At 43.6% G+C, this 144179-nt stretch overlaps 2 protein-coding genes and 2 pseudogenes across 2 annotated transcripts; 2 read left to right on the top strand and 2 right to left on the bottom strand.

Moving 5' to 3' along the window:
* The first annotated feature begins 48965 nt into the window (after positions 1-48965).
* si:ch211-198c19.1 (uncharacterized protein LOC100151013 homolog) lies at positions 48966-50251 on the top strand. Its single transcript, XM_065028005.1, has 2 exons — positions 48966-49100; positions 49605-50251. Exon 2 carries the CDS (start codon positions 49628-49630, stop codon positions 50153-50155), a length of 528 nt encoding a protein of 175 aa, XP_064884077.1. The 5' UTR covers positions 48966-49100; positions 49605-49627; the 3' UTR covers positions 50156-50251.
* Positions 50252-56370: 6119 nt separating this feature from the next.
* LOC135575044 (centrosomal protein of 162 kDa-like) lies at positions 56371-96542 on the top strand (annotated as a pseudogene).
* A 3193-nt stretch (positions 96543-99735) lies between these two features.
* On the bottom strand, positions 99736-115661 carry LOC115140900 (melanocortin-2 receptor accessory protein 2A-like). The gene is made up of 3 exons (XM_065028003.1): positions 110797-115661; positions 110106-110205; positions 99736-101325 (listed from the first exon to the last, which is right to left on the bottom strand). Exons 1-3 carry the CDS (start codon positions 110918-110920, stop codon positions 100839-100841), a joined length of 711 nt encoding a protein of 236 aa, XP_064884075.1. The 5' UTR covers positions 110921-115661; the 3' UTR covers positions 99736-100838.
* A 3716-nt stretch (positions 115662-119377) lies between these two features.
* On the bottom strand, positions 119378-142887 carry LOC115142154 (cytochrome b5 reductase 4-like; annotated as a pseudogene).
* Positions 142888-144179: the final 1292 nt, after the last annotated feature.

Genomic DNA, 144179 nt, shown 5'->3' with positions numbered 1-144179 from the left:
GTCATGTGACAATTTACAATAAACATGTGACACTGCACATATTTCATTGAGACCCTTTACTATTTCAATATTTGATGTAAATGCATTGATACATCATTCAGTAAAATTCTTAGAGCCTTATAACTGAAAAGTTTTTTATGGTCACTGTTGTGACCGATGGGATTAAATAGGTTAATGTTTCTGACAGCTACATGCGACTGACGTGCCAGAGCATCCCAACTTCAACCACTCCTTAACGAGGTTTAATGAGCCAGTGAACCTTGATGAGGCTTAACAAGGGTTAACGAGCGTGTTGACCCTGACAACTGCTAATGGCTGCTGTTGTGACTCAACGTTTCTCCTGATTAAGGCCAGGCTAGACTGATGAGGAAGGAGGAGCCTGTCTGACACCCTGCCAGGGGTACCTTGGACCTTCATTCTACCTCCTCTGGCTTCTGTCCTCTAGTCCTCTATGGGTCTCCTGTCCCCATCGATCTCACATCCCAGACATAGAGTCTATCATAGCGATGAGATGAAAATAAATCCTCTCGTGTAATTTCCTCTGATTTGACTATCCCTTTGTTTTCAGAACATTCTCTTTAGGAATGTGTCCATATTTGGACGTAAGGAAAGAAAAAAGAGCACAGCTTGAGCTAAAGTAAATAGCCAGTCTTTAACCTCAGAGCAATGTTCAAGTAAGAGCACCAACAAGGAAGAGCACCAACAAGTAAGAGCACCAACAAGGAAGAGCACCAACAAGTAAGAGCACCAACAAGTAAGAGCACCAACAAGTAAGAGCACCAACAAGGAAGAGCACCAACAAGGAAGAGCACCAACAAGGAAGAGCACCAACAAGGAAGAGCACCAACAAGTAAGAGCACCAACAAGGAAGAGCACAAGTAAGAGCACCAACAAGTAAGAGCACCAACAAGGAAGAGGACCAACCAGGAAGTGCACGGAGTGACTCAGCTTTAATATTGCAGTGACTTTAGTACTGTTAAATAGTGTTAAGTTAGAGGGAGCTCTCCTCTCCTGGGCTGCTATATTTTTTATGAACTCTTTCTCTTACACACACAGAGAGAAACTGTGTATACGTGTGGAAGGAGTGCAGTAAACATGGAGAATTTTCCCGAAACTATTGCACTGACTTTCTGCCAACTGTAACATGCAAGCCTACGTACTGTAGGTTTAAGCTTGTGTCTGGGAGGGGGTACGGAATGTGATATTTGTCCAATGCCTTTTTATTGTATTGATTCACATTCTGCAACCTGTTTCACCCAAAGACAGAGTAGATAGACGCACATAATGATATATGCCCATGTGTAATATATCGTGGAGATAAAACCTGCAAAGTGGTCTCCTATACCCAATGATTGAAGATGCTATCTCCACCATTCAATCTTGCTTCTCGCTGCTGCTATGTTTGACGAATAACCGACCTGACATGTAATTCCTCTCAGATCTCATTTGGATTGTCTATAGCCAGAGGGTCTAGCACCACACACACACACACACACACACATGCAAGCACACACACAAGGGAGTACACACACTGTCACATACACACACGCACACATATACACACACTCACTAAGGGAAATTAGCATAAAGTTTCATTTGGGTCATCCTCATCAGATTTCACACTTGGTAAGCAGTTCTGTTTCTCTCTCCCAGACACTCCAGGAGGGACCCAACTTTCAAAGAACTGATAGTGTCACGCTCTGATCTGTTTCACCTGTCCTTGTGCTTATCTCCACCCCCACCAGGTGTTGCTTATTTTCCCCGGTGTATTTATCCCTGTGTTTCCTGTCTCTCTGTGCCAGTTTTTCTTGTTTGTCAAGTCAACCAACGTTTTTGTTTTTCAGCTCCTACTTTCCCAGTTTCTCTTTTCTCGCACTCCTAGTTTTGTCCCTTGCCTGTCCTGAGTCTGAGCCCGCCTGCCTGACCAGTCTGCTTGCCCCTGACCTCGAGCCTGCCTATTGTCTTGTACCGTTTGGACTCTGACCTGGTGACTGAACCCCTGCCTGTCCTGACCTCGAGCCTGCCTATCACCTGGTACTGTTTTGACTCTGACCTGGTGACTGAACCCCTGCCTGTCCTGAACTCCGAGCCTGCCGATCACCTGGTACTGTTTTGACTCTGACCTGGTTAATGAACTCTCGCCTGCACCCGACCTGCTTTTTTGCCTACCCCTTTAGTCATAATAAATATCGGAGCTCAACCATCTGCCTCCTGTGTCTGCATTTGGGTCTCGCCTTGTGCCCTTATAGATAGAAGGTAAATACCAAAACAATTTACAGATTTAAGAATTTGACTGTACACACAGATATATTAACAGTACTGCACTTTTCATGTAGCCTAATTTTGACCGATCAACTAATAAAGCAACATTATGGATTAAACGTTCAATCCTGTTGCTGCAGGATTATTTTGCTGCGACAATACTAGTCAAATTAAGATCCTATATCTGTACGTTCACTGTGACATTACCATAACATCACTATGAGCATCTATAGGAATACTGTATCTACCAATGAAGACCAACAGTACTAGATTAAGATGCCATAGCTGTACTGTGAAAAGACTTCACCCATAACACCAATATGAACATCTACAGGAATATCTATCAATGAAGATACCAACAGTGCTAGACATGAAACTATCTCATAGATATAAACGCTGTGTCCATTTCAAGACATTCTCATACGTCACCCCTCCTTGAGTCTATGCTTTCAGTGCCCTAAAATGTACACGTATAACCAAACAATGAGCTACGTTTGAGACTTTGTGTTGAGTTCGAGTATCCCGTTATCAGTCATAAAGTGAGTCTCACCTTCTCCTGAACCACTGCTTCTATGATAGCTGTAATTCTAGTATACAGCAGCACAGTGGATGTGACGGAGAGAATTAGAGTCATATCCTGGGTACCGAATGGCACCCTACCCCTATAGTGCACTACTTTTGACCAGAGAACGCTATGGGATCTATGATCAAAAGTAATGCAATACAAAGCAAAAGGGGTGCAATTTGGGACTCATTCATGGTGTTATTATCTTTCAAAGTTTCCCCCACACTCTACTGCTGATTATACAGCAACATGGCAGATGCCTATTCCTCTGGCCTCTGCCACTCACAGTGTCCTCTCTCCTCTCCCCAGACACAAACATGACAACCTGCCCATACCAAAGAGACCACTGGCTGGATGTACAGTTTGTGTGTGTGTGTGTGAGATTACTTTGGTAAAACATTTTACATCAGTTTCTGTAAATTGTCTACTTTTCTGTCAGACAATATTTAAATTCAATAAGGCATCTGTAAACATGTCGTCCCCCACGAATGATGCGGCTCCCCCTTTGAACCAATCAGTGTAATTTTGTAGACGCCTCATTTACCCAGGTTCCATCAAAATCGGGCCAGTGGTGTGTGAGAAATCACGTGGGTTGGCTAAATTTCATCCTGAGTCAAACAGATCAAGAAATATACACTCAGTTTATTTCCATACCCATCTAGTACTAGGTCGGTCCCCCTTTGCCTCCAGAACAGCATGAATTCTTCAGGCATTGAAACATTGCTCAATTTGTATCAAGGGACCTAATGTGTACCAGGAAAACATTCCACACCATTACGATTGCCCACTGAAGCTGCTTCTTCTTGTCTTTAGCTGATAGGAGTGGAACCCAGTGTGGTCGTCTGCTGCAGTAGCCCGTCCGTGACAAGGACTGGGGAGTTGTACGTCCCGAGATGACGTTCTGCACACCATTGTTGTACTGCAGCGTTATTTGCCTGTTAACTTGCACGATTCCTGCCATTCTCCTTCGACTTCTCATCAACGAGCTGTTGATGGACTGCCTCTGACTTGATGTTTTTTGTTTGTCGCACCAATCTCTGTAAAACCTAGAGATTATCGTGCATGAAAATCCCAGGAGGCCGGCCGTTTCTGAGATACTGGCACCAACGGGGCTGGCACCGACAATCATAAAACGCTCAAAGTCACTTTAAGTCACTCATTTTGCCCATTCTAACATTCAATCTAACAGTAACTGAATGCCTGTCTGCCTGCTTTATACAGCAAGTCACGTGACTCACTGTCTGTAGGGGCAAAGCATTTTCGTGAATGGGATGGTGTTCCTAATAAACATGTGCCCGTTATAGTGCCACCATGTGGTCGATATTAATGTTCTTGCATATGTTGGGTCTTGACAGTGTTTGCAAAATTTGTGCCAAATAGTATTTGACCGATTTACATGCGTTTATGTGCCAGTCCACTCCCACTTGAACTATTATTAATCAATGTTGTTTAGGTCCTAGTCTAGAAAGTATTGCGTCGGGAGATCAGTGTCCATTGATGCAACATATCAAGTTTTGAGCAGATCGGTCATTTGATGCCATTTTTCACAAATGTCTAAACGGCGGAAAATCTATCAGGGCAGGCCTTATGGGTTACTGAGAAAAATGTGTTCCTTGTGAGGAGAGGGACCTATGTACCGAATTCCATGACTTTAGGTCCATGACTTTTCAAAGTTAGCATTTTCAATTGCTTGTTATAGCGTCACCATCTGGTGGAATTTTGTAGATGCCAGATCTCTATGGCAAGACACATAATTCACCTAAGTTTTGTCTAAATTGTGCCTGTGGTGTCTGAGATATCGCTTGTGATGAACGAATGTACTAAAAAACGGAAACAGATGCACAGTTCCCTCCCTAGGGACAGTAAAGACACAGTTATATGATCTTAAGATAGAGACAGAGAAAACTCAAATATGGTACACACATACACCTTCATAATCTCCTCCTTTGCAGTAAAACAGAACCTAAAAGGTGGAATTTTTATGGCAAATGCATGACATTGAAGCCAAAGACTAACAGAGGGGCTCTACAATGATTTGCCGTGACAGTCAATATTGCAGTACAAGTAAGGGGAAAAGGGAAAAGGGAAACCTAGTCAGTTGTACAACTGAATGCCTTCAACTGAAATGTGTCTTCTGCATTTAACTCAACCCCTCTGAGTCAGAGAGGTGCAGGGGGCTGCCTTAATTGACATCCACACCTTCGCCGCCCGGGGAACAGTGGGTTAACTGCCTTGCTCAGGGGCAGAACAACAGATTTTTAACTTGTCAGCTCGGGGATTCGATCCAGCAACCTTTCAGTTACTGGCCCAACAAGTAGAGTGATACAATGAAGAGGAGATGAAATAGTCACACATTATCTGTCTGTGTGTGTGTGTGTGTGTGATGAAATATTAAAACGTTCATGTGTCTGTGCGAGGGGAGCGAGGGGATGGAGCAGTCACTCATGGAAGGAGTCATGGCAGGGATAATACAGCACCCGCCTGTGGCTGGACCTAAGCACTGCAGCACAGTAACAACATAGCATCTGTTTCCTGTCTCTCTCACAAAGAACATCACACACCAACACCAGACACACACCGCTACCGAACACACACACCGCTACCGAACACACACACTGCTACAGAACACACATACTGTAGCTATAGATTACACAAACAGGCCTGTTTAGATGTATTTTACATTGGTAGTTTAGACCAGGGGTAGCAACCCTGTTCCTGTGCTGCAGGCACTGCAGGATTTTGTTCCAACTAGGCACCACACTTGACCAACTGAGCTAATGGATCAGTTCAGTGATTGCCTAAATTCAACACACCTGGGCTTCCAGGTCGGTTAAATCCAAAACAAGAGGTGCCCCTACCACTCCAGGACCATGGTTACCTGCCCCTGATCTAGACTGTTGCGTAAAGATAGAGGTCAAGAGGAATAGATCTCTGTCTGTAATGTTTTCTTCATTTGATTGTTGATATGCCAGCACATAAGAGAGTAGATAATATATGATGACTTTGTCTTTCAAGATACACATTTAATAAAATATTGTACTGTAGTAACAAATCAACCTGTTACACAGACTACAAAATGTTAAAATATTCACTGTCTGGTTTCTTGTTTTTTAGAAAATCTGTCTTTTTGAGCACCTTATGTGCCTTCTATCCTCAGGTCTGAGTGAGAGAGAGAGAGAGAGAGAGAGAGAGAGAGAGAGAGAGGGAAGGGATGGAGGGAGAGAGGGATGGAGGGAGAGAGAGAGAGAGAGAGAGAGAGAGAGAGAGAGAGAGAGAGAGAGAGAGCACAACAGATAATAGACATATAAAACCTAGATTCCCCTCAGGTGGTAAGCTTCCATTATCCTCTCATCTTTATCTCTGAGTCTATTCCACCACCACCATCCCCTCTGTCCTGTCTGCCCAACGCTTCGTTTGGCAAGGTCGATAAACAGAACCTTTAACGCTGCTCAGAATGATTCTAACCTATTCTGAACAACACATTAAAACCAAAGCAAACACATTATAAACTACAAAAGCTCTTTTCACTCCTCCTCTGTCACAAAAGGCACATATAAGTGTGTGTGTGTGTGTGTGTGTGTGTGTGTGTGTGTGTGTGTGTGTGTGTGTGTGTGTGTGTGTGTGTGTGTGTGTGTGTGTGTGTGTGTCCGTGTGAAGGAAAAGGTCAGATTCTCAATACATTCACTCTCTATAAACATCCCAGCCTAAAGCACTGATTGTTGTCTCGACATCGTCGCTGTACAAATAAAACAAAGAAGAGACAGAAGGAGAAAGAAAAACAGAAAGAATGATTCTAACCACGGAGCGTCTTGATTACTGGCTTCCAGTGAGGCTAAATTGCTGTGCATTTTTCCTCTAATGTGAAAGCGTTCCCCCTCTGGAAAGCAGGATAATTTAAGGGTGTTTTGGTCCTTCGTTTTTACTTTACGTTATCTTTCTTTATCTTGTAATTACGCTAGTTTGTCTATTATTGTCCTAGTTCTCAGCTTTGAATTGTAAATGTCCCCTATATGTTCTCTCTGTATTGATGTGTGAAGCACAGGGAGGGATGTCATCTTGTCCACCATGTCACAGATTTAACCACACACATCTCCTCTTGAAATATAACGTCTTTGGTGGTATGTACTGTATGGCCATTCTCACAGAGGAGCTGCAACTAACAGCTCAGTCTGGCTCAACATGGACCCAACATGGATGCCCTCATCCACTCTCGGCCCCTGCACCCATATCCCAGAAGGCTTTGCAGCGATCCTGGGGCTCAGAGCGCCAATGCCAGCTCTCTGTACCCTTGAGGAGGGAAACGCACAATTAATCAGGTATGAATGGAGCCCAATAAAAATCGATGCGTTTCAGAAAGAAGCATGAAACATTTACAAGCCCACTCCTGTCCTGCAAAAACATCATTTTTATCGACTCTCTTCTTAACCACGGCACTATCATCGGCCGGCTTCCGTGTTTCTTTATTGGTTTCAATTTATCTATAAAAGGGGGAAGGCCCCTATCTGCAGAATAAATCATGCATGGATAGTCAACAGACGCAGCACACTCTGGCCTGCAGCCACATGGAAATGCAGCAACACAAAGCCAAGGACAGATGTGTCCAGACCAAACATAAACAGTTTCAGTTTCTTGAAGGGGAATCTATGGGAACATGATGATTCCCATTCGGGGAATTAGACTGATATTATGAGTGTTGTAGATCAGTCCTGCTGCCTTGTGCTGAGATTATTATTCACATGGTGGGCAGCCATTCAGTGTTTTGATTGGGGTCACTTAGAAATGTCCTTGTTTTTGAAAGAAAATCACATTTTTTCTCCATTAAAATAACATAGAATTGATCAGAAATACAGTGTAGACATGGTTAATGTTGTAAATGACTATTGTAGCTGGAAACGGCAGATTTTTTATGGAATATCTATATAGGCGTACAGAGGCCCATTATCAGCAACTATCACTCCTGTGTTCCAATGGCACGTTGTGTTAGCTCATCCAAGTTTATAATTTTAAAAGGCTAATTGATCATTAGAAAACCATTTTGCAATTATGTTAGCACAGCTGAAAGCGGTTGTGCTGATTTCAGAAGCAATAAAACTGGCCTTCTTGAGACTAGTTGAGTATCTGGAGCATCAGCCTTGTCTCAGGATGGTAAGTTGGTGGTTGAAGATATCCCTCTAGTGGTGTGGGGGCTGTGCTTTGGCAAAGTGGGTGGGGTTATATCCTTCCTGTTTGGCCCCGTCCGGGGGTATCAGATGGGGCCACAGTGTCTCCTGACCCCTCCTGTCTCAGCCTCCAGTATTTATGCTGCAGTAGTTTATGTGTCGGAGGGCTAGGGTCAGTTTGTTATATCTGGAGTACTTCTCCTGTCTTATCCGGTGTCCTGTGTGAATTTAAGTATGCTCTCTCTAATTCTCTCTTTCTCTCTTTCTTTCTCTCTCTCGGAGGACCTGAGCCCTAGGACCATGCCTCAGGACTACCTGGCATGATGACTCCTTGCTGTCCCCAGTCCACCTGGCCGTGCTGCTGCTCCAGTTTCAACTGTTCTGCCTGCGGCTATGGAATCCTGACCTGTTCACCGGACGTGCTACCTGTCCCAGACCTGCTCTCTAGAGACAGCAGGAGTGGTAGAGATACTCTTAATGATCGGCTATGAAAAGCCAACTGACATTTACTCCTGAGGTACTGACTTGCTGCATCCTCGACAACTACTGTGATTATTATTATTTGACCATGCTGGTCATTTATGAACATTTGAACATCTTAGCCATGTTCTGTTATAATCTCCACCCGGCACAGCCAGAAGAGGACTGGCCACCCCTCATAGCCTGGTTCCTCTCTAGGTTTCTTCCTAGGTTTTGGCCTTTCTAGGGAGTTTTTCCTAGCCACCGTGCTTCCACACCTGCATTGCTTGCTGTTTGGGGTTTTAGGCTGGGTTTCTGTACAGCACTTTGAGATATCAGCTGATGTACGAAGGGCTATATAAATACATTGATTTGATTTGATGATCAACATTTGTGTGTTCGATTACAGGCTCAAAATTGCCAGAAATAAAGACCTTTCTTCTGAAACTTGTAATTCTATTCTTGTTTTGAGAAATGAAGACTAGTTCATGCGAGATATTGCCAAGAAACTGAAGATCTCATACAACGCTGTGTACTACTCCCTTCACAGAACAGCGCAAACTGGCTCTAGCCAGAATAGAAATAGAAGTGGGAGGCCCCGGTGCACAGATGAGCAAGAGGACAAGTACATTAGAGTGTCTAGTTTGAGAAACATGTTTTGTGAAGGGAGTAGTATTGAACCCTGTGGATCCCCCATAGAGACTGCCAGAGAACTGGACAACAGGCCCTCCGATTTGACACACTGAACACCATCTGAGAAGTAGTTGGTGAACCAGGCGAGGCAGTCATTTGAGAAACCAAGGCTATTGAGTCTGCTGATAAGAATGCCGTGATTGACAGAGTCGAAAGCCTTGGCCAGGTCGATGAAGATGGCTGCACAGTATTGTCTTTTATCGATGGCGGTTATGATATCGTTTAGGACCTTGAGCGTGACTGAGGTGCACCCATGACCAGCTCTGAAACCAGATTGCATAGCGGAAAAGGTACGGTGGGATTCGAAATGGTCGGGGATCTGTTTGTTAACTCTGCTTTCGATGTTCTTTAGAAAGGCAGGGCAGGATGGATATAGGTCTATAACAGTTTGGGTATAGAGTCTCTCCCCCTTTTAAGAGGGGGATGACCGTGGCAGCTTTCCAATCTTTAGGGATCTCAGATGATACAAAAGATAGGTTGAACAGGCTAGAAATAGGGGTTGCAACAATTACATCGATAATTTTAGAAAGAGAGGGTCCAGATTGTCTAGCCCAGCTGATTGTAGGGGTCCAGATTATCTGGATTTGGGTGAAGGAGAAGCAGGGTGGGGGCTTGGACAAGTTGCTGCGGGGGGTGCAGAGGTGTTGGCCGGGGTAGGGGTAACCAGGTGGAAAGCATGGCCAGCCGTAGGGAAATGCTTATTGAAATTCTCGATTATCGTAGATTTATCGGTGGTGACAGTGTATCCTAGCCTCAGTGCAGTGGACAACTGGGAGGAGGTGCTCTTATTCTCAATTGACTTTACAGTGTACCAGAACATATTGGAGTTAGTGCTACAGGATGCAAATTTCTGTTTGAAAAAGCTAGCCTTTGCTTTCCTGACTGACTGTGCATATTGGTTCCTGACTTCCCTGAAAAGCTGCATATCGTGGGGGCCATTCAATGCGAATGCAGTACGCCACTGGATGTTTTTGTGCTTGTCAAGGGCAGTCAAGTCAGGAGTGAACCAGGGGCTATATCTGTTCTTAGTTCTACATTTTTTGAATGGAGCATGCTTATTTATGATCGTGAGGAAAGCACTTTTAAAGAATAACCAAGCATCCTCTACTGATGGGATGAGGTCAATATCCTTCCAGGATACCCGGGCCAGGTCGATTAGAAAGGTCTGCTCGCTGAAGTATTTTAGGGAGCGTTTGACGGTGATGAGGGGTGGTCGTTTGACCGCGGACCCATTACGGACGCCGGCAATGAGGCAGTGATCGCTGAAATCCTGGTTGAAGACAGCAGAGGTGTATTTGGAGGGCAAATTGGTCAGGATGATATCTATGAGGGTGCCATGTTTACAGATTTAGGGTTGTACCTGGCAGGTTCCTTGATAATTTGTGTGAGATTGGGGGCATCTATCTTAGATTGTAGGACGGCCGGGGTGTTATTCCAGTTTAGTTCACCTCACAGTGTGAACTCTGAAGATAGATGGGGGGCAATCAATTCACATATGGTGTCCAGGGCACAGCTGGGGGCTGAGGGGGATCTATAACAAGCGGCAACAGTGAGAGACTTATTTCTGGAAAGGTGGAGTTTTAAAAGTAGAAGCTCAAACTGTTTGGGCACAGACCTGGATAGTATGACAGAACTCTGCAGGCTATTTCTGCAGTAGATTGCAACTCCACCCCCTTTGGCAGTTCTATCTTTACAAAAATGTTGTAGTTAGGGATTGAAATTTCAGAATTTTTGGTGGCCTTCCTAAGCCAGAATTCAGACAAGGCTAGGATATCAGGGTTGGCAGAGTGTGCTAAAGCAAAGAATAAAACAAACTTAGGGAGGAGGCTTCTGGTGTTAACATGCATGAAACCAAGGCTTTTGTGGTTACAGAAGTCAACAAATGAGAGTGCCTAGGGGAATGGGTGTAGTACTGGGGACTATAGAGCCTGGGTTAACCTCTACATCACCGGAGGAACAGAGGAGGATTAGGATAAGGGTACGGCTAAAGGCTATAAGTACTTGTTGTCTGGTGCGTTGGGAACAGAGAATAAAAGGAGCAGATTTCTGGGTGTGGTGGAATAGATTCAGGGCATAGTGTACAGACATGGGTATGGTAGGATGTGAGTACAGTTGTGGAAAACCTAGGCACTGAGTGACGATTACATTTACATTTAAGTCATTTAGCAGACGCTCTTATCCAGAGCGACTTACAAATTGGTGCGTTCACCTTAAGACATCCAGTGGAACAGCCACTTTACAATAGTGCATCTAAATCTTTTAAGGGGGGGGGTGAGAAGGATTACTTTATCCTATCCTAGGTATTCCTGAAAGAGGTGGGGTTTCAGGTGTCTCCGGAAGGTGGTGATTGACTCCGCTGTCCTGGCGTCGTGAGGGAGTTTGTTCCACCATTGGGGGGCCAGAGCAGCGAACAGTTTTGACTGGGCTGCGCGGGAACTGTACTTCCTCAGTGGTAGGGAGGCGAGCAGGCCAGAGGTGGATGAACGCAGTGCCCTTGTTTGGGTGTAGGGCCTGATCAGAGCCTGGAGGTACTGAGGTGCCGTTCCCCTCACAGCTCCGTAGGCAAGCACCATGGTCTTGTAGCGGATGCGAGCTTCAACTGGAAGCCAGTGGAGAGAGCGGAGGAGCGGGGTGACGTGAGAGAACTTGGGAAGGTTGAACACCAGACGGGCTGCGGCGTTCTGGATGAGTTGTAGGGGTTTAATGGCACAGGCAGGGAGCCCAGCCAACAGCGAGTTGCAGTAATCCAGACGGGAGATGACAAGTGCCTGGATTAGGACCTGCGCTGCTTCCTGTGTGAAGCAGGGTCGTACTCTGCGGATGTTGTAGAGCATGAACCTACAAGAACGGGCCACCGCCTTGATGTTAGTTGAGAACGACAGGGTGTTGTCCAGGATCACGCCAAGGTTCTTAGCGCTCTGGGAGGAGGACACAATGGAGTTGTCAACCGTGATGGCGAGATCATGGAACGGGCAGTCCTTCCCGGGAGGAAGAGCAGCTCCGTCTTGCCGAGGTTCAGCTTGAGGTGGTGATCCGTCATCCACACTGATATGTCTGCCAGACATGCAGAGATGCGATTCGCCACCTGGTCATCAGAAGGGGGAAAGGAGAAGATTAATTGTGTGTCGTCTGCATAGCAATGATAGGAGAGACCATGTGAGGTTATGACAGAGCCAAGTGACTTGGTGTATAGCGAGAATAGGAGAGGGCCTAGAACAGAGCCCTGGGGGACGCCAGTGGTGAGAGCGCGTGGTGAGGAGACAGATTCTCGCCACGCCACCTGGTAGGAGCGACCTGTCAGGTAGGACGCAATCCAGCGTGGGCCGCGCCGGAGATGCCCAACTCGGAGAGGGTGGAGAGGAGGATCTGATGGTTCACAGTATCGAAGGCAGCCGATAGGTCTAGAAGGATGAGAGCAGAGGAGAGAGAGTTAGCTTTAGCAGTGCGGAGGGCCTCCGTGATACAGAGAAGAGCAGTCTCAGTTGAATGACTAGTCTTGAAACCTGACTGATTTGGATCAAGAAGGTCATTCTGAGAGAGATAGCGGGAGAGCTGGCCAAGGACGGCACGTTCAAGAGTTTTGGAGAGAAAAGAAAGAAGGGATACTGGTCTGTAGTTGTTGACATCGGAGGGATCGAGTGTAGGTTTTTTCAGAAGGGGTGCAACTCTCGCTCTCTTGAAGACAGAAGGGACGTAGCCAGCGGTCAGGGATGAGTTGATGAGCGAGGTGAGGTAAGGGAGAAGGTCTCCGGAAATGGTCTGGAGAAGAGAGGAGGGAATAGGGTCAAGCGGGCAGGTTGTTGGGCGGCCGGCCGTCACAAGACGCGAGATTTCATCTGGAGAGAGAGGGGAGAAAGAAGTCAGAGCACAGGGTAGGGCAGTGTGAGCAGAACCAGCGGTGTCGTTTGACTTAGCAAACGAGGATCGGATGTCGTCGACCTTCTTTTCAAAATGGTTGACGAAGTCATCTGCAGAGAGGGAGGAGGGGGGGAGGGGGAGGAGGATTCAGGAGGGAGGAGAAGGTGGCAAAGAGCTTCCTAGGGTTAGAGGCAGATGCTTGGACTTTAGAGTGGTAGAAAGTGGCTTTAGCAGCAGAGACAGAAGAGGAAAGTGAAAGGAGTGAAAGGATGCCAGGTCCGCAGGGAGGCGAGTTTTCCTTCATTTCCGCTCGGCTGCCCGGAGCCCTGTTCTGTGAGCTCGCAATGAGTCGTCGAGCCACGGAGCAGGAGGGGAGGACTGGGCCGGCCTGGAGGATAGGGGACATAGAGAATCAAGGGATGCAGAAAGGGAGGAGAGGAGGGTTGAGGAGGCAGAATCAGGAGATAGAAAGATGAAAAAGGTTGCGTCTCTGAGGGCACCAAAGTTGCGTGGGGGGGGTGAGACAAAAGAGCTATCTAAGGCATGTTGAGAGGGACTGAGGGCTCTACAGTCCAATAAAACGATAAGAACTAACCGAGACAGCCGTAGACAAGGCATATTGACATTAGAGATCGGGAGAGCTAAGACAACAACGGGTAAATGGCGATGACTGGGCAGAGAGGGTCAGTTAGGTACATACAGGACCTGAGTTCGAGGCTGGGGACGACAGATGAACAAAAAGAGGTGCAGTGTCAATGGACAGTCCAGCAGGCATTACCTGTGTAGCCGAGTGATCATAGGGTCCAATGAGCAGCAATAGGTGAGTCAAGGAGCCGTTCGGTAGTCACTACTATGCTAGGCAAGTGGGAGACATGGCGTTCAGAAGCTAGCGGGCCGGGGCTAGCAGATGGGTCATCGGCGACATCGCAACGGAAAAGCCTGTTGAAACCACATCAGATGATTACATCGGCAGACCAGTCGTGATGGATCTGCGAGGCTCCCTGTTGACAATAAAGGGACCAGGCCAATTGGCAAAAGAGGTATTGTAGCCCAAGAATTAGCTGAAAAACTTTATCGGCTGGCCGGGAGATGGGCCTAGCTCGGGGCTAGCTCAAGGCTAACTGGTGCTTGCTTTGGGACATAGCTACTCGGTTGCAGCTAGCTAGCTGCAATGATCCGGTGTAATGGTCCAGAGCTTGCGGCAGGAATCCGGTGATGTGGTAGAGAAGAGCAGTTTGATATGCTCTGGGTTGATATTGTGCTGTGCAGACTGGCAGGTATTGTCCGAGCTAAAGCTGGCTGGTATCCGAGCTAAAGGTGAAGACCGCTAGCAGTGTCTAACAATAGCTAATAGCTAGTAGCTAGTTAGCTGGCTAGCTTCTAATGGAGGTTCCAGATATAAGGTATAAAAATAGCTGATCCGTAACACATTGGGTGAGGCGGGTTGCAGGAAAGTATATTTAGCTCTTAGATGGAAGGTGAGAGTAAAATATATACGATATATACGAGAAAAAAATCTTGAAATTTAAAAAAAATATATATAATAATAATAATAATAATAATAAAAGTGTAATAAAAATTAGCAGGCTTTCAAATATTCAGCAGTTTGAAAATAAAAGAGCAGGCAAATGTGTATGTGTCCACCATTCTGTGCCTGTGTGCATTTGTGTGTATATAATCACAGGACTATTATGTTGGGTCATTCGCTGTCTTGCCCAAAGGATTGTCCTCGCAAGCAAGGAGGGGAAGAATAATAGAAATGAATAGAATATGATGGAGGGGAAGAGCGATAGAAATTGACATCAGCATGAATATTATTACATTAAGAAAATTGTGTGTGGGCAAATAGAATCACATGACAAAACCACACTGATACAACCGTACTGATAGACTTGGTAACATTCACAAGTAGTAAGAAATGTAATGTAGACACAAAACACACTCCAGACTTAATGTTCTGTTCTCAATATTTCCAGAAAATGTATTGTATTTTCCTCACCGGAGGAGTGAACAACATTGCAGCTACACTCTTAGAATAAAAAGTGCTAACTAGAGCCTAAAATGGTTCTTGGGCTGTCCCCATAGCCCTTTGAAGAACCATTTTTGGTTCTAGGTAGAAACCTTTTGGTTCCAGGTAGAACCCTTTCCAATCCATCTCTTATGGGGACAACCGAAGTACCATTTCGGAACCCTTTTTTCTAAGAGTGTATACTCAAACTACAGCTTTACCTAAATAAAACAAAACAACGTAACTACTGATTTCCAAGTAGTTTCCAAGTAGTTGAAAGCAAAGTAGGAACAACCTCCAAAACATTGGAGGAACACTGCTTCAGTCTGAGGAACATTTTCTTCAAACTCACTATGTATTTCAAACAGCACAGAGAAAGGCTGCCATTTCTTGACATTCCATTAAATGAACTGGTGTAGCTTCCACATGGATAGCTGCGGAGGGGGGGAGTGACATGCACAGGAAAGGCTGGCATCAGACTGCCATCTAGTGAGGGCACAGGAATCTTATGGCCATGCGGCTCCAGTCAAAATGACAAAGCCACCTGCATGGCCATTACTAAAACATGTATGTCCAGCTCCCTCCAGCCTTATATGTGGAGTCACAATGATGAGCTCTCACACACACACACAGCTAAACCATAATATTTATTGGTTTATTGTGGGCAATGCAACGAGTGAAACTGACGCTTGTTTCCTCTTTCTCATCAGTCTTTTTTTAGGCAAGGGCCTGTCTGTCAGAGGTCAGGGAGGTCAGCGTAATCATTGGAGGAATACGATTAGCATATCTTAGCGGTAATTGAGTCGTTTTGCTAGCGGCCAGTGTGAGGGAGATAAAAAGGGAAGGAGGGAGGGAGGAACAGAGGAGTGACTAAAGATTGATTGTCCCAGCATGAGCATTCATTAGATTCTGGAGAAAGGATGCTGAGAGGAGGAGAGGAAGAGGGACAATGGATAGAGAAAGGGGGTGAGAGAGCGAAAGAGAGGGTGGTGATTTCTCTTAGTATACCCCACTCCCTCCCTCTCTCTCTCACACACAAACACACACACTCTCTCTTTCTCTCTCTCACCAAGTGTGTTGATCGTTACCCATTTACACTGTCCCACTGGGAGTTTCACGGTGTGCTGAGGTGCTAGAGAGAGCTGGCAGAGATGCAGTCTACAGTTAAGAGGTAGACAGACCAAAACATCCTAGAGCACACATACCTTTTCTGATTGGCAAACAGACGGACTGTCAGCATCATTCTAAGGCCAAACACTCACACATCATCTTAGCACTCCCTCCCAAACAAATCTGCTATTTTTCACATGGGTGCTCAGAAATGCAATGGATCTTAAGAAATATCCATTTGAATGTAATTGTCATCTGACATTAACCATCACAGGAAGACAGGAACAGGGAAATACTCCAAACGCATTTGGTGTCATTTGATAAATAAATGTGAATGTGTGAGTTGGTCTGGTATGTCATTATAAAGTCCTATGTGCCGTCTTCCCTCCAAGCGGAGCGTGTTAGCTGGCTCCCAATAGCCCCTGAGGTAAATCAGCTCCATTTATTGTCTCCATTACCTGGGTGTTCATACATCCCCCACCAGATGCTTTCCATTTGGTAGCGGATCATCAAAGTGTGACTGACAGATGTCAGATCTGATTAGATTCCCACCAAGCAACGCAGTGCCAAGGTGGAATCTCTCTCTCTCTCACATCCTCCCTCTGTAATGCAGAACACCTCCATCCGCAGCTCTCAAATGTCAGCCATGAAATGAAACAGACATTCCAAATGAGGGCACAGCTTGAGCTAATACCCCATTACATGTTTACTTCATCTCCCCGGATGTGTCTGGATTCACTGCTATAACCGCTCCATGTCTCTATCTTCTATCCAGAGAGAGAGAGAGAGAGAGAGAGAGAGAGAGAGAGAGAGACAGATAGACAGACAGACAGACAGACAGACAGACAGACAGACAGACAGACAGACAGACAGACAGACAGACAGACAGACAGACAGACAGACAGACAGACAGACAGACAGACAGACAGACAGACAGACAGACAGACAGACAGACAGACAGACAGAGAGACAGAGAGAGAGAGGCAGTTACACTAGGAAAGACTGCCCAAACATTTCTGTCCCCCAAATCAGGGCGACAACCCAACTTTAGGAGTGGACGGGATACTTGTTTTTCTATTCGAACCCCTGTCCCCCAGCCCAGTTCCCCTCCTCTTAGGCCAGCCTCTGAGACAATCACAGACTGGTGCCTCCTACTGTTTATGGGTGACATGGTGCCACAGTGGCCTCTGACTTCAGTGCCAGAAGCAGCAGCTAATGGTAATTAGTGAGTCCCTTTGTCCTTGAGGTTTGGACTGGTTCCCCTACTCCCCTGTTGACCAGACCATAAGGGAGACTTCTCCAACTGTGCTATCCATCTAGCTAAAGAAAATATACTGTTAGAATTGTATCATTCACACACAAGTATATAAAACATTTCACATACAATTAAGCTCTCTAATAATTACATAATTAAGAGGTGACAGTATTTTGGTTATTTTTATTGGCAAGTTAATGCCCCTAATGTTCCAGCTTACAAACGTTATGTTCCAGCTTACAAATGTCACATCCCCAGCACAGTTTCCCTCCCAGCCCTGTTACTCTCTGTTGTCTTGTTGCTTTGTTGTTGTTGTTGTATTCCCTGTGTTCAGCATGGTGATAACGGCATGTGTGAACTGTGAAGTGTTCTTAACCGGCCCCTTTGTGTTCAGGGTCCTCCGTTCGATTGGTAGTCAACCGGCACACAGAGAAGACAAATGCACAGTTCATATCCCTCTGACCACACATAGAGAATACTGCTGCTGGGCCAGAGGTTTTCCTTTCCCATTCCTCTTTCTCTCCTCTCCCCTTCTCTTCTCTCCTCCCCCCTTCTCTTCTCTTCTCTCCCCTTCTCTTCTCTCCCCTTCTCTTCTCTTCTCTTATCTCCTCTTCTCTTCTCTTCTCTCCTCTCCCCTTCTCTTCTCTCCTCTTCTCTTCTCTCCTCTTCTCTTCTCTCCCCTTATCTTCTCTCCCCTTCTCTTATCGTCTCTTCTCTCCCCTTCTCTTCTCTTCTCTTCTCTTCTCTCCTCTCCCCTTCTCTTCTCTCCTCTCCCCTTCTCTTCTCTCCTCCCACCTTCTCTTCTCTCCTCCCCCTTCTCTTCTCTCCCATTCTCTTCTCTTCTCTTCTCTCCTCTTCTCTTCTCTCCTCTCCCCTTCTCTCCCCTTATCTTCTCTCCCCTTATCTTCTCTCCCCTTCTCTTCTCTTCTCTTCTCTTATCTTCTCTTCTCTCCCCTTCTCTTCTCTTCTCTTCTCTCCTCTCCCCTTCTCTTCTCTCCTCCCACCTTCTCTTCTCTCCTCCCCCTTCTCTTCTCTCCCCTTCTCTTCTCTTCTCTTCTCTTCTCTCCTCTCCCCTTCTCTCCCCTTATCTTCTCTCCCCTTATCTTCTCTCCCCTTCTCTTCTCTTCTCTTCTCTCCCCTTCTCTTCTCTCCTCTCCCCTTCTCTTCCCTTCTCTTTTCTCCCCTTCTCTTCTCTCCCCTTCTCTTCTCTTCTCTCCTCTTCTCTCCTCTTCCCTTCTCTTATCTCCTTCTCTCCCCTTATCTTCTCTCCCCTTCTCTTCTCTCCTCTTCCCTTCTCTTATCTCCTTCTCTTCTCTTCTCCTCTGCTTTCCTTCTCCAGTCCTGTCTTCTCTGTTCTTATCTGTTAGCCTGTATTTTTTCAATAGCCAGCAGATTTTTCACATCTCTGCGAGTTTAGTGTTCATTGGCCTCTTGCTGTCCCAGTCTGAGTTGGATATGGTAAAGTGTAGTGTATATCAAAATAAGTGACACAACACAAAAATATGAGGATTTAAGCAATTGGACTTGTTATGGCTGACTAGTAAACGGACCCTGAAAGTACACCTGCTCAGAGTGATGTCAACCGAGTAACGGCTTCAGACAGCTCCGCTAGATTGTATTTCTTCGTCTTCATCTGATGTTTTTGGATGAAGGGGAGAGAAACATACTACAAAGCATCTCTATTTCCTTTCGCTCAGATGTTCTCTTAGAGACCCTCCAGAAAATGATAGACCACAGTCAATCATCACATGCTGTCAGAGAATTGCATTGTGCTCTAACCCCTGGTCTACACCCAACACTCTTCTTTAGTCCTTTAGGTTCTTTGTCATGTGGCTTCTGCATTAGCCAATGACGGTTTGAGTCAGTGTTTGGAACTTAGAATGGAGGGGTGGGGCCGTCTGACAGCACGGCGATGTCGTTCCATTTTCCTCTTTAGATCATCCAGCACGTAACACAATGTGACAGGCAAAGCCGACTCCGGAAATCAAAGCCTTCCTTTAGCTTCCACATTCTCCGAATGGAAACTATTTGAGTGGCTTAGAAAAACTTCAAAGCCGTGGAGAGAAGGGGGGCTTTTTAATTTCAGATAAGGCCCTGGAGCTGAATGTGAACTGCTGGAAATGTAAAAGTTCACATCTTAATCGACGTGACCAGGCTGAATTGAGAAGTGAAGAACTCATCTCCAGAGTCCCTGTTTTTTTTATTTTCTTCTAGTCGAAAGATGATGCAAAACCCTCTGCGGGATGGAAAGAGAGAGAGAGAGAGAGAGACAGAGAGACAGAGAGACAGACAGACAGACAGACAGACAGACAGACACTTCCTAACCTCCTGCCAAATGTATGACCATATTAGAGACACATATTTCCCTCAGATTACACAGATACACAAAGAATTTGAATCTATTTTGATAAACTCACATATCTACTGGGTGAAATACCACAGTGTGCCATCAAAGCAGCAAGATTTGTGACCTGTTGCCACAAGAAAAGGGCAGCCAGTGAAGAACAAACACCAGTGTAAATACAACCCATATTTACATTGATTTATTTTCACTTTTGTACTTTAACTATTTGCACATAATATGACATTTGGAATTTTGGTCCACATACTGAATTATGGTCCACATACTGAATTATGGTCCACATACTGAGCTATGGTCCACATACTGAATTATGGTCCACATACTGAATTATGGTCCACATACTGAGCTATGGTCCACATACTGAATTATGGCCCACATACTGAATTATGGTCCACATACTGAATTATGGTCCACATACTGAATTATGGTCCACATACTGAATTATTGTCCACATACTGAATTATGGTCCACATACTGAGCTATGGTCCACATACTGAATTATGGCCCACATACTGAATTATGGTCCACATACTGAATTATGGTCCACATACTGAGCTATGGTCCACATACTGAATTATGGCCCACATACTGAATTATGATCCACATACTGAATTATGGTCCACATACTGAGCTATGGTCCACATACTGAATTATGATCCACATACTGAATTATGGTCCAAATACTGAATTATGGTCCACATACTGAATTATGGTCCACATACTGAATTATGGTCCACATACTGAATTATGGTCCACATACTGAATTATGGTCCACATACTGAGCTATGGTCCACATACTGAATTATGGCCCACATACTGAATTATGATCCACATACTGAATTATGGTCCACATACTGAGCTATGGTCCACATACTGAATTATGATCCACATACTGAATTATGGTCCAAATACTGAATTATGGTCCACATACTGAATTATGGTCCACATACTGAATTAGGGTCCACATACTGAATTATGTACCACATACTGAATTATGGTCCACATACTGAATTATGGTCCACATACTGAATTATGGCCCACATACTGAATTATGGTCCACATACTGAATTATGGCCCACATACTGAATTATGGTCCACATACTGAATTATGGTCCACATACTGAATTATGGTCCACATACTGAATTATGGTCCACATACTGAATTATGGTCCACATACTGAGCTGCTAAGTCGACCTTCTAGAAGAAGCAATGAAGTCACTGCCACTTCATGTGTTACACTATTTTCTTTCATTAGGATTGTGTGTGTGGTGTGGTGTGTGTGGTGTGGTGTGTGGTGTGTGGTGTGTGTGGTGTGGTGTGTGGTGTGTGGTGTATGTGGTGTGGTGTGTGGTGTGTGGTGTGTGGTGTGTGTGGTGTGGTGTGTGTGGTGTGGTGTGTGTGGTGTGTGGTGTGTGTGGTGTGGTGTGTGGTGTGTGTGTGTGTGGTGTGTGGTGTGACGTGGTGTGTGTGGTGTGGTGTGACGTGGTGTGTGTGTGTGTGTGTGTGTGGTGTGGTGTGACGTGGTGTGTGTGGTGTGGTGTAACGTGGTGTGTGTGTGTGGTGTGGTGTGGTGTGGTGTGGTGTGTGTGTGTGGTGTGGTGTGGTGTGACGTGGTGTGGTGTGTGTGTGGTGTGGTGTGGTGTGTGTGTGTGTGTGTGGTGTGGTGTGACGTGGTGTGGTGTGTGTGTGTGTGTGTGTGTGTGGTGTGGTGTGACGTGGTGTGTGTGTGTTTATATGTTTTGTCTGCAACATTTATCTTAATTAAGAAATGAAAGCAGAGTTGCTGTCACACACTATTAGACGATCAATGCATGATCTTGTTTGTTGCTGTTGTATTCCCAGTATGTTGTTGTGTCCTTGTTTGTTTTCCAGACGTACAGTAGTTCAGGAACAATGGCCACCTCTAGTCTGACAGAGCATGATAAGACAGAAACACACATTGTGGAACTCTCTGAGGCGAGGATAACCCCACTCCCTATAGCCTCGCTACTCAGATGACAAGTTTGCCGGGGCACTTAGCAGAGTCCCTAAATAGCAGCAATGTTGTGTGAGTTTCTGCACCGAGGAGAGTAGAGAGATGGGAGGCAGAGGGAGACTGAAAGAGAACACATTGCTCAGTGTCTCCCTGAGAGAGCAGAGGCTATAGGAACAGCGGAATTGGAGTGTTGGGGCATTAGGCAACAACAGCATTCTTGGCTGCTACTCTCACTGTATGCAGACTCCAGTGGTCTAGATAATACCTGCTGTGTTTATTCCAAAGGCCTGAGCTATGGTCCACATACTGAATTATGGTCCACGTACTGAATCATGGTCCACATACTGAGCAATAGTCCACATACTGAGCTATAGTCCACATACTGAGCAATGGTCCACATATTGAGCTATGGTCCACATATTGAGCTATAGTCCACATATTGAGCTATAGTCCACATATTGAGCTATGGTCCACATATTGAGCTATAGTCCGCATATTAAGCTATAGTCCACATATTGAGCTATAGTCCACATATTGAGCTATAGTCCACATACTGTATGATTGACAACTCTGCCCTGTCCTCTTTACACCTGCTGGCATAGTTAATAGTGAACCCAAAGCAGACAGACATTAACACTTTATTTACAACTAACTGTGAATAAGCTACTCAACTATCAACTAACCCTAACCCTAGCAAGTGGTTACATATCAACAAAGTTGCTGTTGATAGTTTGATGATAGTTTGAACATCTATAGACTATCAATAGGGGACTGTGGGATCTATGACAGTCAGGTGATGAACAAATGTGTCTCCAATAAGTGAGTGCATCACAATAACCTGTAGTATGAAATCAAGTCTCCCTAGCTGCCTGTTGATAAGGCAATTCCCACACTTGGAAATTACCTGAATTTACCTAGAAATCGCTTGAAAATACAAGGGACTGAATGTTGTGCATGCGGTCACAGCAAACAATAAATTAGAGAGGAAGAAGAAGGATCACCAAAAAAAGAAAGAAGAAAACAACAATAAATCTATTTGTAAGGTTGGGCTCAGTAAGATAAATAATTATATTGGACTATTTGATTATGGGTTAAGGAGCTAGTTAATTCCCCTTAGCAGGCAAACAGGCCTTTGCTCTCTCTCTGCAGACTAATGATGTGGGCATTGGGCCACACAGCAGAGCTGCATTAGGCTTAGTGTCATTTACACTGACTGATTATTCTCTCTCTCTCTCTCTCTCTCTCTCTCTCTCTCTCTCTCTCTCTGTCTCTCTCTGTCTCTCTCTGTCTCTCTCTCTGTTTCTCTCTCTCTCTCTCTCTCTCTCTCTGTCTCTCTCTCTCTCTCTCTCTGTTTCTCTCTCTCTCTCTCTCTCTCTCTCTCTCTCTCTCTCTCTCTCTCTCTCTGTTTCTCTCTCTCTCTCTGTCTCTCTCTCACCAGAGGAAGGTATAATTTATTGAGTTGTGCTTGATCAAGTCTGTCTGGATAACTCAATCACATACAGTGTCTGTCTGGCACAAGAGATATCTCTGAGCGACATTAACCCTGAATGAGTAAACTCAGCTACACAATAGTCCGCTTAACACTACTAAAGATTGGGCAAAGGCTCATGGTGACCAAACATGGTGACTAAATAATATAATAGAATCTAGGAAAACATGTAATAATGCTCTCATACCTCATTAACCACAATACAATTAGGTTAAGGATAGTGAAGTCATCTGATAAACTAAGATTTATCAGTTGCTGAGGTTTATCGGTTGCTGATTTTTTAAGATTACTTGGGAAGATAGAATGTGTAGCTAGCTATGCCTACTGTCTGTCAAACAGTACTATAAGCAGAGAATAGAAGAATGAACCCCAAACTACCACAAAGGGACTACTGAGGAACCTTTTACCCACCCAGCCTGAAACATTTGCGAGGCAACATCGACCCAAACATCCCCATTCTCTGACCTGCGACCAGGGGGGCACTACATTTATTTTACATTGACTGCCCTCCCCAGTTTCCAGGCTCTGTTCTTTCGTGTAGCCACATCGACCCAGAGTGAATGGGCCCTGGGCCCCAGGATCCACAGGTGGTGGCATTGACCCACCCCAGACTGAGAGCAGAATCCAGGGGAGAGGGGGGGTTGGTGGGGGTGGTCTGGTGAGATCGACCACTCAGGGTGGATGTTTCTCTCTCTTACAGATCCCATCAATATGTCTCTAGGTACTAACTGACTGGGTAGGGGACAATAGACCTTTCATGTTCTCTTTCTTTCTTCTGCATCCTTCTATTCTTCTCTTTAGACTGTAGATAAGAGAATAAAGAAATGCCCTGAAATACACTTCTGGTTTTATTGATTATTTTCACTGTGTACCATGGCTATGATATTTTTCTTTCTGTTATTATCTTGTCATGTCCTTGAGATAGATTGTACAAGTGCATTACAGCTTTTACATCCACTAGTAACTGTATTGCATGATTTCTTAGCCAATCAAATACTGACTCTATCATAAAATGCTCTATTTATGTCTGGCATTCTGGACAGTTAAACAAATGTAATTCAAGGGTATTGAGTTGGGTCTTATTCCTGTACTGTTTTGCCTTGCTCAAGGCAGGCTGCTGGGGTTTGTTTCTCTGTGTCAAATTGTAGCAAAACAACCCTGTAGCGATCATAATCCTGTGGTCCACGACACTCGTCCGAAAACAGCACAGTGAATTCCATACCTCCGCTTTCAAACGCCTGTTTTTCAACACTTCAGAGAGGGTTGACTGGCTGGCTCCGGGCAATGGAGTGCCACGCACACACTCAAAACACACAGACAAACACACACAAAAAAAACACACACACACACACACAAGCAGTGAAATAATGGAATAGTCAGGGGCAATGGGCAACTTTACAAACAGGAGTGCTTACTACATTACTGCAACAGAAGTGGATAGGGAAATGTCATGGTTCTAGAATGTAGATGTATTCAAATGGCCTGGAGTGACAGATGGAAACACATGTCTCTGACATCACTAATGATGGATGGTTCTGTGGTTTCCAGAACACCAACAAACTCACCACAGTCTACCTACTGCGGAAGGACATCATTTTCTATTTGCTTTCTATAACATGCGTTCTTATAGAGTGCCCTGGGGGAAAACCTGTGCTTCATCCAATTCATTAAATAACTACAGATGGGGACACATATGGTTGGGAGAGTGAAGTGTACACTTCCTTACCAAAAGTATGTGGACACGTGCTTATCGATCATCTCATTCTAAAATCGTAAGCATTAATATGGAGTTGGTCCTCCCCTTTGCTGTTGTAACAGCCTCCACTCTCATGGGAAGGCTTTCCACTAGATGTTGGAACATTGCTGTGGGGACCTGTTTCCCTTCAGCTTTAGTGAGGCTGGGCACTGATGTTGGGCGATTAGGCCTGGCTTGCAGTCGGCATTCCAATTCATCCCAAAGGTGTTCGATGGGGTTGAGGTCAGGGCTCTGTGCAGGCCAGTCAAGTTCTTCTACACCAATCACTACAAACCATTTCTGTAAGGACCTCGCTTTGTGCACGGGGGCATTGTCATGCTGAAACAGGAAAGGGCCTTCCCCAAACTGTTGCCACAAAGTTGAAAGCGCAGAATTGTCGAGAATGTCAATGTATGCTGCAGGGTTAAGATTTCCCTTCACTGGAACTAAAGGAGCCAGAACAATTATTCCTCCTCCACCAAACATTACAGTTGGTACTATGCATTAGGGCAGGTAGCGTTCTCCTGGCATCACCCAAACCCAGATTTGTCCATCGGACTGCCAGATGTGAAGCATGATTCATCCCTCCAGAGAACCTGTTTCCACTTCACCGGAGTTCAATGGAGGCGAGCTTTATATCACTCCAGCTGATGCTTGGCATTGCGCATGGTGATTTTAGGCTTATGGCGGCTGCTCGGTCATGGAAACCCATGAAGCTCCCGACGAACAATTATTGTGTTGTTGTTGCTTCCAGAGGCAGTTTGGAACTCGGTAGTGAGTGTTGCAACCGAAGACAGGCGTTTTTTACACGCTACGAGCTTCAGCACTCAGCAGTCTCATTCTGTGAGCTTGTGTGGCCCTAACACTTCGCAGCTGAGCTGTTGCTTCTCCTAAACATTTCCACTTCACAATAACAGCACTTACAGTTGACCGGTGCACCTCTAGCAGGGCAGAAATTTTATGAACTTACTCTTTGGAAAGGTGGCATCCTATGACAGTGCCATGTTGAAAGTCACTGAGCTCTTCAGTAAGGCCATTCTACTGGCAATGTTTGTCTATGGAGATTGCATGGCTGTGTGCTCGACTTTATACACCTGTCAGCAACAGGTGATGCTGAAATAGCCAAATACACTAAATTGAAGGGGTGTCCACATACTTTTGTATATATAGTGTACACTTGTTTGCTGAATGTAGGCTATAAACAATACCCATATGCACAACATGGAGTGGATATGGAGAATAGGAATATAATAGTGGCCTTACAGCATTATAGTCCTTGGCCACACATACTTTAATGTCAGTTTCCCAAATGTATTGAAGTGGAAAAGGACATTAGTGTTTAGTTTACAACATCACTCAAGCCGTGCACACACACACACACACACACACACACACACACACACACACACACACACACACCTGTCATCACTGTTCGAATTACTTCATTCTTCTCACCCATTGCAATAATCTCACGCTGTGCTGACAAACTCCCACTGGTGCTGCCCTCTATCACACACAACACACACAGACAGACACATGGAAAGACACATGGAAAGACACATGGAAAGACACATGGAAAGACAGGCTCCCGCTGGCTTTCGTTAAGGTGATGACGGTTCACCTTCAGCTATGTGGTGCTGCGTTAGTCAACAGCTCCCTCTCCTCATTTCTTCTCTTATCTCTGCCGTCCTCCCACCATCTCCCTCCCCGCCCCTCTCTCCCTTCTTTCCTTCCCTCCCTTCCATTCCACCCTCCACTCGACTCCCTTCACCTTCTCTGAGGCCTGTATCATTTCTCTCCTCAACAGCTGAATCCTTCCCTCCGCTCTGTGTCTCTGGGTGTGGGGATACGCTGTCTGTCTGTCTGTCTCCTTTTTATTTTTCTTATTTTTCAGAGGTTTTTGGTTTTGAAATGCCGTAACTCACAGAAGTTTGATTTGAAGTATGGGATGGGCAACCACTCCAAAAGGTAACAGACAAATGAATTGATTAAACTATACCCCCACACACACTGGCTGTACCAGTCATTTACCACATTCACCACAGTGCTGCCTGTTCTTAGTAAACGGATAGAGAAATTTGTGTTTGGACAAATTGAATGCAATTTGTCAAAGGACAAGTTAACTGTATTCTAAAACATGCATCCTGTTTGCAGTAAAGCACTAAAGTAATGCTGCAAAAACTGGTGCCAAACAATTATCTTTTTGTGCTGAATACAAAGTGTTTGTAATGATTAAGGCCTGGTGAGTTTTTTGGGATAAAAATAAACAGAATGTAGCTAAGCACAGGCAAAATCCTAGTGGAAAACCTGGTTCAGTCTGCTTTCCACCAGACATATTTCAGATTTTACCTTTCAGCAGGGCAAAAACCTAATACACAAGGCCAAATCTACGCTGGAGTTGCTTACCAAGAAGACAGTGAATGTTCTTAGAGAGCCTGTTTATTTCTCTATTTGGTTAGGTCAGGGTGTGATTTGGGTGGGCATTCTAGTTTTCTATTTCTTTGTTGGCCGCCTATGGTTCCCAATCAGAGGCAGCTGTCTATCGTTGTCTCTGATTGGGAATCATACTTAGGCAGCCTGTTTTCCACCTGCGTTTGTGGGATCTTGTTTTTGCACAGTTGTTGTATAGCCCTGCAGAAATTTACGTTTGTTTGTATTTTGTTGTTTTGTCAGTGTTTTGTTTACATTTATCATGAACACGTTCCACGCTGCACTTTGGTCTCACTCATTCAACGACGGACGTAACACAGAGTTACAGTTTTGACGTAAATCGCCTGAAAAAGGTTGTGTAGCAACGATCAACAACCAATTCGACAGCACTTGAAGAATTTTGAAAATAATAATGGGCAAATGTTGCACAATCCAGATGTGGAAAGCTCTTAGAGACGTACCCAGAAAATCTCACATCTGTACAGTAATAGCTGCCAAAGTTGCTTCTACAAAGTTGGGTTGTGAGTACTTATGTAAATGAGATATTTCTGTCAGTTTCTACGGTAAAAATGTTAAAACATTTAATTATTTTTGAAGGCACTGTATGTCTGTTTTAACAATATGTTCTGCGTTTTTGACACAGATCAACTATACCACTTGTCCAATCTTGACTACTGTCCGGTGACATGGTCAGGTTCAGCAAAGAAAGACCTAGAAAAGCTACAGCTGGCTCAAGACAAAGCAGCACGCTTTGTCCTTAACTGCACACAAGGAACTAACTTCAACAACATGCATGATAGTCTTTCATGGTTGAGGAGAAATTGTATTTTTAAGAAAAATGTGTGTCTTGAAAATGCCTAACCACCTGTAAAATCTAGTTGCATAGACTTCAAACAGACATACATACCCCACCAGACAAGCCACAATGGGTTTCTTCACTGTACTCAAACCAAGAAAAGTTTTAAGGCATCACTCATTTATGTACAGATATAATGGAATGCTCTGCCACCAGAGGTTACTCAGGGAAAAAGCAAGTTCAGCTTTAAAAAACAGACAAAAACATAATGAATCACAGCGCCACATAAAAATCTGTCACTTTAAGCTAGAGATATGTTTTGTTTTTGCATTGGATGCATCTCAATCTACCACATCTGCTGTGAAAGGTGACTGAGCTAGAGCGACCATGAGACATCCCGAAAATCGGTCTTTTGACAAAATCGTCTGTAGCTTCCGAACGGTTTGCCCGACAAAACTATCTTGTTAAGATGAGACTTTTGCAAACACAATGGTGTTCTCCATTTTGCTCTACGACCCCCACAAGCGTCTTGTGACTGGTCTGAAGTCGATACAGCCGATCTGCCATCTTCTGTCTGTGGCGTCCGAACAGTTTCGGTTACACGTGTACAAACACATACATTCAGGCCTGAAAAGACTGAATGTCCGCTCTTACTAGTTGAAAGAAATTATGGAAATATATATGGAGACTTTTAGTGCCAAAAATGAGGGGTTAAATACAAGTAAAAAGAATAAGACAAATGTTTCCTGATCTGTCTTATATCTCTCAGATATAGAACAGACACTTCAGAACAAACTTTCTTCAGATTTTCTGTGGGGACTATCTGTTGTTCCATGTAGTGAATCTGTTATTCAGTGCGTTTGTATGGACTAATAGCAGTATGGACAAATAAAATGTTTCATCAAATAATTGTTTTATATTTTTTGGGAAGCTTCAAGGGGTTCTTTCAAGGGGTCTTTAAATCCAAAATCAATGAGCAAAATAATCCTTGGTATGACCTTAAAACAAATCCATATATCTCAGAAGGACCACCCTCCCCCGGCATAGACAGGGCTTAGACTGTAATGGGTTAACTGTACTGTCTATAGTGTGTAAATAGTATTTTTGTTGTCTCTTAGTATCTTCCAATATAGAATTCTTGTTTTAAATTGAATTTTTAATTTGGAGTTGAATGTAATATCTTATACTGTTCTTGTCTATAACTGCTCTGTACTTTGTCATGTATTTGTACATTTTATGTGGACCCCAGAAAGAGTAGCTACTGCACATGCAGTAATAATATCCTAATAAGCTAAACTAAACCACACAGGGACTGTGGTATCAAAAATTGGATTTAGAAAGTAAAGTACCATTTACCCATTGGAAATGTCTGTCCTAGAGCAAGAATTACAAAACTTGTGTTGAACAGCTATTGCGTTTTAGTCCGTTTTCTATTCAATGTAATATTTTGTCTCTTTGTTTTGTGTGCCACGTTATCATGACAACCCTGGGGTATACTGGTGTAAATAAAGGCTGATAGGGAACTGTTTGTAAAATGTATATCTAAGGAGTACTGTATCAAGACTTGTCTGTGAGACTCGTCATCTGAAGATCCCCACAGAAAGATAAGGCCTCAGTAGGACCACCACACATCTGTTGTCTAAGTGTTATTGGACTGTTTTCCTGTGTGTTCATTGGTTTCCACGACGCTGTCTATCGTCAGACATGTTCTACAGTGAAGATGAAGATCCCCACAGAAAGATAAGGCCTCAGTAGGACCACCACACATCTGTTGTCTAAGTGTTATTGGACTGTTTTCCTGTGTGTTCATTGGTTTCCACGACGCTGTCTATCGTCAGACATGTTCTACAGTGAAGATCAAGATTCAACACAAATTAAATCACTGTACTTACTTTAGTGCTACCATTTTTCTTTATGGATTATGTAGTATGTTGAGATTTATCATTTCATATAAAAAGCGACTAGAACTTCTACATCTCTGCCTGTCAGCAGCCTATTCTCTATCCCTATACCAGGGAAATGTGGTTGTGCATCAGCAGTCACTCAATTAGCCCATGTCGGCAAACATTTTTTAGATTGGTAAATTAGTCTAGTGGCCAACTATCTAAACTTGTAGTAAGCATGGTAGAATCATCAGTCATCATATTAAAAAACTGCATACACGGCCTCCCGAGTGGCACAGCGGTCTAAAGGCACTGCATCGCAGTGTTGCAGCATCACTATAGCCTGGGGTTTGATCCCAGGCTGTGTCACAACTGGCCATGACCGGAAGTCCCAAAGGGCGGTGCACAATTGTCCCAGAGTCGTCCGGTTTAGGGAAGGGTTTGGCCGTGGGGCCTTTACTTGGCTCATCACGCTCTAGCAACTCCTTGTGGCAGGCCGGTCGCCTGCAAGCTGACCGTTGTCGTCAGTTGAACGGTGTTTCCTCCGACACATTGGTACAGCTGGCTTCCGGGCTAAGCGAACGGGTGTTAAGAAACGGGGCATGTCTTGACCTTCACCTCGTTGCAGCGATGAGACAAGATTGTAACTGGATCGCATTGGATATCATGAAATTGGGGGGAAAAAATGACTATGGGAAAATGTGTATAATTACAGAAATTTTCTGTTATAAAATTGCTAATCTTCTCTCCGCTTCATGGTAAAATGGGCAAAATTGCAGAAAAAAAATGTCTCTCTTCGCTGTCACGAGGGGCCCGCTAAAATGTTTTGCTCGCAAGGTGGTGTGGGTACGTAGACCCATGAGACACTGTGGCCCCTTGTGATTAGATCTGGGGGTTTTTTTGTGGTCCCTACCCCCTTCAAAATTGTCCATCCCTGCCTTGGACAGATGAAAATGCACACTGGAAGTGGCAAAGTGCAGACTGGCTGGATTGGTTGTGACTTCAGATCAATCATTTGCATCAGAGCCCGTGTATAAAGCTATATACTTTATATGCACTTCTCTCATCATTGTCAATCTCCTTCTGTCATTGCTCCAGATGACAATAGAGGAACCTGCCCACTTATCAGTCTAATCACATCCCCTATCACAAACACATACAGACACACACATGGGGAGACGGCTGGTGCTGGTGCTGGTGGTTTCTTCATAAAGGAAACAGTATGCGGTCTTACCCAAATGTTTTAGTACATTTCATTACAGGGCCATTTACAGTTACAATCCTAGTCCAGAGATCCATCTGGACATATGTCCACCCCAACCCAGTTCACTCCCCTCTCTCCTCTTCTCTCTCAGGTCTCAACACTGACGTGACTTCGTGCTGAATATAAATCAACATGCTGGACGTCTTAGTCACTTATGGACACACAACTACATTTGCCTACATACACACACACACACACACACACACACACACACACACACACACACACACACACATACACACACGCTCAAATAAGTCAACATTGAGAAAGATAAAACACAGCTACCTGTGAAACCCTTAATAACTTCAGAGAAGAACATTCAGCACAAGAACAAGAGAGAGAGAGAGAGAGAGAGAGAGAGAGAGAGAGAGAAAGAGAGAGAGAGAGACAGAGAGAGAGACAGAGACAGAGAGAGAGAGAGAGAGAGAGAGAGAGAGAGAGAGAGAGAGAGAGAGAGAGAGAGAGGGGGAGAGAGAGAGAGAGAGAGAGAGAGAGAAAGAGAGAGAGAGAGAGAGGGGCGAGAGAGAGAGAGAGAGAGAGAGACAGAGACAGAGAGAGAGACAGAGACAGAGACAGAGAGACAGAGAGAGAGAGAGAGAGAGAGAGAGTAGAGAGAGAAAGTAGAGACAGAGAGAGAGAGAGAGAGAGAGAGACAGAGAGAGAGAGAGAGAGAGACAGAGAGAGAGAGAGATAGAGAGAGAGAGAGAGAGAGAGAGAGAGAGAGAGAGAGACAGAGAGAGAGAGAGACAGAGAGAGAGAGAGAGAGAGAGAGAGAGAGAGAGAAAAACATTCACCCTGATAAATCGGTACAGGGACACATTGATTAGCCAAACCCCATGCATAGGCATTACCTCTTAAAATCGCACCCCTTTTTTCAATTTTCGCCTAAAATAACATACCCAAATCTAACTGCCTGTAGCTCAGGACCTAAGGCAAGGATATGCATATTCTTGATACCATTTGAAAGGAACCACTGAAGTTTGTGGACATTTGAAATTAATGTAGGAGAATGTAACACATTAGATCTGGTAAAAGATAATACAATCAAAAAAAAATACACTTTCTTATTTATTTATTTATTTGTCATCTTTGAAATGCAAGAAAAAGGCCATATAAATCAGATAGGAGTTTAGGCACAAATTAGATTTTGGCCACCAGATGGCAGCCGTATGTGTGCAAAGTTTCAGACTGATTCAGTGAAGTATTACATTACTACACTATATTTTGTATCAAGTCTGCCAGGAGTTTTTCCAAATGAGCCGAATTGGTCAATTGATACATAACTATTCAGAACATACTAAAATCCTATGGTAATAGAGACAGCAGTAGGGGTCAAACTGTAGATCCCAGTTCCTACATTTGAATAAAACAAATTTTATTAAACAAAAATATGCTACCTTTTATCTCTGGGACCTCAAAGATGACAAATCGGAGCAAGATTACTGAATGTAAGCGCATAATTTACCTTCAGAGATGAATGTATCAAACTAGTTGCCGTGATAAAAGTTTCTCTCCACAAACAATAGCATGGTATTTTTTCACTGTAATAACTAGTGCAAATTGAACATTGCAGTTAGATTAACAGAAATATAAGCTTTCTGCCCATATAAGACATGTCTATGTCCTGGAAAGTTGGCTATTACTTACAAAGTCATTCTAGTCACATTAGCGCACGTTAGCAACAACCGTCCCGGTTTAGGGAAACCGATCCCATAGAGGTTAATGATTTAACTACATGTTTTCATAGAGTTGTCCTAGATAATCTATTAGGGTGACATCATCAACAATACAACAGCAGGCCACTAGACTAAAGGAACACTTGATCTGTTGTTTCCCACTGCTCCTCTCATCCATAATGCTGTTTGCTGTAATTGCTCTTGAGAGGAGAGGCTGTCATTATGTGAGCATTGGTATGATTATTAACAAGGAGATTGTTACGGCGGTGAAATGACAATCTGCAATGCACTCTGGGAATTAAAATGTCAACTGCACTTAAAAAAGACACATCTTTCACACTGTTTGAAATGACATACTTTGATCACTCTTCTATCTGCTTCTACCCCCATCGTGCCACTTCTGACATACAGTACAGTGGGGTGAACCAGTTTGACTTAATGACAACACATCTGAATGATCCTTATTAATGTTTATTAACCTCCTGTTAACCAGTGGTGGCTCCTCAGAGGAAGAAGGAGAGGACCATCCTCCTCAGTGAATTCAATAAAAAGAAAAATTGTGAAACATTTAAAACAGTTCGTTTTTAGATAAAACTATGCTAAATATATTAATGTCACCAAATAATGTATTAAAACACACTTTTTTGCAATGAAGGTCTACAGTAGCCTCAACAGCACCTTGGTGTAACTGGAGGACAGCTAGCTTCCGTCCTCCTTTGGGTACAATGACTTCAATACAAAAACTAGGAGGCTCATGATTCTCATCCCTTTCCATAGACTTACATAGTAATTATTACAACTTCCGGAGGATGTCCTCCAACCTATCAGAGCTGTTGCAGCATGAATTGACATGTTGTCCACCCAATCAATGGATCAGATAAATAACCTGGTCCTGAAAGCATAAGATACAGCTAGCTAGCACTGCAGTGCATCAAATGTGGTGAGTAGTTGACTCAAAGAGCGAGAAAGACAGTAGTTTAATTTCTTCACAAATGAAGGAGAAGCAAGAGAGAGAGAGAGAGAGCTAGCAATATTTCCTCATTGTTTTCCACTTTCACTTACTTAGCTAGCTAATGCAGCTAGCTAGTTTAGCCTACTCAAACACCTGGCTCAAACATGATGCTATGTTAGCTAGCTGGCTATGACTATCCAACACCGGAACTCTTCCAAGTCAAGGTAAGCTTTTGGTTTTACAAATGTATTGCCACAGGGCCCACCAGTCTAACTGCTAAACTGCTTACTAACTGTACACTGTACTGCATGATTGTAGTGGGTTTACTAAAGTGTTAGTTCTATTAGCTATGTTGACTATGATGTTACTTTAGCTATGGTGACAATGAATTAGGCTTTGTAGCGGTTATGTTATGAAGGTTAAGCTTGGAATTGTTTTTTTGCCTGGTCACAGACAGCTGATGTGTTGTGCATTGAAGTCCACAATTGAAGGGAAAAGGTGAGAGGAGGAGAGTGCGTATATGCGAGAAGAAATACAACCAGCTGTTTGTATATGGCTGCTATGAAAGTGAACTGTGTTTACATGTGATCATGGGTGTATTCATTCCACCAATTTAGTTGGAAAATATTTCTAAAACGGAAGCAAAAGAATCGAAACAGGGATAAACATACCTGAATTTGTCCAACAGAAACTCTTGTTTGCAACTGTTGGACTTATGATTCCACCCTAGATGAACTAGATTTAGGCAAGAGTGTGCACAATTTTCTCTCGACCTGTGCACCTACGTTGCAAACTTTCAAAGTCGCTCTGGATAAGAGCGTCTGCTAAATGACTTAAATGTAAATGTAAATGTAGGTTGTAGCAACCTCATGATGGGTATAAGGAAAACTTGAGTATCATGTAGTAAGTAGCCTAAAGCTATTGATATTACATTGAGCTGGGTGAATGGAATATGAATGACAGTCATCCAGTATGCTGTAATAGAAATCGGCTCATAAAAAAAAAATGGCACCGACCGCCACTGCTGTTAACAGCGCACTTCCAACCTCACACAACGCTGCTGGTCATCTGGAAGCAATGGGGGAATGAGGGAGAAAGAACATGGGAAAGAATGACTTGACTTAATCCTCTTGGTCTCCTTGGGAGCATAGGGCGTCCACGGCTATCAACCTCACTTTTCTCTGTGGGAGGGAATGTGTGACTGTACAGCTTCAGATCTGAGCTGGGCTCATCTGAACACTTAAGGGCCACTGTTAGATTCGTGTTAGGTTGAGGCGCTGGAGTGCTGGAGTTCGGTGCAATGACAAAGCGCTCTCTCAGTGTGGTGCTCTCTCTCTCAATATGGCTGCCCATGGTCCTGTTGAGTAGCTCAGCTGTGGAAGAAGTAGACGGTGAGGAAAAGCAAGGCCAATTAATTGCTTCTTATTCAGGCCATCGATTTCATAAAGCGGTTCGGCTGAAAAGGCCATTTGGGAAAGCGATCCTGACAGTTAACTTTGTCTCACCCTTTGAAGCAATTTAGGACTGTTTAATGTGCATCAATGATAGGCTAAATATAAAAAAATGTATGTGAACTAACTGTGTGTTGTGGGTAGATCAATATCTGCTTCAATGTGTTGTTTTGAGTGTTTGTGTGTGTGTGTGTGTGTGTGTGTGTGTGTGTGTGTGTGTGTGTGTGTGTGTGTGTGTGTGTGTGTGTGTGTGTGTGTGTGTGTGTGTGTGTGTGTGTGTGTGTGTGTGTGTGTGTGTGTCCGAAGACTTCAACACTGCAACAGGCACGCAAATTAATCCTCACATCGAACCTGTTTCTAAATCTCCCTTTTTCAATTACTTTCACACTTCCCTCTATCTCCCTCTCTCTCCCTTTTCTCTCTCTCTCCTGTTCTCTTTTCCCAATCTTAAGGAGCAGACCTGAAAGACAATCCCAGGAGTGATTAGAGGCTATTTAGCAGTAAGAGCTCTACAGCTGATCTCACTTCATCTCTCTAACACTACTCTGCTTTTATGGACACATTATTATTCTAGAGGTGTTCTCTGGAACCGACAAGTAGAAGGGGAACTGGATCCCAGAGGTCAGGTATGATGTCTAATCACACTGACAAAGACACTGGGACTACAGTGAGGAGCGCCACATTAACCCAATGGGATAGGCAGCGGCTGTTTGAGAGCTTTCTATCCCTTCTCTCTCTCTCATTTCCTGCTTCAGCATGTATTTGTCGTGCCTCCTTGAAGTGTCTGCCTTTTCCTGCTCCTTAGCCTGGCAGTCCAGGAGGGCTCTCTGGTACCAGTGTGCACCTTGCCCATCTGTCTAGCAGGAGCACCTGTGCCAGTCTGTGCCAGGCTGGATGAAATCACATCAAACAGAATCCAGAGAGTAGATCAGGCCAATAAGATGTTTGGCCTGACTGGTTCACTGGGGTAGGATGCTGTGGATAGGGCTAAGTAGTCAGATAGTCAGTCAGTCAGTCCGTTAGTCACTCACTCACTCGCTCACTCGCTCACTAATTTGTACTATTCTACAGTTGTCTGGCAGTACTTTGTTTGTGCCCTAAAACACAACCTGTATAACAAAGAATGAGAGGGTTGGAAAGCAGGAGAAAAGAACAAAGGATAGGACAGATAGGAGATGGACCGATAAGAGAGGGGGTATAAAGGAGATGAGAGAGGGTGTGGAGAGTTGTGAGAGGGAGAATGGAGGGAGAAGGGAAAGAGGTGTGTTAGGTCATGCTTGCAAAGCTGTTTTTTGAGGGGAGAGAGAGAGAGCGAGAGAGAGAGCGAGAGAGAGAGAGCGAGAGAGAGAGCGAGAAAGCGAGAGAGTGTGAGAGCAAGAGAAAGCGAGACAGAGCGAGAGAGTTGCTTGGAGTTTGCCTGCAAAGCTATATGGTTGTGAGTGGCTTTTAATTAGCAGAGAAATTGCAGCTGAACTGAATAAAACGTTATCTGAGGAGCCGGGAGGTAGAATTTATGGAGCATTATGTTGTTTCAATAAACAAGCACTCTTTGAATTTTTGCTCACAGTACTCATTCATCACTCTACTCCTCAGAACACTCCTTTCTCTTCTAGGGCTCTCTCTCTCTCTCTGAATGGCCTGGAACACTGCCCAGATTGATTTGGGCCTGAAAAGGTACAGAATGGTTACAGAAGTTTAAAGCGAGGAGATGCACTGTTCATCATCCAGCCACCACCTGTTCATTTGGATTTCTTCCTATACTACTTCTTTGTACCTTTGAAGTGGTGCAGTTTGTTGTTCACACACAATGACACACATACACACACATGCATACACATACAGTGCATTCAGAAAGTATTCAGACCCCTTGACTTTTTCCACATTTTGTTATGTTACAGCCTTATTCGAAAAATGTTTAAATTATTTTAAATTATTCATCAATCTACACACAGTACGCCATAATGACAAAGCAAAAACAGGTTTTTAGAAAGGTTTGCAAATATATTTAAAATAAAAAACTTAAATATAACATTTACAGAAGTATTCTGACCCTTTACTCAGTACTTTGTTGAAGCAACTTTGACAGCGATCACAGCCTCGAGGCTTCTTTGGGAATCAGGGCACACTACAACAATTGGCAACCCTGTATTTGGGAAGTTTCTCCAATTCTTCTCTGCAGATCCTCTCAAGCTCTGTCAGGTTGGATGGGGAGCGTCACTGCACAGCTATTTTCAGGTCTCTCCAGAGATGTTTGATCGGGTTCAAGTCCGGGCTCTGGCTGGGCTACTCAAGGACATTCAGAGACTCGTCCCGAAGTCACTCCTGCGTTGTCTTTGCTGTGTGCTTAGGGTTGTTGTCCTGTTGGAAAGTCAACCTTCGCCCCAGTCTGAGGTCCTGAGCACTGTACTTTGCTCCATTCTTTCCCTCAATCCTGACTAGTCTCCCAGTCCCTGCCACTGAAAAACATCCCCACAGCATGATGCTGCCACCACCATGCTTCACGGTAGGGATGGTGCCAGGTTTCCTCCAGACATGACGCTTGGCATTCAGACCAAAGAGTTCAATCTTGGTTTCATCAGACCAGAGAATCTTGTTTCTCATGGTCTGAGTCCTTTAGGTGCCTTTAGGTAAACTCCAAATGGGCTGTTATGTGCCTTTTACTGAGGAGTGGCTTCCATCTGGAAACTCTACCATAAAGGCCTGATTGGTGGAGTGCTGCAGAGATGGTTGTTCTTCTGGAAGGTTCTCCCTTCTCCACAGAGGAACTTTGGAGCTCTGTCAGAGTGACCATCGGGTTCTTTGTCACATCCCTGATCAAGGCCCTTCTCTCCCGGATGCTCAGTTTGGCCGGGCGGCCAGCTCTAGGAAAAGTCGTGGTGGTTCCAAACTTCTTCCATTTAAGAATGATGGAGGCTTTTGTCTTCTGGGGGACCTTCAATGCTGCAGACATTTTTTGGTACCCTTCACAATCCTGTCTCAGAGCACAGCGGACAATTCCTTCAACCTCGTGGCTTGGTTGCTCTGACATGCACTGTCAATTGTGGAACCTTATATAGACAGGCATGTGCCTTTCCAAATCATGTCCAATCAATTGAATTTACCGCAGGTGGACTCCAATCAAGTTGTAGAAACATCTCAGGGATGATCAGTGGGAACAGGATGCACCTGAGCTCCTTTTCAAGTCTCATAACAAAGGGTATGAATACTTACGTAAGGTTTTTTTTTTTTTTTTTTTTTATGACTAAAATCCTGTTTTCACTTTGTCCTAATGGGGTATTGTGTGTAGATTGATGAGGGGAAAAAAAATTTAATCCATGTTAGAATAAGTCTGTAACGTATCAAAATGTGGAAAAAGTCAAGGGGTCTGAATACTTTCCGAATGCACTGTACCTGCATGCACACGCAGACACAAACACACAGTGAAACTATTGGGTCTTTCGGAAACAGGCCACAGTTTCTTGGAAACAATGTCCACACACCTGTAGCCATTTAAGAGACAAATGTGTGATGCTCACTAGTCTGCAGACATTGAAGTAATACAGCAGCTTACACTGGGATGCCTTGGGTCGTCATCATTGGTCAATGATGGCACCTTGGGTCATTCTCATTGGTCAACTGTGGCACCTTAGGTCATCCTCAATGGTCAACCGTGGCACCTTGAGTCGTCCTCAAGGACGCCTATGACGCCTGTAGCCAGACACATCCTTTCATCCTCTCACTGTACTATCAGAAGCGCTGTTGGGTCTCTCTGCGTCTCCTCCTCGACGACAGACAGAGAGCCAATACAACAGCTAAGTTGCCATTCCCCCAAACTGCCTGCAGTGTCAGTCTCACTCTTATCTGCCTCTCTCTCTTACCCCTGGGAAGGGACCACTGCTTTATTAATGTCTGCATCCTACATCCTCCATCCTTGTCTTCACTTCATTTTCCTCCTGTTCTGCCTTTGTTTTCTTTTCTATTTTCAGCCCAGTTTTTGATTTCCTCTGTCTATCAGAGTGGGAAAGGTCACCTCTGTCCAGGGGCCATGTAATACTGGAGGCCCTGCAGTAATTGTGGGAGCAGAAACAAGATGTGGAGATGTGTGGAGGATTTTTGTAACACAGTAGGGGATGTTCCTTCAACAATACAAATAGTTCATGGCACCCAATGTGGGTCTCCCACAATTCATACTCCTTATCTGCTTTTGTTTAACCTTGACGTCTGGAGATAGAGACTCACCTCTGTGGTTTTAGTCCTTTGACAGACAAAATGTAATATCCCGTGGCTAAAGGGCAAACACGCACACACACACACGCACACGCGCACACGCACACACACACACATTTATTTCTCCACTCCCAGGCTGTTTCCTTCTGAAACTTTTTGGTACAATTTTTGATCTAAAGCAATGTTCCGCCAAGAACAAATGGATGCATTTCTCATGTTGGACAGTAAAATCACGCTCGTTTCAGAAAGCAATCGCTTAATCCAATGTTAAAAATTGTGTAGCCTTTGTTCAGAGGATGGAAAGGATGGGGCTGTTAAGTCTTGATAGGATTCTTAGATCATTAAGCTCACTGGATTTGATTGAGGAAGAGGTTCTGGAACGGACTGCTTTCATCTGCAATCTCCCTCTCATCTGTTATTCACTGCTGATGCAAAGATCTAAAATTGATTTAAAATGCATATTTCCCTCTCAATGTGCCCACATAGGGAGAATTGAGTGTGTAGTGGTAGTGTATAGAGTATGTGTGTGCCTACAGCCCAGTCTGAGTACCCAGATCGAGGAACATTTTCAGACAAGACTAATCATTTATTTTCACAAAAGTAGTGTAGCATTCACAACTCTAAATTCTCTTCATGAGAACATTGTGCAGAGCAGGGTTCCACAATAGGCGGTAAACTGGAAAAATTCAGCCCAGTGGACATTTTATTTGGCCCCTCGGGTTTGCTGACAAGAAAAAAAGGGTAACATAATTGTTGTTGTTGGATATAAAAGACTGTAAAATCAGCTCAAAGTGATTGTAATTAAGGAAATCTGTTTCCAAGTATTCCCACACATAAATAAAGATGCATATGTGATTGTTTCCCAATGTAATCAAAGTTTGAAATTATTCTGTTTTTGTCAAATAATATATTTGTTTGGGCTTTTTGCGGTCAATTTGCAGTGTAGAAATGACTGTTCCGGCCCCCCGACCATCTGCTCAAAAAATAAAAAATAAAAAATTGTTTTGTGGCTATTACAGGTCACAGTAAAGGATGAGTGCGCTACTTTTGTGAGAGAAAAATAAATATATATATATACACTGCATACAGTGCATTCCGGAAGTATTCAGACCCCATGACTTTTTCCACATTTTGTTACATTACAGCTTTAAGGGTTCTCCTATGGGGACATGCTGGAGCATGGCTAGCACTGTTAGCATGCTGGAGGGCAACGTGGCCCAATGATACTAGCGAGCTACAACACAATAAAGCATGAGTAAATGTGATATATATATGTACTTATTCCCGGCCCTGACTAGATCTCTGAAGACCTGGGCTTTCTAATAATAATAAAATAGATACAAGTAGCCTGTCATCATCAAACCCATACCGAGATGAGTCCAGAATCAGAGCTTAGTCCAAAGTGTATTGTAATGCACATTTTATTATAAAAGTAACTGTCACTGTAAACAGGGGAGACTGTATATTGGCTCTTAATCTTTTGTAATGAAAGTCCAACCCCAATGGGCTTGTAAAGTTATTGTAATTTTTGTCTCAAATTCGATGTGATTTTATTAACTTCTCTCTCTTCATTATTTGAGAAGCACATTTTCACAGTGCTGAGCTGTGGTCGATAGGAAAGTCTCTCTGTTTTAGTCCCTATATTATATTGACAATCTGATTACATAGTGGGACCTCCTCCCTTAACTCATAACAGTGTGTCTGAGTAAACTAATACAAGTGGTCAGAAACTCCCTGCTGATTCAGATTCCACAGAGAAATGGCTAATGGCCAGGTGATGTCAACACATGTTAATAAAGGATATATGAAAGAGTAGGGCTTCTAGGCAAGTCTATAGTCTCCAGATAATGAAGGAATACTGGTAGCACTGTGATGAAATGTCTTACTGTGTTTCCAGATAGAAAAGTTACAGCAGTTATTTTTACAACCCTAGCTTAGCTACTTCCCATATTGTAGTAATAGTTTCTCTAAAAACATATTGTAGGTAATAGTTATTTCCTCTTTTCAGCAACCCCAGGTGTCCTCATCTCAATGCTCAGCTCACAGGAAACTCTCAAACCAAAAACATGTCCATGTGAAGGCTCCTCTTTGTGGCGTAGGTAATTGATACATGATTGGAAGATAAAGTCCTCCACACTTTCTGTTGGAGCTTACAGCCAAAGTATTCCACCCATTAGCTCTCTAAATAATACGACTCTCAGCATTTAATAGTTGTTGAGTTTCTACATGTGGATATAAATGTAATGATATAAATGGTGGATAGTGGTCAATATTTTCAAATGTATCCTGTTAAGTACGGATAGTAGAGTGAGGTCCATCACTGTAACAACACTGGAGAAGCACCACCGCTCTGATCAATGGAAGACACAGGAACAAGATTCAAACGTGCCACTCCTAGTCAGAGCCCCTTGTGTCCAAATGAGAGTACCAGCTACTTTTATTTCCTGTAATAAACTCTCACTTAAAGCAGAATGGAAATGGCATCCACATTACACAGCTTCCACTTCAGCCATCAGCCCAGAGTGCTGTGGAAAAGCCTGTCCAATTAATCCACCACTCTATATTACAGGGGCTACAGACTCACCTGTGAGAGAGGGAAATGCTCCAGGAACATTGGATAGAGTCGTTTTGTTTAAAGACCTTGGGAAAAGTCAACATGTTGTATTGCAAATCATTTAGTTTTGTTTTTTAACGTTTCCAGGAGATTTCTGATATATTTATTTCTATTTGTAACATTCCATCTATGTCTTTGCTTTGATGACTCACTGTTGTTGTGTTTTCAGATGATGTTGTGATATTTATTTTATTTTACTTGGAGCTAAACATAAAAGTGGGATCTTCATAATGCATTATAAACATATGTATAACACCTTATAAGCTATATATAATGCATTATAAACATATGTATAACACCTTATAAGCTATATATAATGCATTATAAACATATGTATAACACCTTATAAGCTATATATAATGCATTATAAACATATGTATAACACCTTATAAGCTATATATAATGCATTATAAACATATGTATAACACCTTATAAGCTATATATAATGCATTATAAACATATGTATAACACCTTATAAGCTATATATAATGCATTATAAACATATGTATAACACCTTATAAGCTATATATAATGCATTATAAACATATGTATAACACCTTATAAGCTATATATAATGCATTATAAACATATGTATAACACCTTATAAGCTATATATAATGCATTATAAACATATGTATAACACCTTATAAGCTATATATAATGCATTATAAACATATGTATAACACCTTATAAGCTATATATAATGCATTATAAACATATGTATAACACCTTATAAGCTATATATAATGCATTATAAACATATTTATGACAAGCTTATAAGCTATATATAATGCACTATAAATGTATGTTCATGCAATAGAGAGGGCATTCATAGAAAGTGTAACCAAAAACCTCTACATTGACACTTGATTGAGCTGTGCTGACAATAGATAGCTATGTAATTAGTGATAATGATGTCAGACTGTGTGTGCGTGTGCATGTGTGTGTGTGTGTGCGTGCGTGTGCATGCGTGCGTGTGTGTGTGTGTGTGTGCGTGTTGCCAGTGGAGATCAATAATTGATGGGAGGGAGAGGGGGAGGGGCAGAAGGAGGGGTGTTGGGGTTGACTGGAGGGTTGCCAGCCACTCAGCCCTGTCGATTCTGTAGATAAAACCAATGGGAGGAAAATAAAAGCCAGAGCTCATTGGGCAGAGTGGGAGGAGAAGGCCATAAAGAGAGAAATGAAGACTAATGGGGATATTATTGGCCCTGGAGATGGGACACAAATGAGAGGCTGATGGGTGGGGAAGGATGGGGCGGTGGGGCTGAGAGGAACAGGTAGGGACAGTGTAGGGGACAATGACTAATGACAGTCCTGTCCTATAATCAGAGCACCCTCCTCCCTCAGTGAGCTACTGTAGGATGTCCTCAGTCTGCTCCTCAGCCCGGATAGCCAACACATCAACCACAGGCTCCGCTAGCCTCCACAACCAGGCGGAGCACAAAGGAGAAACCACACACACAATGATGTATACACACACACACACACACGTTTTTAAATTTGAGTCATTTAGCAGACTCTCTTACCCAGAGTGGCTTACAGTTAGTGAATTCACTTCAGGATAGCTAGGTGGGACAACCACATACAGTCATAGTAGGTACATTTGTCCTCAATAAAGTAGCTATCAGCAAACTCAGAGGTAGTAAGAGGCAAAGTCAAGTACAAGTGTTAGTTTGAGGGAGGTACTGTGGGATTATTTAAGATTGTCTTTGTAGAGGGAGGGTTTCAGATGTTTTCAGATGATGGGCAGGGAAGTCTGCTGTCCTAGTGTCATACACAGACAAGACAAGACCAGACCAGACCAGACCAGGACTGACTGACTGACTACAGGCATGCAACACACACTCTCTCAGAAATCTGTGGGACCGAAAGTGGGATTGTTTGAGACTGTGGCCTGGTCAGTGAGGACTTTTGTTGTCAGTTTAGGGTAATACTCTGTTCTAACACAGAGAACCAGTCAGTGATCAGTACACACAACACACCTCCACTCAGTCTCTCCAACCCACTGTTTTCATCACACTACTTAATTATCCCCATCTGATGCAAATGCCCACAGCAAAATAACAACAAATGGATTTGAAATTGAGATTGTATTTTTCATTATGCCTTTCTACTCTACACGCAGATGGAAGGGGGTTACAAGAGCAAATGGCACTTATTGTTTTCCAAGCATTCATTCTGTTTTTACTCTTCATTACGGGTATATTTGTTTGAGAGGTACAATTCCAGTGTTTGTTTTGAGCGGTATGTGTTTCTGTCTTTGTTCTCATGGTGTCTGTGCTCTGAGGGGAATAAACACACAGAGAATGAACGAGTGGCACAGCAGTGAAAACTTGAGGTCATTAGAAGTGGCCCTCAGACATAAATTACCTCGTTAATGTACAGCTAATCATCCAGGCAGACTAAGGGCCGGGCCGTGAGGCCGGTGGGGATGAGGATTTGAATGCATGCGAGGCGTCCATGAAGTCTCATCAAAACTGGATTGACATAAACAATCAGAGAACAGTGATGGAGGTGTCTGTTTCTCAAGAGAGAGAGAGGCTGCCACAGCTGAAGACTGAGAGCTCAAACCAAATGAATGACAATGTACACACTTAAACAACAGGTGATTATACACGGACACGCAAACGTATCCACACATAGCACAAACGTGTGCAAACACTCTCCTTTCTTATTCTGTGTGTGAACAGACACAGGGATAAGCACAGGCACATGCACAGGCACATGCACAGGCAAACACACACACACATACACACACACATACACACACACAATATCCCCAAAGGGATAATACAGTCTTTATATTACACCTCATCATGCAGTGTGAGCATTCAGTGATGTATTCTGGATTCCTTATTGAGGATGACGTGTGCTGTAGATTTCATGTGGACCAATTTTGTGGAGGAAAAACACGGTGTAAATCAAGTGCGCAGGGCAATTTCCCAAAGTACCTTCCCAACCCGCTGACACTGCAGTGAAGGGATGAGGAACAGAGAGAGCCCCGGGGTGAAAGGATGAGGTGCAGAGAGAGCCCCGGGGTGAAGGGATGAGGTGCAGAGAGAGCCCTGGGGAGCAGTGAAGGGATGAGGAACAGAGAGAGCCCCGGGGTGAAGGGATGAGGTGCAGAGAAAGCCCTGGGGTGCAGTGAAGGGATGAGGAACAGAGAGAGCCCTGGGGTGCAGTGAAGGGATGAGGTGCAGAGAGAGCCCCGGGGTGAAGGGATGAGGTGCAGAGAGAGCCCCGGGGAGCAGTGAAGGGATGAGGAACAGAGAGAGCCCCGGGGTGCAGTGAAGGGATGAGGTGCAGAGAGAGCCCCGGGGTGAAGGGATGAGGTGCAGAGAGAGCCCCGGGTGCAGTGAAGGGATGAGGTGCAGAGAGAGCCCTGGGGTGCAGTGAAGGGATGAGGTGCAGAGAGAGCCCTGGGGTGCAGTGAAGGGATGAGGTGCAGAGAGAGCCCTGGGGTGCAGTGAAGGGATGAGGTGCAGAGAGAGCCCCGGGGTGAAGGGATGAGGTGCAGAGAGAGCCCCGGGTGCAGTGAAGGGATGAGGAACAGAGAGAGCCCTGGGGTGCAGTGAAGGGATGAGGTGCAGAGAGAGCCCCTCGGTGCAGTGAAGGGATGAGGTGCAGAGAGAGCCCCGGGTGCAGTGAAGGGATGAGGTGCAGAGAGAGCCCTGGGGTGCTTGGCAGACTCAATAGAAGTGTCAATCTCTCTTATAGGGGAGTTTTTACCACCAATCTGACGTGATGCAGACTCTCAACAGAGGAACTTTAAAGCACAGATGCACTTTTGTGCCTCTGCCTCGTCTAACTGTAAATCTCTCACAGGTCTCTCTCTCTCTCTCTCTCTCTCTCTCTCTCTCTCTCTCTCTCTCTCTCTCTCTCTCTCCCACATTCAAATATTTGGTGATTTGGATAATCAATTGATGTTCACTAAATAGGTTTTGGAAGAGAGGGTTTCAGAATCACCTATATTTATTCACCTTATGCTTTCTGGTCACATAGTCAGGTAACCTGAGTGAAACATGGGCCTCAGGGGGAATTGGTTGTGTAGAAGCAACACGAGTTGTGTTGGAGCAACATCCAATCACAAAACCAATGTTTCACACAAAAAATGCCTCGAAAAAAAAGATTCCCCCTCTCTAGACTCTCTTCTCTGAAATGGAGGTTTGATAACATATACACACTCACTCTCATACTCACATAAACACACTCACACACGCACGCACACACACGCACACACACACACACACACACACACATTTTTCAGCGTCTCTCGTTCCATTTCCTTGAATTATAATATTTAATCCAAAATGGAATAGAAATTGGTCAATGAAGCAATTATATAATTTATCATGAACGTAGGTAGAGAGAATATATTATAATGAAAACATTCAAAACAATCACAACCTTTACCAATCAGTTGACAGGGTGAGGATGATCACATTCATAATGCTTTTCACATTAATGCATACATGTATTTACATTTAAAAAACAAAGCTTTCCATTCTGTTATATTCCATAGGAAGTTTTCGATTCAGGCACATCAACATTACTCAATAGATGTGTTTTATTGCTCCAGTTCAAGGGCATTAGAGAATCATGTACAGTACATGATGTTTCAATCAATACACGTTGCATTGATTGCACCAGGGCTGCATAAGTGGAATATTTCAGTCTCCACTGATTTGTATTCACTCACTCTACTCATCCATTTATGTATAATCTGCTGTGTCCTCAACTTTGGATGTATGGTAGGGATAATATATTTCTTATAGGCTATATGAGAAATAGTATAGGGAAGCAAATACAGGAGAGAGAGAGAGAGAGAGAGAGAGAGAGAGAGAGATCAACACACATCCATACGCGCAGTAAAGACATCAGTCGTTGTTCCCTTTCATGCTTGTGTCAAAGGAGATTAACACAGGTAGAGAGAGCCTACTATAGCACCCTAAGCCCTGACAGTCATTCACACAGCTGCACCGAACGTGTTACATAACATCGTCGCAAAGTACACCATGTAACTTTGTTATTCTATGCTAACATTTAGAGCTCTGTTTCACCATGTCAATGCAGCAGAACATCCTCTCCTTATTGCAGCCTGCCTGGCTGTCTCCTTCAGAGAAGCGCAGCTGATCCAGTGTAGTGATGTGTAACCGAGCAGAGTAGAGAGAGCCTGGACCTGCCTGGAGTCATGTGAACACATTCCATTTGAATCAAAGACAGCTCTAAGCACTGCAGAGCACAGCAGCAGACTGTTGCCGTGGAGATTCGCTGTGCGGGCCTCTTCACTAGCGGATCAACGCAGAAGGGTGACATGGTTAAAGATATAAATAAATACAAATAAACACAATTTGCTGTTAAATCTTTGCAAATGAAAGCCTAATGCCTGCCTCCCTCTCTGTCCTCCCTCCCTCTCTATCTCTCTCTCTCTCTCTCCCTCTTTCTCTCTCTATTTATCTCTCTCTTCCTCCTTCTCCCTCTCCCTCTCTCTACCCTCACTCTGAGAGTAGCACTTGTTTGTACCACTGGGATCATTTAAAAGTATAATTTATTGATAATGAAGTGTGGAAAGCTTTGATATCGCAGAGCAAGGTGGATTAAGCAGACAGAAGAGAGCATGCTGTGCTACATTTTCAGGGGCTCCAAGTGTTTACTATACTGACATCTCTCTTTCCCTTCTTCACACTCTCACATTGTCCCTGTGGGACATTCATTACAGCTTTGTGTCAAAATGTAATAATAGAGACAAACACAAGATATTTTATTCATAAAGTAAACAAGATAGTGATACAAATGTCTGCAAGGAAACGGTTAGCAAGCAATGGATGCTTAGAGACAGATAGGCTGACTCACCAACCCCAGTCATGTTCTCTGTCCCCAGGGGAAAGTAGAATACTACTCTCAGCCAGGTTGTTATGTGTTTTCCAGTCTCACTGTTATCCACACTAACACATTTGTTTATTTATTAATAAATAAAATGCAAATGAGGAGGAATATTATCAAGGCAAACAAGCACAAATACAAACACGGGGCTGTATAAAACGCGATATTCATGAAGTCATTTCTAATCCCGTAGAATGGTACTTTGCCAGTAGTGTATAATTCCTCCAGGCCTTTGAAGGTGTTAGACAAAATGGAGTATGGCACCTGGAGAATGGGAGTGATTATACAGTAACAGAATGAAATGTCACTCATGAAAACCTGTAATCCACAGAATGGCTTTTTACTCTTTTCATCTATTTAAATAACTGTTATGGACACAGTCATAGGCCTACAGTACTATACACACTAGGCTACTCTGTATCTACTCTTCTCTCTCTCTCTCTCTCTGCGTTAAGTTCTTTCAAATGGATAATGTTTATCGGTAGAAGTGAAAGAGGAAGTCCTGTAATGTTTGCCACTGCATCCTGTGAGAAACAGTATATGCCGATGTAGACAGCTCTCACAATAGCTGACCTTGATCTATAAAACACAGCTGTTTTCTCACCTTCCTTTTTTAATTTCTTCTCTCTCATTAGACCTGGGTTCAAATGCTATTTGAAATTATTTCAAGTACTTTAGATATGCTTGATTGAGCTTGCAATGCGCAATAGAACCTAGAGTAGGCGCAAAAGTGCAAATCCTGTCCATCCAGCAATCCAGGCAGGCTTAAGCAAACTCTCATAATACCTGAAATATGTCATATAGTATTTGAACCCAGGCCTGCTTCTCATGCAGTAAGCAGATGCATGCACTGTATACAGTACATGAGCCCTCCCTCAAACACTCATGACAGAACCCGGTCTTCCTCTGCTAGGGTCAGGTGCAACACTGCAACCAACACAACCTTATACCACAGCCTTTGAGCAGAGACCTGCAAGCTAAACCTACAGACTCATCCTATAGCGACATTGCAGGGTAAGGAGATTCTAGTGAACTTACTAGAGCAATAAGGAGATTCTAGTGAACTTACTAGAGCAATAAGGAGATGCTAGTGAACTTACTAGAGCAATAAGGAGATTCTAGTGAACTTACTAGAGCAATAAGGAGAATCTAGTGAACTTACTAGAGCAATAAGGAGATTCTAGTGAACTGACTAGAGCAATAAGGAGATTCTAGTGAACTGACTAGAGCAATAAGGAGAATCTAGTGAACTTACTAGAGCAATAAGGAGATTCTAGTGAACTTACTAGAGCAATAAGGAGATTCTAATGAACTTACTAGAGCAATAAGGAGATTCTAGTTAACTTACTAGAGCAATTGATACATTTTAGTGCTGGATAAAAAACAGATGGAGATTTTCTTGTAAATATCTACAGTTTGTCGATAATCAAATGTTATCCGTTTTATATATGATAAGCAAATTTTGTCACTATGTTTAGGAAGAATTTATAATATTTTACATGTAATCACTTGTCATAGAAAACCCTTAATTGGTGTTCAGCATGGCCAATCACACCAGCGTCCTGAGATGCATCCTGCTGCTGCTATTGGCCGTCACTCTGGCCTCGGCTTTGAGAACATTGGACACGAATGAAGAGCTGGAGAAGACTGGCTTCGGGACCCCGCCCCCTCGCCACGGCCTCAAACTACTCCTCTGGTATGTCCAGACCTGCATCGACAACAACATGGTGTCTCTCTGTGACCCCAGGGAGGGAGCATACGGGTTCCATATGTTCAAGAACTATAAACTGTTACTCCCCAAACTGAAAGACCAGAACCTGTACACCTACTACACCATTGGTAACCTCCATTCCCACGGTGCAGAGAACCTGCCCTATGAAGTGAGGCGATACTACGACAAGGACAACCTCCTCAGCAACCAGGACAGGGTGTTGGTGAAGTACAACCAGAACAACAATCACATCGACAAGATCTACATCTCAGAGCACTACAAGCAACGCAAGACGTACATGATCGGGCCCAATCTTCTCTCCTCTCTCAGACAGCCCAGCTGGCTTGCAATGATATGATAGTATGAATATCAAATCTGTACATTATGCCATTCACTGTTGTTTTTCTTGCCACAAACCTGATGGCATTACTAAACCTGTAATATGTCAACCTGACTTCATGGGTGATGTGTTTACTGTAACTTTCTGTTTCCTTTACAGACACACTATAGAAATGCATTTCTACAGACAGAACATTGTGATTCTGAGTGCACTGAAATCAAGTTCATTTAGGTCTGCTATAATGCAGGTCAGCTCAGCACATTGGCCAATGTCCTTGTTCATTCATTCCTATTGATGTTGATTCAACTGATGACTTACATGACTATGAAATGTGAAAGTAATGCCCAAGAATGGGTATATTTTTGTTGTTGTTTGCGATTGTTTCATGCTACTTCTTATACAATTTTAGAAGTGATGATCACAGAGTGACAGTGTTCTCTATGCCAGTGGCGGTCGGTTCCTTTCAAGTTGAGGGAGGACGATGATTTTTTTTTATGAGCAAGGCCTTATTTCTATTACAGCATATTGGATGACGGTCATTCATATTCCATTCACCCAGCTCAAAGTAACATTGATAGGTTTAGGCTACTTACTACATGATACTCAAATTTTCCGTATACCCATCATGAGGTTGCTACAATCTAGCCTATGAATGAAAGTTTACAACCTAGATGCACAGGTCGAGAGAAATTTGAATATTCAAGGTGACAGACATTGACACATTCAATATCACCTTGCACACTCTTGCCTGCATCTAGCTGATCTAGGGTGTAACCATTAGTCCAACAGTTGCAAACAAGAGTTTCTATTGGACAAATTCAGGTATGTTTATCCCCATTGTGTTTCATTTGCTTACGTTTAAGTAATGTTTTCAACAGAATCGGCAGAATGAATAAACCGCGGATCACACACAAAAGCAGTTCGCTTTCATAGCAGCCAGATCGTTGTATAAAGATTGTTCAATAATTCCTTATCACACCTACGCGCTCTCCTCCTCTCACCTTTTCCCTTCTCTTGTGTACTTTAGTGCACAACACATCAGCTGTCTGTGACCAGGCGAAAAAACCTTTCCAAGTCAAACCTTCATATTACGTCGTTGTCACCATATTAGCTAACATGAAGTCAACACCATAGCTACAAGAACTAACCCATTAGTAAACCCACTACAATCATGAAGTACAGTGTTGCAAGCAGTTTAGCAGTTACACACTGGTGGCCCCGGTGGCAATAAATTATTACAACCAAATGCTTACCTTGACTTGGAAATGTTCCATAGCCAGCTAGGTAACATAGCATCCTTCTCTGTTTGAGCCGAGTGTTTGAGTAGGCTAACTAGCTAGCTACCTGCATTTTCAAGCTAAGTAAGTGAAAATGAAGGTGAAAAAATACTAAATATAGCTATATCTCGTTCACTTGCTTCTCCTTCGTTTTTGAAGGAATTAAGTTGTTCAAAACTGTTCAACTATTTTCTTTCTCTCTCTTTGGGGTCAACTACTCACCACATTTTAAGCAGTGCAGTGCTAGCTAGCTGTAGCTTATGCTTTCATTCTCTCTCATTTTCATTCATTCTCTGATCCTTTGATAGGATGTACAACATGTCAGTTTATGCTGAAAAAGCTTTGATAGGTTGGAGGATATCCCCTGGAAGTTGTCATAATTACTGTGTAAGTCTATGGAAGGGGGTGAGAACCATGAGCCTCCTAGGTTTTGCATTGAAGTCAATGTATGCAGAGGAGGACGGAAACTAGCTGTCCTCCGGCTACACCATGATGCTACCCTTCAGAGTGCTGTTGAGGCTACTGTAGTGTTTTAATCAATTATTTGGGGACGTGAATGTATTTAGTATAGTTTTATCTAAAAAACAAAAATATTACTTTTTTAATGCTTCACTGTTTTTATTTTTATGAAATTCACTAAGGATAAATTCACTCCCCGTCTTCCTCTGAGGAGCCTCCACTGCTCTGTGCTCAACCAAGCCAGACACCACCTTGAAGGGGAAGTTTTGGTGGTGGTGTTGTTTCTACTGGGGCTTTTGCAGTGTAATACCAGGTCCTTTGACATATACCACTTAAGTTTCTGTTCATCGTTTAAAATAAACACTTCTCTATTCACCACTTTCTCCACTCACCCTGAGAGTAATCGTCTTTCCTCAACATAGCTTAGAAAAGCGTCTTAGTGTGGCATTAGTTTATCTGTAGTGCAAAGAGAGAGAGGGGGGGGAGAGAGACAGAGAGAGAGAGAGGGGCGGGGGAGAGAGAGAGAGAGAGAGAGGGGGGGGGGGGGACAGAGAGAGTTTACTGAAATGAATAAGGATAGCAGGAGATACAACCATGAGTAATGGTTTTAGTGTGAGACCACATGTCCATATGACACAATATGTGGGACACATGGGACTGGGACACATGTCCCAGTACACAATATGTAGTGTAATAGTCTACTCAGGTCTGTGGATTGCTATCATAATCTCAGTACAGACCTTTGACCATTATCCAAACAGATGAGTTAAAACATTGGCACAACTCTACATTTAACATATTTCTGTATTTTACTAATAGACAACATTTGAGTTGTTTCCCAGTAAAGAAAAAAAAATGCTATCCTAGTTTTATAGCTATTACACAATACAAGAAAGAATGTAATTTGATCAATTGTAGAATGAGGGAGAAACAGCCTTCTTCCTTCTGTAACCCTCTCTCTCTCTCTCTCTCTCTCTCCTCCCAAGCTCCCTACACTCCTACAGTGTCTCCAGACCTGAGAAAGACCTGAGAAAGCCAAGCTAAGCCATGCCTCTACTTCTACTCATTCATCTTGAGCTCTGCTATGTTGCCTCAGGGAGGACACCAATTTTGCAGGTGTACTTTTCCTTCAGGCCATATTCAGATTTGATTTGATACTCCCACTGAGAATGTTATGGCGCTCCTGAAAAGAGCCGTGGGTAAATAAGTCCAATGTGGCCAGATCATTTATAGGGGCTTCTGTCAATACAAACTGTTGAGGTGTTGATGGGGCTCTGTGTGTGTGTGTGTGTGTGTGTGTGTGTGTGTTTGTGTGTGTGTGTGTGTGTGTGTGTGTGTGTGTGTGTGTGTGTGTGTGTGTGTGTGTGTGTGTGTGTGTGTGTGTGTGTGTGTGTGTGTTCCTATAAATGCATTATGAATTACATTCATTTGTGAGATGTAAGTGTACACACCATGAACACACCCGGCAGAATTAAACACACACACACACACACACACACACACACACACGAGACAGATCAGTGATGTTCTACATATTATACTCTTCTCTCATCGTCCTTGTGCCTCTGTCTCCCTTTTTGTTCTCTCTAAATGAGAATTAAATCAAGTCAGATTAAAGGCAGCGCTTGGAGGAGCACATGGCTCTGATGTGTCTGTCCATGCTTAACAGGAGACAGGTTTTTCTCTTTCTGCACTAGCTGCCTGGGCGGATGGGGGGAGTCCGTCTGACTCCGAGCAGCTCTTTGACAGAATTCTAAAGCGGCAGAATGAACAGATGTCTCCCAATGATTAATGTGCCTCTCTTCTTCTCCTCTGAAGAGCTGCATGCCTGTGCATCTCTTACCCTTCTCTCTCTTCTCGATCTCTCTCTCCTCCTTCTTATAGTTTGTTCACTTACTTCTCTCTCTTTCTCTGCCCCCCTCTTGCTCTCGGTCTTTCCCCAAGTCCATCCTTCATTTAATTCTTATGCCTCTCTTTCTCTTAATCTTGTCTCACAGATATGAGGCCTATCAGAGGTGGGGTTATAGGGCCATGGGGTGATATAAACGTTTTTTTAATGGACAAAATAATGGGTTAGAGTCTTGGAGAGTTAGGCGATGTGTGGTAGGATGATATGAGGTGAGAATATAATATGGGCTGAGATGGCTGTGGGTAGTCATGTAGGGTGGGACTGCTGTGTTGAATAGAAATACACTGGGATGATGGTATGTCAGTTCCACATACATTTCCATAGGAAGGTGCAAATGAGGAAGTTTAATGACATAATGGTGAGAGAGCTATCACAAAGCTTCCAGAGAGAACAGCACTGGACTGCTTCACTTCATAGATGTAGTTATATGCACGTAGCGTGTTGGGGATATGGGGGTAGGCAGGACGTGAAGGACAGAGGATGGTTGAGGGCTCTTGGAATAAGACTGGTTAGTGTGTACTGACGATTACACACGAAATCCAAGAAACAGAAACAAAAAGAGGTAAGTCAGGCACTTCTCTCCTTGGAAAATAGAGGGCAGAAGAGCAGTGGGGGTAGGTTTGATGAGACTCATAGTGTAACCCTGACCCCTATTGTTTCTAGAGCAGACCTCCTAGTCATTGGCTTGCCTTCTTTAAGACACTTCCCTTTTTCATCTCTGTTTCTTCACGAACCACATGACAACTGGAGCATTACTCCAACATGTTCCTTTTTTTAAGGGTTTCAGCCCCATTCAAATATTGTTATAATTTATGAGAGCAAAACAGACAGGGAGATGCACACATTGTAGCCTATTCTACACTTTACGTCTCTCTCTCTTTCTCCCCTCGGTCTCAATCTCTCTATCCATCTCTTTTGAGACAGGCCTCTCGCAGCAGACCTTTGTCTCCCCCTGCAGGTCAGTCTGAGTATGAGAATGTCTACTACACCGTCTACTGGGGAAAAGAACATTAAAACCCATACTACTTGGTAATGAACACCAGCCTATGGTAAAGGGCTCGCATGAAATATTTACACTGCGGTTAATATTTTATATGGCAATTTTGTATTTAAATTGGATTTAATATTTAATATGAATAAAGCGCTAAGTGGGGATGACTATTTTCTAAACATCAGTCCAGACATCCTACATATGGTTGGTTGCAGGAGTAAATAGAGGTATGATGGGCATACTGCACATGGACAGAGGGTTGGAACACACACACACACATGGACATACACACACACACACACTCACACTGTGTAGGTGAGTGAATGTTTAGTTGCACAGTCCAATCCCTTTGAATGAAATGTGCCTATGGACACTGACAGATACATAGCACCATAAAACAAAGCTCAGCGGTTCCTGAAATATTAAATATTAATATTTTCCGCTCAGAGCTTTCTTCTGGCCCTGCAACAAACAGCAGGGGAGACAATTGCTAAATCCTTTGATGAGTTTCCAAAGACAGTTTTCTTGGAAAATGTACAAATGAGGGTGATTCAAGATAGACATCATATACTGTAAAGATTAGTACAGATTTATCTGAAGGAAAATGTCAGGAATGGGGAGATGTGGCGACGGGGAGATGTGATGGAGTGAGTAATGTGAGGATTTCTCATCATTAATATGTGGGTTGTAGAGAACCTGAACTAACTCACCTGATTCACCTAGTCAAGGGCTTGATGATTAGTTGACTATTTGTTTCAGGAGTGCTAGCTGTGGAACAGGTCAAATACATGGAACAGCTGGGGGTAGATGTTTGAGAACCCCTGCAGTACAGTGCAGGGGCAGGGGACGCCTGCCCTGTAGATATACAGTAGGTAGGTGTGTGGGGTCCGGGTGTCTCTCCTACGTTTTGACCCTCTGTCATTACAAAGCTGGAGGGAGATCTCCATCTATTTATCACCCTGGATCATCAGCTAGTCCTTTGTGTTTTCCTATACCCATCTTCTTCACAGTGATAGCAGTAGGCAGACATTATGCCGTGTGCCCAGAGAGAAAATAATGAAGAGAATCCGCCAGGCTTGAGTGTTCTCTGCCAAAGTGGATGGGCAGAGAGAGCTAATCAATCATGGCTTGTTCAGTTAGAACGAGGATAAAGGAGGTGACGTCTGGAGGGACCGTTAGCCTTCTCACTCTGACGAGGCTCATTCCTCTACAGCTCTATGTACATTACAATGTGGATACTAACATGCTGGCTTAATGTCTGCCTTCATTTACATTTAACTAGATTCCATGACATTCTGTATAAACACATCCTGGAGAGCTTGGTTCTGGTATTTTGCTGATTTGTTCTCTCATACTATGATAGGAGAGCAGATACAGACCTCCCATATAGACATGGTAATCATGATTGCATAACAACAGTCATTACATCATTTATCATTGCAACGATGATATGATGGCTGCTATCAATTTATGAGGGTTTTGGTTTGTTAGAAAACACAAAGGTGTGCTTGCATACCTTTGTGGCAGCGGTAGAAAGGAAATCCAATCTGCATCCCTCTTTCTGGAATGACCACTGAATCAGAATGAATATGGGAATATGGGTGGGGGGCACAGGGTGGCATGGGAGGGCAGTAGAAACGGTTGTGCAGTTAGTAGTGTGAGTCAGAGATAGAGAGAGATCCCAATGTCACCCAGTGACAGGATAGAACAGAGTCTTCATTAGGGCGGTGAGTTGTCCTCGCATTTACATCAGAACCGGGGCAGACAAGAAGAGAGGAGAGCAGCTTCAGTGGCGCGCTAACCAGCATTCCTCCCCTAATCACTCACTCAGTTATCATAGTCAGACAGGTCCAGCGATCGTACTAATGGCACTTGAGATGTCTATGTCTCTGCATTAAACATTCATTTAACTGATCAGGGGGAGAGTGATGAGTGTCACACACTCGCTCGCATGTTGGCTCTCCCCTAATTTCCGGTCTGTTCTCTTCTTACCCCTCCCTCTCAGTATTTATCAAGGCTGTAATGCAGCAGAGATGGCATGGATGATGAGCGGGCTGAGAGGGAGGGACATGCCATGCGTCTCTGGTTGCCTCCGGGGTTGCTAAGGTCATGTGTTATTGCATTGTTACCATAATATCATCTCTAATGTGACTCCCGGCCCCAGCCTCTATAGTGAGCCTCATCATTCAGGGCCCAGCCTCTATAGTGAGGCTCATCATTCAGGGCCCAGCCTCTATAGTGAGCCTCATCATTCAGGGCCCAGACTCTATAGTGAGGCTCATCATTCAGGGTCCAGCCTCTATAGTGAGGCTCATCATTCAGGGCCCAGCCTCTATAGTGAGGCTCATCATTCAGGGCCCAGCCTCTATAGTGAGGCTCATCATTCAGGGCCCAGCCTCTATAGTGAGGCTCATCATTCAGGGCCCAGCCTCTATAGTGACCCTCATCATTCAGGGCCCAGCCTCTATAGTGAGGCTCATCATTCAGGGCCCAGCCTCTATAGTGAGCCTCATCATTCAGGGCCCAGCCTCTATAGTGAGAATCATCATTCAGGGCCCAGCCTCTATAGTGAGGCTCATCATTCAGGGCCCAGCCTCTATAGTGAGGCTCATCATTCAGGGCCCAGCCTCTATAGTGAGCCTCATCATTCAGGGCCACTTGATATTTCCAGCCAAAGAGCAATATCATGACCTGATTCAAGTGCTGAAGCTTGAGTACCGTCCTGTAAATCTGTCATTTAAACTTCACAGGGCGTTTTGCATGCAACCATGTCACTTAAGAATTAATATGTCCCTTTAATAGGGAGAAAAATAACATAGATTACACGCTATATAACTCTATTATACTAAATAAACCACTCCTAAGACTCTAGTTCTCTCCTCCTCAAAGTTCTCATATCGAGCACTGAGTAATCTCATTTACATGCAGAGACAGTCTCCCCATCCCCAAAACCTTGCAATTCAAAGGCCCTAGCTGCACTTAGCAATTTTAATTAAAAGTTATTTAATCCAATCGGGACGTAATCACCTCAAATTAAGCTCTGCTTTTCTTTGTCTGAAATTGTCTTTGTCTCTATTGGGTTGAGCAGTGAGAATACTTGTGTCAGTGAACCGTGGTGGGAGGGGAGGTGGTCCTGCCTTGCTCCCAGAAGACCTGTGTGTTAAGCATGGAAATGTCACTGAAACTAGAACAGGGAACGTGAAGGTTAGCATTTGCTATGGAAAGACACATATCATCCTGAAACACAACACCTGGTATCCTTGACAAAAGCTGATGAATATGATGTGTGTGTGTGTGTGTGTGTGCGTGTGTGTGTGTGCCCGTGCATGTGCATGTGTATGAGGGTGTATGAGTGTGTGTGACTGAGAGAGAGAGTGTGTGAGAGAGAAAGGACAGTGAGGAGAGGAGGAAGGTGAGAACAGAGATTAAATGGATCTGTCCTGACCTCTAAGAGAGAAAGGATAGTGAGGAGAGGGGGAAGGTGAGAACAGAGTTTAAATGGATCTGTCCTGACCTCTAAGGGAGTCTATTAGATTACCACTGATCTCTCATGGTGACAGCCCACAGATTCACAACTTCAGAGGACACGCAGAGAAGTATCCATAGCTCAACACTGCCCTCCAATGGAGTGAACTAAGATCAAATACCTGGAAACATAGTAGGCCTTTTTCCCCACTGACAATTAGGCTGGACTGCAATTTAGTCATCACTTTTCATTTATGATGTCAAGGGAGGCCTATGTATTTACTGTTACAATAAGCCTACCAGAGATTTGATTAAAGAAGTTAAACTCTATCCGTTAGTGCCTTGTTTCCAGGACAAATTTAATTCAGAATAGTCATATAGTCAGAATAGTCATTTGTTGCTCCAACATAACTGTATCGATGAGTTGCCTTTCATTGCTTTGGTTAATTGTTTGGCCAGTGTCTGTTTCACCTTTGGTTCTTAAAGATTCAGACATATTCTTAGATGTCACTGTTTAAATGAATGCTCTTTGCCGTTCATGTTGTAGCGACCTTAACCCAACACCTAGCAACCTCATCAAGAGATTCAGACCTCTTGCTGTAATAGTTAAGGTGTTGGTTGGCAGTTGTTGGACTAGGGTTCAAGTCCCAGTTGGGGCTACCTCTAAATGAGTTAGTGACACCATCAGAGAGGTGTGCACACATGACGAGAGACTTGGTATAGAGAAGTGTGGGGACATGCTCTCCCGAAGGAAAGGGGGTAATGTAGCGACCTTAATTAACCCAACACCTAGCAACCTTGTCAATGGGTTTGGACCTCATGGTGTAACGGTTAAGGTGTTGCATTGACAGTCGCTGGATCTGGGTTTTAGTCCCGGTTCACTACATTGGTGTCAGAGGTGGGATGGCGCCAGTGAGGTCATCATAGAGGTGTGTATACTTGAGAGACTTGATATGGAGAGAAATACTAATGGTGTCTTTTTGTAAGCACTAACTCTGCTATGGTTCATTGCATAGCCGCGGGAAGTAGTTTGTGGGTGGGGGTGCTGCAATTTGCCTGCGCTGAAAATGTCTATATCTGTCCGCTAATACAGGACTAGTAAAGGCCCAGTGGAGTACTTTTGTGAATTGTTTTTAACTAAATGTATTTGAGTATTAACCAGCATTTGTAACTTGAGTCTGATAATTATCTGTATAAAACAGTTAATCTGATAATACTTCTGGAAAAGAAAAAAACTGTTGTTCATATGTTTTTCAGTTTCTTGAAATACTTCATTCTATGTGAGAACTTAATGGTCTATTTGTTCCTTTCCCACACACTCATCCAGAGCAACTTACAGTAATGAGTGCATCAATGTTCATAGGTTTTCATATTGGTCCCCCATGGGAATTGAACCTACAACCCTAACATTGCAAGTGCCATGATCTACCAACTGAACCACTTCATCACATCATCATAAATCACTTGTCGTCCCAATATGCTCAATTACTGTATTGTGCATTGTTTTTCTTCAAGGTGATGTGAAGTCCACAGGTACAAACCAAGATGCCAGGCCTATGTACAATGTACTAAACTATTGAGTCCTGCAAGATACTTTTCTTAGTTATACAACTACCTTTTTTGCCAAAGCAGAGATGCTGTAAAAAGGTTTTGGCCCATTCTACAGGTGTCTATATTGGTTTGCTAATACAAGCAAAGGCCCATTGCACAACTTTGGTATAAAAAATAAAAATAAAAAAATTATTATTTAAAAAATGATTGTATTATTTTTATTCTTCAGATTTTTCAGGAGGTGCCTCAGCACCATCAGCAACCCCTACTTCCCGCGGGTATGGTTCGTTGGACAAAGCCTATGGGGAAAAGTAATGGCATTTTCGAAGGGTTTTGGGATAAAGGCTAAAAATAAGGTCTGTGGTAAACACAGGCTTAGAAGATTTTATGTTTTGAAGAATTTATGCACGTAATGATAAACAACACAAAGCACATAAAGGATTCATAATTCATAAAGGTCATGTTAACCGACTGCTATTATCTCATAGAACAAAACTTAAGCCTGTGTTAACCTCAGACCTTATTTTTGCAGTTTATTCTAAAACTCTATTCATTGTACCAATTTCATTTTTCACATAGGGATGGCTGAACGAAAAACAGAGGTAACTTATTTCCGGGTTTTAGGACTACAAGCTGGCAAGCTCTATAGAGAAGCGTGGGGACACGCTGTCCTGAAGAGAGGGAGTAATGTAGCGAGCAATCTTAACCCAACACCAAGCAATCTTAACCCAACACCAAGCAATCGTAACCCAACACCAAGCAATCTTAACCCAACACCAAGCAATCTTAACCCAACACCAAGCAATCTTAACCCAACACCAAGCAATCGTAACCCAACACCAAACAATCGTAACCCAACACCAAGCAATCTTAACCCAACACCAAGCAATCTTAACCCAACACCAAGCAATCGTAACCCAACACCAAGCAATCTTAACCCAACATCAAGCAATCTTAACCCAACACCAAGCAATCTTAACCCAACACCAAGCAATCTTAACCCAACACCAAGCAATCTTAACCCAACACCAAGCAATCTTAACCCAACACCAAGCAATCGTAACCCAACACCAAGCAATCTTAACCCAACACCAAGCAATCTTAACCCGACACCAATCAATCTTAACCCAACACTATGCAATCTTAACCCAACACCAAGCAATCTCATCAAGGGTTTCAGACCTCTTGGCGTAATGGTTAAGTAGTTTCATTGACAGTCGCTGGACTCAGGTTTGAGAGTCCAGGTCTGGGCTACCCCCCAAAGAGTTTAACCAGGTGGAAGAATTGGCAGCAACCAAACAAACTGCCGCCCAAAATTTACTGCAGCCATACCGGATGTAAAATATATATTTTTAAATAGCCCAGAGACTGTAAAATAGCCATGCATCCAAAAGACTAGCCTACCAAATAAACAGCAACAATGTGGGTTTTAACCAACGATGTGTATAAACCGTGTATAACTGACAGGGGGCGCTGTATTGAAGCCACCGGACAGCCATCTTGGCACTCCTCCTCAGTCATCAACAGTTTATGCTCCTCAACTGAATCTCCTCAACTGAATCTCGCTCAATTAATTAATGTGACTACAAGACCGAATCCCAGAGCACCTAACAAATCAGCGCTATTGGACCTTATTCTAACAAAGACCCCTCACAAATACACATCGACTGGTATATTCTGTAATGATGTCAGTGATCACTGTGCAATAGCTTGTGTTAGATATACAAAAATGACCAACGCCAAACCCCGTTACATTTCAAATAAATTTTAGACTATTTGATGAACAAGCGATCTTACATGATCTGTACCATAATAGTGACAGAGTAAGTCTGATTCCTGATGTTGACACTGCCTGGGACTGTTTTTTATGAAATTTGTGATCGAAATTTTGTGATCGAAATTTAGAATCAGTGGAAGGGCCAATCCCTGTTTTTCAGATAACTTGGCAGAATTGATTAGAAAGAGCAATATCTCTTGGGCTCAAGCTAGACATACAAATGCTCCTGTTGACTGAGCCTCCTTCAGAGAGCAAAGAAACAAATGCACAGGTTTGATCAGGAAGTCCAAATCAGATTACTATTTAAAAGCAGTCACAGAGAACCTAAACAACCCTACCAAGTTCTGGAAGCGAATCAAATCAGTGTCAGGTTGTAATGTATCCTCTGGCCTTCCAGACCATTTAATGATGGATTCTAATGACGTGAAGGATACAGCCAATATTGTAGGAGTTTTTAAAACTTCTTAGGGATAGGGGGCAGTACTCGGAAGTTTGGATGACTGAGGTGTCCAAAGTAAACTGCCTGTTACTCAGGCCCAGAAGCTAGGATATGCATATAATAGTATTGGATATGCATATAATAGTATTGGTAGTATTGGATGGAAAACACTTTAAAGTCTCCAAAATTGTTAAAATAATGTCTGATAATGTCATATCAGTATAACAGAACTGATATGGCAGGCAAAAAACCGAGGAGAATCCATCCAGATTGGCATTTCTTTAGCTCACCACTCATTGAAATGGCTGTCTATGGGGAAATCAATGGAATACCTCCCAGACTGCAGTTCCCAGGGCTTCCAGTAAATGTCAACAGTCTTTAGAAAGAGTTTCAGGCTTGTTTTTTGAAAAATGAGCTAGAATTTGTAGTTGTTCTAGGTGGCTCTTATTTTGGCTGTAGTATTGAGTCGTGCGTGAATGAGGGTGCTCAATTCGTTATTTATCTCCGGTGATGAACATACTATTGTCCTTCTTAAATTGTATCGATAATTTACATATTAGGGTACCTGAGGATTGATTAGAAATGTTGTTTGGACTAAGTTTATTGGTAACTTTTGGGATTCATTTGTATGCATTTTGAACGAAGGAAACTGGTGGATTACTGAATCAAGCGCGCCAACTAAACTTACTTTTTGGGGATATAAAGAAGGACAAAACTACCATTGGTTGTGTAACTGGGACCCTTGGGATTGCAAAAAGAGGAAGATCTTCAAATGTAAGGGATTTATTTTATTGCTATTTCTGACTTTCGTGACACCTCTGCTTGTTTGGAAAATGTTTGTAATGCTTTTGTAGTGGGGCGCTGTCCTCAGATAATCGCATGGTATGCTTTCGCCGTAAAGCCTTTTTGAAATCTGACAAAACGGCTGGATTAACAAGAAGTTTTTAAACGATGTAAAACACTTGTATTTTCATGAATGTTTGAATTTCGCGCTCTGCAATTTCATAGGATGTTGTCGAGGTGGGGTGCTAGCGGCACGCCTAGCCCAAAGTTAACAAGCACTTCATATCTGCTGGTTCAGTCTTTGATAATGGTTGGGCCCAGGCCTCTAATGTAAGCTCTGTTACAGTCAACTATGATATAGACCCTCGTGAACCATTTTAACTTTGATCCTGTTTCTTATGCTGAGGTCTATAAAGCACTAAAGGCAATAGACAATAAAAAGTCTGCAGGTCCAGACAACCTGGACACCCCTACCTCTTAAAGGTAGCAGCTGGTATTATTACTATACCTGTGGCTCACATTTTCAACTTGAGTTGGATGACAAGTTGTCCTTTAAAGTTCAAGTGAATAATCTTGTGACAAAGCTTAAATTGAAATTGGGTTTTTATTTTCGTAATAAAGCTTGCTTCCCGGTTATGACTAGAAAGAAGCTTGTTCAGGCCACTTTTCTCTCTGTAATTGATTATGGTGACTTGTTGTATATGCATGCAGCCTCCTCAGTCTTACAGAGACTGGACTCTGTTAATCATTCATCCTTGTGCTTTATTACAAATACCAAGTCACTCACCCACCATTGCACATTGTACCAAATAGTAGATTGGACCTCACTTTATATGCACAGAAAGGTACATTTGCACGTGTTCATCTACAAAACCCTTTCGGGCAAACTCTCTCTTCACCTCTGTAGTCTGGTCTCCTTCACCACCAGCAGTTACCATACCCGGTCTGCTAGGTGGTTGCTACTTATAGTCCCCAGGACATTCACAGTATTAGGCAAGACTTCCTTCTCTTCTTGTGCACCAGACACATGGAATAATCCATGCTTCATCTAGATATGTTAGTGCCACTGAATGCATTTAAAATATTGATGGGACACTCTGTGTGTAAATGCTTTTTTTAGGTTGGATAATGTTGTGGAATTGTATTTGTGTATGTTTTAATTCTGTCATGCATTGATTGTTGCTGCCTTCTTGGCCAGGTCTCCCTTGAAAAGAGACCCTGGGTCTCAATGGGCTTTTCCTGGTAGATTAAAGGTTAAATAAATATTGTGTTACTTGGGAAGCTATAGAAATGCATGTATTAATGTCTACAGTCGTTCTTGTCATGTGTATTCTATTATAGACACCTTAAGCGTACTTTTACATTATAATATATAAGCTTCAAATCAAGAAAATACAGATTATAAAAATATATTCTGTACATATATACACAGTACCAGTCAAACGTTTGGATAAACCTACTCATTCAAGGGTTTTTCTTAATTTGTACTGTTTTCTATTATGTAGAATAATAGTGAAAACATCAAAACTATGAAATAACACATATGGAATCATGTAGTAACCAAAAAAGTGTTAAACAAATCAAATATATTTTATATTTGAGATTCTTCAAAGTAGCCACCCTTCGCCTTGATGACAGCTTTGCACACTCTTGCATTCTCTCAACCAGCTTCATGAGGTAGTCACCTGAAATTGTTATATATACACACACACACATTTTCCTTAATGTTACTGTCCCAACTACACCAAAAAAAGACTTAAATGCATTTAATTTTGTCCTTGACACATTTAATTGAAATACTCTATAATTCCATTCATTCCTGTGGAGGAGTGTTTCCTGCTATGGAGGGAGTGCCAATATGGCCGACCGGTTGGCTTCAAAGCTTCTCAATGGCCAATACATAGAATCATAAATTCAGGGTTTTTAATACTTTATTGGCTGAAACTTCAATGTCTCTGTGTTTGAATGTGTTGCTCATCTATCCAGGAGGAAAACACTCAGAGATTGACACAGACAGGAAATATGTGTAAGGGTTTTCCTGTGGTGAAGGAGAAGCGGACCAAAATGCAGCGTGGTTTCTTTGATTCATGTTTAATAACAAAAAGATAAACACGAACACTACAAAACAATAAACGTTGAAAACCAAAAACAGCCCTATCTGGTGCAAAACACAGAGACAGGAACCCACAAACACACAGTGAAACCCAGGCTACCTAAGTATGATTCTCAATCAGAGACAACTAATGACACCTGCCTCTGATTGAGAACCATACTAGGCTGAAAGATAGAAATACCCCAAAACAAAAACAAACAGACTGCCCACCCAACTCACTCCCTGACCATGAACGTTTTTTAACTTAGCTACCATAACAGTAGCTGGCTAACCTAGCTAGATAACTTAGTCTACATAGCTAATGTTAGCTAGCATAACCTATTTAAAACCTTATAGAGCAGATCATCTATCTATATAATAAATTGCGACATTATAACATCACTAGCTAGTATCTCAAACGATTGTAATTTACCTGGCTTGAAAAGACGTTTGTGGTGATGTTGTGGTTTCACTTGACACTTGCTAGCTTCTGGCCGAGTTTTCCACAGCAGTTTTCTCTAAAACTATTGCGAGCAAGTAGTTAGTAGAAGAAGAGTGAATTAAGCTGCTATAGCGAGCAGCCCCTTCTGTTGGCCTAAACAAGCACAACGCGATTGAGACGTCAACCCGTAGGCTCTGATGCCCGGACTTTCTTGCCAAGTAAAATATTTCACTTTGCGGTCTGTTTTTAACGCACTTTTAAAAACGGGGACATTTCCGGGGACAGCTCCAGCCGGGGACAGGCCACCAAAAACGGCCTGTCCTAGCTATAGCTGAAGTTACTCACTAATTACTCTGCCCTTCTTTATATCCACACCAAAGACACTGATAACCATCCTCATCTGTGTCCATACTACTATGTATTCACTCAACCAACTGGCTAGATGGATACTTTAACCTAATCACCATTGAATTGTATTTAGTGTGTCTCAGATGTCTCGGTGGATTTGGGTGGCAGTGCTAAGCACTCCAGTGTTCTGGACAGCCTGGACAGAGCCTCTCAGAAACCACCACCAAAGAAGACATCAGCTGTCCCTGTGCCGTGGTAGCAGGAGGAGGAGGACAGCGAAGAGACACCTGGCAGAGGTAAGCAAAGCCAGGGATGTGTAGGTTGATGTGCTTCAGTTCAGTTAGGATTCTCTCTCTGTTTGTGTGTGTGTGTGTGCGCGCTTGTCATTTTGGTTCATTCTCCGTGTATGTGTCTTTGTGCTTGTGTGTTTCATGACATGCTGCCAGGTTATAATATCTTTAGAGGGACACCGTGACTCTGTGCTGATTTCTCATCTGCTCTGTTATTCCTGGAACATCTGTTGCATTTAATTTCAGCATCATAACATGTCCATCATAACCTGTTCCCTGCTGCTTCTCCCCTGATAATTATGGTTTGACTCGTTTCATGAGTTCATCTTTGATTGGTTTACATCAGTCGGCACTTCATGACGCATTTGTATATCAGTCTTGTTCTCTAGCTGTCTGCCCCCCACCTTCTTCTCTCCTTTTTCTTCCATCTCCTCTTTCCTTCCACCTGTCCCCAGCAGAGGCTGCCAAACGCAGGTTCACTAAACCCAAAAAGCCCCAGCAGCAGGCTGTGGTGAAAACTCAGGAGGATGAGAGTGAGAGCAGCCCAATGAAAAGCACCCATCAGGGTATAGGAATCACTACTGTAACCCCCTAGTTCCTTAGGGCCACCCAATGGCACATTGTCTCCCCATCATTGGCGTAAGTACAGTGACATGCTGCCAACCTTCACTTTCTCTCATTAGTTTTAGTCCTGCCCTCTCCTTTGCTATATTTGTGTTGTTGTTTTTTGCCTTAGGTCTTCTCTTCCTCCAAGCTAACGCTTAAATATTTCTAGCTCACATTTAGTAGTTCTCTCCTTTTGCCCACCTAACCATGCATGTACTCTTTGAGGGTGTCCCTTTCCCTGAGATCCTTTTATTTGTGTGTACAGAACATGATTCCTTTCTCATCTTTATCTACCCTCTTTTCTTCCTACTTCATGCTGCTCATTGGTTAGCTGTCACAGTGGAAGCTGGCATAATGATAGTGATAGTAGCTACAGACAGATCCAAACCTGATAGACTAGAAAGACTGTACAGTCGTAGCCAAACGTTTTGAGAATGACACAAATATTAATTTTCACAAAGTCTGCTGCCTCAGTTTTTATGATGGCAATTTGCATATACTCCATAAGGTTATGAAGAGTGATCAGCTTAATTGCAATTAATTGCAAAGTCCCTTTTTGCCATGCAAATGAACTGAATCCCCAAAATATATTTCCACTGCATTTCAGCCCTGCCACAAAAGGACCAGCTGACATCATGTCAGTAATTCTCTCGTTAACACGGGTGTGAGTGTTGATGAGGACAAGGCTGGAGGTCACTCTGTCATGCTGATTGAGTTTGAATAACAGAATGGAAGCTTCAAAATGAGGGTGTTGCTTGGAATCATTGTTCTTCCTCTGTCAATCATGGTTACCTGCAAGGAAACACGTGCCGTCATCATTGCTTTGCACAAAAAGGGTTTCACAGGCAAGGATATTGCTGCCAGTAAGATTGCACCTAAAACAACCATTTATCGGGTCATCAAGAACTTCAAGGAGAGCTGTTCAATTGTTGTGAAGAAGGCTTCAGGGCACCCAAGAAAGTCCAGCAAGCGCCAGGACTGTCTCTTAAAGTTGATTCAGCTGCGGGATCGGGGCCCCACCAGTACAGAGCTTGCTCAGGAATGGCAGCAGGCAGGTGTGAGTGCATCTGCATGCACAGGGAGGCGAAGACTTTTGGAGGATTGGACTGCTGAGGACTGGGGTAAAGTCATTTTCTCTGATGAATCCTCTTTCCGATTGTTTGGGGCATCCGGAAAAAAGCTTGTCCGGTGAAGACAAGGTGAGCGATACCATCAGTCCTGTGTCATGCCAACAGTAAAGCATCCTGAGACCATTCATGTGTGGGGTTGCTTCTCAGCCAAGGGAGTGGGCTCACTCACAATTATGCCTAAGAACACAGCCATGAATAAAGAATGGTACCAACACATCCTCCGAGAGCAACTTCTCCCAACCATCCAGGAACAGTTTGGTGACAAACAATGCCTTTTCCAGCATGATGGAGCACCTTGCTATAATGCAAAAGTGACTAAGTTGCTCGGGGAACAAAACATCAATTTTGGGTCCATAGCCAGGAAAATCCTCAGACCTTAATCCCATTGAGAACTTGTGGTTAATCCTCAAGAGGCGGGTGGACAAACAAAAACCCACAAATTCTGACAAACTCCAAGCATTGATTATGCAAGAATGGGCTGCCATCAGTCAGAATGTGGCCCAGAAGTTAATTGACAGCATGCCAGGGAGGATTGCAGAGGTCTTGAAAAAGAAGGGTCAACACTGCAAATATTGACTATTTGCATCAACTTCATGTAATTGTCAACAAAAGCTTTTGACACTTATGAAACGCTTGTAATTATACTTCAGTATTCCCTAGTAACATCTGACAAAAATATATATAGACACTGAAGCAGCAAACTTTGTGACACCAATATTAATTTTCATTCTCAAAACTTTTGGCCTTGACTGTAGTCTCGTCTTGCCACACTTCCCAGACCTATATCCACATTACAAAGGTGGAAATCAAGGTTTTTATGACTGAAACCATGATGAACCATGATTTTAGTGAAACCTGGATTTGAAACATACTGTTAACTGTCTTTGTCTCCTTGTCATTTCATATTTGTTTTTGTTTTCCTCTGCTAATGGAGTGGTGTAAATAAGCCGTGACCATAAAAGCATAGCATTGGAAAAAATAAATAACTTTCTGGACCTCAACGGCAGTTGTTATGGTTAGTGCCACTGACACGGCCTGCAACGAAAACATGCGGTCTCTCCTTCACTGCAGCCGAGGTGAGTAAGACATTTAAACGTGTTAACCCTCGCAAGGCTGCAGGCGCAGACGGCATCCCCAGCCGCGCCCTCAGAGCATGCGCAGACCAGCTGGCCGGTGTGTTTACGGACATATTCAATCAATCCCTATACCAGTCTGCTGTTCCCACATGCTTCAAGAGGGCCACCATTGTTCCTGTTCCCAAGAAAGCTAAGGTAACTGAGCTAAACGACTACCGCCCCGTAGCACTCACTTCCGTCATCATGAAGTGCTTTGAGAGACTAGTCAAGGACCATATCACCTCCACCCTACCTGACACCCTAGACCCACTCCAATTTGCTTACCGCCCAAATAGGTCCACAGACGATGCAATCTCAACCACACTGCACACTGCCCTAACCCACCTGGACAAGAGGAATACCTATGTGAGAATGCTGTTCATCGACTACAGCTCGGCATTCAACACCATAGTACCCTCCAAGCTCGTCATCAAGCTCGAGACCCTGGGTCTCGACCCCGCCCTGTGCAACTGGGTACTGGACTTCCTGACGGGCCGCCCCCAGGTGGTGAGGGTAGGCAACAACATCTCCTCCCCGCTGATCCTCAACACGGGGGCCCCACTAGGGTGCGTTCTGAGCCCTCTCCTGTACTCCCTGTTCACCCACGACTGCGTGGCCACGCACGCCTCCAACTCAATCATCAAGTTTGCGGACGACACAACAGTGGTAGGCTTGATTACCAACAACGACGAGACGGCCTACAGGGAGGAGGTGAGGGCCCTCGGAGTGTGGTGTCAGGAAAATAACCTCACACTCAACGTCAACAAAACTAAGGAGATGATTGTGGACTTCAGGAAACAGCAGAGGGAACACCCCCCTATCCACATCGAAGGAATACCTAGGATAGGATAAAGTAATCCTTCTCACCCCCCCCCCCTCCCCCCCCCCTCCCCCCTTAAAAGACCTAGATGCACTATTGTAAAGTGGCTGTTCCACTGGATGTCATAAGGTGAAAGCACCAATTTGTAAGTCGCTCTGGATAAGAGCGTCTGCTAAATGACTTAAATGTAATGTAAATGATGGAACAGTAGTGGAGAGGGTAGCAAGTTTTAAGTTCCTCGGCATACACATCACAGACAAACTGAATTGGTCCACTCACACTGACAGCGTCGTGAAGAAGGCGCAGCAGCGCCTCTTCAACCTCAGGAGGCTGAAGAAATTCGGCTTGTCACCAAAAGCACTCACAAACTTCTACAGATGCACAATCGAGAGCATCCTGGCGGGCTGTATCACCGCCTGGTACGGCAACTGCTCCGCCCTCAACCGTAAGGCTCTCCAGAGGGTAGTGAGGTCTGCACAACGCATCACCGGGGGCAAACTACCTGCCCTCCAGGACACCTACACCACCCGATGTTACAGGAAGGCCATAAAGATCATCAAGGACATCAACCACCCGAACCACTGCCTGTTCACCCCGCTATCATCCAGAAGGCGAGGTCAGTACAGGTGCATCAAAGCTGGGACTGAGAGACTGAAAAACAGCTTCTATCTCAAGGCTATCAGACTGTTAAACAGCCACCATTGAGTGGCTGCTGCCAACACACTGTCATTGACACTGACCCAACTCCAGCCACTTTAATAATGGGAATTGATGGGAAATGATGTAAATATATCACTAGCCACTTTAAACAATGCTACCTTATATAATGTTACTTACCCTACATTATTCATCTCATATGCATACGTATATACTGTACTCTACATCATCGACTGCATCCTTATGTAATATATGTATCACTAGCCACTTTAACTATGCCACTTTGTTTACTTTGTCTACATACTCATCTCATATGTATATACTGTACTCGATACCATCTACTGTATGCTGCTCTGTACCATCACTCACTCATATATCCTTATGTACATATTCTTTATCCCCTTACACTGTGTATAAGACAGTAGTTTTAGAATTGTTAGTTAGATTACTTGTTGGTTATCACTGCATTGTCGGAACTAGAAGCACAAGCATTTCGCTACACTCGCATTAACATCTGCTAACCATGTGTATGTGACAAATAAAATTTGATTTGATTTTGATTTGATTTGATTACTTCTGCTAAATCCGGTCATATTCTTTCACCGCCAGACAATTCAGTGTGTCAATGCGAGCTGTGATTCTGTGCTTCTAGCAAACTATCTTGCCCTTAGTTTTAGCACTTTATTTGGGCAAAACATTTTCACTAGTATAATGACTCCCAACTGCTTTTGCTAGTCCAACTCTGGAGAGGCTGATAGATCTTGTTTTGTTTTTACTGTGACCATTTCCCATTCTGTAAATATCACAATGATCATTCAGTGCTGAAATGGAAAAGTTAGGCCTGTTTTGCCATGGTGAGACTAACTTAGGTATAAAAAAATCTACCTTTTTATCTTGACAGCTATTCGTATTGCAAAGACCATTTGAATATTTATGAGGATATGGAGCTTTTCTACAGTACCCTCCCTCCAGTAGACTGACAGCAAGTGGTCGTGGAGCTGAGATCAAAGTTAGCTCTACTGCTCTGTCTTCTCTCTTCTGTGTGTGCTGTTCCCCTCTTAAATGGACTGCATGGCCTTTGAGGGTCTCTGCAGGCCTGTATACCCCAGGAAGTCAATCTCTTGTGAATGATAAAACACAGAGCTAATGAGCTTCATTACCATAGTGGGGTTTCAAACACGGTAAGGAATATTGACAGCTTGGTGTCCGCATGGATGGACTCCTTTTTAGCTTTTAAAAAAAAAATCTCATTACATCAAGACCTGTGCTGAGCTGTCTGACCACAGTAAGGCCTATACAACAACCACAGGTCCTCTTTCGATTCAAGAAGTAGCCTGAAGCAAGAGCAATTTCTGTTTCCTGTAATTACCTGAATTGAACAGTCCAATATTTTTTCTCCAGGATTGCTGAGATCTGAGAAGATGTTCCGTAAGTCTCTGAGAAGATCCCAGCCCATCCAGGAGGGGGAAGAGGAGCTGCAGCATCAGGGAGTCGAGGGGGGTTCAGAGGAGGAGGAGGAGGGGCAGAGCCTGTCATCTTCAGCAGAGACAGTCTGGAGCCTGAGGGTGTCTGCCCTGGTGAGATGGATAGATACTCTATATGATGTCACTAGATCTAGCTCAATCCATTGCTAACCTGACATCGGGGTAGTGATATGAAAGCAGCTGTACGTGCCAGATTTAAACTATTTTACTTTAAACTCTTTGAAAATAGCAATGGTTAAAACATGTCTGTCTGTGATTGTGTCTACCCAGACTCTGTGATGGCGTCCGGACCAGGTCAGAACGCTGCAGTGGGTCTTGGTCTGGGCATGGACAGCCTGGAGGAGGAAGAGGAGAAGGCCCGCTTCTTTGCCCACCTGGAGGGAGGTGCGTCCTCCACCATAGACTACTCCATACTCAACAAAGATCTGGATTCCACCAGCGCCTCCACCACAGCTACCACCCTCAGGTATCTATGACACTCTGCGGAGCTCAGGGGGATGTTGTCTCTACACAATGGTCTCAGGTCGGTTTTTCGTTTCCACTTTTGAGTGGTTAAGGTTAGGACTTTGTGAAGACAAGCTGATCCTAGATCTGTAACTAGGGGCATCTTCATTCCGGAGCATGACACTCCGAGTCACCCCAGGCCTAGTTGTAGCTGCCTTTTGAAGCCACTGCTGGGGTTGTCCCAAGGAGACCCTCAGTGTTGCAGACAGTGGCTGGGTAAGGTCATTACTATCACTCCCAGCGTGTGATCTGTGAATGACACTTCTCCAGGAAAGCAGAGGCGGCTGTGGCGGGGGTCGATCAGAGAGAGGAGGAGAAAGCTATGGAGTCTGACAGACTCTCCCCAGGTAGGACAGATGGTGCAATTCTAGAATTAGGAATTATAATATCATTTAATAGGATGTCTATGCTCACACTACTCCAGACCCAGTTGGTTCAATAGGTTTTGTTTTCTTTCAAATACTTTGAAGTTGGGAGTGGTTTGCGCATTAGTTGATGATGCCTGTTGCAACTGAACCAACGGAAAGCTCAATCAATTGCCATTAAGGCATTTAAAAGGAAACAAATCCTATTTGAACCCATGTCTGTTGTCATTTACAGTGGCACTCTGTTAGACAATTACTTGCATATACCTCATCTGTATGATTGTAGCTCATCAGTGAATCTGTCATTCTGTCTGTGCCTGCTGCAGCCCCCAACCACTACAGCGAGGATGAGCACTTCGAAGATGAGGTCATTGAGGAGCTGAGAAATTGGGTGAGACTAGGTTTTATGCCAGTCTGGTTTGAAAATATAGTTATTTAGTTCTAATAATGCTTTGTAAGGAAGTGATTTGAACCAGAGGTTTAACCTCTTATGGCTGCATCCCTTTGTTCTCAATTTCCGGCTGAAGACACCGAAAGTTGATTGTAATTGCGTCATGTAGAATTGCCACATGATGTTTTGTAAGCAGGAGTTGTTCGTGCTGCTCACGTGCTAATCAATCTGGGTTAAAAAAAAGCCACAGTTTATAAAGGCAATAAGGCATTCAGCAGTTATCCCAGCTCTCTCAAGAGGTAGAGTGAGAAGAAGTGATCTTTAATGGGGAGTGTGCCAAGTCTTGTCTGTGATTGGCTGAATATGTGGTGGGCGACTGACTGCATGGCTCTTTTGTTTTGCTCATCTCGTTATGTTCTCTCTCTTTCTTTCAGAAGCCTAAAAGGCCTGCCATGCTCACCAAAGGTATTACAAACCAATATCCATTTTTCTTTTCTGGGTCAGAGTGGGTTTTTAATTCAGCACGAGTATGTGTTTTCAAGTTTTATTAGCCCTATGTTAGCCCAAGTTTTATTAGCCCTATGTTAGCCCAAGTTTTATTAGCCCTATGTTAGTCTAAGATTTATTAGCCCTATGTTAGTCTAAGTTTTATTAGCCCTATGTTAGCCCAAGTTTTATTAGCCCTATGTTAGCCCAAGTTTTATTAGCCCTATGTTAGCCCAAGTTTTATTAGCCCTATGTTAGCCCAAGTTTTATTAGCCCTATGTTAGCCCAAGTTTTATTAGCCATATGTTAGCCCAAGTTTTATTAGCCCTATGTTAGCCCAAGTTTTATTAGTCCTATGTTAGCCCAAGTTTTATTAGCCCTATGTTTACTTGCAGTTACCTTCTCGACAATGCTACAACAATAATAAAATGGAAGAATACGAACCTAAAGTAAATGACTTAGTAGAGTAGAATTAACATTTTAGAATAAGTATAATACAGGAAGGCACAATATTGTACAATATTTACATGTGTTTTGGGGAAAGGGGGATTGAGAGGTCTTTAGTGTTTGTGTTAGTGCTGCACGATATACGAAACTTCGGTAGTCTTTCGACACTAGAACATAGAAAAACATTTCAGTACTAGAATTATTGTTACTATCGGTACTTCTGTCAAATGTGTGTCACGTCATCTACTGATAGAGACAGACTTGATCCTCTTTCAATCAGCACAGCCGATGTTCCCTTGTAGAGTGAGAGCACTTTGCCTGCTCCTCTTACTCATTGCTAGCCTGTCCTGAGGAATCGCTGCACAGAAGTTAACATTTAATATTCACATGCTTTGTTGCATTATTTAACGGTTAATTACTGTTAGCAAAACAATGTCTATTACAGGCTAGAACACTTTACAATGCAAGAAGATACCGTTTGTAGGCTAACTTGCCTTGCTAGCTTACAGCTGAAGCTAACATCAATTCACTACCCTAATGCCTTGTTTGTGATATGAAGATATTGCTGGTTTCAAAGCTTGTTCTCCCCAAAAACATTATTCATTCACGTCGTCTCTCCCACCTCACGTCTCTCTCAGTCAAGATCCTTTTTGCTCGAGCCTTATGGAAAGCCCATTGGGTCTTTGCATGTCGAAAAGATACACGTCCAATTTTTTGACACGCAAAGACACAAATGCCGTTCCATAGAGCCTCGAACTGTGTGTGAGAGACATGGATCTTACCTCTTTGGGCTGAGATCCCGCTAACGGGATCGATATGACAACAGCTAGTGAAAGTGCAGGGCGCCAAATTCAAATCAACAGAAATCCCATAATTAAAATTCCTCAAACATACAAGAATTTTACACCATTTTAAAGATACACTTCTTGTTAATCCCACCACAGTGTCCGATTTAAAAAAAGCTTTACAGCGGAAGCAAACCAAATGATTATGTTAGGTCAGAGCCAAATCACAGCCATTTTCCAGCCAAAGAGAGGAGTCACAAAAAGCAGAAATATAGATAAAATGAATCACTAACCTTTGATGATCTTCATCAGATGACACTCATAGGTGTTCATGTTACACAATACATGTATGTTTTGTTCGATAAAGTTCATATATATTTATTTGATTTTGCAGAGAGCCACATCAATTTAAAGAAATACTCATAATTAACATTAATAAAAGATACAACTATTATGCACGGAATTATAGATACACTTCTCCTTAATGCAACCTCTGTGTCAGAAACAACCCAAACAGATATCCGCCATGTTGTGTAGTCAACAGAAGTCAGAAATAGCATTATAAATATTCACTTACCATTGATGATCTTCATCAGAATGCACTCCCAGGAATCCCAGTTCCACAATAAATGTTTGTTTTGTTCAATAATGTCCATCATTTATGTCCAAATATCTCCTTTTGTTAGCGCGTTCAGTTCACAAATACAAATTCATGACGCGCGATTACTAGGAGCAGATGAAAAGTCAAAAAGTTCTGTTACAGTCCGTAGAAATATGTCAAACGATGTATAGAATCAATCTTCAGGATGTTTTTAACCTCTTGCTTCTACTCGGGACGCTTGCGTCCCAACTAGAGCTCTGGAAATGCAAATGCGCTACGCTAAATGCTAAAGTATTAGTTAAAACTCAAAAGTTCATTAAAATACACATGCAGGGTATCGAATTAAAGCTACACTCGTTGTGAATCCAGGCAACAAGTCAGATTTTTAAAATGCTTTTCGGCGAAAGCATGAGAAGCTATTATCTGATAGCATGTAACACCCCAAAAGACCCACAGGGGACGTAAACAAAATAATTAGCATTTCGGCGTTACACAAACCGCACAATAAAATAGAAAACATTCATTACCTTTCACCATCTTCTTTGTTGGCACTCCTAGATGTCCCATAAACACTATTTGGGTCTTTATTTCGATTAAATCGGTCCATATAAAGCCTAGATATCGTTATATGTAGACTGTGTGATAAACGAAAAAAACATTGTTTCAAAACGTAACGTCATTTTTTTAAATTCAAAAAGTCGACGATAAACTTTCACAAAACACTTCAAAATACGTTTGTAATGCAACTTTAGGTATTAGTAAACGTTAATAAGCGATAAAATTCATCAGGAGGCGATGTAAAGATCATTAGCTGTCCGTCTGGAAAAATGTCCGGCTAGAAACTCAACGAAAATATCCGGTCCTAGACCATAGGAGATACGGTGCCCTGCATGTGTTTGACCAAGAAAAAACTCGAAGGGAAATGACAAGACTCTAGACACCGTGTGGAAGCTGTAGGTACTGCAACCTCAGTCAATTAATTGTGGTTCACCTTTATCAATGGGTTCAAGTAGCGCATGGATATATTTTCCCATTTTCAGTGATCAGTTTTTCCTGTGCTTTTCGATGTAAATGCCGTTCTGGTAAAGCCACAGCAGTGATTTAACCAGTTTTATAAACGTCTGAGTGTTTTCTATCCACACAGACTAAGCAAATGCATATACTATATTCCTGGCATGAGTAGCAGGGCGCTGAAATGTTGCGCGATTTTTAACAGAATGTTCAAAAAAGTAGAGGGTCGACTTAAGAGGTTAACATACATTTTCAATAATGTTCCAACCGGAGAACTCCTTTGTCTGTAGAAATGCAATGGAACAGAGCTCGCTCTCACGTGAACGAGCGTGGCCAGCTCGTGGATCTCTGTCAGACCTCTGATTCATTCCCCTCTTATTCGCACCCACTTCACAGTAGAAGTATCAAACAAGGTTCTAAGGACTGTTGACATCTAGTGGAAGCCTTAGAAAGTGCAATGTTACCAATATCCCACTGTATCTTCAATAAGCAATGAGTTGAAAACCTACAAACCTCAGATTTCCACTTCCTGGTTGGATTTTTTTATCAGGTTTTTGCCTGCCATATGAGTTCTGTTATACTCACAGACATCATTCAAACAGTTTTAGAAACGTCAGAGTGTTTTCTATCCAACTATATTAATAATATGCATATCTTAGCATCTGGGACTGAGTAGCAGGCAGTTTACTCTGGGCACCGCTGGGCACCTTATTCATCCAAGCTACTCAATACTGCCCCCAGCCATAAGAGACAGCCCACATTTTTCTAAAAGAAATGCAAATGTTGATCAGTACAATAAAATAAATCTCAAATGGAAGGGAAACTGATTGTTTTTCATCTGTAGCCCCATGAAATCAGCCCAAACAAGCTCAATAACTCAATACAGGCACACAGTCTTTTGCTTCATCTTATTGCTTATCCAGTTCAGTTTTCTGTGACTGGCTAATACGCCTTCATTTTTTGCTGTCATATCATTTTGGTATTGACTATCTGATAAGGGAATTATATGCTTAAAGGTAATGATTAAATAATCCCACCCTGAAACGTAACTAATTAGTGATTATTAGTTTATGCAGCATGTATAATGAATGATTAAAGTACTAAACTTAATTCCAACAAGGTTTGGTAGAGGTGTGCGTGTGTGCATATGTGCGTGTGTGCGTGCGTGTGTGCGTGCGTGCGTGCGTGCGTGCGTGTGTGTGTGTGTGTGTGTGTCTAAGAAAATACAGAGAACAATTCAACTGTGTTTGGCTAGAACTCTGAGATACATATGATAGGACAGGGAGTCCTTTTCAAGGTTCCTCTAATCTCGGGGGAATGGAACTGTCGGCTTGGTAGTGATAAACAGTGGTAGGAACTCACCTACTGTTCGTGTGTATGTATGTGCGTAGGATATCTACTGTTTGTGTGGAAGTATGTGAGTAAGTAGGGAGCAAGTTTTAAATGGATGTCTTTGTATTATGGACTTCAGAACGTTCTCGTGAATAAAATGTACGAACCTTTAGCATAAGCTGAGTCTTTGCCTAATTAGTATTAAACCCAGGGTCTTACAAACCTCTGGGATTGGTCAAAGTTTATTGATTGTTAGTTATTATCATTGGGATTGATGGTGATGGTATCGAGTATTGTGATACTAAACCTTGTATCGTGACAACACGTGTGTGTGTGTTGTGGACACAGTATGTACTGTATATACAGTGTTTCTGGTTCCTCTAACAGTACCCCTGTTTCACAGGCATGTGATTTATCCTGATGAATCGTTTCCTGCTTTTATAACACCATTTTCTATTCATACAGTATTGAAACTGACCTACCCCTAAAATCAATATTCTATTTGTCCTGATCACATCATTTCCTGGTGTAAGTGTCCCTCCATGATTCTCTGGACTCTGTTGACCGTTGAGCTCCTGCCCCCTGGAGCGGACAGTGACACCAGGGAGGAACTAGGGAGCGGAGGAGTCCATAGACGGCACTAGCAGGTGAGACCAGACTGGACAGGCTGTCAGTCAGGTCCTACTGGATGTAGCTATCTAAACATGGTGAAAACAGAGATGACTTTGGACCATCTGTGTCAGTTTGGTGGTGGCGGATGATGGTGAACCTGGTGGTGTTCCTGTGTCGGCTGTGTAGCCCAGTCGTATGGCCAGAGTGGGGCCGGTGAGATGTGGCTTTCTGGAGGACTCAGACCATCATCACCACCCTTCATCACCAGTCAGGAGGGAGAGGAGGAGGAAGAGCAGTCCTGTTCCTGTTTCTCCCTCTGTACCTGAGCTCTCTCACAGAGTCAGGTTTGTCAGTCTCCACCACAGAGTCAGGTTGGTCAGTCTCCACCACAGAGTCAGGTTGGTCAGTCTCAAACACTGATATGTCTGTGGTGAACCTGTCAAGTAAATAGACTATGGTTTTCAATCAAAACTAACTGCAGATCCACACATGTCCATCCTTATTCTGACAAGATGGTACATTTGAAGTTGTACGATTGTGTTGAGGTGTTACAAATGGACTTGAATTTCTGATTGATTCATGACTGATTGATTGACTTCGATGTGTTTTCTCAGAGCTGCACACTGCAGAGGAGCTGATGCGTCCCATCCGACCAGACAGCATGGACAACACCAGAGGCTGCTAGGTGAGTCTACAGTTGTCTGCCACATGACTGTAGTGGGGAAGGATAACAGACAATGTCTGGAAGGTACAGAATAGAGTGGGACAACGTTAACATGAGCTGTATGTTCACAGTGGGAACCACTGGCCAGTCCTTAAGCCATAGATCTCGTGAGCCAAGCAGAGCCAGACACCCCTCTGGCCTCCCCAGGCCCCCGTCCCAGAAGCATCAGAGAGGAGGTACAGAAGCTAATGAAGCAGGATCAGGACAGCTCCTGACCTGACCTCCACTCAACTCAGCAACAAGAGAAGCCAGCAGGTAAGGGACAGGAACTGAGCCCTTGTTAATAAGCACTAAACCCTACCATACATAACCACACTGATTCAGGCGTTCACACCTACCTGAACTGTTTCCACATTACATAGCCATTACTCCGACATGCCTCATCCTAATATTCATATATTTCTTCATTCCATTATTTTACCTTTATATGTGTGTATTGTTGTGAATTGTTGGTTACTACTGCATTGTTGGGAACACAAGAATTTCACTAGACCCGCAATAACATCTGCTAAATGTGTGTATGTGACCAATAACATTTGATTTGAATTGCTTCAAAGGTGATCATCATTTATAATGTAGACGGTGACATGGCAATGATTACCAGAGCCTCAGCCCCCTCCTCTCAGAGAGAGATAAAGGTAGGAGAAAAATAACTCCTCACACATTGACAACCAAAGCTAGTAGGTGTAAGTGTCACGGGTAACTTGGTGCGTGAGGGAAGAATCAGGCGCAGAGAGCATAATACAGGAACTAATAATGCCCCACAAACCAGGGTGCGGAAAATGTGGACCAACCCAACACAACAGGGTACCAGGTCCAGAGCACGAACACCAAAAAAACATACACACGTAACATATGAGTAATCCCGCACGAAACAAGGGCGGGTAAACGTACTATAAAAAAGGAAGCCAATCAAGCACAAACATAGACAGGTGCAACTAATAAGACAAAACAAACAGACAACGAAAAAGGGATCGGTGGCAGCTAGTAGGCCGGTGACGACCGCCGAGCCCCGCCCGAACAGGCAGGGGAGCTAACTTCGGTGGAAGTCATGACAGTAAGTGTGCTTAAAAAAATATCTGTTGTATCTAGAGGTCGACCGATTATGACTTTTCAACGCCGGTACCGATTATTGGAGGACCAAAAAAAGCAGATAACAATTAATCGGTCAATTTTATTTTTTAAATATTTTTTATATATATTTTCTTTATTTTTTATTATTATTATTTTTATTTTTATTTAATTTTTTCGTAATAATGACAATTACAACAATACTGAATGAACACTTTTATTTGAACTTCATATAATACCTCAATAAAATCAATTTAGCCTTAAATAAATAATGAAACATGTTCAATTTGGTTTAAATAATGCAAAAACAAAGTGTTGGAGAAGAAAGTAAAAGTGCAATATATGCCATGTAAAAAAAGCTAACGTTAAAGGTCCTTGCTCAGAACATGAGAACATATGAAAGCTGGTGGTTCCTTTTAACATGAGTCTTCAATATTCCCAGGTACGAAGTTTTAGGTTGTAGTTATTATAGGACTATTTCTCTCTATACCATTTGTATTTCATTTACCTTTGACTATTGGATGTTCTTAGAGGCACTTTAGTATTGCAGTGTAACAGTATAGCTTCCGTCCCTCTCCTCGCCCCTACCTGGGCTCGAACCAGGAACAAATCGACAACAGCCACTCTCGAAGCATCGTTACCCATCGCTGCACAAAACCCGCTGCCCTTGCAGAACAAGGGGAACAACTACTTCAAGGTCTCAGAGCGAGTGACGTCTCCGATTGAAACGCTATTAGCGTGCACCCCGCTAACTAGCTAGCCATCTCACATCAGTTACACCAGCCTAATCTCTGGAGTTGATAGGCTTGAAGTCATAAACAACTCAATGCTTGAAGCACAAGAGCTGCTGGCAAACGCACGAAAGTGAATGAGTTGCGTAAATTCGAATCTGGTATCAGGATAAATATAACAATGAGTCACCGATTGTATACTATGTATTTTTTATTAGCTAAGCAATAAATGGCAAATGCAACTTTCGTATATACGGGCTCACTGTAATACCACGCAGGGCAGAACAGGGAACTGACAGGATGTACGTAAACAGTTGTTCTTATACTGTGATAGACATTGTTCCAACCCGTCTGTTGGCCTATCACAGTAGAGGCTGAGCGTGGTTCAGACTTGCTCAGCCTATCGCAGGCACTCAGGCGGGTCCCCGCCTCTTGGCGCTTCTTGGAGTCCTCCCTCCGTCGATGTATAGATTCTTACGGTTCTGATATCGCAGCCTAGTTATAACAGTTGCTCAGTTCCTGCTATTGTGTTGTTCAGTATTTTTCCATCTCAGTTAAACCTCATGATGACCACCCCTCCCTATACCTGATTAACCACAACTTTGTAAGATACAGCAAGTCACACCATGTGCTCAATATTGTTACATACAAATACAAGGACAAAGCATCTGCTGGGCTGTTATCTACAGTTTTGCAACATGCAGATCACACCATGTTACTCAGTTCTTGTCACACACACAAACAGGCAAGTAGATGTAGCAAGCAGTTGTTTAATATCATGATGATGCTCAAGTTCACAAATGCAGATACCTCACACAGCCAACATCAGATAATATTTAATCATATATATGGTAATCGCTATAATGTAAAACACAGAATCCCACAGAAGTGACACAATTTCTCTAGTTGAATATTGCCTGCTAACCTGGATTTCTTTGAACTAAATATGCACATTTAAAAATATATACTTCTGTGTATTGATATTAAGAAAGGCATTGATGTTTATGGTTATGTACATTTGTTCAACGATTGGGCTTTGTTAAATCATCCCCCGTTTGGCGAAGTTGGCTGTCTTTGGTAGGAAGAAATAGTCTTCACACAGTTCACAACGAGCCAGGTGGCCCAAACTGCTGCATATACCCTGACTCTGTTGCACAGAATGCAAGAAAAGTGACACAATTTCCCTAGTTAAAATAAATTGATGTTAGCAGGCAATATTAACAAAATATGCAGGTTTAAAAATATATACTTGTGTATTGATTTTAAGAAAGGTGTTGATGTTTATGGTTAGGTACATTGGTGCAACGACAGTGCTTTTTTTTCGCGAATTCACTTGTTAAATCACCCGTTTGGCGAAGTAGGCTTTGATTCAATGATAAATTAACAGGCAATGCAGGACAAGCTAGATAAACTAGTAATATCATCAACCATGTGTAGTTATAACTAGTGATTATGTTAAGATTTATTGTTTTTTTATAATATAAGTTTAATGCTAGCTAGCACCTTACCGTGGCTCCTTGATGCACTCGCATAACAGGTAGTCAGCCTGCCACGCAGTCTCCTTGTGGTGTGCAATGTAATCAGCCATGATCGGTGTCCAAAAATGCCGATTACTGATTACTTTGAAAACTTGAAATCGGCCCTAATTAATTGGCCATTCCGATTAATCGGTCGACCTCTAGTTGTATCAGAGTTAGAACTACATCTAAGTAGTATAGCACATAACAGTACTACAGTATAATTCATTACACTAACATTTACCACGTTGCTGTGTGGTTGTACTCCTGATATAGACTGATGTTGCTGTGTGGTTGTACACCTGATCCAGACTAATGTTGCTGTGTGGTTGTACTCCTGATACAGACTGATGTTGCTGTGTGGTTGTACTCCTGATACAGACTGATGTTGCTGTGTGGTTGTACTCCTGATACAGACTGATGTTGCTGTGTGGTTGTACTCCTGATACAGACTGATGTTGCTGTGTGGTTGTACTCCTGATACAGACTGATGTTGCTGTGTGGTTGTACTCCTGATACAGACTAATGTTGCTGTGTGGTTGTACTCCTGATCCAGACTAATGTTGCTGTGTGGTTGTACTCCTGATCCAGACTAATGTTGCTGTGTGGTTGTACTCCTGATACAGACTGATGTTACTGTGTGGTTGTACTCCTGATTCATACTAATGTTGCTATGTGGTTGTACATCTACCAGGTCCAGCCTGTGGTGGTCTGATGGTGAGTGTCAGTCCTTCGCCACCTTAATGTTGGTGAAATGTTGATGTGTGGTTGTTCTTTAAGTCCAAACTGTGGTGGTCTGAGGGTGAGCAGCGAGCTGGTGGCGGTGGTTCAGTCCTTCGCTGCCTTCCTCCAGCAGCAACATCAGATGAAGATGAGAGGTCACCAGGATACCAGTCACACTGTCTCTTTGGAAACCAAAGGTCAACAGGAAGCCAGCCAGACTCAGGAGACTGAGCATCCATCAGAGAGGAAATTAAGTCAACATACTGGAGTAGTTTTTCAGTCTGTGATGCATCAAGTTCGTTCATCAGTGTGCTGCAATTTCTTTTCAGATAAGTATGACGTTTTTCTCCATTCACCTGGTCATATGATAGGGGTGTGACTTTTACTTTGTTGAGTTGTCCAACCCAGCTGATTGCTCCTTGCTCATAAGTCTGATTGACTGATTTTAGTTTGGATCTTATGTCGTCTCAGGGATGCAAATTAGTCACCTTTCGGCGAAATTTGCCCTTTTGTCCAAAATAAGTGACCTACATGATTCGTGTAGATCCGATGAACGATAACGAAGAGGTAAACTTTAGGTGAGAAGCCTGACCACGGAGACGGGGGTGAGAAGGTGATGAAGCGTACTTCATGAGCTGTAACCGGAAAACGACTGATATTTTGAAAGTTTGAGGTGAGGGAGAAAGTGTGGTGGAACAAGTATTAGCATTGTTAAGTATCTTGTTAGCTGGATCGAATTCTCTGTTAGCTAGAGAGAGAAATGTTGAGCAACATTACCCAACTTATCTCATCAAATAATTGAGTTTATGGTGTTATAACGCTTTAGTTTTCTTACTGGGCCCTGGCAATCTGTGTGAAATGTTAACTAGCTAACGAACTAACTACTATCTGTTAACTAATGTTTTCCCTCTACAGTATGTGGTACATTTTTAGAATGAGAGAATTAGTTGAAAATGAGGCGTTGCTTGTTAAACAAGTGGATTCAGGGATCGAGTGTAGCTGGAGCTGGGCCTGGCTTAAACTGGATGCCACTATAGAGGTGAAAGAAACACAACACACTTTCCCTCTTTCTCACTTTTACTGGCACATTGTAGAACAGATGTCCACAGGCAGAACGTGTACAATGTAATAATGTGCAGTGTAGCCCAAAGATATTGTTTTTATTGTGTTTAACTTGACAGTAACGCGTGTGAGGGGGATTATATATTTTTTTACTCTGAACGTTATTTTTTGCACACATGTAGCCTTGTGTACTTGATCGATGTCTGTAGTGGCCACTATAATAGAGCAAAAATAGAATGTCTGTTTGTTTCATTCTATTTCTACTTTAAGATGTTTTTTTCCCAAGTGCAATATTTATGTGTGTGGTCACAAGCATTCTATTTTTTATAAAGGCTATCAGGGTTAACTGCAATATTAGTGTATTGTTTTTTTCTCAACTTGAGTGTCATTTGCAGTAAAGTCTAGGCAACAAATAACATTGGATCGCTTTCTTTAAATGTTTTAGCTGTGAGTTAGGTTCACATTAACCACTTCTTTTTAAATTTTACACACAGACTTATCATGTAGATCATATTCTTTGTTGTTTAATTAGTTAAAACCTGCATTTCCCCCTAGCAGGGATGTTTTGCATGTTTCAGTGCAAAAATAAAAGTGTCACCTTTTTGGGCCCTCAACAGTTTGCATCCCTGGTATTGTGTGTGTCCATACCTCGATGACGATAGCAGTCAAAAATTTGTGCATTCTTGGTGCCTATTTTGTTTGTGCTATTAACAATTAGGCCAATATTATGGCCTTCAATACACGTTGAAGTGCTAGCAACTATCCATTATAAAGACTCCATGTGTTACCCCTCTGTCTGTCAGAGTGAGCCCAGGGAGGAGGGCAGGTCTGGGGAGGTGGAGGAGAGCCCCCTAGTGTCCAGGCTGAGACTGCAGCTAGCCCAGAGGGGGAGAGCTACTGCTGCAGCACGACACAGAGGTCAGCTCACTGAGACAGGAGAACTACCTCCTGCAGAGCAAGGTAGAGGGACACACACACACACACTATTACATTCACATGGACAGTCATGTCTAGAAAAAGTATAGATCCATATGTTTGACCACCTGTGACTTCCTACATCCTTCTATTGTAACAGAAAATGTTCTCCATGACTGTCGGAACAGTTTAAAACCCCTACGTCAGCACTCCTGTTGCTATGGCACTGCTCATTTTATTTAGCTGCTTTGTGTGTCTGGCTTTTGTAATACTGTTATTCAAGCTATTGAAAAAAGCAGTTGTGAAGGACCCAGCTGACACAGGAGCAAAATAAAACATTCAATTAAACAATAGCATGTTATCTAAGATATCTCTGCCATCCACTGAAGGCCAGTTAAATTAGCTCAAACTGTATTTTGTGAACTCAAAACTGTAGTAGATGCATACATCAGTCGTGTCAATGACAGTTATGAAATGAATACAAATAGTAGAATTATGCCATAATTGAATAGATCATGCTAAACAAGGTTGGAATGTTGTTATATAAAAGCCGTACCTATGGATTGTGGATCAATGACCTGGGGTATCAGTCTACTCAGTGACACCCAGAGAACATTAGTGTCGTAGCTCTTATTGCGGGACTCTGAAACAACTGTGAAATGAGCCACATTAACTGTCAACCTATGTGTATTGAACACTATTCCCGAGGAAAAACAATACTGTGTGGATGTTTTGTAGTCTGATAACTCTGAGGAGGATGTTGGGAAAAAACATATTGGGTATTGAGTAGACTGATACCCCATTTAATTGATTTCCAATCCTTAGGTAAAGCTGTACAGTGGAATATGAATGTCAATACACACAATAGGCTGACTGGGGAGGTTATTTCACACAGTCACAGTCCCGTAATAAGAGCTACAACGCTAATATTTGTGTAAACTCTTCACAGTTGTGTTCTGTGGGTGTCACCAAGTAGACTGATACCCAATTTCATTGCTTCAAATTCCAACCTTGTTTCACATTATCTAGTCTAAATGTGGCATGATTACACCAATTGTAACTTTCTGCATCACTTTCAAATACCTACATGTACATACTACCTCAAATAACCGGTGCCCCCCGCACATTGACTCTGTATCGGTACCCCCCTGTATATAGTCTCGCTATTGTTATTTCACTGCTGCTTGTTACTTTTATCTCTTATTCTTATCTGTAATTTTTTAAACTGCATTGTTGGTTAGGGACTAGTAAGTAAGCATTTCACTGTTGTATTCGGCGCATGTGACTAATACATTTTCATTTGAAATAGGTACTTTTATTTTGAAGGCAAACCGCAAATTCCACTATTGTGCCTACTCCTTATTCAGTGTTGCCAACTTGGGGACACATTTTCAAAAAAGCGACTAGCGACAAATCTAGCGACTTTTTCTGGTGTTATTGGAGACTTTTGGAGTCTCTGAAGTGAAAGCACGTTTCCTTCTTCCTCTTCCCACCCCCATCCCAAAGCACTCACAGGCGGCCCAGTCCTCGCGCTGCAGTCAGAGGAGGATATGTTCACCCCTCCGTGTCCAGACTGCAAATGAATCGCGCATGCGGGAAGCCGCCGCTGGCTGATCCCGCCCTGGTTTACATAAAGAAAATTGTATTTTATTTATTTATTTCACCTTTATTTAACCAGGTAGGCAAGTTGAGAACAAGTTCTCATTTACAATTGCGACCTGGCCAAGATAAAGCAAAGCAGTTCGACACATACAACGACGCAGAGTTACACATGGAGTAAAACAAACATACAGTCAATAATACAGTATAAACAAGTCTATATACGATGTGAGAAAATGAGGTGAGATAAGGGAGGTAAAAGGCAGAAAAAGGCCATGGTGGCAAAGTAAATACAATATAGCAAGTAAAACACTGGAATGGTAGATTTGCAATGGAAGAATGTGCAAAGTAGAAATAAAAAATAATGGGGTGCAAAGGAGCAAAATAAATTAATTAAATACAGTAGGGAAAGAGGTAGTTGTTTGGGCTAAATTATAGGTGGGCTATGTACAGGTGCAGTAATCTGTGAGCTGATCTGACCGTTGGTGCTTAAAGCTAGTGAGGGAGATAAGTGTTTCCAGTTTCAGAGATTTTTGTAGTTCGTTCCAGTCATTGGCAGCAGAGAACTGGAAGGAGAGGCGGCCAAAGAAAGAATTGGTTTTGGGGGTGACTAGAGAGATATACCTGCTGGAGCGTGTGCTACTGGTGGGAGATGCTATGGTGACCAGCGAGCTGAGATAAGGGGGATTAGGGCCAGACTAGTTACCATAAGGTTAAAAACCAAACCAAATTAAGAAAACTAGAATAAAAAACAAAACAATAAAAAACGAAGTATTTTATATACCCCCCCCCCACCCCCCCTTAAAAGATTTAGATGCACTATTGTAAAGTGGCTGTTCCACTGGATGTCTTAAGGTGAACGCACCAATTTGTAAGTCGCTCTGGATAAGAGCGTCTGCTAAATGACTTAAATGTAAATGTAATGTAAATGTGTATTATTTGTGATGTGTACTTGTGAGTCTTGTCCCTTGTGTTTCAGCAGCACAGTACAGAGGAGGCCAACAGCAGGAAGAAGGGCCGGTTGGGTCGCGGTCTGGACGGGCCCTTGGACCCCCTCACTGAGGGCAAACTCAGACTGATAGAGAAAGAGGTGAAGGAACAGGAGACCATCGTCCAGGGATACCAGCAGGTGCGTACACATGTCTGTTTGTCTCTGTCTACCTGTGATTGTTTGGCCATCTCTCTTGGTCTTTTCTCTTCCAGTCTGTGTTTTAACGAACTTAACATTGTACTGCATTTGTTCAGCACCAGGCTGGCGGTGACTCATTGGCTTTGAATCCATCCCAATTACCCAGAGTCTCTGCGACTTCGGAGGTTATATATACAGGCCACTTTTCAGGGTAATGGAATTCCTCTGTTCACTGACTTAATTCCAGGAGGGGGTGTGGGTTTGTAGCAGGCAGCACAGTTAGCCTTTTTTCCTCCAGATTGTGAGCAGCTTAGCAACACTATCAGAACCTTTCATAATCACAGAGCCTACAGCAGAGCTCCTAGAATCAGTGGCTACAGTACACACACCACCAAGGTGGAACTGTAGCAGTTCTTAATTAGGCATGCTGAATGCATTCCCTCATCTCACAGCTTCTAGTCATATTAAATGCGTAGAACAGGTATTTCTGATCAAACTAATTTACCCAGATGGGCCTATAGTTGAGACATTTAATGTGATTCTCTCTCTCTCCTTGCGGTGTGTGTGTGGGTAACAGGAGAATGAGAAGTTGTACCTGCAGATGAAGGCTCTTCATGCTTAGAGTAAACTCAATGAAGAGGCCATGTTCACAGAGAACCAAAGGCTGCTAAACGAACTGGCCCTTACCAAGTGAGTTGACACATACATATGCACAGACACGTACCTATCCACGTCATTGAATGTTAACACTGACGCTTATTTATGCCCACGGAGCAGATGAGCAACTCGCCGAGGACTGTGGGTAATGTACTGTGGGACTGTGGGAGCTGCTGGACAGAGACTCTGCCAGACTGAGGGCTGCCACCGCAGACACACACAAACTCACAGAGCAGGTAGGACCCAAACGCACAGAGCAGGTAGGACCCAAACGCACAGAGCAGGTAGGACCCAAACGCACAGAGCAGGTAGGACCCAAACGCACAGAGCAGGTAGGACCAAAAAACGCACAGAGCAGGTAGGACCCAAACGCACAGAGCAGGTAGGACCCAAACGCACAGAGCAGGTAGGACCCAAACGCACAGAGCAGGTAGGACCCCAAAGCACAGAGCAGGTAGGACCCAAACGCACAGAGCAGGTAGGACCCAAACGCACAGAGCAGGTAGGACCCAAACGCACAGAGCAGGTAGGACCCCAAACGCACAGAGCAGGTAGGACCCCAAACGCACAGAGCAGGTAGGACCCAAACGCACAGAGCAGGTAGGACCCAAACGCACAGAGCAGGTAGGACCCAAACGCACAGAGCAGGTAGGACCCAAACGCACAGAGCAGGTAGGACCCAAACGCACAGAGCAGGTAGGACCCAAACGCACAGAGCAGGTAGGACCCCAAAGCACAGAGCAGGTAGGACCCAAACGCACAGAGCAGGTAGGACCCCAAAGCACAGAGCAGGTAGGACCCCAAAGCACAGATCAGGTAGGACCCAAACGCACAGAACAGGTAGGACCCCAAAGCACAGAGCAGGTAGGACCCCAAAGCACAGAGCAGGTAGGACCCCAAAGCACAGAGCAGGTAGGACCCAAATGCACAGAGCAGGTAGGACCCCAAAGCACAGAGCAGGTAGGACCCCAAAGCACAGAGCAGGTAGGACCCAAACGCACAGAGCAGGTAGGACCCAAACGCACAGAGCAGGTAGGACCCAAACGCACAGAGCAGGTAGGACCCAAACGCACAGAGCAGGTAGGACCCCAAAGCACAATGCAGGTAGGACGCCAAAGCACAGCCTTGTACAGCACTTGAATTGACAGTTCTGTCCGACGCTCACGGTGGAGACCTTGGGGATATCAGTGATTCATCCTAAAATATTTGTCCTTTCCAAATGTGTGATGTCATTAGTCTTAATGTTTCATTACACCAACACTGCACATGGGAGAATAAAATCAAGAGATGTGTTGAGATCAATAAATTCAATGGATTCAATGGAAATGGAAATACATCCCCTAAATATAAAAGTAGACTAATTTACAGTGTGGGTTGGTTGTAGCTCCAGGATGAGCAGCAGATCAGTGATCTGGAGCAGCAGTTCACCCAGAAACACCCGGTCCAGACCGGGTCACCTGGGGTCTGGCAGGCCCAGGTCTGCTCCCTGCAGCAGGAACTGGATCTCCTGAAGGAGAACCATCAGAGTAGAGGTAGAACCCTACAGGCTGAGGTCCACTCCCTACAGGAGCAGCTCACACAACAGGCACAGGTAGGCCTACCTCTCTCTTGTCTACCTGCCTTCTTGTCTACTTAGCCCACCTAAGAAGAAATAAGTCTTAATAATTAATCCTGGATAATTTTAAATGTATGTAATGTTACCTGGAGCATATGTATTTTATTTGAATAAATTAAATCAGTCTACCACCGAGCCAGAGAGAGCCCCCCAACGCAGCTCGTCCCAGCACCAAGCAGAGACGGCCCTGGGGGTCCGGATAGAGAGACTCAACCAGGGGCTGTCAGCCAAGACCCACAGCTTCCAGGAGCTGTCAGCCAAGACCCACAGCGTCCAGGAGCTGTCAGCCAAGACCCACAGCGTCCAGGAGCTGTCAGCCAAGACCCACAGCGTCCAGGAGCTGTCAGCCAAGACCCACAGCATCCAGGAGCTGTCAGCCAAGACCCGCAGCATCCAGGAGCTGTCAGCCAAGACCCGCAGCGTCCAGGAGCTGAGCCGCACCATGGAGAGACTCCAGAGGGAGAGGAAGACCATGCTGTGTGGCCCTGGCCCCAGATCAGAGGGCCGTGTTGGGCCTGGGGAGGGCAGGCGGCAGGCGGCCGGATCTAAAGGACCCATGGTGGTGGTGGTGGCTACCCCAGGGGAGAGGGGAGGCACGGTGGGAGAGACCGCAACCTTCCCTCCCACTCAGGATGAGAAGGACTGCCAGCCCACAGCGTTCTCTGGGAGCCACATCTCAAGGGTGCTGCAGGAGAGCGAGGGGTTAAGGCTGCGTCTGGAGCTGCAGAGGACAAGGAGAGGGTGGTACTGAAGGCTGTAGGAGAGGGTGGTACTACAGGCTGTAGGAGAGGGTGGTACTGCAGGCTGTAGGAGAGGGGGTGGTACTGCAGGCTGTAGGAGAGGGTGGTACTGCAGGCTGTAGGAGAGGGTGGTACTGCAGGCTGTAGGAGAGGGTGGTACTGAAGGCTGTAGGAGAGGGTGGTACTGCAGGCTGTAGGAGAGGGTGGTACTGCAGGCTGTAGGAGAGGGGGGTACTGCAGGCTGTAGGAGAGGGTGGTACTGCAGGCTGTAGGAGAGGGTGGTACTGCAGGCTGTAGGAGAGGGTGGTACTGCAGGCTGTAGGAGAGGGTGGTACTGCAGGCTGTAGGAGAGGGTGGTACTGCAGGCTGTAGGAGAGGGTGGTACTGCAGGCTGTAGGAGAGGGTGGTACTGCAGGCTGTAGGAGAGGGTGGTACTGCAGGCTGTAGGAGAGGGGGTACTGCAGGCTGTAGGATAGGGTGGTACTGCAGGCTGTAGGAGAGGGGGGTACTGCAGGCTGTAGGAGAGGGTGGTACTGCAGGCTGTAGGAGAGGGTGGTACTGCAGGCTGTAGGAGAGGGTGGTACTGCAGGCTGTAGGAGAGGGGGTACTGCAGGCTGTAGGAGAGGGGGTACTGCAGGCTGTAGGAGAGGGGGTACTGCAGGCTGTAGGAGACGGTGGTACTGCAGGCTGTAGGAGAGGGTGGTACTGCAGGCTGTAGGAGAGGGTGGTACTGAAGGCTGTAGGAGAGGGTGGTACTGCAGGCTGTAGGAGAGGGTGGTACTGCAGGCTGTAGGAGAGGGTGGTACTGCAGGCTGTAGGAGAGGGTGGTGCTGCAGGCTGTAGGAGAGGGTGGTACTGCAGGCTGTAGGAGAGGGGGTACTGCAGGCTGTAGGAGAGGGTGGTACTGCAGGCTGTAGGAGAGGGGGGTACTGCAGGCTGTAGGAGAGGGTGGTACTGCAGGCTGTAGGAGAGGGTGGTACTGCAGGCTGTAGGAGAGGGTGGTACTGCAGGCTGTAGGAGAGGGGGTACTGCAGGCTGTAGGAGAGGGGGTACTGCAGGCTGTAGGAGAGGGTGGTACTGCAGGCTGTAGGAGACGGTGGTACTGCAGGCTGTAGGAGACGGTGGTACTGCAGGCTGTAGGAGACGGTGGTACTGCAGGCTGTAGGAGAGGGTGGTACTGCAGGCTGTAGGAGAGGGTGGTACTGCAGGCTGTAGGAGAGGGGGGTACTGCAGGCTGTAGGAGAGGGGGGTACTGCAGGCTGTAGGAGAGGGGGGTACTGCAGGCTGTAGGAGAGGGTGGTACTGCAGGCTGTAGGAGAGGGTGGTACTGCAGGCTGTAGTAGAGGGGGTACTGCAGGCTGTAGGAGAGGGGGGTACTGCAGGCTGTAGGAGAGGGGGGTACTGCAGGCTGTAGGAGAGGGGGGTACTGCAGGTTGTAGGAGAGGGGGGTACTGCAGGCTGTAGGAGAGGGGGGTACTGCAGGCTGTAGGAGAGGGTGGTACTGCAGGCTGTAGGAGAGGGTGGTACTGCAGGCTGTAGCCGCACAGGCTGAATGCTTTATTTAGTGCCACAATAACACCTTCCAGTACAAATGACTCCAGTAGTTCAGTGGTTATAGAGGTGCCTGACTCATTGGTAGAACATTGTTCAGTTTCCTCCATACAGACATACTGGAATAGTCCTACCTAGTGAAGAAATAAAACGTTATCAACATTTCAAGCTAAATGGTCTGATCTGTTTCATCAGCCTCATTGCTTTTTAAATTGTATGTGCAGCTGTTGTATTTATTTTGGATCTATTGTCCCAGAGTCTGTTTTGAGGACATTTTTTTTCGTCCCAGGAACGATGAGACGCCCTTATTTTCGAGACCTGAAGGGAATTATTTTATAAATACATAAAAATAATTTGGTTGTAATTGTAATGTTGCAATATTTTATAGACTACCAAGAGTGGCCAACTGTCCTCCAAATCACATACACATGGTTAGCAGATGCCATTGGTCACATACACATGGTTAGCAGATGCCATTGGTCACATACACATGGTTAGCAGATGCCATTGGTCACATACACATGGTTAGCAGATGCCATTGGTCACATACACATGGTTAGCAGATGCCATTGGTCACATACACATGGTTAGCAGATGCCATTGGTCACATACACATGGTTAGCAGATGCCATTGGTCACATACACATGGTTAGCAGATGCCATTGGTCACATACACATGGTTAGCAGATGCCATTGGTCACATACACATGGTTAGCAGATGCCATTGCCAGTATAGTAACAAAAATAAAAAATAAACTTTAACTAGGCAAGTCAGAACAAATTCCTATTTTCAATGGCGGCCTAGGAACAACCCAAACGTGCCTAAAACATCTCTGGTCAAAAGCAGTGCACATTAAAGGGAATAGGTTGCCATTCAGAACACAGACAGCGTCCCTGGTCATTCAGAACACAGACAGCGTCCCTGGTCATTCAAAACACAGACAGCGTCCCTGGTCATTCAAAACACAGACAGCGTCCCTGGTCATTCAGAACACAGACAGCGTCCCTGGTCATTCAGAACACAGACAGCGTCCCTGGTCATTCAGAACACAGACAGCGTCCCTGGTCATCTGGTGTTGGCAGCACCTTGTACCAACATCTGTACGCATCAACAGACAGGACACACTGATCTACATACTAATCAAAGGTAATCTCATTGAAGGAGGATAATTGTTTCCGTGGGTCGCAAAATTAGCATTACACAAGCTGAATTAAAAGGCTTTGAAAATAAAAAGCTTGGTATCTGCTCAGTGCTCTGTTGACATTTTAGAGATGCTTGTTTTCGTGAGAAATCTTCTGAGAAGAACAGGATTTTCAAATGAATATGAAAAGCCTATACTAAAATATGAAAATACTACATGTCATGTCTCAATCTATATACATCTTACCTCCTATGTTCTTTTGATGTCCTGTGGATTTGAGAAAAAGATGACGAGTTCAACGGGAAAGTGAGTGTGTTACTGTTTGTAGTGAATCCAGTTGTATCAGGCTGTATTGTGTTAAATGAGGAAGGGCAGCAGAGGTTTAGTAGCAGCTTGGCCTGGCTGTTTCATGACATCACCATATGAAATCTAATCAGCTTCACTAAAATACACAGTCGACCAAGCCATTATCGACACCGAAACGTGAACCTGAGCTGATCATTTGGGTGGTTTTGTGTAGTTTTGGCTGCCAGTTTGTGGTGGTTTTGTGCTCTTTTGGCTGCCAGTGTGTGGTGTTTTTTTGTACTTTTGTGTTGTTTTGGGTACCTGTTTGGGGTAATTAGTAGCACCCTTCTGAAACCCTGTTTTACACCATATCCTGATTCATTTGTAAGAACTTTTCTTTCATTTTGATCTCTGCGTAAATGAAAAATGTGGCACTGACTCGCACATGGATTGATGTTTCAGCATTGTCTCAATGAAGAGTTCAGCGTTTGGCTAGCCACGTGTGACATGCACACACACTTACAAGCCTGCTAGAGTTGGTGGCAGGCGGACGAGCAATATCCACCGTCACGGATGAAGCCTGAACTGGAATGTGAAGCTAGCTGAAGCTGGCTAGCTTTAGAAAATCCTGAGTAAATCTAGCTAACATAGTAGTTACCCCTCTGGAGCGCTGGGTTAGAGGATGCTAGATGATTCATGGTGGTGTATCTACCTGTCCTGCAGGGTACAGCAGCATTCAGCAGAGCAGGTGTCCTCTCTCAGGGCTGACCATCAGAGGGAGCTGGAGCGCCTGCTTACCGGCCACGCCCTCACCCACTCCTCCTCTAACGTGTCCGAACTGACCAATCAGGTGACCATGCAGGAGGTAAAGGCTCACAATGGACAAATCACATGTGAACTGAAAGTTATTGGTGGTGGTGTTCCAGGTATAACGTATTAACAGGATAAACAGGTTTGTGTGTTTTTATGAACCTTCAGATCATGGTGCAGCATTTGCGTGACCAGGTGAAGGAACTGCAGGGGACCGAGGATGCTCTGGCTGTGTCCAAGCTGAGGGAGGACACCCTACAGAACCAGGTACTTGTGATTCCGATAACATTTATTGTCCTGTCACACATTCACAACTTCATCAACACACTAGTACTTGAAGTGTCATTGCAAGGAAACAACACAAGGTATTTGGGGTGGCAGGGTAGCCTAGTGATTAGAGTGTTGGACTAGTAACCGGAAGGTTTCAAGCTGACATGGTACAAATCTGTGGTTCTGCCCCTGAACAAGCAGTTATCCCACTGTTCCTATGCCCTCATTGAAAATAAGAATTTGTTCTTAACTGACTTGCCTGGTAAAATAAAACATGTATTTATTATGGATCCCCATTCGATTCTGCCAAAGCAGCAGCTACTCTTCCTGGTGTTTATCAAAATTAAGGCATTTAATACAATTTTCAAACATTACAATATATTCACAGATTTCACAACACACTGTGTGCCCTCAGGCCCCTACTCCACCACTACCACATATCTACAGTACTAAATGAATGTGTATGTTATCGTGTGTGTATGCATGTCTGCCAATGTTTGTGTTGCTTTACAGTCCCCGCTGTTCTGGACTTGGACTGTGAAGAGACCTCTTGTGGCATGTCTTGTGGGGTATGCATGGATGTCTGAACTGTGTGCCAGTAGTTTAGACAGACAGCTCGGTGCATTCAACATGTCAATACCTCTCATAAATACAAGTAGTGATGAAGTCAATCTCTCCTCCACTTTGAGTCAGGAGAGATTGACATGCATATTATTAATACCAGCTCTCTGTGTACATCCAAGGTCCAGCCATGCTGCCCTGTTCTGAGCCAATTGCAAAGTCCTTTTTGGTGGCACCTGACCACACGACTGTACAGTAGTCAAGGTGCGGCAAAACTAGGGCCTGTAGGACCTGCCTTGTTGATAGTGTTGTTAAGAAGGCAAAGCATCGCTTTATTATCCAGACCGGATTGTATTTCCTGGGGAAAGCTCAACATTAATGCTTGCTTCATCTCTTTAACGCTCTGTTTAGCTGACAAGGCTGTTGGAGGAGCTGAAGCAGGCCAAGGAGTGCCAGAGCTCAGACACTTCACTAGCCTGGAGAGAAAGATCCACAGCATGGAGCTACGACACACTCAGAGGGAGAAAGAGCTCCAGCAGGTGAACACACACACACAGAGAGAGGAAGAAAGAGCTGCTGCAGGTAAATACACACACACACACTGAATAACACATATGCCCACGGTGCCATCCTGCAGGTGATAGGTCAGACTCGGCTGGTGGTGGAGGCTGAGCAGCAGTCTGAGGTGGAGCGTTGGTGGAGGCTGGCTCAGAGGAAGACCCGGGAGCTGGAGGTCTTCCGTCTGGAACTGGACTCTATCCTGGACGTCTTAAGAGAACTTCAGAGACAGGGAGGGGTCATCCCTGCTCCGGACCGGGCTTCTGCTGTACCATTCAGCTGGAGGACCTGAAACATGGGACATAGGCTCTTTCTAATTACTTACAAATCTGTCCTCACCTTGACCAGGCAAAAGCCAGTCTAATGATGAGCTTCCACTATTTCAGTTGAAGTATTTTTCATTCAATGCAGGGGAGAAGACGAGGAGAGGGCAAATTTGAAAGCAATTCACACAACCTTTAGGAGAACCAATCATTGTGCTGAACAATCAGGTCATTTATTATTGTAGATTTGTATTTTTATACTTGATCATTGGAATTTATTTTAAGTTATTTAGTGCTTGTTAGAAAAATAAAGGACCTTTTTGTATATTTTTTTCCTGTATGTGTTTTGAATTTGTAACGTGTGTTCAGTAAAGCACACAGATGAAACATCTCAAAGGTGACTAACTAATTATTCAAATTCATACCATTTGAAATTGGCCTATTGTTATCCCCAAGTTGTGGGTTGTTGCTACACATTAACATATCATCAAATATGTATATTTTTTTTATTTAACCAGGCAAGTCAGTTAAGAACAAATTATTATTTACAATGACGGCCTACCGAGGAACACTGGGTTAACTGCCTTGTTCAGGGGCAGAACGACAGATTTTTAAGAAAAAATCCCAGGTGTCTCCTGTAAACCCAGCCCAGGTGTCTCCGGTGAACCCAGCCCAGGTGTCTCCGGTGAACCCAGCCCAGGTTTCTCCGGTGAACCCAGCCCAGGTGTCTCCGGTGAACCCAGCCCAGGTGTCTCCTGTAAACCCAGCCCAGGTGTCTCCGGTGAACCCAGCCCAGGTGTCTCCGGTGAACCCAGCCCAGGTGTCTCCGGTGAACCCAGCCCAGGTGTCTCCGGTGAACCCAGCCCAGGTGTCTCCGGTGAACCCAGCCCAGGTGTCTCCGGTCAACCCAGCCCAGGTGTCTCCGGTGAACCCAGCCCAGGTGTCTCCGGTGAACCCAGCCCAGGTGTCTCCGGTGAACCCAGCCCAGGTGTCTCCGGTTAACCCAGACCAGGTGTCTCCGGTCAACCCAGCCCAGGTGTCTCCGGTGAACCCAGCCCAGGTGTCTCCGGTGAACCCAGCCCAGGTGTCTCCGGTGAACCCAGCCCAGGTGTCTCCGGTGAACCCAGCCCAGGTGTCTCCGGTGAACCCAGCCCAGGTGTCTCCGGTGAACCCAGACCAGGTGTCTCCGGTGAACCCAGCCCAGGTGTCTCCGGGTTAACCCAGACCAGGTGTCTCCGGTGAACCCAGCCCAGGTGTCTCCGGTTAACCTCTTCAACCTATGGGGGCGCTATGTTATTATTGGATTAAAAAACGTGCCCGTTTTAAGCGCAATATTTTGTCACGAAAAGATGCTCGACTATGCATATAATTGGCAGCTTTGGAAAGAAAACACTCTGACGTTTCCATAACTGCAAAGATATTATCTGTGAGTGCCACAGAATTCATGCTACAGGCGAAACCAAGATGAAACCTCAAACAGGAAATGAGCAGAATTTTTGAGGCTCTGTTTTCCATCGTCTCCTTATATGGCTGTGAATGTGCCATGAACGAGCATAAGCTCTCTGCCATTCGTCCAAGGTGTCTGCAGCATTGTGACGTATTTGTAGGCATATCATTGGAAGATTGGCCATAAGAGACTACATTTGCCAGGGGTCCGCCCGGTGTCCTTTGTCTAAATTGGTGCGTAAACTTCAGCTGCAGGCATTTTGCCATGGGATTCAGAGGGGAAAGCACACTTCCACGAACGATATATCATCGAAGAGATATGTGAAAAACACGTTGAGGATTGATTCTAAACAACGTTTACCATGTTTCAGTCGATATTATGGAGTTAATTTGGAAAAAAGTTTGGCGTTTTGACGAATGAATTTTCAGGGTTTTTTGGTAGCCAAACATGACGCAGAAAACGGACCGATTTCTCCTGCACAAATAATCTTTCAGGAAAAACTGAACATTTGTTATCTAACTGAGAGTCTCCTCATTGAAAACATCCGAAGTTCTTCAAAGGTAAATGATTTTATTTGAATGCTTTTCTGGTTTTTGTGAAAATGTTGCCTGCTGAATGCTAACGCTAAATGCTAATGCTAGCTATCAATAGCTATCAATACTGTTACACAAATGCTAGTTTTGCTATGGTTGAGAAGCATATTTTTGAAAATCTGAGATGACAGTGTTGTTAACAAAAGGCTAAGCTTGAGAGCTAGCATATTGATTTCATTTCATTTGCCATTTTCATGAATAGTTAACGTTGCGTTATGGTAATGAGCTTGAGGCTGTATTCACAATCCCGGATCCGGGATGGCTCGCCGCAAGAAGTTAACCCAGCCCAGGTGTCTCCGGTTAACCCAGCCCAGGTGTCTCCGGTTAACCCAGCCCAGGTGTCTCCGGTGAACCCAGCCCAGGTGTCTCCGGTGAACCCAGCCCAGGTGTCTCCGGTGAACCCAGCCCAGGTGTCTCCGGTGAACCCAGCCCAGGTGTCTCCTGTAAACCCAGCCCAGGTGTCTCCGGTGAACCCAGCCCAGGTGTCTCCGGTGAACCCAGCCCAGGTGTCTCCGGTGAACCCAGCCCAGGTGTCTCCGGTTAACCCAGCCCAGGTGTCTCCGGTTAACCCAGCCCAGGTGTCTCCGGTTATCCCAGCCCAGGTGTCTCCGGTGAACCCAGCCCAGGTGTCTCCGGTGAACCCAGCCCAGGTGTCTCCGGTGAACCCAGCCCAGGTGTCTCCGGTGAACCCAGCCCAGGTGTCTCCGGTTATCCCAGCCCAGGTGTCTCCGGTGAACCCAGCCCAGGTGTCTCCGGTGAACCCAGCCCAGGTGTCTCCGGTGAACCCAGCCCAGGTGTCTCCGGTGAACCCAGCCCAGGTGTCTCCGGTGAACCCAGCCCTGGTGTCTCCGGTGAACCCAGCCCTGGTGTCTCCGGTGAACCCAGCCCAGGTGTCTCCGGTGAACCCAGCCCTGGTGTCTCCGGTTAACCCAGACCAGGTGTCTCAATAATAATATTAGGTTTATTCTTCCCTGGTCTAATCCTTAGAATTAGATTGTAAAGGAAACTGCATCAAACACAGCAGGGATTTTAAAGTTCTACTCAAGTCTCCTTTTCAACTAATTTACATCACAAAAGGCACATCTCAATAGGTGTTCCAGGTAAGTCATTACATAGCACAAATGGGGGGTTTTGCCTTTCCTCTTTTGTTCTCTATTGCTACTCAATTTTTTCTCAAGCAAGGGGGAGGCTGATGACATCACATCAAACCAACTTGAATGCAATACTCCTGTCTAAAAAACACTATTTTGCTCAATGTATTTTAGTGTGTACTTTACTGTATTTATACTTGGGATATTGCTTTTCAAAAGGGAACATTAAAAACAAATTGCTGGAGGACGTCTTAAAATCCTGTAAAAGTGATAATAGTGAAACAATTCATCACTTGTTATCTTCAGAATTAGAACTTTACTCTATTTTGTGGTTCCAAGGTACTTTGAAATGGTTATATAATGAACACAATCAGCTGGCGTTGAAATAGTTTTATTAGTCACAACCTTCTATAGACTTGGCAAACAAGACCTTGATATGACATGTAGGTAACGCATTGACAGGAGCAACACATGATATATAAAAAGTAAGGTGTTTATAGTGATTAACAGGTGTGCTACAATTAGTACTGAACAAGGACAACATTCCGACTGCTGTTGAATTGAAAACCCATAAGAAGAGTCTTGCATTTCTGGTGCATTTTGGTTGTTGTATCAAATTCCCCTTACCTCTTCTGTTGTCTCCATCCCTTTATCTGATTCCTGCAAGGCCTCCACCACTATACGGGGGGACCGAGTGGCGCAGCATCACTACAGACCCAGGTTCGATTCTGGGATGTATCACAACAGGCCGTTATCGGGGGTCCTATAGGGTGGCGCACAATTGGCCCAGCATTGTCCGGGTTAGGAGAGGATTTGGCCGTGGTGTAAATTAGAATTTGTTCTTAACTGACTTGCCTAGTTAAATAAAAAACATTTGAATCAACTTGATGAAGCTGGACTTCCAGTTTAGCGTTGAGATGTGGCGTCACAAGTTCTGGCTCTGCGTAGGCAACCTTGTTGACATAAAGATCACATATGTATATTTAACATTTAAATGTTTATATATTTGGACTGTACAGTATTTTAGCCTGAACCTAATCTGAACAGAATGAAAATGTCAGGAGGTACAGTTACTGTAGGAGGATCCATAATAATCCAGAATGTCCTGACAGTGGAGGTGGTGTGGGAAGCTGGAACCACAGCCTAATTAGGAGAGCTTGCACTGTACATGACTGGCACAACACAGAATGTTAGATTAGGACCTTGACACAACTCTCTCTATATAAGGCTGATGAGTCCTGTGATGTCCTCATAATGATCTATAATGTCCTAACGGCAGTGGGTGTGAGAAGTAAGCAGGACCCTAGTCTATTGTGTGATGGGCAGGACAGTCCGTCTTCTAAAGGGCACCAAGTGGCCGATGACACTCCCCCACTAGGATGATTGACGGTTCCCCCAGTCAATCGTGTGAAGGACACCATGGGAATGACGCTACCCCTCCGGGATGATTGGCGGCACCCCAGGAAGTAGAGAGGACCTTAGTCCATCATGTGATGTGAACTGTGGGGCCAATGACACTCCCCCTCCATGATGATTGGCGGCTCCCCCAGCAGCAGATCGTCCGCCCCCAGGGTGGAGCAGTGCTCGGAGTTCACAACGTTAGGGATGTTGAAGTGGGACAGGGCCTCTCTGTGGTCAGTCCGGTTCCCCCCCAACATGGCAGCCCCTTGCAGGGCACGGGTGACACCTACTTCCACCCCCCCCTCCTCTGGGCTGCCTGACCTGCCTCGCCCCGGCCCCTGGACAAGCCCTCCTCTGGGTGCTCCCAAAACTCGTGCCCCAGCTCTAGGCCTGGACCCCTCCTGGGCCTGTTCCTCATTGACGTAGCAGTGGAAGAGGGAGCGGCTGAGAGAGGAGTCCAGTAAGGGGCGATGGAGGCAGGGCCGGTTGTCAGGGTCTGCAGGGGGGCGGAGGTCCTCCACACAGCTGGTCAGACGAACACGCTTCTTACAGGGCTCAGCTCCTCTAGACAGGGGACAGTTGAGGACCAGGAGTGTATTAGAAGAGAAATAGATGTGACTACCTCACAATTAAAAGTGAAAAATAAGATGCCTTAATCAGAATCAGGGAGGACAGGGAGAGGGAAGAAAGAGACATGGATGTTATGTAAGGGAGGACAGGGAGAGGGAAGAAAGAGACATGGATGTTATGTAAGGGAGGACAGGGAGAGGGAAGAAAGAGACATGGATGTTATGTAAGGGAGGACAGGGAGAGGGAAGAAAGAGACATGGATGTTATGTAAAGGAGGACAGGGAGAGGGAAGAAAGAGACATGGATGTTATGTAAGGGAGGACAGGGAGAGGGAAGAAAGAGACATGGATGTTATGTAAGGGAGGACAGGGAGAGGGAAGAAAGAGACATGGATGTTATGTAAGGGAGGACAGGGAGAGGGGAGAAAGAGACATGGATGTTATGTAAGGGAGGACAGGGAGAGGGAAGAAAGAGACATGGATGTTATGTAAGGGAGGACAGGGAGAGGGAAGAAAGAGACATGGATGTTATGTAAGGGAGGACAGGGAGAGGGAAGAAAGAGACATGGATGTTAGATAAAAGCGGACAGGGAAAGCGAAGAAAGGACAGGGAGAGGGAAGAAAGAGACATGTATGGTAGGTAAGAGAGGGTATCATGTATTCCCTTTTGGGGAGTATGACTCTTCATTCATGCTCAAACAAACAAGTCTTTGGATTGAATAATCAATGCATGTTTAGAAAGAGCTGTGTGTTGATTGTCCGTGCGCTAAGTCTGTGTATATTGGCACTCGTGTATATTGGCTCAACACCATATTTCTATCCTCTTAGCAGGTGTCTTTGTTTTTTGGCTTTAGCTCAGCTCAGTATATAGCTGCATTAAAGCAGGCAGCAAGTGAGAGGGAGGAAGAGAGAAAGCTGAGTAAATGGATGTCATGGCGTTGGACTAGAGCAGTGGAGCGCTGTGATCAGCAGACCTGGGAGGTTAACAGGCTTGGCCCTGGTAGGGCCCCTTGAGGCCCCCCAATTCAATTTTTTTGCCCCAGTTTTTGGCCTTTTGACCAATCCTATCAGATCTTTTCACATCAGATCTTATTCAGAGCTGATCTAAATGATAAAACTACCAATTAGTGAAAATAAAATCAGAATTGGGATGAAGAGAAAAAGAGAAGCCTGATGTATTCTCAGCACACCCATACACATACACACACACACACACACAGGGCTACAATTGGAAATGCAAGACTTAGAGGGAGACTGATGGTTATCATTTCGTCTTTCATTTGTTGTTATAGTCACACACACACACAGACAGATTTCCAGCCTTAACTAGTTGGTCCCATTAAATGCATTAACTGCCAGCCTGCTTGCTGTGCTGTGGTCCTGCAAAAGATAGAGCCTGGGAAGTATCAAGGTAGAGCAGCATGCTGATCAGTCACTGATCCCCGCAGGCGGTTTGTTTTCATCAGCGAGGTCTGTCTGGAAGGCAGCGAGGTCTGTCGGAAAGGCAGTGAGGTTTGTCTGTAAGGGATCCCAGAGCTGAGCCTCAGCTGAGCCTGGCAGAGATCCACTCCAGAGGAACAGATACACACAGACTCAGGGGCTCAGCTCTCTGACAGCTAGTGAGAGAGCCGTGGCAGCTGCCACACACACAGTCACAGGGATAAGGGTGGTTCAGAGAGCAACATAAAATGTTCACAGGTGAAAATTGAGCTTAAAGAAAGAGCCAGCTTAGAGAGAGTTGAGAGGTAGAGAGAGGGGATGAAGCTCCAAGAGAAAGAGAACTCAGACACCGCATGCAAACAGACTGTATCATCACATTGCCGTACGATAATTTCTATGCAATTGTTGCAATCTATGCACAGCATCACCACAATCAGAATCACACAACATGGTAGTGTTATTCATTATCTTCCAGCCACATGCCAGGTGTGTGTAACAACAGGCTACATCCCACAACTGTATTATAAACAAAATCACCAATAGCCGTTATGACACGGTCATAACCATGTCATAATATGTAATAACAGCTGACATGACTTGTCAGAACCTATTATAATATGATCATAACACTGTCATGACACATATTTATGTAGACCTGTTGTGATGTAAATTGTGTTATTTTATGGCTGGTTATGACACCTACATAAGAGTGTCAAAACCCAAAAACCTACCGCACAAAGCAAAACATTCCATTACACCATATCCTACTTGTCAACAGTGTCAATGTTATATATACAGTACCAGTCAAAAGTTTGGACAGATGTACTCAGTCAAGGGATTTTCTTTATTTTTTACATTGTAGAATAATTAGTGAAGGTATCAAAACTTTGAAATAACACATATGGAATCATGTAGTAACCAAAAATGTGTTAAACAAATCAAAATATATTTACATTTGAGATTCTTCAAAGTAGCCACACTTTGCCTTGATGACAGCTTTGCACACTCTTGGCACTCTCTCAACCAGCTTCACATGGAATGCTTTTCCAAGAGTCTTGAATGAGTTCGAACAAATGCTGAGCACTTGTTGGCTGTTTTTCATTCACTCTGCGATCCAACTCATCCTAAACCATCTCAATTAGGTTGAGGTCAGGTGATCGTGGAGGCCAGGTTATCTGATACAGCACTCCAACACTCTCCTTCTTCATCAAATAGCCATTACACAGCCTGGAGGTGTGTTGGGTCATTGTCCTGTTGAAAAACAAATGATAGACCCACTAAGTACAAACCAGATGGGATGGAGGATCGCTGCAGAATGCTGTGGTATGCATGCTGGTTAATTGTGCCTTGAATTATAAATAAATCACTGACTGTGTCACCAGTAAAGCACCCCCACACCATCACACCTCCTCCTCCATGCTTCACGATGGGAACCACACATGCGAAGATCATCCATTTACATACTCTGCGTCTCACAAAGACCAAAAATCTCAAATTTGGATTCATCAGAACAAAGGACAGATTTCCCCCAGTCTAATGTCCATTGCTCATGTTTCTTGGCCCAAGCAAGTCTCTTCTTCTTATTGGTGTCCTTTAATAGTGGTTTCTTTGTAGCAATTCGACCATGAAGGCCTGATTCACGCAGTCTCCTCTGAACAGTTGATGTTGAGATGTGTCTGTTACTTGAACTCTGTGACACATTCATTTGGGCTGCAATCTTAGGTGCAGTTAACTCTAATGAACTCATCCTCTGCAGCAGAGGTAACTCTGGGTCTTCCTTTCCTGTGGTGGTCCTCATTACAGCCAGTTTCATCATAGCGCTTGATGGTATTTGCGACTGCACTTGAAGAAACTTTCAAAGTTCTTGAAATATTCCGGATTGATGTTTCTCTTTGCTTATTTGAGCTGTTCTTTCCATAATATGGACTAAATATTTTACCAAATAGGGCTATCTTCTGATTACCACCCCTGCCTTGTCACAACACAACCGATTGGCTCGAAAGAAGGAAAGCAATTACACAAATGAACATTTAACAAGGCACACCTGTTAATTGAACTGCATTTCAGGTGACTACCTCATGAGCTGGTTGAGAGAATGCCAAGAGTTTGCAAAGCTGTCATCAAGGCAAAGGGTGGCTACTTTGAAGAATCTCAAATATAAAATATATGTGGATTTGTTCAACACTTTTTTGATTACTACATAATTCGGTGTGTTGTTTCATAGCATTGAGTGGCTGCTGCCAACACACTGACTCAACTCCAGCCACTTTAATAATGGGAATTGATGGGAAATGATGTAAAATATATCACTAGCCACTTTAAACAATGCTACCTAATATAATGTTTACATACCCTACATTATTCATCTCATATGTATACGTATATACTGTACTCTATATCATCTACTGCATCCTTATGTAATACATGTATCACCAGCCACTTTAACTATGCCACTTTGTTTACATACTCATCTCATATGTATATACTGTACTCGATACCATCTACTGTATCTTGCCTATGCTGCTCTGTACCATCACTCATTCATATATCTTTATGTACATATTCTTTATCCCCTTACACTGTGTATAAGACAGTAGTTTTGGAATTGTTAGTTAGATTACTTGTTGGTTATTACTGCATTGTCGGAACTAGAAGCACAAGCATTTCGCTACACTCGCATTAACATCTGCTAACCATGTGTATGTGACAAATCAATTTGATTTGATTTGATATCTTCAATATTATTCTACAATGTAGAAAAAATACAAATAAAATAAAGAGAAACTCTTGAATGTGTCCAATCTTTTGACTGGTACTGTATATATATATATATTTCTTTATTGACGTTGTTAAAGTATCATTGTAATTGCACACACATTGATGTCAGACATGCACTAGCCCAATGCTCTGTTGATGACGAGGATGAAGTCAAGAGCAGATCTCAGGAGGACCAGACACCCTCTTTTTGACTGATGACTGATATAAGGGCATGTACGTGATAGTCTTATCTGGCTTATGTGATTATAGTCATAATGCTTCTTGACTTTGTCATGATATTTATTTTCTACAAGTTATTTAAAATGATGAAAAAAATATGACTGTAAATAATTAATTTCAACAAAAACAAACTTTCAAATGAAAGGATTCTTTTTGGCATGGGAAACAACTACTTTGATTAAATGTAGGTTTTCACACTCTTATGTACAGTTGAAGTCGGAAGTTTACATACACTTAGGTTGGAGTCATTAAAACTCATTTTTCAACCACTCCACACATTTCTTGTTAAACTGTAGTTTTGGCAAGTCGGTTAGGACATCTACTTGTGCATGACACAAGTCATTTTTCCAACAATTGTTTACAGACAGATTATTTCACTTATAACATTTACATTTAAGTCATTTAGCAGACTATAATTCACTGAGTCACAATTCCAGTGAGTCAGAAGATTACATACACTAAGTTGACTGTGCCTTTAAACAGCTTGGAAAATTCCAGAAAAATATGTCATGGCTTTAGAAGCTTCTGATAGTCTAATTGACATCATTTGAGCCAATTGGAGGTGTACCTGTGGATGTATTTCAAGACCTACCTTCAAACTCAGTGCCTCTTTGCTTGACCTAATGGGAAAATCAAAAGAAATCAGCCAAGACCTCAGAAGAAAATTGTAGACCTCCACAAGTCTGGTTCATCCTTGGGAGCAATTTCTAAACGGCTGAAGGTACCACGTTGTGATCTCTGTGGGTTATACTTTGTGGGCTATACTCTGCCTTGTCTCAGGATGGTAAATTGGTGGTATCCCTCTAGTGGTGTGGAGGCTGTGCTTTGGCAAAGTGGGTGGGGTTATATCCTTCCTGTTTGGCCCTGTCCGGGGGTGTCATCGGATGGGGCCACAGTGTCTCCTGACCCCTCCTGTCTCAGCCTCCAGTATTTATGCTGCAGTAGTTTATGTGTCGGGGGGCTAGGGTCAGTTTTTTATATCTGGAGTACTTCTCCTGTCCTATCCGGTGTCCTGTGTCAATTTAAGTATGCTTTCTCTCTCTCTCTCGGAGGACCTGAGCCCTAGGACCATGCCTCAGGACTACCTGGCATGATGACTCCTTGCTGTCCCCAGTCCACCTGGCCGTGCTGCTGCTCCAGTTTCAACTGTTCTGCCTGTGATTATTATTATTTGACCATGCTGGTCATTTATGAACATTTGAACATCTTGGCCATGTTCTGTTATAATCTCCACCCGGCACAGCCAGAAGAGGACTGGCCACCCCAAATAGCCTGGTTCCTCTCTAGGTTTCTTCCTAGGTTTTGGCCTTTCTAGGGAGTTGTTCCTATCCACCATGCTTCTACACCTGCATTGCTTGCTGTTTGGGGTTTTAGGCTGGGTTTCTGTACAGCACTTTGAGATATCAGCTGATGTACAAAGGGCTATATAAATACATTTGATTTGATTTACAGACAGATTATTTCACTTATAATTCACTGTATCACAATTCCAGTTGGTCAGAAGTTTACATACACTAAGTTGACTGCGCCTGTAAACAGCTTGAAAAATTCCAGAAAATGATGTCATGGCTTTAGAAGTTCTGATAGGCTAATTGACATAATTTGAATCAATTGGAGGTGTACCTGTGGATGTATTTCAAGGCCTACCTTCAAACTCAGTGCCTCTTTGCTTGACATCATGGGAAAATCAAAAGAAATCAGCCAAGACCTCAGAAAACTAATTGTGGACCTCCACAAGTCTGGTTCATCCTTAGGAGCAATTTCCAAATGCCTGAAGGTACCACGTTCATCTGTACAAACAATATTACATAAGTATAAACACCATAGGACCACACAGCCGTCATACCGCTCAGAAAGGAGACGCGTTCTGTCTCCTAGAGATGAACGTACTTGCGAAAAGTGCAAATCAATCTCAGAACAACAGCAAAGGACCTTGTGAAGATGCTGGAGGAAACAGGTACAAAAGTATCTATATCCACAGTAAAATGAGTCCTATATCGACATAACCTGAAAGGCCGCTCAGCAAGGAAGAAGCCACTGCTCCAAAACTGCCATAAAAAAAGTCAGACTACGGTTTGCAACTGTACATGGTGACAAAGATCATACTTTTTGGAGAAATGCCCTCTGGTCTGATGAAAAAATTACAACCGCTTGGCCATAATGACCATCGTTATGTTTGGAGAAAAAAGGGGGAGGCTTGCAAGCCGAAGAACACCATCCAAACCGTGAAGCACGGGGGTGCTTTGCTGCAGGAAGGACTGGTGCACTTCACAAAATAGATGGCATCATGAGGAATAAAAAGTATGTGGATATATTGAAGCAACATCTCAAGACATCAGACAGGAAGTTAAAGCTTGGTCGCAAATGGGTCTTCCAAATGGACAATGACCCCAAGCATACTTCCAAAATTGTGGCAAAGTAGCTTAAGGACAACAAAGTCAAGGTTTTGGAGTGTCCATCACAAAGCCCTGACCTCAAGCCTATAGAAAATTTGTGGGCAGAACTGAAAAAGCGTGTATGAGCAAGGAGGCCTACAAACCTGACTCTGTCCCACCAGCTCTGTCAGGAGGAATGGGCCAAAATTCACCCAACTTATTGTGGGAAGCTTGTGGAAGGCTACCCGAAACGTTTGACCCAAGTTAAACAATTTAAAGGCAATGCTACCAAATACTAATTGAGTGTATGTAAACTTCTGACCCACTGAGAACGTGATGAAAGAAATAAAAGCTGAAAGAAATCATTCTCTCTACTATTATTCTGACATTTCACATTCTTATAATAAAGTGGTAATCCTAACTGACCTAAAACAGGGACTATTTACTAGGATTAAATGTGAAAAACTGAGTTTAAATGTATTTGGCTAAGGTGTAATGTATGTAAACTTCCTACTTCAACTGTAGGTGTCATAACCAGCCATAGAAAAACACAATATATGTCACAACAGGTTTAAATACATGCGTCATGACAGTGCTATGACCATATTAAGACAGGTTATGAGAAGTTATGTCAGCTCTTATGACATTATGACATGGTTATGACCGTGTAATAACATGTAACGACACTGGGTGTTAAGTGAAGCGTTACCACATAATTGCATAAAATTATAAACATCATAAACTTTGATCTTGTACTTTTTCAAGTAAATGTATTGATCTGTCAACAAAATGTCTTGATGCTTCCCATAAACACATAGTTGAACGCTACAGACTTGCACTGTCTTCTGTGGTTAATCTGCTGCCGTTCCTGATATCGCACGGCAAAACAATGCACAAGTTGGATCCAAAGTCTGCAGCACACTGCACACACCCGGTCGTTCGGCAGATGAGCTGCAGCGGTGCGGCTTGCCTACCATTGAAATGAATGGACTTCCGCCGGAACGCATACAGTCTACCGCAGTTTGTTTGCACAGGGCTAGAGAGAGAGACATGAGGGGAGTGGGAGAGAGACAGGGCACAGAGAGAGGCAGAAGAGCGGGACCACCAAGGGAGAGATCTATGACTGAAAAGGAGAGAGAAAGGATAAAGAGAGGTACAGAGGATGGTAGAGAAACAGTGCATTGGGGGGAATAGATGGAGGGACCACCAAGGGAGAGATCTATGACTGAAAAGGAGAGAGAAAGGATAAAGAGAGGTACAGAGGATGGTAGAGAAACAGTGCATTGAGGGGGGGGGGGATAGATGGAGGGACCACCAAGGGAGATATCTATGACTGAAAAGAAGAGAGAAAGAAGGATCGAAGCAGAGCTAATAGTAAGAAAAAAAGAGGCAGCTGACAGAGAGAGAGCGAGAGAGAGAGCACAGTGTGCAAATGAGACATATGCTACAGCCATGAATACAAGGGAAGAGGGCTGCTGATAATTAGAATCCTTTACTAAGAAGTCATCAAACTGCACTGAGACTGGGAGGAAGAATTGTCTCACTTTACAGAGAAGAAAACCAATAGAAACTCTGAACCAGGCACTCTCTGTGGTGCTGAAGCAGAACTAACCAGTCTGTGTAAGGCACTGCCACTAACACGCCTGGTGCTGTCCATGGTGCTGGAAAGAAAGTACCACAAAACTTGGAATATGAACAGCCACACTGCCAATGTTATTTGCCTGGTGTGATAAATAATTGTGCATGCTAAGAAACTGTCCGTGCTGCTGGACCACCACTAATAAGCATGGTGCTATTCGTGGTCCTAAAAGCACCATGAAACTTGGAACATGAACCAGTCACACTGTCTGCCATTTACCTACTGTGGTAAATAATTGTGCACATGTTAAGATGCACTGGAACTTGGTGGATTGCTAAGTAATTCACTTGATTGACGTGATGGCTGGTTGATAAGGAGACTCACTCGGGATGTGGAGCTCCTGTCTTGGTGAGAAGCGTCAGGACAAAGAACATGAAGATGACAAAGACAGCCAGGCCCACCCAGAAGCCTATCACGATGGAATCTGCAACACAACAAGACTTGATTGACAGGTCAAACACATGTTTTAGTTCCAATGTATAGTAGGTCATTATATCTATTGAATGACAAAAACAACAGTATTTTAAGCACAATGAGATGGAGAGAGAACTATGAAAATGTATTATGCTCCAAGTGTCTAGACTGAGGTGACATTGATTGGTGCATGTTGTCCTAGAGGGAAAGGAAATGTATGGATTGTGTGTGTCTACTGTTAAAAGGCTGACACACATGCAGGCCTAAACAAGGAACACTCAGCATTGAGTTGCTTATATTTCTCTGCAGGGTTTACACTCTAAGGCGGCCCCCCCTCCTCTCTCTCTATATCTCTCATAAACCACACACATACCCTCTACGTATTTGTCATTATGAAGAATATCGGCTATACTTAACTAACTTCTAGCCACAAATATGAATGTGATGCAATGAGCCATGGTAATTCTCACGTATAAATACATGCACACATGATTTATTCACAGTTCACTTCTACAATAAAGTCATAGATGCGTAACGCAGAGAATATGGGTGAAAGGGTGGAGGGGCAGCACAGGACTGTAAACTGAGATCCTGTACTTACATCGGTGCGCTTTCAGTCCCTCGAACGAAACAGGCTCATCATCGTCGTAATATTCATACGTCCACTTGTAGTCCGGGTCCGGAGCGTTTCCGCCTGATAGATTTGAGTGGTTAAACTCAGACATCTCCAAAAAAGATCCAAGAGCGCAGGCGGACTAAAAACAACAAAAAAGGATAGCGTTAAATACAACACCGCATTGTGCAAAACAATTTCAAGTAATGGTCATCAGTAGATGCGCAAGCTTCAGTCATTGGACAATGTTGGTGCGGTGCGTGCGCAGTGAGACAGGTTTATTCCCCCCACACCAATACATTTTTTAAATCTAGCGAAGTAGTCGAGGTATACTAAACTTCACCACACGCAGCTGTGCGCTTACACTGCGTGTGCTCTCTCTCTCTCTCTGGATTCGGAACGAGGGTGCGCCTCTCCATTGACATCATCTTGAATTGCTTTCGGACTCGCGCGCTTGGCTAGGATGCAGAGCAATAAAGAGTTGGAGGGCTGTTAAATGGAGGGACGTAGCTAGGATATGTAGTCTACACTTTTAGAAGAAAGGGACTGCGACGTGGAGTGATCTTATCAATTTTCCATCGATGAAAATATTTATGCAAAGGCACTAGTGGCTTTTAAGACGTTCTGGATCTGTGTTTTGGAATACTGTCAATAATCCATCATGTTCAAAAGGTCAAGCATACTATATTTTATTGTCACGAAAACAGAGTGAAATTAAAGCAGCAGAATCCAGGCTATTATTAATCTAAGGTTAAACACTTAATTAATCAGTGGATGTTTGAAAAGGGAGGATTTCAGAAGAGACATTTAATTCTTCTCTCTTTGTTCACCATTGTCTTATTTAAGGATGAAATATTCCGCAGGCAGTGAAGATGAACTGAGTTGATGCACAAGACACTATACAATCAAGGGCTTTTGAATATATTAATTCGGGATCGGTGTTCCGTCCACAAAGCTTAAATTCTTGTTAATCTAACTGCACTGTCCAATTTACAGTAGCTATTACAGTGAAATAATACCATGCTATTGTTTGAGGAGAGTGCACAGTTTTGAACTTGAAAAGTTATTAATAAACCAATTAGGCACATTTGGGTAGTCTTGATACAAAGTTTTGAATAGAAATGCAATGGTTTATTAGAGCAGTCTAAAACTTTGCACATACACTGCTGGCATCTAGTGGACAAAATCTAAATTCCAACTGGGCTGGAATAATATATTATGGCCTTTCTCTTGCATTTCAAAGATGGTACAAAAAAAATTAACTGTTTTTTTTCTCCTTTGTATTATCTTTTACCAGATCTAATGTGTTATATTCTTATATTCTCCATTCCTTTCACATTTCCACAAACTTCAAAGTGTTTCCTTTCAAATGTTATTAAGAATATGCATACCCTTGCTTCAGGGCCTGAGCTACAGGCAGTTAAATTTGGGTATGTCATTTTTGGCGAAAATTTGCTAAAAGGGGCAGAACTTTAAGCTGAATATTTTGAGCTGTAAATGGAACAATCGCTTTAAAATTGGTGTAGGGCTATCATTGTAGTGCATGTAAAAGATGCAACAATAAAAAAACATTTGAAAAAGATCAATCTAGAAGAAATGATGTTTACACTGGGTGAACTCACATTGCAGTTACAGTAAGATAACAATGTTCACTTTGAATGGCCTCGGACGGATCATTATAGTACACATTCTTAACCCTGAGGCATCATGTCCATGCCTCAAATTGATCCCCTAGAGGGTCAAGACTAAAGAGAAATCCCTATGTCTGAAATGATCAACAGCCTACATAAGCAACTTCTCAAAGATAATGAGACATTTATCAAAGCAGCCACATATACAAACAGTTACTGTAGGCAATATGAAAGATACAGTTAGTAAATGATCTGGTCCCCTTTTACATTTCAAATATGCCAGCAGATTATTGACTATATCTGGCCAACATGGCTATACTGCATGCGTGTAACCCTGGGTGATCTGCTGTGTGAATGGCAGGTCAGGTGTGCTGTTCTATTGAGTCATCCTTCCAGACCTGCAGGCCAGTGTTTAGCTCTTATTAACCAGAGCTCAGGGAACACAACACACACACGCACACACACTCTGCTACAGCTAATTGGACCACAGGACATCAGTACCATATAATTGTACAATGCACCAGGGATATAGATCTGGTAGGTACGCCCTGAGCTGAATATTTAATTCGATTCACAAAAAAATGGTGTCATATAAACTAGTTATAGACTACTGTTAACCATGCTTGATACATATGACCTTCAGGAGAACACATGTGGATCAGGGTTTTCAGTGCCGTTCTGATACTCTTTCATGACCGATAGCACATAGAGAATGATTGCACTTTTCCTTTGTTGATTCCTCAAGGATCATGGCCAATTCCCTCAAAACTTGGTCATGCCTCCATCTTATTTTGTCTAGGGAGAGGACAACCGTGCACTGTTAAAACATTCTCCATGGTACCAGGTTTGTTGCAGAGAGGTGTGTTTGGGTTTTCAGTGAGGTCCCACCTGTGTAAGTTAGTGAGGGATGGGAGCACATCATAGACAGATCTTAAAGGGAACTGGATTCTGGCAGGTTCCATCCGCCACAGCTCATCCCAAGAGACTCCAGGCTCCCAACCTCACTGCTTTGGCCTTTCTCTGTTCCTCCATTTGACTGACTTCCTGCTGCACCAGGTGCCTCCCTTCAAGGGTGTTGGCTTTGGTCCAGCATGTGGTTTTCATTGCTTCAAGGCAGATGTTCCCCATTTTTCTTCCAGCAGCATACCACCCTGCATCCCACTGCTGGCTTGCCTCTGAAGCTCAGGAGGGTTGGTCCTAGCTGCTCTTTGGATGGAAGACCAGATGCTGCTGGAGGTGGTGTTGGTGGGCCAGTACAAGGCACTCTTTCCTCTTGTCTAAAAAAATATCCCAATGCCCCATTGCCCTGTATAGGGTGCCATCTTTCGGATGGGACGTTAAACAAGTGTCCTGACTCACTGTGGTCACTAAAGATCCCATGGCACTTATCGTAAGAGTAGGGCTGTTAATCCCGGTGTCCTGACTATATTCCCAATCTGGCCCTCATACCATCATGGTCACCTAATCATCCCCAGCTTCCAATTGGCTCACTCATGCCTCCTCTCCCCAGGTCATTGCTGTAAATTAGTATGTGTGCTCAATCACCATACCTGGTAATATATATTTTTTTAAATACTACAAAAATGTCACTGTGCTTCAGCCTGTTTTGACAGCATTGGTGGCAGACCACTTTCTTTATGTACTGAACTTAATCATGGCACCTTGCATCTTCAGGTCTTTGGAGACCCTGAGGATCATCACCAGCCTGGCCTTTACCACTGTGAATCCTACCAGTGATGAGATTGGTAGTTGTAGCTTTGCTCTTCTACTGTACAGACCCACACATGAGAAGCTCAGAGGCACGCCAAGCCATCTGCGTAGGTCTCGGTTTGCAATTCTCTCTCGTGCCTGTTGCTGATGAGGTGACCTCATACAGGGTTAGTGGCCAGGTAATTCGGGGGAGGACACTGTGCTGGTACATCCAGCACAGTGTACATGTGGATCTTCTGTCCATTAGGGTCTAGTCAAATAACTTTCCCAGGCACTTGATGGGTTATTGACGATTGATGGGATTTCTTGTTTGGATAATCATGCTGAACCTGTCTTTCTGTCACCTTTCCTTATCCCCATGCTTCTCGATTTGCAAAGTTTATTAATCAAAAGTAAAACATTTCATTTAGTAAAAATGTCCAAGTATTCAGCATAGTTAAACATAATTACTGTCAGTTATTGTGAATCATTCTTTGCAACACGATACATTCAATAAACTGTTGAAATGAGATTATATTTGTTCCTCTGGGTTCCTTTGTTTCTCTGCTACAGAAAGAACAGGAAAACCTGCTTTAGCTATAGACCCATCATTTAAGTGTTTCAGCAAAGCCTCTCTCCCTCTCCCGCTGGTCACAACTCCACTAAGCCAGAGGGGGAGTCATGTCATCAAAGACCTACTCAGTGGGATGAGGCCTCAGGTGTAAACCTTTCTTGTCTCCTGATAAAAGCTGCTGTTGTGTGGAACTCACACAGTGAGGGGATCGCAATTAGATGACAAATGAAGCTGGGATCAAGCTCCACATTGCTGGGGAGTGGTGGTCGTGCACTTCAAAATGATGAATAATTCTGTGTGTAATAGCTCACATGAACTCATGTACAAAGTGGAGCAGACATCTCATTAAAGGAAGCAGCTCAATAAAACATGCATCTGTTCTAATGGATTCTCTCTAAAGATACTCTTCTCCACTATGTCACGTCAGCTGTACGTTGGAGTGGACGGATCTGGGGAGCACTAAGCTGAATGTTAAGGGGCCAGGATTGATTGATTTGCTCAACAACAAACTTCTCTCTAACCCAGAAAAACGTATAATTCACCATTGAAGTACCGGCCATACCATAAGCTATAGTTACATGTTCTTTGCTACATTGTTTCCACATTGCAGCAGAGAGAATGAGCCTACAAGGTTGACGCCTGGAGCAGTGATAAAAACGAATGGCATTTAAATTAGTTCTAATTAAATAAAAAGGAGGTGAAGCACATAAAACTAAAAGGTTAGGATATATAGGATATTGATGGGATATATAGGATATTGATAGAATATATAGGACATTGATGGGATATAGGATATTGATAGATATAGGATATATTGATATGAATCACAGTCATTTGTATTTTCTTTTCACCTACACATTTAAGTCATTTAGCAGACGCTCTTATCCAGAGCGACTTACAAATTGGTGCATTCACCTTATGACATCCAATGGAGCAGCCACTTTACAATAGTGCATCTAAATATTTTAAGGGGGGTGAGAAGGATTACTTTATCCTATCCTAGGTATTCCTTAAAGAGGTGGGGTTTCAGGTGTCTCCGGAAGGTGGTGATTGACTCCGCTGTCCTGGCGTCGTGAGGGAGTTTGTTCCACCATTGGGGGGCCAGAGCAGCGAACAGTTTTGACTGGGCTGAGCGGGAACTGTACTTCCTCAGTGGTAGGGAGGCGAGCAGGCCAGAGGTGGATGAACGCAGTGCCCTTGTTTGGGTGTAGGGCCTGATCAGAGCCTGGAGGTACTGAGGTGCCGTTCCCCTCACAGCTCCGTAGGCAAGCACCATGGTCTTGTAGCGGATGCGAGCTTCAACTGGAAGCCAGTGGAGAGCGGAGGAGCGGGGTGACGTGAGAGAACTTGGGAAGGTTGAACACCAGACGGGCTGCGGCGTTCTGGATGAGTTGTAGGGGTTTAATGGCACAGGCAGGGAGCCCAGCCAACAGCGAGTTGCAGTAATCCAGACGGGAGATGACAAGTGCCTGGATTAGGACCTGCGCCGCTTCCTGTGTGAGGCAGGGTCGTACTCTGCGGATGTTGTAGAGCATGAACCTACAGGAACGGGCCACCGCCTTGATGTTAGTTGAGAACGACAGGGTGTTGTCCAGGATCACGCCAAGGTTCTTAGCGCTCTGGGAGGAGGACACAGTGGAGTTGTCAACCGTGATGGCGAGATCATGGAACGGGCAGTCCTTCCCCGGGAGGAAGAGCAGCTCCGTCTTGCCGAGGTTCAGCTTGAGGTGGTGATCCGTCATCCACACTGATATGTCTGCCAGACATGCAGAGATGCGATTCGCCACCTGGTCATCAGAAGGGGAAAGGAGAAGATTAATTGTGTGTCGTCTGCATAGCAATGATAGGAGAGACCATGTGAGGTTATGACAGAGCCAAGTGACTTGGTGTATAGCGAGAATAGGAGAGGGCCTAGAACAGAGCCCTGGGGACACCAGTGGTGAGAGCACGTGGTGAGGAGACGGATTCTCGCCACGCCACCTGGTAGGAGCGACCTGTCAGGTAGGACGCAATCCAAGCGTGGGCCGCGCCGGAGATGCCCAATTCGGAGAGGGTGGAGAGGAGGATCTGATGGTTCACAGTATCGAAGGCAGCCGATAGGTCTAGAAGGATGAGAGCAGAGGAGAGAGAGTTAGCTTTAGCAGTGCGGAGCGCCTCCGTGATACAGAGAAGAGCAGTCTCAGTTGAATGACTAGTCTTGAAACCTGACTGATTTGGATCAAGAAGGTCATTCTGAGAGAGATAGCGGGAGAGCTGGCCAAGGACGGCACGTTCAAGGGTTTTGGAGAGAAAAGAAAGAAGGGATACTGGTCTGTAGTTGTTGACATCGGAGGGATCGAGTGTAGGTTTTTCAGAAGGGGTGCAACTCTCGCTCTCTTGAAGACGGAAGGGACGTAGCCAGCGGTCAGGGATGAGTTGATGAGCGAGGTGAGGTCAGGGAGAAGGTCTCCGGAAATGGTCTGGAGAAGAGAGGAGGGGATAGGGTCAAGCGGGCAGGTTGTTGGGCGGCCGGCCGTCACAAGACGCGAGATTTCATCTGGAGAGAGAGGGGAGAAAGAGGTCAGAGCACAGGGTAGGGCAGTGTGAGCAGAACCAGCGGTGTCGTTTGACTTAGCAAACGAGGATCGGATGTCGTCGACCTTCTTTTCAAAATGGTTGACGAAGTCATCTGCAGAGAGGGAGGGGGAGGAGGATTCAGGAGGGAGGAGAAGGTGGCAAAGAGCTTCCTAGGGTTAGAGGCAGATGCTTGGAATTTAGAGTGGTAGAAAGTGGCTTTAGCAGCAGCGACAGAAGAGGAAAATGTAGAGAGGAGGGAGTGAAAGGATGCCAGGTCCGCAGGGAGGCGAGTCTTCCTCCATTTTCGCTCGGCTGCCCGGAGCCCTGTTCTGTGAGCTCGCAATGAGTCGTTGAGCCACGGAGCGGGAGGGGAGGACCGAGCCGGCCTGGAGGATAGGGGACATAGAGAGTCAAAGGATGCAGAAAGGGAGGAGAGGAGGGTTGAGGAGGCAGAATCAGGAGATAGGTTGGAGAAGGTTTGAGCAGAGGGAAGAGATGATAGGATGGAAGAGGAGAGAGTAGCGGGGGAGAGAGAGCGAAGGTTGGGACGGCGCGATACCATCCGAGTAGGGGCAGTGTGGGAAGTGTTGGATGAGAGCGAGAGGGAAAAGGATACAAGGTAGTGGTCGGAGACTTGGAGGGGAGTTGCAATGAGGTTAGTGGAAGAACAGCATCTAGTAAAGATGAGGTTGAGCGTATTGCCTGCCTTGTGAGTAGGGGGAAGGTGAGAGGGAGAGGTCAAAAGAGGAGAGGAGTGGAAAGAAGGAGGCAGAGAGGAATGAGTCAAAGGTAGGCGTGGGGAGGTTAAAGTCGCCCAGAACTGTGAGAGGTGAGCCGTCCTCAGGAAAGGAGCTTATCAAGGCATCAAGCTCATTGATGAACTCTCCGAGGGAACCTGGAGGGCGATAAATGATAAGGATGTTAAGCTTGAAAGGGCTGGTAACTGTGACAGCATGGAATTCAAAGGAGGCGATAGACAGATGGGTAAGGGGAGAAAGAGAGAATGACCACTTGGGAGAGATGAGGATCCCGGTGCCACCACCCCGCTGACCAGAAGCTCTCGGGGTGTGCGAGAACACGTGGGCGGACGAAGAGAGAGCAGTAGGAGTAGCAGTGTTATCTGTGGTGATCCATGTTTCCGTCAGTGCCAAGAAGTCGAGGGACTGGAGGGAGGCATAGGCTGAGATGAACTCTGCCTTGTTGGCCCCAGATCGGCAGTTCCAGAGGCTACCGGAGACCTGGAACTCCACGTGGGTCGTGCGCGCTGGGACCACCAGATTAGGGTTGCCACGCGGTGTGGAGCGTTTGTATGGTCTGTGCAGAGAGGAGAGAACAGGGATAGACAGACACATAGTTGACAGGCTACTACAGTGAATGGAGGCTTGTAATGCCCAACCAAGATCAATATATGCAGCAGCAGTTATTGGAGGTGGTGACGGTGAGTAATGTTAGTGGTGGTGGTGGCAGACGACAGATCTGCCACTCCAGTCTCAAGCACCACTCTGTGTGTCAAGTACTGGTATTCACCTCACCTCCACAATTCCCCTCTGCTTTCAGTCAATCATAGAGCTGCTGCTGCTAGACTGGAAAGGGGCTTTCTCACCTGTCTGGGACAACATCCTATTTGCACTACATATGTCATATCAGTAAAACCAAATTCACTGAAATGTATCTGTAATGCCATGACAACAGATGTAGATATCAATGTGACCTCACCTCTCCATTATTTCCCTTGAAAGTACACCATGTACAACTTAGAACATGCCCTCACCCTGTGAAGCCACTTCCCCTCCAATGAAGCTAACCACTTAGAATTCCTAATGCCAAAGCTATTACACTCCCGTTGACAGACTCTATACCCCCTCCTGAAGGTAGATACCGTAAAGCTCATTGAGAATCAGAGCCACACACAGTGTTTTTCATCTATGGAGACCTTTGATTTTCATCTGCCAAGACATGCAATTTCAACATATTGCCTAGTGGGTGGGGAACCTTTACTCCTACAGGGAAGGGCTGGCCACCAACATGATGCCATTTACTAAGATAACACTGTGTGTGTGTATAGACGGTCCGGAGGGCAGATGGGGGGGCGAAGAGAAACAGACTGAGACACAGAGAGTGAGCAAGAGAGACTGCAGGGTGTATTTTTCCGTGGATAATTGCAGCTTTGCATATGTGTCTTTCAGTGTAAGTATTTAAAATCCTCTACTTCCTGGTGTGGTTGTGATATCATTCCCCTGCACATTTGAATTGCCTCTTCCCTGAGTTGAAGGATTTAAATAATTAATTTACTGTAGTACATTTCAGCCAGAAACAACACAATAGAACCAGGGCTCTGAATCTCAACACAGTGCATCTTTTCATTTGCTTCAGGACAGCTCATACGACTGACATGCTAGTTATAATGTGCATGATGTACAGAGCTGGATATGTATTAAAAGAGATGTGGTTAGATCAACATTAGATGAGCTACAAAACCAATCGAAATAATCAGCTTGTGTATTTCTTTAAAAACCAGAACCCAACACATTTCAGTCATTGTTTCGCATGACAAAAACAAACGGGTACTTTCATCAAGTACTTTTCATCCATAGAAGCTTGACTTGTAGTATTGCACGTAGCATGGCATGTGTGTTACATTGACAGGTGTGATCTTTGAAATGATTATGTTCAGTGGTAAGAAATGCTGAAATTCATTTTGTGTGAAAAAAAGAAAATGACCATGACATGATGTACTTTGATGTTATTAAAACGTAAATGCCACGCAGGGTTTGGTTTTTAAATGGCACCTTCCATACGATCTAGAGAGTACAAATTAGAGAAAAAAATGGAAAAGGCCAAGATCGCATACATTCATGGACATCCTTAATAGATACCAATGTCCAAAATAAAGGTTTCTTCCTCCAAAACGACATCTACGAGATTTCATGAAAATACACCTTCAATTTCATGGACAATTTGTTCCATTTTCACCCAGATTGACTCAGTAATGACATCTGAAAGGATACATCTAAAGAGGCAGATGGACTGACTGCAGCTGGAAACGGCCAGATAAGAGCCCCTCTTATTAGGTTAATAGCGGAGCTACATCAGAGGGAGCACTCATAGCATAAAACTATCTCATAGAACTCTGCAGGATTGACATAGTTCGGTCTGGCAGTTTGATGTTCCACGAGGAGAAATCACGATAGTTGGTGCCTTTACCAACCTCATGTATTTCACGGTCACGGACGCACGGTCAGGGTTCCCAGACGCATTTTAGAATCATTTAACTGCATCAAACACTTACTCACTGTGGGCTCGAGGTATTAATGAATTAAATAAATACATTTCATAAAAATATCATTTCATTATTTAAATACATTTACATAGGTGTGTAATGTATTGCGTAATGTATTCCCATTGGTATGTATCACCTACTGTGAGTACTACAACATCAACCTGTGAGAGAGAAAGAGAGAGGGGAAAGAGAGAGAGGGGAGAGAGAGAGCGAGAGATAAAAGAGCGAGAGATCGAGAAGAGGGAGAGAGAGTAAAAGTACTGATTCTGAAGACTGGTCTGCTTAACCATCAGTCTCTCTCAAACAGAACCACAGGCTGCAGAACAGACAGAACAGCAGCAGCACAGCCAGAACAGCTATCTAAATAATAATAACTCTCTGTAGGAGGGTATATGCCAACAGCAGGTTGGAAATTCTCATTACTTCTTCAACAAAAGTAAGATTTAATGATCAGAACTCCTCATAAACAACCCCAGACCTCTCTCTCTGTGGTCATGGTAGTGACCTCTCATAAACAACCCCAGACCTCTCTCTCTGTGGTCAGAGCAGAGGAGTGTACAAGGACAGGATGGTTCAAAAAGCTCTGGTACAGACATAGAGCTGATGATGTTGACCTGAGGGTTCAGTGCTGCTGAGTAATTGGGCATTCATCCTTTGTGTGTGATTCACCAGCTCAGAGCCCAGCGGTCACATCCTAAGCGACCAGAGAGAATGACTGTCCATCCGTGTTCCAGAGAGAGAGCGAGCGAGAGCGAGAGCGAGAGAGAGAGACAGAGCTGCTTTCCTTCCAGATTCAAAGAGCCTCTGTGGGTCTCTGGCATCGCTGCTAACCACAGGAGTCAGATCCATCAGTTCAGTCTACAGTGCATAGAAAAACATTGTGCCAAAAAACACATTGGCCTTCAGCCTAACAACATATCTTCTCTCCCAGACACTCTCACAAATTGTCTTCTTTCTCTCACTCACAGACACAGACACACACACACACACACACACACACACACAGTCCCGTTGACACCTCAGGCTGTGAGGTTGAGATATATCAGGTCTGAGACTGACACTCGGCCCTGGAACTCATGAAACTCCTCTTCACTGAATGCTGTCTCACCAACCTGAGAAAGAGATGAGGGAGATTGAGAGAAGTGAGAGGAGTCAGAAAGCCTAAAGGCGGGAAAAGTTATGAAAAGTTATCCAATGTTATACAAGTTAACTTACTTGCACTACATAGCCTGAAATAGCTTGAATCTACTAAATCAACATTAACATCAAAACATACAGCATGGCCTCTATATTTAGAAATGTTTTTTTATTTAACTATTCAAATCAGTTAAGAACAAATTCTTATTTTCAATGACGGCCTAGGAACAGTGGGTTAACTGCCTTGTTCAGGGGCAGAACGACAGATTTTTACCCTGTCAGCTCGGGGATTCGATCTTGCAACATTTCGGTTACTAGTCCAACGCTCTAACCACTAGGCTACTTGCCGTCTGGCTAAATGCCTAACTGGAGTGTGTAGAGGGGTGTGGAGCGTCACTCACCCCACAGTCAGCTCGGTGAAGGCTGAGGGGCCACACACACAAAGACCTTTGACCCCTCAGGTCTAACCAGGAAGTCAGTCAGCATGGAGGCCTCAAACAGCCCCTTCCTGCCTGTCCAGGAATCACACGGCTCGGACAGAATATACTCCACCTGGAACCTGGAACCATAGGTTCTATTCTATCACATGGCTCTGACAGAACATACTCCACCTGGAACCATAGAATGTAAGAAACAAATGTATCTTCTGCCTTACCAATTGACAGACGGATCCATCAGAACATACTGTACACTGACAGAGATCACGAGAGAGAACATTCTCTGCCTAGCCTAGCAGCAAGACAACATGTACGTGTTAATGCTGCTTCACAGGTAATGGTTCACATGAGAATCTAGTCAATATGGTAATGATGGGGAGTAGTCACACACCATGAAGACATGCAATCATAGACATCTGGAGCAGGCAAGAACGAACACACACACACACCACACACACACACGCTAATGATTAGATTCAGTCTTGCTGACATCTAACGCAGCCAACCTCAGAATGACCACACACCTCTCATCTTTAGCAGCGAGGCCACAGGATGTCTCTTTCCTGTCCGTTGAAGAACATCAGCTTGGTTTTCCTAGAACACACAAAGATCTAACGCCGTCAGAATAACCTTGTCCTTTACAATGTATTCACATCCTCAGAAAGAGAACAATGACAGCCTTGTCCTTTACAATGTATTCACATCCTCAGGAAGAGAACAATGACAGCCTTGTCCTTTACAATGTATTCACATCCTCAGGAAGAGAACAATGACAGCCTTGTCCTTTACAATGTATTCACATCCTCAGAAAGAGAACAATGACAGCCTTGTCCTTTACAATGTATTCACATCCTCAGAAAGAGAACAATGACATCCTTGTCCTTTACAATGTATTCACATCCTCAGAAAGAGAACAATGACATCCTTGTCCTTTACAATGTATTCACATCCTCAGGAAGAGAACAATGACAGCCTTGTCCTTTACAATGTATTCACATCCTCAGAAAGAGAACAATGACAGCCTTGTCCTTTACAATGTATTCACATCCTCAGAAAGAGAACAATGACATCCTTGTCCTTTACAATGTATTCACATCCTCAGGAAGAGAACAATGACAACCTTGTCCTTTACAATGTATTCACATCCTCAGAAAGAGAACAATGACATCCTTGTCCTTTACAATGTATTCACATCCTCAGAAAGAGAACAATGACATCCTTGTCCTTTACAATGTATTCACATCCTCAGAAAGAGAACAATGACATCCTTGTCCTTTACAATGTATTCACATCCTCAGGAAGAGAACAATGACAGCCTTGTCCTTTACAATGTATTCACATCCTCAGAAAGAGAACAATGACAGCCTTGTCCTTTACAATGTATACACATCCTCAGAAAGAGAACAATGACAGCCTTGTCCTTTACAATGTATTCACATCCTCAGAAAGAGAACAATGACATCCTTGTCCTTTACAATGTATTCACATCCTCAGAAAGAGAACAATGACATCCTTGTCCTTTACAATGTATTCACATCCTCAGAAAGAGAACAATGACATCCTTGTCCTTTACAATGTATTCACATCCTCAGAAAGAGAACAATGACATCCTTGTCCTTTACAATGTATTCACATCCTCAGGAAGAGAACAATGACAACCTTGTCCTTTACAATGTATTCACATCCTCAGAAAGAGAACAATGACAGCCTTGTCCTTTACTGTATTCACATCCTCAGAAAGAGAACAATGACAGCCTTGTCCTTTACAATGTATTCACATCCTCAGAAAGAGAACAATGACAGCCTTGTCCTTGTATTCACATCCTCAGAAAGAGAACAATGACATACACATCCTCAGAAAGAGAACAATGACATCCTTGTCCTTTACAATGTATTCACATCCTCAGAAAGAGAACAATGACATCCTTGTCCTTTACAATGTATTCACATCCTCAGAAAGAGAACAATGACATCCTTGTCCTTTACAATGTATTCACATCCTCAGAAAGAGAACAATGACATCCTTGTCCTTTACAATGTATTCACATCCTCAGAAAGAGAACAATGACATCCTTGTCCTTTACAATGTATTCACATCCTCAGGAAGAGAACAATGACAACCTTGTCCTTTACAATGTATTCACATCCTCAGAAAGAGAACAATGACAGCCTTGTCCTTTACAATGTATTCACATCCTCAGAAAGAGAACAATGACATCCTTGTCCTTTACAATGTATTCACATCCTCAGAAAGAGAACAATGACATCCTTGTCCTTTACAATGTATTCACATCCTCAGAAAGAGAACAATGACATCCTTGTCCTTTATAATGTATTCACATCCTCAGAAAGAGAACAATGACATCATTGTCCTTTACAATGTATTCACATCCTCAGGAAGAGAACAATGACAACCTTGTCCTTTACAATGTATTCACATCCTCAGAAAGAGAACAATGACAGCCTTGTCCTTTACAATGTATACACATCCTCAGAAAGAGAACAATGACAGCCTTGTCCTTTACAATGTATTCACATCCTCAGAAAGAGAACAATGACAGCCTTGTCCTTTACAATGTATTCACATCCTCAGAAAGAGAACAATGACAGCCTTGCAATAGCACAGCAGTCAGAGTACAGCCTCCTTCAGTTTCTATTCAGTCACAAGTAGAAATGAAATACTCTGCATAACATATCGGAAAAAACGGGATCAACAATACAGCAGTATATTTGACAGGATAGGCAGAATATTTTCCATACTGCTTATACCTTTCCAAGTCTTTCATATCTACATGAAGTGCTTAGGGGGAAGGGGCAACACTAGTGGTTGTTTCTGGGTGGATCCATGACAGTGTATTTCACCTGAGTGAGCCCAGGTCCTGGAGGGCCAATCGGATCACCCGAGCCATGGGCGTGAACCCCGTGCCGGCTGCTAACAGGTAGAGGTGAGTGACCTCACGCAGGAGGCAGAGACTGAATGGACCATCCGGGCTGCTGACAGACAGGTGGTCACCTAGGCAACCAGGGAACCCATTAAGCTGAGAAACCCCACAAAAACTAAGAATAAGCAAAAACAGATAACACATGTTTGTTTTTTAAACGAAGTACAAAATCAGGATAGCTTTAATAATGAATACAGAATACAGTGTCTGTTCATTCCCTACCATCAGCTATGCATTTCCTCTTTCATGAGGTTTCTGTTCGTACTGTACAGCTAGTCTTTGTTATTAGGTGTTATTTAAATGTACTGTATATCAGTGAAAGGCACATGGTACCGTTGTAATGGAGAATGTTTTTCTTTTTTTTTTATGTGTCCTCCTCCCAGAGCGCTAAGAACCTTGGCGTGATCCTGGACAACACCCTGTCGTTCTCAACTAACATCAAGGCGGTGGCCCGTTCTTGTAGGTTCATGCTCTACAACATCCGCAGAGTACGACCCTGCCTCACACAGGAAGCAGCGCAGGTCCTAATCCAGGCACTTGTCATCTCCCGTCTGGATTACTGCAACTCGCTGTTGGCTGGGCTCCCTGCCTGTGCCATTAAACCCCTACAACTCATCCAGAACGCCGCAGCCCGTCTGGTGTTCAACCTTCCCAAGTTCTCTCACGTCACCCCGCTCCTCCACTCCCTCCACTGGCTTCCAGTTGAAGCTCGCATCCGCTACAAGACCATGGTGCTTGCCTACGGAGCTGTGAGGGGAACGACACCTCAGTACCTCCAGGCTCTGATCAGGCCCTACACCCAAACAAGGGCACTGCGTTCATCCACCTCTGGCCTGCTCGCCTCCCTACCACTGAGGAAGTACAGTTCCCGCTCAGCCCAGTCAAAACTGTTCGCTGCTCTGGCCCCCCAATGGTGGAACAAACTCCCTCACGACGCCAGGACAGCGGAGTCAATCACCACCTTCCGGAGACACCTGAAACCCCACCTCTTTCAGGAATACCTAGGATAGGATAAAGTAATCCTTCTCACCCCCCCCCTTAAAAGATTTAGATGCACTATTGTAAAGTGGCTGTTCCACTGGATGTCTTAAGGTGAACGCACCAATTTGTAAGTCGCTCTGGATAAGAGCGTCTGCTAAATGACTTAAATGTAAATGTAATGAATGTTTTTCTTCTTTAACTGACTGACTGGGAAATAAACAACCTCCATCTGTCCCAATGTAGCAGCTGGGCCAGCTGGGCCAGCATCGCCAGGCAACCAGACATGCACACACATCACTCAACACTAGGATATATTCAGGTAATGGGGGCCAGATTAGGACAATTACATAGCCTGAAGCCATGTCACTGAGTGTAGTTTACACAGAAAGATAAAGAAACATCTATTTTCCTGTCCACTTCTGTGCAGATGGACTGGTAGGACAATTACTTTTCCAGTAAGGAGAAGGTCATGGATTTAGATTGTATTGATTCCACTGTTAAGAGGACAAAACACAAGACAAAGGCCAGGGAATCTGATTCATTGGAGGTGGAAAGGAAAGAAGGGTTATATTCTGGCACCCTGACTATGTAGAAGGCTGGACTCTGAGAAGAGGGGTCGAGATGATAGATGGGATAAAACAACCTGTTTATGAGATTTTAAATAGAAACTAATTACACCATCAATCCTTTGGATTGGGAGCTGAGCAATCCCCCCCCCCCCCCCATAATTTATTTATCTGAATAGTGCCTACTTCTGCTGATGTATGAATATATATACACTGCTCAAAAAAATAAAAGGAACACTAAAATAACACATCCTAGATCTGAATGAATGAAATATTCTTATTAAATATTTTTTCTTTACATAGTTGAATGTGCTGACAACAAAATCACACAAAAATGATCAATGGAAATCAAATGTATCAACCCATGGAGGTCTGGATTTGGAGTCACACTCAAAATTAAAGTGGAAAATCACACTACCGGCTGATCCAACTTTGATGTAATGTCCTTAAAACAAGTCAAAATGAGGCTCAGTAGTGTGTGTGGCCTCCACGTGCCTGTATGACCTCCCTACAACGCCTGGGCATGCTCCTGATGAGGTGGCGGATGGTCTCCTGAGGGATCTCCTCCCAGACCTGGACTAAAGCATCCGCCAACTCCTGGACAGTCTGTGGTGCAACGTGGCGTTGGTGGATGGAGCAAGACTTGATGTCCCAGATGTGATCGATTGGATTCAGGTCTGGGGAACGGGCGGGCCAGTCCATAGCATCAATGCCTTCCTCTTGCAGGAACTGCTGACACACTCCAGACACATGAGGTCTAGCATTGTCTTGCATTAGGAGGAACCCAGGGCCAACCGCAACAGCATATGGTCTCACAAGGGGTCTGAGGATCTCATCTCAGTACCTAATGGCAGTCAGGCTACCTCTGGCTGTGCGGCCCCCCAAAGAAATGCCACCCCACACCATGACTGACCCACCGCCAAACCGGTCATGCTGGAGTATGATGCAGGCAGCAGAACGTTCTCCACGGCATCTCCAGACTGTCACATGTGCTCAGTGTGAACCTGCTTTCATCTGTGAAGAGCACAGGGCGCCAGTGGCGAATTTGCCAATCTGTGTTCTCTGGCAAATGCCAAACGTCCTGCACGGTGTTGGGCTGTAAGCACAACCCCCACCTGTGGACGTCGGGCCCTCATACCACCCCCATGGAGTCTGTTTCTGACCGTTTGAGCAGACACATGCACATTTGTGGCCTGCTGGAGGTCATTTTGCAGGGCTCTTGGCAGTGCTCCACCTGCTCCTCCTTGCACAAAGGCGGAGGTAGCGGTCCTGCAGCTGGGTTGTTGCCCTCCTACAGTCTCCTCCACATCTCCTGATGTACTGGCCTGTCTCCCGGTAGCGCCTCCATGCTCTGGACACTAGGCTGACAGACACAGTAAACCTTCTTGCCACAGCTCGCATTGATGTGCCATCCTAGATGAGCTGCACTACCTGAGCCACTTGTGTGGGTTGTAGACTCACTCTACCACTAGAGTGAAAGCACCGCCAGCATTCAAAAGTGACCAAAACATCAGCCAGGAAGCATAGGAACTGAGAAGTGGTCTGGTCACCACCTGCAGAACCACTCCTTTAATGGGGGTGTCTTGCTAATTGCCTATAATTTCCACCTGTTGTCTATTCCATTTGCACAACAGCATGTGAAATTTATTGTCAATCAGTGTTGCTTCCTAAGTGGACAGTTTGATTTCACAGAAGTGTGATTGACTTGGAGTTACATTGTGTTGTTTAAGTGTTCCCTTTATTTTTTTGAGCAGTATATATATATATTTTTTTTTAAAGAGAGAGAGAGAGAGAGAGGTGACAAAAGGATACAGGATGAAAGAGAGAGACGAGGAAAAAAGATAGGGTCCAACTAGGGCTGTGACGATTACAGAATTTTAGGAAACTGTTAATTGTCATGCAAATGACCACAGTCATTGTCATAGAGTTGAGCTTGTGTGGCCCCTTGAGCTTGTAATGAATCTTTGAATATTAGCTATGACATACATACTAAATACAACAGCATTGGTGACACACCTATCTCAAAAACAAAGTTTGGAAATGAAGCTTCTCCTCCTGACAGTGCCGTTCTGCTCGTAAAATGACTACCAAATGTTCCCATTTCATGTAAAAATACAATTATCTACTTGAATATAAAAGTTGATAATTGTCCATAATTGCTGGTTCCAATATTATAATCTGACATTTAATACTCAAAATACATAATGAGACTAGAATTGCAAAGTGCTACTATTAATCATAAGTATATCCCTAATCACAATGGTAAGAGTATAGTCCTCCCTGTGAATGTTAACGTCATCATCATGTTATTACTAACGGTCATGTAAATGCAGTACCCTATCATAATCACAATCAATGCTTGTTTTTTATTTGAATCCACACACAGGAGTCAAGAACTTCTGTCACCTAGTCTACTTGTGTAGGCAGCAGTCAAACATGTAAATGAGTTTATGGTAAACAAAAGGTTATCTAATCAATCCTGGTTGGAAGAAAAATGAACTTCCCTCCGGTTTCTGACATGCTATTTTTTATTTCATGTTGTTGTTGTTGCCAACCTTGCTCACTTATCTGAGACATTAGTATTCCACAGCGCGGCTAAACCACCTGCAGATTGACGTACACTTGACCTCTATATATGACTATTCCACTTACATATGAACACACAGCACATGAACACACACAGAAACAAACGCACGCACGCACGCACACACAAACAAAACTCACACAACCTACTCACTAACAACCTTATATTTCTTTACTTTACTCGTATTATTATCTATCCGGGTGCCTACTCTCTTTACCTTGCCTTCATGTATATATCAAACTCAAGTAGCTCGTACCTCTGCACATTGATCTGGTGCTCCCTGTATATAGCTCCACATTGATCTGGTACTCCCTGTATATAGCTCCACATTGATCTGGTACTCCCTGTATATAGCTCCACATTGATCTGGTACTCCCTGTATATAGCTCCCCATTGATCTGGTACTCCCTGTATATAGCTCCCAATTGATCTGGTACTCCCTGTATATAGCTCCACATTGATCTGGTACTCCCTGTATATAGCTCCCCATTGATCTGGTACTCCCTGTATATAGCTCCACATTGATCTGGTACTCCCTGTATATAGCTCCCCATTGATCTGGTACTCCCTGTATATAGCTCCCCATTGATCTGGTACTCCCTGTATATAGCTCCACATTGATCTGGTACTCCCTGTATATAGCTCCACATTGATCTGGTACTCCCTGTATATAGCTCCACATTGATCTGGTACTCCCTGTATATAGCTCAACATTGATCTGGTACTCCCTGTATATAGCTCCCCATTGATCTGGTACCCCCTGTATATAGCTCCACATTGATCTGGTACTCCCTGTATATAGCTCCACATTGATCTGGTACTCCCTGTATATAGCTCCATTCTGGGGTATTTTATTTGATTCCTCTTTTGTTCGTTACTATTTAAAACTATATTATATACATATATATATATATATATATAATTAAACGTAGCATCTTTGGGAAAGGTTCGGAATTTCAATGTAAAGTCTACACCAGTTGTATTCGGTGTATGTGATAAATAACATTTGATTTGAACAACCCACTTAGCTGTAACAGTGAGGTTTACTGGGGGCCTCAGACTTACCGATGTTGAGGTTGTTTAGGTGTGGAGTCAACACTCCATCTGGGTAGACTTTGATCATGAGGAAGATGTCAGTGGCTGCAGTCCCCTGTGTGGAGTCCAGTGTAGCTGGTACCAGTGTTTCCTCGACTGGCGTGTAGGGCTTCACCAAGTCACTGTCTACACATATAGCATTAACATTAGCAATGAATTACATGGGATGCTATGGGATTAGCGGTAGCCCAGATATAGTGTTAGCCAAATGTCTACACATTTCATAAGGATGGTTTTTCTCTGGAGGCCAGGAAGGAGCTGGTACCATGTACATTACTGGTGGTTTTAGATTTTAGTGATGTTATATATATATATAGATGTAGGCTTCAACCACTACCCTGAGAACAATTGATTCAGTATAGCATGCAGCCCTCAGGTTCATTACCAATCAAAAACATTGAACACATCATTGTGGTCTCTACAGTGCTGTTGGTTGGTTGTCATTGACCTTGCGTAGGGTTAAACACCGGTATAAACTGATTTATAAGGCCATTTTGGGTAAAATGCCACTTTATCTGTTTGTTTTTTTAAATCAGGTCAGCAAATATATATAAATTACAGTCACATTCTCATTTACTTTTCACAGTACCAAGAATTAGAATAGGTCATGGTGGAAAAAGTTACTCAACTCAGTGGTCCTGGAATTCTCTCCTGAACATTTAAAAATGTGATAATCTAGTCATGTTGGTGGAGTTTAAACACTTGGCGACGTAAATATCATAGAAGCGTGTAATTGTCTTTAGGACAGCTGTTTACTTTTGTTATGACATTTGTGTTTCTTTATGTAATAGTTGTACAGTATGTGTGTCTATAGTTTTATTCAATGCTGTGTTAGTGTATCTAAGTTGTTTTGTCTGAAACGTTGTTCCCCCTGCTGCTGTTGGACCAGGTCTTGCTTGAAAAATAGATTTTATCTCAATGAGAAAAGAATGTATAAATAAAGGTTAAATAAAATGTAAAAAATGTAGCATAGCACAAGCACTAGCAATGGATCGCATGGGCTGCTATGGGATTAGCTCTAGCCTAGATGTAGCGTTAGCATTAGCATGGATCTATAGGCTAGGCCTTACCTTGGATGAGGGCCTTGAGGTAGTTGTGTTTCCCAACTGGCACGTGCATGAGTGTCCCTAGGGGGAGTTGTAACCGGAACACCCAGGTGTCGTGTGTGACCTCCGTCTTAGAAACTAACATACACTCCCTGTAGAAGATCGCTGCAGAGAGAGTGAATAACTAACATGTAATTTTGGTTAATAGGGGAAGGTAATAAAATCAATTCAGAAGACGGATGGATAAACATATCTTTGGATGTGTCTGAAATGGCATTCTGGCTCTTTCTTTCGTCTTTTCTCGATTCCTCACTTCCTCTCTCCTTGCGTCCTTCTCAAAACGCATTGGAGGAGAAAGTACAAGGTCCCTCCCCTCTTACATTCTCCTCTCAAGCCTTTTGAGAAGAAGGTGAGGAGTGAGGCCGTGAGGAATCAAGGAAAGATGTATTGGAGCGAGAAGGAGAAAGATGGGGAGGGAGGGAGTTGGTAAACGTTAACAGTTAGTCAGCTTTAGCTTATGAAAAGACATGAGACCATAAAATGTTCTCCTTACCAGAAAACGCTTCCATCTTCTTCTTGGGCTAGACCTGAAAAAGGGAGCCTCCTAGTGAGTTGTTTACCAGAAATTAATATAAATCAAACGCATCTCCCCATTTACAGAGAGATAGAGAAGGAAAGAGAGACAGAAGTAAGAGAGGGACAGACAGGGTGATAGAGATATAGAGGGTGATAGCGATATAGAGGGTTTAGTGGAAATGGGCACAGTGTTTATTTCCTCTGGTTGACACAGTCAATATTTCCCTCCAACATTAATAAGCCAGTGATAAACACTGGACACTAATTGTGTCAAGTCCTCCAGGCTGGAACACAGATGGAGAAATAAGCCTTGAGAGCAATTAATAATATAATTACAGCCGATAATGGACTAGGTCTGTGATGGTCATGGAATTTTAGATGACGATAATTGGCCAGTCAAAATGACCATGGTCACAGTAACAACCGTTCAAATAGCAAACAATAAGAAGAATTAGGGGGAAAAAAATATATATTTGACGCACATTTTCTCTTCCTCTTCGCTCCTGACTGCATGTGCTGTGTAGTGCTGTGTAGTGCTGTGTAGTGCTGCGGGGAGGGGGGGGGGGGGGGGGGGGTCATTGCCTATGCAACCAAAGACAAAAGTTTCATCACATTGTTAAAAGTCCATGTTCCGGCAGAAATGGACTCAACCGCACAAATGTCGGCCGTCCCGTCTTCAGTCAGCTGTTCGTTCAACACCAAAATAAATAAATAAATAAATGTACGTACATTTTTTAAGGGGGTATTCATCAGTTAGAGGGTAAAGGTAATTGTGCCAGCCCTAACTAGGGTACAGAATAGCATTGTGACAAATGTTTTAAAAAATCTTAACGTTAAAACTGCAATTTTTATTGTTTAAACAATAAGAAAGAAAATCATAAAACTATTCACAATGCAGATATGGTGCTGCATATGACCGCCAGCGGGCAATGCTGTTAAAACTACCGCAGTCATGGCAACCCATAGACTGTAAAAGATATGGACAAAGCCATCAATGACATCACCCCATTGTTTCCTATGAGAATGCTCAGTGGAGCATTTGAAGATCAGAAAGTGTATTTTCAGCAAGTCACCATTTGCTTCATTGAGGACTTTTTGGAAACATTGCATGTGCAGTTTGAGCTAGTCTAAGTGACGTTGCAGGCTAGCTCAGTGCTGCCTCCTCTCATTAACCTCTTGAAACTAGGGGGCACTATTTTCATTTTTGGAAAAATAACATTCCCAAAGTAAACAGGCTATTTTTCAGGACCAGTTAATAGAATACGCATATAATTGACAGCTTAGGATAGAAAACACTCTAAAGTTTCCAAAACTGTAAAAATATTGTCTGTGAGTATAACAGAACTGATATTGCAGGCGAAAGCCTGAGAAAAACCCAATCAGGAAGTGACTCTTATTTAGAAACCTCTGCGTATTGAGCAGTGAAAGGGATATCAACCAGATTTCTTTTTCTATGATTATTATTATTTGACCATGCTGCTCATTTATGAACATTTGAACATCTTGGCCATGTTCTGTTATAATCTCCACCCGGCACAGCCAGAAGAGGACTGGCCACCCCACATAGCCTGGTTCCTCTCTAGGTTTCTTCCTAGGTTTTGGCCTTTCTAGGGAGTTTTTCCTAGCCACCGTGCTTCTACACCTGCATTGCTTGCTGTTTGGGGTTTTAGGCTGGGTTTCTGTACAGCACTTTGAGATATCAGCTGATGTACAAAGGGCTATATAAATACATTTGATTTGATTTACAGACAGATTATTTCAGTTATAATTCACTGTATCACAATTCCAGTTGGTCAAGAAGTTTACATACACTAAGTTGACTGCGCCTGTAAACAGCTTGAAAAATTCCAGAAAATGATGTCGTGGCTTTAGAAGTTCTGATAGGCTAATTGACATAATTTGAATCAATTGGAGGTGTACCTGTGGATGTATTTCAAGGCCTACCTTCAAACTCAGTGCCTCTTTGCTTGACATCATGGGAAAATCAAAAGAAATCAGCCAAGACCTCAGAAAACTAATTGTGGACCTCCACAAGTCTGGTTCATCTTTAGGAGCAATTTCCAAATGCCTGAAGGTACCACGTTCATCTGTACAAACAATAGTACATAAGTATAAACACCATAGGACCACACAGCCATCATACCGCTCAGAAAGGAGACGCGTTCTGTCTCCTAGAGATGAACGTACTTGCGAAAAGTGAAAATCAATCTCAGAACAACAGCAAAGGACCTTGTGAAGATGCTGGAGGAAACAGGTACAAAAGTATCTATATCCACAGTAAAATGAGTCCTATATTGACATAACCTGAAAGGCCGCTCAGCAAGGAAGTAGCCACTGCTCCAAAACAGCCGTAAAAAAATCCAGACTACGGTTTGCAACTGCACATGGGGACAAAGATCATACTTTTTGGAGAAATGTCCTCTGGTCTGATGAAACAGAAATATAACTGTTTGGCCATAATGACCATCGTTATGTTTGGAGAAAAAAGGGGGAGGCTTGCAAGCCGAAGAACACCATCCCAACCATGGCAGCATCATGTTGTGGGGTGCTTTGCTGCAGGAAGGACTGGTGCACTTCACAAAATAGATGGCATCATGAGGAATAAAAAGTATGTGGATATATTGAAGCACCATCTCAAGACACCAGTCAGGAAGTTAAAGCTTGGTCACAAATGAGTCTTCCAAATGGACAATGACCCCAAGCATACTTCCAAAGTTGTGGCAAAATGGCTTAAGGAAAACAAAGTCAAGGTATTGGAGTGGCCATCACAAAGCCCTGACCTCGATCCCATAGAAGATTTGTGGGCAGAACTGAAAAAGCGTGTGCGAGCAAGGAGGCCTACAAACCTGACTCAGTTACACCAGCTCTGTCAGGAGGAATGGGCCAAAATTCAACCAACTTATTGTGGGAAGCTTGTGGAAGGCTACCCGAAAAGTTTGACCCCAAGTTAAACAATTTAAAGGAAATGCTACCAAATACTAATTGAGTGTATGTAAACATCTGACCCTCTGGGAATGTGATGAAAGAAATAAAAGCTGAAATAAATCATTCTCTCTTCTATTATTCTGACATTTCACATTCTTAAAATAAAGTGGTGATCCTAACTGTCCTAAGACAGGGAATTTTTACTAGGATAAAATGTCAGAAATTGTGGAAAAACTGAGCTTAAATGTATTTGGCTAAGGTGTATGTAAACTTCTGACTTCAACTGTAAATTATCCTTCTGTGTGCGATTTTAATCGGTTCAAGGACATACATCTGGTGAAATAGGATCAATTATTGGTACCATGGTCGTGCTCAGTTATTTTATAATATAACCATGAATATTGACCAGAAAGATCGCCATTTCCCCATTCGCTATAATGGGGATCCTGTTTTCTGGAAACAATGCCTCCAGTATTACAGTTGGCCTTTAACTTGAAATCCTCAATGCGAGGTGGCAGTTGTTCTCCCCTGTAGTTACCAGACAGCCCTCACCTTACTGCTGCACCCACTCAGCAACAATGGTAGTTCATGACATTCTTAGGATCTCTGCTGTGTGCCTCCATGTTCTGAGGGGTCAGTACATGGGACTTCCTTTCAGGGCTGGGCGATATGGCCAAAATATCACATTTTTGACAGTATGAAAGTATTTTATGTTTTTGAATAATAAAAGTTCTAAATATGCTTTAAGAGTAGTGAGTGATCCTAGGGTGGCAACACAAATTATAAGTGATTTCAATGGGTCTTTCTCCATTCTGATTGTTTTATACTGTTCAATCCAACTTCAAACAAAAATAATGTTCAGCATTTTCATACCTTTCCTGCACTTTTGTTATAATTTCCACACTGTGCCATGCAAGGCTGCATAATATGGTCAAAAGATATAGGCCTGGTTAATTGGTGAACTGCTGGAATACAATGACTATAGTTGGAATATAGTGGGCAGCACCTTGAATACATTGTTGTTTGACATGACAACAAATGAATAAGCCTGCCAGGGAGGAACCATTGACAGGGTAGGAACCGAAGTGTTGGTCAGTGTTTCCAGCAGCAGCGTGAAAGGAGGGTTTGGGGTTGGGGGGGCACACAATGCAAATAGTGTGGGTAGCCATTTGATTACCTGTTCAGGAGTCTTATGGCTTGGGGTAAAAACTGTTGAGAAGCCTTTTTGTCCTAGACTTGGCACTCCGGTACAGCTTGCCATGCGGTAGCAGAGAGAACAGTCTATGACTGGGGTGGCTGGGGTCTTTGACAGTTTTTAGGGCCTTCCTCTGACACCGCCTGGTGTAGAGGTCCTGGAAGGCAGGCAGCTTAGCCCCAGTGATGTACTGGGCTGTACGCACTACCCTCTGTAGCGCTTTGCGGTCAGAGGCCGAGCAATTGCCGTACCAGGCAGTGATGCAACCAGTCAGCTCTCGATGTTGCAGCTGAAGAACCTTTGGAGGATCTCAGGACCCATGCCAAATCGTTTTAGTTTCCTGAGTTTCCTGACGGGGAATAGGCTTTGTTGTGTCCTCTTCACGAGAAACACCGTTTTCATGCCACTTCGATACATCTACGACCAGAAGTTACTTTTTCGCAGCAGATTAGGAGAATTTACGCAGCAGATTAGGAGAATTCATGCAGCAGGTTAGGAGACTGAGGTTAAGGTTAGGAAAAGGGTTAGGGTTAGCAAAAAACACTCTCCTAACCTGCAAAGAAAATCACATCTGGCCGTAGCTGTATCAAAGTGCGTCACAGTTGTTTTACCTAATGTAGCTAGCTAACATATTCATGCTTCACCTATTCACCTCTGAGTTAGAAGATAACGTTGCACAAACAACATGCTTATCGAGGCCTACACCAGCACTGGTACCTAGTGATGGGGAAACAAAGCTAATTCCAGTAAATTACTTCCTAGTATCGGTACACTGCTTAGTGATTTCAACGCTTGCCTTGGAGCCATACAGGACTTCGCTGCTGCCACGTCCCTGTCATTTTCCCAACTGTTAACGACGATGAAGTTCACAGCGCGTTATATCCGTGGCAAATCATTTGAAAGATGCATATCTCCTCCTACTAAAGTTACAGCATTATTGCGTTAGGCATGTTCCCTTTATGATGATGATGATCGGGACCTGTTAGTGCTAGGTGTGATAACTGCACTGTGATTTACATTTTATGTGAGGAAATAAGAAAAATATAATAATAATAAACATAGTTTTTCGGTTAACGATGCCAACTTGGTTTAAAGTTCACACCCCTAGTACAGGATGGTTAGGGAGAAAGAGAGAGAGTATGGCTGTAATAGATGGATAAAAGAAAGGAGATTGAAAGAGGCGGCTACGACAAGTCATGTCAGATAACAGCTCCCTGGCATAGTGGACAGTCAAAGGAAGCTGCGACTTACGTTGACGCAGCATCTAGGACATTTTCCCCAGAAGAACTTCCACCCGTAGAACACCATCTTGCAGGTCAACTATGGTACAGCCAGAGCTGGGGAGCTGAGATAGGAGAGGGGGTAAAATAGTGGAGAGAAAATAAGGGAGAAGAAGGAAAGAGGGGAGAGAAAAGAGGGGGGGGAGTGAGGTTAAAGAACAATTGCTGCACGTTCTGGCTCACATTTCACTCAAATCTTGCCATTTAAAATGTGCAAAGTGGGGATGTTTACCTTCCGTTTGGTGTAAACCACAATATTGACTGTGACATCAGTTTGAAACCAGTCAAACCTAAAAAATAAAAATTTACAGATACAGTATGTTCATTACCTTCTCACATATATCTATCACACCTCACATCATCCAGTCTGTCACCATTCTCAATATCATAACAGTTGTTCTTGTTGTTTTGTGAGTGTACCTGGGCCGGGCGTACCTGGGTTGGGGTGGTGGCGGGGCGGCTGAGGGTTGCAGTGATGAGGAGGGTGAGGGAGGGGTGAGGAAAGCAGGAGGGAGCATGGAGGTGGGCGGAGGAGGGGGGGCTAGACCTGAGGAGAGAGAGAGAGAGAGAGAGAGACAAGATTAAGGATTCTGATTTCAGCCACACAGAATATAGAACACCCACACACAAATACCAGACAGTACAGAAGGGCTTTTAGTGCATTATTCTTATTGTTGTTTTGTACATTACCATTTAAATGAGTGATGCTGTCCTTTATCACAGACTGAGCAGTGGAGACAAATTAGAAAGGGTCAAAAAACATCCTGCATGAAAGAGAGACTACGGTGCATTAAAGTCCTTAGACAGAGGGATTGTGTGTTACTGTACCTTTGAGAGCAGTGCTGACCTTCAGAGCCATCCTCCCTACCAGACACTCCTTTAACATGGACTCATAGTTCACCCACCGGTGGATCTGCTCATATGGCCACAGATTCAGGGACAAAGGGAGAAAGTGAGCAAAAGAGCTTAGACACACACGGCATCATAACACACATGTGCGTTAATGTTTTGAACTTGTGTGTTTTAACATGTGAACTTCCAAGGTAGTCCTTTAACTCGGGAAAGTCCAATGAGAGCTGACCTGGTCAAAAAGGTCTGTTCTGTCTATCCCAGCTGCCTTCATCAGTTCCTCTTCTCCTCCAGGGTGGAAATCCATGTAGAGGCTTACATTATAAACCATGCCTGAGACACACACAGGAAATAACAGTATTTATTCTCAAAATGCTCACAAAATTCACAATACATTTTTAATTGTAAATTGCTAAATAAGCAATTCACAATAAAAAAAAAATGCATTAAATATCTGTATATTAGGGCGAACTCGTGTATGCGGGCCCACTCACACCGACAAATATAACAGTGAAATCAGCAAATACATTCAAAGAAATGCTTATGAATGATTAAACTATGATTGAACTATTTGTAATGTATGGTGTTGAGGGGGAGTTGAAGGCTGTGCCCAGCCTCCAATGCTTTCTATAGAAATCCTTCTCGGAACATAAAGACACATGCCCTACTCAAAGACATTATCCCAACAAACACAACATTTTCCTCCCAACATAAGGACATAGCCACGCTGTAGCCAGGTGAGTTACTGACACTGAGAACAGACACAGTCTCAAGGAAAACACTGTGTATGAGAGGAGAAGGTATGTACACCACAGGGAACCTTCATTTGTGTATATAATCGCCAATAACTGTCTTATAGCCTACTGATATTAAATTGGTTAGCTAATGCCTTCATCACACATCCCTATGGGAGTGCTGATGAGTGTGATCAACAAATCTGAAAACATGAATAACAATGAGACATGATGATAATGGCATCAGCATATGGTTGTGTGATTGCATATTTATTCTCTACAACCTAATGCTGCTGCTGGGTGTTGTTATAAGGACTGATTATCAAATAAGTCATAAAAAATGATTGCTGTATGCCAAGCATATGTGAGTGTATGAGTTTGGGTAAGAGAGAGAGGTATAGGGAGGGAAGAGAAAAAGAGATGAATACAACGGAAGGAAGGGCACCCCTGTTCTGCTCTGAATCACAAGAAGTGGACAGAGTCCTAGTCACTAAAGCCTGCATAATCTTCCTTCACAGCAAATTCAATTAAGCTTTATTACTCAATGTCCTTTGACAAATGAACCCACTCCATGACTACCAAAGAGTGCATTTAATCTCAATGACGCACATGTGTAAATGAGAGGATGAAATGTGTTAGATTTCTTCCGGAAGTGATTCCTCACGAAACACAGACAAAAGAAGACCATGATTTGGGGGATTTTCACTCTATGTAATCCATATACAGTGCCTTCGGAAAGTATTCAGACCCCTTGACTTTTTCCACATTTTGTTACGTCACAGCCTTATTCTAAAATGGATTACGTGTTTTTTTCCCTAATCAATCTACACACAACACCAGATAATTACAAAGTAAAAACGGGTTTGTAGAAATGCTTACAAATGTATTACAAATACAAAACTGAAATATCACGTTTATGTAAGTATTCAGACCCTTTACTCAGTACTTTTTTGAAGGACCTTTGGCAGCGATTACAGCCTTGAGACTTCTTGGGTATGACGCTACAAGCTTGGCACACCTGTATTTGGGGAGTTTCTCCCATTCTTCTCTGCAGATCCTCTCAAGCTCTGTCAGGTTGGATGGGGAGCGTCGCTGCACAGCTATTTTCAGGTCTCTCCGGGGATGTTTGATCGAGTTCAAGTCCGGGCTCTGGCTGGACCACTCAAGGACATTCAGAGACTTGTCCCAAAGCCACTCCTGCGTTGTCTTGGCCTTGTGCTTAGGGTCTTTGTCCTGTTGGAAGGTCAACCTTCGCCCCAGTCTGAAGTCCTGAGCCCTCTGGAGCAGGTTTTCCTCAAGGATCTCTCTTTTCCTTGATCCTGACTAGTCTCCCAGTCCCTGCGGCTGAAAAACATCCCCACAGCATGATGCTGCCACCACCATGCTTCACCGTAGGGATGGTGTCAGGTTTCCTCCAGATGAACTCCAAAGAGTTCAATCTTGGTTTCATCAGACCAGAGAATCTTGTTTCTCATGGTCTGAGAGTCCTTTCTGTGCCTTTTGGCAAACACCAAGTGCCTGTCATGTGCTTTTTACTGAGGAGTGGCTTCCGTCTGGCCACTCTACCATAAAGACCTGATTGGTGGAGTGCTGATGAGATGTTTGTCCTTCTGGAAGGTTCTCCCATCTCCACAGAGTGACCATCAGTTTCTTGGTCAGGGAGGTGACAAAGCCCCCCCCCGATTGCTTAGTTTGGCCGGACGATCAGCTGTAGGAAGAGTCTTGGTGGTTCCAAACTTCTTCCATTTAAGAATGATGGAGGCCACTGTGTTCTTGGGGACATTCAATGCAGCAGACTTTTTTGGGGTACCAATCACCAGATCTGTGCCTCGACACAATCCTGTCTCGGAGCTCCACAGATAATTCCTTTCGAGCTCATGGCTTGGTTTTGGCTCTGACATGAACTGTCAACTGAGGGACCTCATATAGACAGGTGTGTGCCTTTCCAAATCATGTCCAATAAATTGAATTTACCACAGGTTGACTCCAATCAAATTGTAGAAACATCTCAAGGATGATCAATGGAAACAGGATGCACCCGAGCTCAATTTTGAGCCTCATAGGAAAAGGGTCTGAATAATTATTTAAATAAGATATGTCTTATATTTTTTTATACATTTGTAAACATTTCTTCAAACCCATTTCACTATGTAATCCATTATAGAAATAGGCTGTAACGTAACAAAATGCACTGTAATAGTCCTTTGGAGAAAGGATTGTTGACAGACTTGAAATTTGTATTTAAAACCATAATTGAGAAATTATTTATCAAAGTTATCATATTTTGTCCTAACTTAGGCCTCCTTTAAGACTCCATAGTGGTTCATCTGTAGGTGCTACAAAGCAAACATTGGTGTCATATGAAGCTATACCGCCTTCTCTGTAATATGAGTAGTATTTTTATTTCAATAACTTTTTCTTTACATTAACTTATGAGTATTGAAAAATATAAACATATAAACATGATATTGAAATTGGCAAATGTTTTAATATACTGTTGAACATAATACTCTCTACAGGCTTAGCAAAGTTCCAGAGTGGGATCTCTGCTACTTTAAGAGTTATGACCCAATTTGTAAGCATTAACAAAAGAGTGAATTTGAAAAATGATTCAAAATGGTGATTTGCAGGATGTGCAATGATACAAGTAAAAGGAGGGCTGTGATTGGTTACAATGCTGAACTAAGACAATTTTTTTAAAAGGGCCATAACTATAAAACTAGCAGAGATCCCAGTCTGGAACTTTGATATGCCCGTAGTGTATATAATGTTCAACAACATATTGCATTTTTAAACATTTTCTATATTCATGTTGTATGATTAAATACTCATAAACGAATGCAATACATTTTTTTGTGAAATCAAAATACTACTCATATTACAGAGCAAGTGGTAAAGCTTCATATGAAACACATTTTTGCTTTGTATTGCAGCATTGACAGGTTAAACATTATTGGCTATTAAAGGAGGCCTGGGCAAGGCAAAATGTAATAAATATGCCACCTTTGATGAACTATTTCTCAATTATGCTTTTAGATACAAATATCAAATATAATCTTTCCTTGAAAGGACTATTCTATGGATTACATTTCGTAAAAATCCCCCAAATCATGGCATTTGTCTTGTCTGGGTTTTGTGAGGAATCATTCAATTAGGACTACGGAAGGTGGAGAGAAGAATGTATGTGTATGTATGTGTACAGATAGTATGTGGCTACTGTGTGTGTATGTGTACTTTTCACATTTATTTTCCTGAACAATTTAAGTAATAGCACAGTTTCTCCAACTCTAGCCCTGGAGAGGCATTGAGCCCTTGATTAGTTAAATCTAGTGTGTTAGTACTGGGCTTAAACAAAAACCTGCAAAACGCCAGGACCAGTGTTGTGTGTGTGTGTGTGTGTGTATACAGTATAAGCCTAGCTTGTGTCACCTCGTATGCAGGTCCAACAGTCGCCCGTGTGTTGTGTTTTTGCAGCTCCTCCTCTGTGACGTCTATGAGTCTACCTCTCATCCCTGTCAGGTCCCGGCCACTCTTAGCCACACGGATCCAGTCCATCAGACTGTGGCCAGGCTTCAATGCTGCCTGAAACAACATGGAAGAACAGCCCTCACAGATCGCGACTCTTCGAAAGCAGGCCAAATTCTGAAAGAATCCTGTATAAGACGAGCCTTCGATTAACACACGGCAATAAAGGATAAACTCTTGGGGTTGTGAACCACTGTGAAATTATTTTTCCGTTGTGTCACAAGAAACACATTTCCCTGAAGTGACACTAGTTGAGTAATTTAGCTAGCTAACTGGCTAGCACCCGGAAGAGCAATTTCACAACAAAACGCCCAAATATGTCCATAATATCAGACATATGAAATAACCGGTGAGATGGATCTCGACCGAACAAAATGACAATTACAATAAATACATTTTTCGTACAAAAAACAACACCTATTTGGTGTCAAAAACTACATTCCCGCGGTAGCTGCAGATGATGTCGCAATATGATGATGAAATGGTTAAACCACTTAAAGTAAAACTGTATCCAAAATACCTAGAGCGCCATCTAGTGTAAAGATACATCTCAACAGTCGCCCTGATACAGTACAAAGCGCCCAGAAAAATTCAGAAGACGATGTAAATAAATGTAAAATATGTATGTTTTTATAGGGTATCTTTTTGGCAATATAAATGTGAGTATTTGGAAATGCTAAATGATAACTTAGAACACGTGGCCTACCTGGTATGAAACCAGAGAGAAAAAATGCCCTCTCTCCTCATCGTCCTCCTCCGAATCCTCGTTGGAATGATTTAACATCCCAATATGTTAATAATTGCCATAGGCTTTCAGTTATTTTGTCACAATTCGAAAATGTGATTATCCCATGTATCACATGAGCCTTGAACGTACAATGCCCTATTGCAAAACGATATAAAAAGACGTCTTGAGTTTATTTACATGACCAACCAGCGTCAGTGCAGGGATAGTTCTACGTCCCTACGTAATCTAATTAGACAAATCTTACTAAAATGATTCGTAGGTGGGAATAGTTTCTTCTTGACACGTGACTTCAAAATAAAAGCCCAAAGTACATGGACTCTATTTCACCTGTATTTTAAACTCATTATTTAATCATGTACGTGATTTTGGGGGAGTGGCTGAAACAGCTCCCTTTTTTCGTTCACATGCACACACACACACACACACACATTCGGTAGATGCGTGAGAGAGCTGTTGAATGGCCAATTGGGCAGTAATGAAGGGAAGCTTGTGCTGACCAGAGCAACACCTGGACACAGCAGGAGTTCAGGAAGGACGGACATGGGATGGGTAACAGACAGACTCGGCCAGGCCAACCGAGAACAGTCTCTCTCTCTCTCTCTCTCTCTCTCTCTCTCTCTCTCTCTCTCTCTCTCACACTCTCTCTGCTGGTACACTGTTGTGTACACAGTGCACCTGAGTCTGCAACCATCTGCTGGTACACTGTTCTGTCAGTGCACACACTCTCTGCTGGTACACTGTTCTGTAAGGTGTTCTGTACATGCAGGCCTGAGTTGTGCCTTTTGTCAGGCTTTGTATGTGAGTCTCTCTGCTGGTACACTGTTCTGTAATGTTCTGTAGGTGGCACAACCATGAGTCTGAGTCTCTGCTGGTACACTGTTCTGTAAGGTGTTCTGTAGGTGGCAGTGCAACCATGAGCCTGAGTGCTGGTACACCATGTTCTGTTGGTGGCAGCCCATGAGTCTCTCTGCTGGTACACTGTTCTGTAAGGTGTTCTGTAGGTGGCAGTGCAACCATGAGC

This window comes from Oncorhynchus nerka, linkage group LG14 (assembly GCF_034236695.1).
Source record: "Oncorhynchus nerka isolate Pitt River linkage group LG14, Oner_Uvic_2.0, whole genome shotgun sequence".
Taxonomy (NCBI): Eukaryota; Metazoa; Chordata; class Actinopteri; order Salmoniformes; family Salmonidae; genus Oncorhynchus; species Oncorhynchus nerka.
This window is presented reverse-complemented; position numbering and strand designations above follow the sequence as displayed.

Coding starts and splice junctions, on each gene's coding strand:
- si:ch211-198c19.1 (XM_065028005.1), top strand. CDS start 49,628: ATGGCCAATCACACCAGCGTCCTGAGATGCATCCTGCTGCTGCTATTG.
- LOC115140900 (XM_065028003.1), bottom strand. CDS start 110,920: ATGTCTGAGTTTAACCACTCAAATCTATCAGGCGGAAACGCTCCGGAC. Junction 110,206..110,796: donor GGGACTGAAAGCGCACCGAT/GTAAGTACAGGA, acceptor GTTGTGTTGCAG/ATTCCATCGTGATAGGCTTC. Junction 101,326..110,105: donor ACAGGAGCTCCACATCCCGA/GTGAGTCTCCTT, acceptor TCCCCTGTCTAG/AGGAGCTGAGCCCTGTAAGA.